Here is a 144,179-nt window from a genome sequence, read left to right on the forward strand (position 1 = left end):
AAAGGTCAACATGTATCTATTGCCTCCTGATGTAGTCACTTTCATAAGTCCACATACGTCAGTATGCACCAAATCAAGTGGTCTTTCGCTTTTCATCCCACTTTCTTTTGGAATAGATATCCTTGTGGCTTTGGATTTTATACAACATTCACATTGTACAGTAATTGAGCAATCTGATATCTTTAAATCTTTTGTCAATTCTTTTCTCTGTAGTTCCCTTATACTGTCAGCGTGTCTATGTCCTAGACGTCTATGCCACATGTGAATATAGTTTTGTGATCATGTGTACATACCTTCATCTGTTCCTTAGGTGTGTCAAAATGATATAATTGTTCATCTGCCTTGACTTTGGTTATCACCTTGCTTCCTGCAATAATTGCACATTCATTGTCTTTGAATTTTACTGTAAGTCCTTTTGCTGTTAAACGTTTCACAGATAATAATCCGCCTTCCAATTTTGGAACATACAACACATCCTGTACAAGTATCTTTGAATCTTGTCCGAACTTGTTTGAACAATTTAGCATACCTTGTCCGATATCTTCTGCGGTTATTTTGCTTCCATCTGCAAGATAAATGGCTTCTTTCTTATCTAAATCAAGATCAGTAAAGAAATTCTTGTCACTTGTCATATGACTCGTTGCTCCTGAATCAATAAACCAACCAAGTGATGATTTCTTGTCTGTTACTTTAAATGTGCCATTCCAATTATTCTCACATGAATCGGAAATTGTGTTTTTTACTTTCTGTGTATGCTTTTTATGTTGTAATTTTTGTTGTACTGGTTTCCATATGGTACAGTCTTTCTTTAAATGACCTTTTTTCTTACATGTGAAGCATTCTCTTGTCTCTTTATTATAGGGTTTTTTAAATTCTGTAGCTTTAAGAGCGTTTTCACTGTCCTTTTCAGTAGAAGAATCATTTCTTTGTTCTTTTCTTCTCTGATATTCATCTATTAGTCTTGTTTTCACAAAATCTAATGTAATGTCAGTTTCTGGTCTCGTCTCAAGGGCATTTATCAAGGCTGTATACGAATCTGGTAAACTGCACAATAATATGGCTGCTACATGACTATCTTTAATGTCTTCACCAATAGATCTTAGCTGTGATATCACTTCCATCATTGAGAATATGTGCTTCTGCATGTCGTCATTTGCACTCAATCTCATACTGTAAAGCTTTCTTAATAAAAATAACTTGTGATTCAAGCTAGGTCTTTCATACAGTTTTCTTAATTCTTCCCACATTCCTTTAGCTGTTTCTTCATTTCTTATATGTATTAATTGAGCATCATCCACTAATAAGCTAATGGTGGCTCTCGCTTGTCTATTCTTCTTATCCCATGTCTGATTATCTTGATCTGGTCTTTCTGTAACAATTACTTCCCATAAATCATCCTTAGTTAACAACATCTCTACTTTGAATTTCCATAACTGATAATTTTCACTATTCAGTTTAGCTACTATGAATTTCAGTTCTGTGTTACTCATCATCTTTATGACGCGCCCTGGGCCTATGTGATGTAGCGTTGCGCACGCAGGGACTACCCGGAGCCGGATCTGATAGGGGTAGTAGTCTCGTGGTGGTGACCCGGTCCGTGCCCAGGGAGTCAGACTAAGTGGCGGTATATTAGCAGTAGATGTAGGACGACTACGCCACCCGTTGAATGCAGCTATGGAGCTGCCGCTGCAGGGCAGACCGCTGAGGCCGGTGGAAAGATGGTGCAGCGTGGATGGTATAACCCCCAACGGGAGGGGTATGGCCTCAGGGCAGCCGACGTGGATGATGGGGGTAGCAGGAACCACTCGGAGACGGTACGGTGTAGTTCACGGTCTTTACTGGTGACAAAGATAGACCCTCCCGGAGTACTGGCTAGCGATTGGGGCCTGGTCAGTCCTTGAGCAGATGGGATCTCCCCTGGCCAGGCGGAGTTGTAGGCCTCCCAAACTAACTGTACTCTTCTGGCTACCTTGCTAGAGGCGGGTATAAGTAGCCCACGTCCCTGAGTGTACCGTGTGGTGCTCACCCGTATGGCCGGTGACTCGGGGCCTTCTAGTAGCTTCCGCTCCACGACGGCGGTGCTGGTCCCATGCGTGTGACCGTGCCTTCGGGTTTCTTGGCCAGAGGACCTGAAATCCCCTGCCTGACGGATTCTGCTGCTGGGTAGGAGTTAGTCCCCACAGCCTCGGACTCCGGGTCCGGTAAGAAATCTTCTCAGTCAGGGCGAGCTCTGCAGCTGCCAGCCCCTGACTCCTTGTAGCACTGCTCCCACAGAGCTCCTGTTGTTTCTTCCTATGCTGCTTCTCTTCTCTACTTCTGGCATGGCCCAGGAGCTGGGCCCAGCCGGAGCCACAGCTCCCTGTCAGCCCTCCTGGCTGAACTCTCCCTCTCAACTCTCTAACCCTGCCTCAGCCCCAGGTTTATACAGGGGAAGTTCTTCCCCTCCCAGGACTGGGCAGGAGGTGTGGCATGCATAGGATTCCTGACCAAGAGACCTCCCACCTGCTCTCAGACATAACATTGCTGTTACTGTGGAAACCAGACCCCTGGGGTGCCACATTCCCCCCTAGTGAAATTTAGTACTCCGGGACTAAACATATTTTTAAACATAACAAGGTATAAACAATAATAATACAATAAGAAAAACACATAAAGATGGATACGGCGTGTCCGCAACCGGGTGCAGTTTTTGAAGAAAAGCAAGGTGTCCATTTCACCAAAACAGGGAGACGTAACCAGGTAGGGGTCTGTCCTGCCCCGAGTCCTTAACAGTCTTTAGTCCATTCCTGGGTTACGCTCCAACCATGTACAAAGGATTCCCGGTAAATCCACCAAAGACTCCCATAAATTACTAGAAACATATAATTATTTACAGGATATGGCCGCTCTCAGTCCTCGGCCAGTGGGGATAAGGAATGGCTGCTCACAGTCCTCAGCCTGGTTTAAGATAGGGGCACATGGGGAACAATTCACTAATCCCAACGGGGACCATATTTTAATTAGCAGCAGTCCTTGTACCCTTACGGGTAACTATTTACAGCTCTTTATTCACGCTACTTCCCTTCAGTAGCTATGTCCTCTTTGTGCTCCCTCCTGAGGGTAGTCCTCAGACCCGTCCGGGTCCTCTTGGCTTTCCTCGTATTGGTAGTACTGCAGCTCCTCCTCGGTTAGCTGGGTTAGTATCTCTGCGACAGTCCTCCTCCCAGGTGGCCAGGACTTTACCTCCCTTTGGGCTGCCCCGGTTAATTGGGCCACCAGGATGCTCACTTTTTGCTCCTCTGTGAGGGGGTACACCTGGAAGAGGCTATCCAGCTTTTCTCTAAAGTCATGCAGGGTATGTGACTCCCCTGAGTACTGGGGTAGCCAGGCTGCCCCCGGGATATAGGGCATGGTGAAAGGCATGACCGCAACAGCGGTGGCGCTGGCGGGGGTTGAAGCGGTGAAGCTCTCCTCCGTATCCGGCATCCTTCTCCCCCCTAGTGGACCGTGGCCTACCTTGCGATGATCCTCTTCCGTAGGCCGCGGCTCCGCAGTGGATCGTCAGGGTTGAGGACCTTCAGTCACGCTTCTGTGACGTCGGCGTCTGCTGGGCTCCTTCCAGGACCTTACGCAACGTCCGGACGTGAGGCGGGGCTTCAGTTCTCGCGCGCTTTCGGAGTCCACGCCCCTCTTCTTCCCGCGCGGCGTCCTCAAGATGGCGTCCAATGGCGGGAAAACTCCACGTATGGCGGGAAGAAGGCTGAAGATGGCGCCGGATGGCGGGAAAACTCCACCGATGGCGGGAAGGAAGCGGAAGATGGCGCCGGATGGCGGGAATCTTCACCACAGGTAAGTTTGAACAGTCTTTTTCAGGCACGCAGTACCCGGTGGTTGCGGGCACGAAATCCTGCCGACTACGCCAAAAGTTGACGCGCCCTGGGCCTATGTGATGTAGCGTTGCGCACGCAGGGACTACCCGGAGCCGGATCTGATAGGGGTAGTAGTCTCGTGGCGGTGACCCGGTCCGTGCCCAGGGAGTCAGACTAAGTGGCGGTATATTAGCAGTAGATGTAGGACGACTACGCCACCCGTTGAATGCAGCTATGGAGCTGCCGCTGCAGGGCAGGCCGCTGAGGCCGATGGAAGGATGGTGCAGCGTGGATGGTATAACCCCCAACGGGAGGGGTATGGCCTCAGGGCAGCCGACGTGGATGATGGGGGTAGCAGGAACCACTCGGAGACGGTACGGTGTAGTTCAGGGTCTTTACTGGTGACAAAGATAGACCCTCCCGGAGTACTGGCTAGCGATTGGGGCCTGGTCAGTCCTTGAGCAGATGGGATCTCCCCTGGCCAGGCGGAGTTGTAGGCCTCCCAAACTAACTGTACTCTTCTGGCTACCTTGCTAGAGGCGGGTATAAGTAGCCCACGTCCCTGAGTGTACCGTGTGGTGCTCACCCGTATGGCCGGTGACTCGGGGCCTTCTAGTAGCTTCCGCTCCACGACGGCGGTGCTGGTCCCATGCGTGTGACCGTGCCTTCGGGTTTCTTGGCCAGAGGACCTGAAATCCCCTGCCTGACGGATTCTGCTGCTGGGTAGGAGTTAGTCCCCACAGCCTCGGACTCCGGGTCCGGTAAGAAATCTTCTCAGTCAGGGCGAGCTCTGCAGCTGCCAGCCCCTGACTCCTTGTAGCACTGCTCCCACAGAGCTCCTGTTGTTTCTTCCTATGCTGCTTCTCTTCTCTACTTCTGGCATGGCCCAGGAGCTGGGCCCAGCCGGAGCCACAGCTCCCTGTCAGCCCTCCTGGCTGAACTCTCCCTCTCAACTCTCTAACCCTGCCTCAGCCCCAGGTTTATACAGGGGAAGTTCTTCCCCTCCCAGGACTGGGCAGGAGGTGTGGCATGCATATGATTCCTGACCAAGAGACCTCCCACCTGCTCTCAGACATAACATTGCTGTTACTGTGGAAACCAGACCCCTGGGGTGCCACATTTATATAGTCTTACTTGTTTAGAGAGTTGTACTGAAGATATTCTCCTATTTTTTCTTCTTGCTGATAGTTCCTGTATGTCCTGCCTGTGTTGAATTCTCTGTAATTATATCCAGCTCCTGGGATCATGAATTCCTTTGTCACTCTGTATCTGGATTTATTTCCTTCTGTTTACAGAGCTTATCTGTGTGCTCCGTTATCTGGGGTTATAAATAGAGATGAGCGGTGTTCGACTAGAACTGTTCAGCAATCTCAAATTCGAGCTGTTTTGGGCGGTGTTCGAGTTGTTCGACGAACGTGAACGATTTGCAAAAAATTCGGCTGTTCGAGGTTATTTTCAATAACTGTTCGTGCACCAAAAGCGTGTCCTGCATGTCTGGCGCTATTTAGAGCACCAATCATGCAGGGATTGTCTGCCACTCACTGTAATGCCACAGCCATGGTGGTTGTGGCATTACAGTGGTTGCCCAAATCGATGGGAACAGTGCTCACAGTGAAACATGAAAAGCCGGCAATTCATCAGCGGCATACACTGGTACCCGACAATTTAGAACCGAAAGAATAGAGTATCACACATAGATTAGATAAATAGAAACATGTCAGTCACATATATAAGAAGTACAGCGACAGTGTTGGTTACTGTACTTGTCATTTAGTGTTAAAGGATTTATTTAAAAAAATAACAGTGTTTTCATGCACCGTCTCTTTAAAAAAGCCGGCCGGCAATTCAGCAGCGGTACCCGACAATTTATAACAGAAAGAATAGAGCATCACACATAGATTAGATAGATAGAAACATGTCGGTCACATATATAAGAAGCACAGTGATAGTGTTGATTACTGTACTAGTCATTTAGTGTTAAAATAAAGGATTTATTAAAAAAAAATTGGCGTGGGGTTCCCCGTAATTTTAGTCTCTAGCGGAGGTTAAGCAGACGGCTGGGGCAGATGTTTAAAGCCTGGGAAAGGGGTAATACCCACAGAGCTTCCCAGGCTACTAATATCAGCCCCCAGCTGAATACCTAGCCTTTACTAGCTATTAAAATGGGGGACCCCAAAAAAAATGACGTGGGGTCCCGCCTATTTTAATAGCTTGCAAAGGCTAGGCAGACAGCTGGGGGCTGATATTAATAGCCCAGGAAGGGTGGCATGAATATTGGCCCCCTCCCAGGCAAGAAACACCAGCCGTCAGCCACCCCAGAAATGGCGCATCCATAGGATGCGCCAATTCTGGCACTTGGCCTCGCTCTTCCCACTGCCCTGTAGCGGTGGCAGTGGGGTAATAGGGTTGGGGTTGATGTCAGCTTATAATGCCAGCTGACATCAAGCACAGGTTAGTAATGGGATTTGGTCATGCATGTGATGGGTATCGTATTGTGGGCATATCCGCTGGAGACTGGCGCTCTCATGGGAGTGTGGCTTGGGGGCCTGCCCGTGGCTGCACCGATCCTGCGGTCTGCGGCTGGGTCTGTGGCGATATGTCGCATTGCCGTGGTCTGGTCGTGGGCTGTGGGGTTGGTGGGGGGTCTTTGAGCCCTCTTTCCTTGGGAGTGTCTGTAGCCGGTGGATATGGTTCACTCCATTGTGAATTCTATATACCATTATTTTATTGACCTGTCACATACACACTGTGTGAGTACTATATACTAATACTTGATTTATTGGTCCAAAGCCATTAAGTGTCTATTTTTCTATTCATATGTGATTGCCCTCTAGGGATGAACATATATTATATGATTGTGAACAGTATATGATTGTTATTTATGTACTGTGAATATTATATTATATATTTATTTGGTATTAATGGTACTATATAAGTACTATATACTATATTTGACGCATTGGCTGGCCATTGTCAGGTATCTATGCATATCTCAGTATTTTATTTGGATGAGACTGTTCCTCATAGATTATCATGTACTATGTTAATTTTGAATATTGTATTGATTGTTGCCCTATCTATGTTTTTATATTGTTACTTGTGATCATCATGTACTATACTTGATTTATGATCATGCCATCATTAAGTGTTAACATTGTCTCTATATTTACATATAAAAAACGGGACATATTTCATTCATTGGTGATTTGTGAGGCATACAGGACCTACATGCATGCGCACCACGGCCCTGATGTGTGTCCTGCGACTTTTGGTTTCTCCCTGCAAGGACCTGCGTGGTCACATGGGCCCATGTGACTGACACGTGATCCATTGCATGACGCCGACGTTGTGGGTCGACCCAGCAACCGTGACGCTGCATGAGTCATTACTGGCCCTCCCCCACACATTATGATTGGATGACAGATTATTTAAATAGACACACCTCTCCACATGATTCACGTCCCCTGAAGAAGGCAGCGCCGAAACGCGCGTTGGGGTGGACGCATGGCCCGTCTGTGAGCCCTGGTATCATGTGTCCCTGTACCTTGGTATGGAGCTTTTCATTCACTTATATACAAACATAATGAATGCATTGTTATTTAAGGACTACTAGCATACCCTTTGCATTATCATTAGCTGCCATACTGTTGACATACTAACTTTAAGTTCTACATCAGTGACTGCAGGGTGCACCTGGTGTGTACTCAGTGTTTAGTACATACGGCTACATAGCCTTATATGATTCTCACAGAATATATTGTATGTCGTTTGCACCACCTGTGCACCAATTGTCTGTACTTGAATTTTATATACGCTTCTAATAAAAATATTTTGATTCAGTACAAAATTTGGGCTTTGGATCGTGGTTGTTTCGTTTGAATATGCATTCTTTGCGATTATGCCTGTATTAATACAGTATCCATAGGTGCCATTTACCTTGTGCCGCTAATTAAATACTATGGATTTGCACCAGTTGAAAATTATAATACAATACTCTTGTCTGTGGATGAATTTTTTAAGGCTATGGGGCAGATTTATGATGAACCAGACCGGGTCGCTTTAGCTAAATCCCATCTTAATGTATTGCGTCAGCAGGACCTTACTGCAGAGGACTACTACTCCCAGTTTCGTTGATGGGCCATAGAGACTGGGTGGAACAATACCGCTCTTCGTAGTACTTTCTTGTCTGGGTTAATGAACATATTAAAGTTATGCTGGTGCACCACTCTCTTCCCTGGTCATTGGAGGCCGTCATGACTTTAGCTGTGCGACTTGATCAGAGAAGACAAGAAAGATGTCAGGAAAAAATGTCCCTCGGGCAGAGTTCATCCGTACCCTCTGCCGGTCCTAAGGCTGAGGGGGAACCCATGCAGCTTGGTGGAGTTGGTACTTCTCGGGAGTCAAGGCAGCAAAGATGACGTCGACTACAGTGTCTTTTATGTGATTCCTCACTCCATCTGGTTCGTGAATGTCCACGTCTGGAGCCAGCGGGAAACTGCGCCAATCTGGGTTCAGGGATCCCCGGTTAGGCGCTCAGGTACCCCTAGCAAAGAAATTGCTTTTACCAATTGCTATCACATTTTGCAGAAAGATTGTGAAAGGTTATGCTTTTGTTGATTGTGGAGCTGAGATAAGTTTTTTAAATGCTGCCGTGGCCAAGGAGTTGGTGGTTTCTCCTATCTCCTTGGATGCTTCTATAGCATTATCTTCTCTTGATAATTCTCCACTTGCCCAGAGTATTGGGTATTGCACCGCTGAACCGGTATCTATCACCTCAAGTTGTCTGCATAAGGAAGAGACATGCTTTTTTACTTTACTGGATCTTCCTACTGCTGTGGTGTTGGGTCCCCCCTGGCTTCGCACTCATAACCCTATTATTGACTGGCAAAGGGGGAATATTATTAAGTGGTCCTCTAACTGCCAATCCCTTTGTATTGTCAAGCCTCCTAAGGTAGTAGGTTCTATCTCTCAGGTCCCGTGGTGTGTTGCAGAAATCCCACAGGTGTTCTCTGAAGAGGCCCCCAGAAACTACCTTCACATAGAACTTATGACTGTTCCATCCAGCTCATTGAGGGTGCAAAATTACCTAGGGGCAGAATTTTTAACCTGTCTGAACCTGAGAGGCAAGCCATGAGGGAATATAATCAGAAAATTTAGAAAAATGGGTTTATCCAGCCTTCTAAATAACCGGTTGTAGCAGGGTTCTTTTTTGTGGCCAAAAAGGATGGCGGTTTGTATTGACTATCGTGAGCTCAATCGCATAACTATATGTAATCAGTACCCTCTTCCACTCATCCCTGACCTCTTTAACCAACTGGTGGGGGCAAGTTGGCTTACTAAGCTGGATCTCCGGAGTGGCTTATAATCTTGTTCTCATTAAGGAGGGGGATGAGTGAAAAACGCCCTTCAATACCCCCAAGGGTCATTATGAGTATTGTGTCATGCCCTTTGGAATCTATAATGCTCCAGTGGTGTTTCAAGAGCTTGTAAATGATATTTTTTGTGATCTCTTGGGTATTTGTGTTACATTGATGATATCCTCATCTTCTCCAGGGACCTGGCTGCACATAGGGACCATGTGCGCACCGTCCTGAAAAGATTGGAGGACCATTTACTTTATGTAAAAAAGATGTGTTTTCGAGGTGCAGAAGTTGGGGTTCCTGGGACTCATTCTGTCCCCCACAGGGTTTCAGATGGCCCCTGAGAAAGTGAGGGCGGTGTTGGAGTGGGCACAACCCATTAATCTCAAGGGATTGCAGCGTTTTTTCAGGTTTTGCCAATTATTACCAGAGGTTTATTAAGAGGTTTTTCCAAGGTGGTGAAATCCCTCACCGATCTTACCCATAAGGGGGCAGATGTGTCTAATTGGGGACTGGAGGACGTTGAGGCCTTTAATACACTTAAAAAGGCCTTTTCCTTTGCTCCAGTTTTGGTCCAGCCTGATGTCAATATGCCTTTTGTGGTGGAAGTAGATGCCTTTGAGGTAGGGGTGGGAGCTGTGCTCTCCCAGGGTTCTACCACTATAACGCATTATAGGCATTGTGCATTTTTTTCTAGGAAACTCTCTCCTCCAGAGCTCAATTATGACATCGGAAATCGTGAACTTCTTGCATAAAAGTTAGCTCTGGAAGAGTGGAAGAATCTCCTTGAGAAAGCTAAGCACCCATTCATGGTGCTTATTGACCATAAGAATCTCTTTTCTTAGAGAATGCTAAGAGACTGAACTCAAGACAAGCCCGATGGGCCTTGGTTTTTACCAGATTCAATTTTTCGATCTATTACCGCCCTGGGACCAAAAATGTTCGGGCAGACGCTCTCTCTCTGAGTCTTTGTCCTAATGAGTCTAAGATAACGGAACCTGATTTCACTCTTCCTAAGGGCATTGTAGTCTCTTCTGTTAATTTATCTTGGGAGGTGGTTAAAGGGAATCTGTCACCTCTGGCACTTATCTGACCTCTAATATGGGCATACAAGTGATAGAAATGTAAATCTATACTATACATACCTGTGTGCCTCATATTCAAGGTCTTGTTGCCGTGAAATGTCTTTTTATTCAGTCAAGTTTCTGATGATTCCAGGCCCAGGGTCTGGAAGAAATCCTGCCTCCTGTGGTAATTACAATGTTTCAACTCTCCCCTGCATGTTACAGTGCCCCGTAGTGTTCGAGTTCGGTTCGGTTCGTCGAACACCCGTGTGTTCGCCGAACTGTTCGTCGAACTGTTCGTCGAACACCTTCGAACACCGTTAAAACCAATGGCAGGCAAACAAAAACACATAGAAACACATAGAAAACACCTTCAAAGGTGTCCAAAAGCTGACAAACTGCTCAGAAGACACAACTAACACATGGAAAAGTGACAAGTACATATAGTCATGCGAAAAGAAAAGAGGTGGAGGAGTAAAAGGAGGGGAAGACACAGATATATGCATGTCATGCCCTTCTAAAATCCAAAAAGTGAGAAGCCGACACGTTCAGTCCGCTCCTGCCCGTGCCACCTCCGTGTCGCCGGGTTTATGCCAGAGCCGCGGTGAACCCTGACGGCCAGCCCCCCTCTCCCAATACTGGTGCCTGTCCGCTGGTGGGTCGAGCGAGCCCCCCTGTGGTGGAGGCAGCTCTAAGCTTTTTAATTTAAATTGTCTCTCTAATTTGAATGAATACACTTTAAATCCATTTACAAGGATCTATTGGAGGGCAAGTCTCATGCCAGCAGCCGCGTAATTCCAGCTCCAGTAGCGTCCACTAAAGCTGCTGCAGTTAAAAAGCTTTTATAAGGATCGAGCTCGGCTGTCCACCACAAGGCATCCTACTGCCAGTCCCAGCCCCTATGCCTTGGGGTGCCTCCTGATGCTCTTCACTGAATATCCCGTGGTCCCGAAGCATTTCCTTTGAAAAAATTAAGTGTCCAAACTACAGGTGGTGTAGCTTGCTTAACAGCCGGGATAATCCGCTGACTAGCAGACACTGCTACTAGGCACAAAGTATTTCCTGGGCTAGATGCAGTTAAAAATTTGTAATTAGATACTCTCGTTGGATGCTGAGAAAGCATTCCATAGAGTCTCCTGGCACGCCATATATGATTCTCTTAAAAAGCTTGGGGTAGGGGACTAGGGGACCCTTTTATAGCCAAAATCACGGCCCTGTATCACAATACGTCACCTAGGCTGAAGATAAATGGAACTGTAGCACCCTGAGGGCTCGGTTGCTACAGAGGTATTGCACCTCACCCAGAGGTGTGATATCTCACTCTCAGGTAAGGATGGAGTGTGGATCAGGACCCGACACCTGCATGCATTACACCACATTGCCGTGGGGCAGGGCGACCAATATGTCTCTGAGATGGGCACGACAGTCCCTGTCCCTGGCTGGAGTGGGGGGAGGGAACACTGAGGAAGGGGAACCCTGTAGTGCAGGAGCAGGGAGGAAGCAGTTCCTGGGTGCATTGAGAAGGGAGTATAAAAGGTGGGCACCATCTTAGTTCAGTGCAGAGAAGTCTGAGCAGAAGTGGCAGGGAGCAGGGGCTCTGCATGAGCTCTGCTCCGGAGGCGGGCCTAGTAACAGAGGCCCAGGCCTGGAAGAGGGAGAAGGAAGGAAGAGGAACGGAGAAGGCTCCAGGAACGAGGAATGAAGGGATCCCAGGGGTGCGGACGGGCGAGTCGCCACCGCACGCCCGAATCCACCTGCATGGAGGGGTCAGGCCAAAGGGGGAGACCGGTCCCCGAAACTAGTGGAGGCAGGAAACGACCCTCAGCTAGAAACCGGAGGCTGTGACATTTTATGTGGCGCAGCCCCTCGCTACACCCGCTAGGAAGGCACCACATAGGGTCAGGGAAACTGGCGCCAAGTTTACCAAGAGGAGACCCGAGGCAGCCGGACAGAAGGGTTGGTAAGAAAGGCCAGACAAAGGACACACAAAGGGGGTCCTGTGAAGCGCTCCAAAGTTATCTGGGAGTTGTCTGAGCCCCTCACCTGGTGAGCACAGTACGACGTGGGCAACCGTTACCTGCAGACGTGGTCTGGATAATAAGAACTGTGAGTAAAGGCCCTGGACTGCATCACTGACTCCGTGTCATTACTGCTGCTGCCCTGCACCATCACCCCCATCCTCCGCATACACTGCCCTGAGGCTATACTCCTCCCGTGAGGAGTTATGCTACGCTCTGCTGCACCCACAACACCAGCCTCAGCGGTCTGCCCTGCAGCGGCGGTTCACTCTGACCGCAATCCACGGGTGGCGTAGTCGGACATTTAAACATCAAAACCACATAAATAGTTCCGCCACTGGTTTGACCACCCTGAGCCACGGAACCGGGTCGCCGCCACGAAGACTACAACCACCAGCATCCACCAAAAAGGGTACGGCTCCGGGTGTCCCAAGGCCCAGGGGGTGCATCAGAACATTTTCATCACCTTTCACAATCACCAATGGGACAAGGCAGGGATGTTCTCTGTCCCCTCTCTTATACATCCTAGTGACGGAGCACCTGCTCTCATCAATTCGCCATAACCCCAATATTAGGTGGATTGAGGTGGGAGGCACCGAGTACAAGTGCTCTCTATTTGCTGATGACGTCCTAGTATATATCACTCAATCACATATATCCATCCATGCTGTTATGGCTGAAATAGATCACTTTGTTACATGGTCAAATTTTAAAATCAATGCAGCGAAGTCTGAGGCCCTCGATGTCTCCCTCCCCAAATCCATATAGGATTCCATCCAGTCCAACTTTCCCTTTGCCTGGCCCTCACAGGGTATCAGACACTTAGGAATTCCTATTCATAGAGACCTCTCCCATCTATGTTATCTTAATTTTGGGCCCTTTATTGAACAACTCCATACAGACCACGGTTGGCAAGTTAGAACTGTAAGATTCACTACGTGAACCACTGGTGTTTTGTGGAAAAGCACATGTACACTGTGTTCCAAATTATTATGCAAAAAGTGTTTAGGAGTGATAAGGGAAGAATTTGTTTGTTTGTCAGTTAAACTCATTGATGGTGATGTGTGTCAGGGCTCTTTATATCACTGTAAGCAATTGCAGACACCTGTGCTAATTAGTTTGGCAGGTGTGTCCAATGAAAGGCAAGACTACTTAAGAAGGCTGTCTCACATTATTAAGCAGCCTACATTTTCTGCCAAAATGGGAAAGAAAAAGGATGTGTCGGCTGCTGAGAAGCAACAAATTGTGGAGTGTTTAGGTCAAGGCATGACTACAATCAACATTGTGCGATGATCAGGATGAAGTGTCTTGGCAATCAAGAAGTATGTAGCTGATTCACAGTACACACGTGTGCGTGCTGATAAGGGCAAATTGAGGACTCTTTCCTACAGGCAATTACGTCAGGTTAAAAGAGCAGCGGCAAAAAAGCCTTGTCATAGCAGCAGACAAGTTTTTGAAGCTGCTGGTGCCTCCAACGTCCCCCGAACAACAAGATGCAGGGTCCTTCAGAGGTTTGCAGCTGTGCATACGCCATCCTGTCGACCTCCTCTATCCACTTCACACAAGCAGAAACGGCTCCAGTGGGCTAAACATTACATGAAGACTGATTTCAAAACTGTTTTGTTCACGGATGAGTGCCGTGCAGCGCTCGATGGTCCAGATGGATGGAGTGGAGGATGGCTGGTTGATGGACACCCCACGCAAACACGGCTACAGCGCCAACAAGGAGGAGGTGGAGTAATGTTTTGGGCTGGAATCATGGGGAGAGAGATTGTCGGCCCCTTTAGGATCCCTGAAGGCGCTAAAGATGAACTCCATAATGTATGTGGATTTTCTCAAACAGCACTTCCTGCCATGGTTCAAGAAGAAGAACCGTGTATTTCACAGCAAGATCATTTTTTTGCATGATAATGCACCATCTCATGCTGCACATAAAACATCTGCATCTCTGGCTGATATGGGCAGAAAAGGGGACAAACTTATGGTGTGACCCCCATGCTCCCCTGACCTCTACCCCATTCAGAACCTCTGGAGCATCATTAAAAGGAGTGTCTATGATGGCAGGAGGCAGTTCACATCTAAGCAACAGCTCTGGGAGGGTATTCTGTCCTCATGCAAAACAATTGAAGCAGAAACCATCCAAAACCTGAAAAATTCAATGGACGAGAGAGTTCAGAAGCTCCTTTCGAACAAGGGGTCCTATGTGAAAATGTAACATCACCTAGAATAAAGTTTTGAGTTGAAAACTGTTTGATTTCAGCTTCTAATAACCTGCTAATGCTTATAATTTCAAAAATGACAATTTTTTTTGGTCTTTATTAAAATGAAAAGGTTGATCGAAAAGTTTGGGGGATCTAAGAGTGTGGCAACCCAGTAGTCATGATTACTTCGAATTCTGACAATATGAGGGTCATGTTGCAGGTAGTGCAGCAAGAAGACACTTATGTGTCTTGCGCATCTCGGAGCCCCAAAATTATTTTCCGGGCTAGATGCAGCTAAAAATTATTATTAATTTTAAATCTGGTGGAGCTTAGTATAGATGGCCTAATAGGATCAGTGCTGCACACGCTACAAAGCCCAAATTATTTTCCAGCCAAGATACAGATAAACATGATTAGTAATTTTAAATCTGGTGCAGCTTATTATAGATGGCCTAATAGAATCAGTGCTGCACACTGCTACAAAGCCCAAATTATTTTCCAGCCAAGATACAGATAAACATGATTAGTAATTTGAAAGCTTAAAACGGTTGGTAGGGTGATTTTAACCAATCATCAAGCTTTTACTCTCCCCAGGATGACACAGGGGTAGAAAAGTCGTTTCAGATCCATGATTTGTTCATCTTTATGAACGTGAGTCTGTCTACATTATCAGTGGAGAGCCGCGTGCGCTTATCTGTCAGCACACCACCAGCAGCGCTGAACACACGTTCAGACAGAACGCTGGCTGCGGGGCATGACAAGATCTCCAAGGCGTAAGTGGCTAGCTCCGGCCATTTATCCAGATTGGAAGCCCAAAAAGAGCAAGGGTCCAGTGACACAGTCATGACTTCAATGTTTACTTGGAGATACTCCTGTACCATCGTCTCTAGGCGTTGACTATGTGTCAGACTTCTTGTCTCCTGTGGCCTTGCAAAGGATGGGCTAAAAAAGTGGTGAAATGATTCCGCAAAATTGATGTTACCAGCAGATACTGTGGTTCTGTTACGGTTTGAGTGCTGAACACTTGACGGTCCCACGGTTGGCAAGTTGGAACTGTGAGATTCACTACGTGCACCACTGGTGTTTTGTGGAAAAGCACATGTAAGATTCTGCAACAGTCTCTGCTGATACTCCTGCATGCGTGCATCCCTTTCTATGGCAGGAATAATTTCTGCAAATTTACTTTTGTACCAGGGATCTAACAGTGTGGCAACCCAGTAGTCAGGATTATTTCTAATTCTCACAATTCGAGGGTCATGTTGCAGGTAGTGCAGCAAGAAGGCACTCATGTGTGTTGCGCATCCAGGAGCACCAAGTCCCTGTTGTGTTGGTGGCGAGGTAACAATCATGCTTCCTTCCTCTGTCCTCTCCCCCCAACCTCGCACAACAGAAATGTGATCAAGGTCTCCCTCATCTGATGAGTCTTCCATCAGTTCGTCCTCCACTTCTTCCTGGGCTCCTGCACCTTCCTCACTAGTTTGGCTGCTACCATGCACCCTGGTAAAACCATCTCCCCCACCCTCACATGCCTGCCGCCTTGGTGCTGCCGACCGTCTGGACCTTGCAGATGTTAGCCCTTCCGCATACAACTCCTCCTCCTCTACTTCCTCCACCTCCTCTTGTGCCACCACCTGACTCCGAATTCTGTTTAACATGTGCTCCAGCATGTAAATCACCGGAATAGTCATGCTGATAATGGCATCGTCAGCACTAAACATCTTCGTCGCCATTTCAAAACTGTGCAGAAGGGTGCATAGGTCCCTGATCTGAGACCACTCCTCCAGCGTGATTTGCCCCACCTCTGGATCTCGTTGGCCCAGGCTATACGTCAGAACGTATTGCACCAGGGCTTGTCGGTGCTGCCACAGTCGCTGCAACATGTGCAGAGTTGAATTCCACCGGGTAGGCACATCGCATTTTAGCCGGTGAAGTGGCAGGCCCAACGACTTCTGTAGAGATGTAAGTCGCTGAGCTGCGGGATGCGAACGGCGGAAGTGAGCACACAGCGACCGTGCCCTCTGCAGAAGGCCATCTAGTCTGGGATAGTGGGCTAAAAATTGCTGGACAACCAGGTTCAACACGTGAGCCATACAAGGCACGCGTGTGACATTGCCCCGGCGAAGGGCCGCACCCAGGTTTGCAGCATTGTCGCACACGGCCTTCCCTGGTTTCAGGTCCAGTGGAGACAACCATTCATGAAATTGGTTCTCCAGAGCTGACCACAACTCCTCAGCTGTGTGACTCACATTTCCCAGACATTTCAAAGTAAAAACCGCCTGATGACGTTGAGCCCTACTGCCAGCATAGTAAGGAGGTGTGCAGGATCCCTTCTGCGCAGTTAGAAAGCTTGTGGCATGACCAGACAGGCTTTGGGTGCAGGTGGAAGACCGAGAGGAGGTTGAGGAGGCAGAAGCAGTGGAGGAACTTTGACATAAAGAGGATTGACGCACAATTCGTGGTGACGGCAAGACTTGGACAGCAGCCCCTTGTCCTGCTGTCACCATAGTTACCCAGTGCCCAGTCAGCGACATGTAACGCCCCTGTCCATGCCTACTCGTCCAAGTGTCTGTGGTGAAATGCACCCTGTCACACACAGAGTTTCTCAAAGAAGCGGTGATGTTGTGTGCGACATGCTGGTGGAGCGCAGGCACACCTTTCTTTGAGAAGTAGTGCCGACTGGGCATCTGGTACTGGGGCACTGCGACGGACATAAGGTCTCGAAAATCCTCTGTGTCCACCAGGCGGAAAGGCAGCATTTCTGTAGCCAAGAGCTTGCAGATGGTGAAATTCAACCTCTTAGCTTTCTCATGGCTAGGAGGAAATGGTCTTTTACTTGTCCACATCTGAGGGACCGAGGGCTGGCTATTGTGCTTAGACGGGGTTGATAAGGGTGTCCCCGGCAAACTGCCGGTCTGTGAGGAAGATGCAGGCGGACATGTTAGGTTGCCTTGATCCAAAGGTGGTGCTATCGATGTCGGACAGCGCTCAACGCCAGCTGGTGTTACCACCTCCAAAGAAAATGATGACCTGCCAATCACGCTGGCTGTTGCGGGTAAAGAGGTGGCAGGTCTGCGCCCCAAAACAGGTGTGACTGCTGTCCCACCAGTCACAGAGGATGAAGAGGCCGCGGATGCACAAGATATGGCAGACGGTGGTTGGCCCGGCCGGCTAGGCCGCATTGTAGCACACTGAGCTTCCCACTGCAACTTATGCTTCATGTCCATGTGCCGGTTCATGCATGAAGTACTCAAACTATGTATTTTTTGGTCTCTACTTAGCTTTTGCTGACAAATGTTATAGATAACACGAGTTGGGTCATCTTTATCGATCTGAAAAAATGCCCAGGCTATGCAAGGCTTAGCACCTGTAACATACCTGGCGGCGTCCTTGTATGGTGGTCCATCTCCCACTGTGCAAGAGGGCGCACTTGATCTCCTGTCCAGAATGTCTCTCTGGCTTCCCTCCATGCTGTCTGTTTGTGTCTGTTTCTGCTGCTTAAGGGCGGCGCCCGATCACTTCCTGCCTTTTGTACCTGCTGTGGGTCACACCCCTTGTGCGTCCTCAGCCTATTGCTGTCTGTCACTTGGTATATAGCTCAGCAGCTCCCTTCTATCCCTGCCTGTGCATAGTGTTTCCTTCAGTGTGTGCTTTCACTCTGAGGGTGCCAGGTCCCGTTCTTTGTTTCCTTGTCTGCCTTTCCTGGAGGCTGTATTTCCAGGCCTGTCTGAACTGTGTCCTGTATGTCTCCTGCTTTGCGGTATCAGCTCCCGTGTCTGAACTGAGTCCTGTATGTCTCCTGTTTTGCGGTATCAGCTCCCGTGTCTGAACTGAGTCCTGTATGTCTCCTGCTTTGTGGTATCAGCTCCCGTGTCTGAACTGACTCCTTTCTGTGTTCTCTTGTCTGTCCTGTCTGAACACGCTCCTAGCCTGTTCCTCTCGCCTTCTAGTGGCCGATTTCCTAGACCCGCTCCTGTGTCTGGTCTGTCCTGTCTGAACACGCTCCTTGCCTGTTCGTTCCGCCTTCTAGTGGCCGATTTCCTAGACCCGCTCCTGCGTCTGGTCTGTCCTGTCTGAACACGCTCCTTGCCTGTTCGTCCCGCCTCTCTGGGGGCCGTATTCCCAGACCCGCTCCTGTATCCCTCTGCAGTGTCGGTCTCCTCCGTACACTCAGTTCCAGTCTGAACTCTCTCCTGTCCTTTACCTGTTTTGCCTCTATGTCCGTTCCCTTCCTTTTTCTGCAGAGTCTGAACTCGTACCTAACTCCTGCTTGTTGTCTCTGCAAGTACTGTGTGAGTATCTGGCTCTGTCTTTCCCTTCCTGTCTGTTCCGTGTGAACAGAGCCCTGTCCTCCCTGCTCAGCCTTGTCTGCACTCTAGCTGTGCTTGCCTGTAACCCTCTGCCTGTATTGTTCCTGAGTCCCGGTGTGTACTGGGTCCTATCCCGCCTGTGTTCCTACCTGCTAGTGCCTCCCTGTCTGCACTCTAGCTGTGCTTGCCTTTACCCCTCTGCCTGCATACCCGCCTGCCTGCATACCAGTCGTGCCTGCCTATACCCACCAGTCTGTGTGCCAGCCTACCAGCCTGTTCCTGTATTCCCCTGTGTGGGTCAACAGCCGTGTCCGGGGTCTGTCCTGGAGTAGCACCTGGTCCCTCTGCTCGGTTCCTCCTTGGTGCACTGGCGTCGTATGCCGTCGTGCGACCCTGGTCGGATCGGGTGAATACTTAGTCACGCCCCTCCAGGCATTCACTCTCCGGCACGGTCCAGTGGAATCACTACCAATCACACGCACACGCCGCTTAGCCCGGGCGTGTGCATAACAGCATGCACAGGCCATGGTTCCCGTTGAGCCCCACGGCCTTCGCTCTTTGAGAAGTTTTTCCAGCGAATACATGCATTAAAATAAAATAAATAAATTTTTTTCCCCCTTTAGCTGAGTTCCAGGCGAGTTACGCACCCGTCCAGATGGATCTATCAGCCCTCGTTCCTGCGGATCCGCCACGTTACTATGGGGATCCAAGACAGTGTCGTGCATTTGTGGAGCAATGCATGCTACACTTTAAGGCCTACCCTCTCTATTTTCCTTCCGATTGGGCTAAAGTGGCCTTTATGATTGACTACCTAGCGGGTGATGCCTTGAAATGGGTCACCCCCCTATGGGAAGCATGGGATCCTGTCATCCTTGACCTGCAGGCCTTCCTGGTGGCCTTTCGTATGGTCTTCGAGGACCCTAACTCTGAAGCCCCTGCTGAAGCTTCACTTCCCAATATCCCGGAGCAGCCCCGACGGGTAATGTGTGTGGGTAGCGCAATAGTCCTCCAGCCCAATGAGACTACTGCCCACCCAGAATCCTCACAGGGTGACTACGCTTTCCGGAATACTTCTCTCAACCTCAAGAGGCAGTCCAGACGTGCTAGACTTAGAGGCAAGCCGTCACGCCAGGGTCTGTCCTCCCTGAGACCTCCTGACCCCAACCTTGAAGTCCCTACTGAAGCTTCATCTCCCTGTATCCCGGAGAAACCCCAATGGGTAATGTGCGTGGGTAGTGCACCAGTTCTCCTGGCCGAAGAGACTTCTGCCCATCCAGACTCCACACAGGAGAACTTCCTGCACCCGGCATCAGATGCTTCTTTCTCTTTAACCGGTGTGCATGTCCAAGGATGCTCCAAAGCTGTGGTTACCTCAGAGTCTGTGCACCTCTACTACCTGGCGGAGGATCCCCTGTTGCCTCCTGAACCCTCCGGGATACCACTCGATGACAAATGGAGAGAGACTTCTCTACACCCGGTACTCAATACTTTGTCCGCTTCGTCCTGTGAGCCTGACAATGGGTACCCCAAAGTGGTAGTTACCTCCGAGTCTCTACACCCCTCCGACCAGGCGGAGGATCTCCAGTTGTCTCCTGAACCCTTCGGGGTGCTACCTGGTAGCGAAAGGACAGAGACTCTCCTATACTCTGTACCTGATACCTCGCTCGCTTCGTCCAGTGAGTCCAACTTAGTGTACTCCGAAGCAGAGGTTACTCCTGAGTCTCTACACCCCTCCGACCAGGCGGAGGACCTCCAGTTGTGTTCAGAATCCTTCGGGGTGCCACCTGGTGGTGAATGGACAGAGACTTTCCTATATCCTGGATCTGATACCTCGCTTGCTTCGTCCAGTGAGTCCGACCTAGTGTACTCTGAAGCAGAGGTTACCCGTGAGTCTCTACACCCCTCTGACCAGGCGGAGGACCGCCAGCTGTCTCCAGAACCCTTCGGGGTGCCACCTGGTGGTGAATGGACAGAGACTTTCCTATACTCGGTACCCGATACCTCGCCTGCTTCCTCCAGTGAGTCCGACCTAGTGTACTCTGAAGCAGAGGTTACCCGTGAGTCTCTACACCCCTCTGACCAGGCGGAGGACCGCCAGCTGTCTCCAGAACCCTTCGGGGTGCCACCTGGTGGTGAATGGACAGAGACTTTCCTATACTCGGTACCCGATACCTCGCCTGCTTCCTCCAGTGAGTCCGACCTAGTGTACTCTGAAGCAGTTGTTTTCTCTGAGCCTCTGCACTCTTCTGACCCGGCGGAGGACCTCCAGTTGTTTCCTGAATCCTCCGGGATACCACCAGATAACAAAGAGACAGTGACTTTTCCTCATTATGTACGTGATAACCCGTCTATTTCTTCCTGTGAGCTTGACAAGATGTACCTCGAAGCAGAGATTACCCTTAAGTCTCTGTCCCCCTCCAACCCAGTGAACGACTGGCCCTCGAATTCCCTGCGGAAGATTCTGGCAGGCCTGAAGAAGAGGGGGCGTAAGGGGGGAGGTACTGTAACATACCTGGTGGCGTCCTTGCATGGTGGTCCATCTCCCACTGTGCAAGAGGGCGCACTTGATCTCCTGTCCAGAATGTCTCTCTGGCTTCCCTCCATGCTGTCTGTTTGTGTCTGTTTCTGCTGCTTAAGGGCGGCGCCCGATCACTTCCTGCCTTTTGTACCTGCTGTGGGTCACACCCCTTGTGCGTCCTCAGCCTATTGCTGTCTGTCACTTGGTATATAGCTCAGCAGCTCCCTTCTATCCCTGCCTGTGCATAGTGTTTCCTTCAGTGTGTGCTTTCACTCTGAGGGTGCCAGGTCCCGTTCTTTGTTTCCTTGTCTGCCTTTCCTGGAGGCTGTATTTCCAGGCCTGTCTGAACTGTGTCCTGTATGTCTCCTGCTTTGCGGTATCAGCTCCCGTGTCTGAACTGAGTCCTGTATGTCTCCTGTTTTGCGGTATCAGCTCCCGTGTCTGAACTGAGTCCTGTATGTCTCCTGCTTTGTGGTATCAGCTCCCGTGTCTGAACTGACTCCTTTCTGTGTTCTCTTGTCTGTCCTGTCTGAACACGCTCCTAGCCTGTTCCTCTCGCCTTCTAGTGGCCGATTTCCTAGACCCGCTCCTGTGTCTGGTCTGTCCTGTCTGAACACGCTCCTTGCCTGTTCGTTCCGCCTTCTAGTGGCCGATTTCCTAGACCCGCTCCTGCGTCTGGTCTGTCCTGTCTGAACACGCTCCTTGCCTGTTCGTCCCGCCTCTCTGGGGGCCGTATTCCCAGACCCGCTCCTGTATCCCTCTGCAGTGTCGGTCTCCTCCGTACACTCAGTTCCAGTCTGAACTCTCTCCTGTCCTTTACCTGTTTTGCCTCTATGTCCGTTCCCTTCCTTTTTCTGCAGAGTCTGAACTCGTACCTAACTCCTGCTTGTTGTCTCTGCAAGTACTGTGTGAGTATCTGGCTCTGTCTTTCCCTTCCTGTCTGTTCCGTGTGAACAGAGCCCTGTCCTCCCTGCTCAGCCTTGTCTGCACTCTAGCTGTGCTTGCCTGTAACCCTCTGCCTGTATTGTTCCTGAGTCCCGGTGTGTACTGGGTCCTATCCCGCCTGTGTTCCTACCTGCTAGTGCCTCCCTGTCTGCACTCTAGCTGTGCTTGCCTTTACCCCTCTGCCTGCATACCCGCCTGCCTGCATACCAGTCGTGCCTGCCTATACCCACCAGTCTGTGTGCCAGCCTACCAGCCTGTTCCTGTATTCCCCTGTGTGGGTCAACAGCCGTGTCCGGGGTCTGTCCTGGAGTAGCACCTGGTCCCTCTGCTCGGTTCCTCCTTGGTGCACTGGCGTCGTATGCCGTCGTGCGACCCTGGTCGGATCGGGTGAATACTTAGTCACGCCCCTCCAGGCATTCACTCTCCGGCACGGTCCAGTGGAATCACTACCAATCACACGCACACGCCGCTTAGCCCGGGCGTGTGCATAACAGCACCCATGCGACCTGAAGAGCCACCACGACTTGTGGTGAGAGGCAGAGTTGTGTTTGAGGATGCAGTTGTTGACGTGCTTCCAGTACTACGTCTCTGTCCAGGAAGGCGCAACCTGACCTCGTCGTCACTAGCATCTTCCTCCACCTCCTCTGCTGACCTCATCTCTTGGCTGACTGTGGGTTGACAGTAAGTGGGATCTCCAACCTCATCATCATCACCCTGTGCGTTATCACACCCGTCGTCCTCAGAGCCAACCTGTTCCTGCCCTGACAAAAAACTAAAGTTGTCGCTCCAATCAGGTATTTGAGTCTCATCATCGTCTTCCTCATTGTCTCCACCAACAGGAGTTACAGTTTGGGAATGAGCGTCTACATTATGGTCAGAACCTTCTGCGTCTGGTCCTGGATCCGACTCATAAAGATTCTGGGCATCAGTGCAGATCATTTCCTCGTCTGGATTCACAGAAGCGCTGGAGTCGACCTCTGATTCCCAGGCTATAGTATGAGTAAACAGCTCTGCAGACTCAACCATCTGTTCTACCTCATACTCAGACGGGCAGCTGGAGATTTGGGAGCTGTGAGGAAGCAAGTGCGATTGGGGTGACACCTTTGAGGACTGGAGTATTTGTGATGTTGAAGTTGATGTGGAGGAGAGCCCACTTAAAGGAGCACTTGATATCCGTTGAAGCACCTGCTGTTTTTGTGCCTCATCTGGAATTTGTAGCGATTGGCGTGGCCGTAAGAAAGGGATCTTATCACATTGTCCGCTAAAAGAAGTAGACATTTTAGTTTGGCTGGAAGATGGTCTTTCTTCTGCAGATGTTACTGTTGCTTTAACACCTACCCCACGGACACAACCTTTTTTCCCCTTCCCAACATGCCTATTCCCCTTTCCACCAGCAGCAGGCCTTTTTCCACTCATTTTGGTGGTTAACTAATTCACAACTCTTGAGTTGTTTGCACAAAAAAACAATGGATGGGAACCGAGCAGAGCTGAGTGGCCAAACTGTGGTATTAGGCCAAAACTATTGGCTGGGTTAGATGCAGAAAAAAATTATATTCGATTTGCAACCTGATGGAGGTCAGTATAGATGGACTAATAGAACAAGTCCCACACACAGCTAGAAGCCCAAATATTTTTTCAGAGGTAGATGCAGAAAAAAAATATATTCAGTTTGCAACCTGATGGAGGTCAGTATAGATGGACTAATAGAGAAAGTCCCACACACTGCTAGAAGGCCAAATATTTTTTCAGAGCTAGATGCAGACAAAAAATTATTTTGAATTTGCAACCTGATGGAGGTCAGTATAGGTGGACTAATAGAACAAGTCCCACACACTGCTAGAAGGCCAAATATTTTTTCAGAGCTAGATGCAGAAAAAAATTATATTCAGTTTGCAACCTGATGGAGGTCAGTATAGATGGACTAATAGAACAAGTCCCACACACAGCTAGAAGCCCAAATATTTTTTCAGAGGTAGATGCAGATAAAAATTATTTTTAATTTGCAACCTGATGGAGGTCAGTATAGATGGACTAATAGAGAAAGTCCCACACACTGCTAGAAGGCCAAATATTTTTTCAGAGCTGGATGCAGAAAAAAATTATATTCAGTTTGCAACCTGATGGAGGTCTGTATAGATGGATTAATAGAACAAGTCCCACACACAGCTAGAAGCCCAATATTTTTTCAGAGGTAGATGCAGAAAAAAAATTATTTTTAATTTGCAACCTGATGGAGGTCAGTATAGATGGACTAATAGAGAAAGTCCCACACACTGCTAGAAGGCCAAATATTTTTTCAGAGCTAGATGCAGAAAAAAATTATATTCAGTTTGCAACCTGATGGAGGTCAGTATAGATGGACTAATAGAACAAGTCCCACACACAGCTAGAAGCCCAAATATTTCTTCAGAGGTAGATGCAGATAAAAATTATTTTTAATTTGCAACCTGATGGAGGTCAGTATAGATGGACTAATAGATAAAGTCCCACACACTGCTAGAAGGCCAAATATTTTTTCAGAGCTAGATGCAGAAAAAAATTATATTCAGTTTGCAACCTGATGGAGGTCTGTATAGATGGATTAATAGAACAAGTCCCACACACAGCTAGAAGCCAAATATTTTTTCAGAGGTAGATGCAGAAAAAAAATTATTTTTAATTTGCAACCTGATGGAGGTCAGTATAGATGGACTAAAAGAGAAAGTCCCACACACTGCTAGAAGGCCAAATATTTTTTCAGAGCTAGATGCAGAAAAAAATTATATTCAGTTTGCAACCTGATGGAGGTCAGTATAGATGGACTAATAGAACAAGTCCCACACACAGCTAGAAGCCCAAATATTTTTTCAGAGGTAGATGCAGATAAAAATTATTTTTAATTTGCAACCTGATGGAGGTCAGTATAGATGGACTAATAGAGAAAGTCCCACACACTGCTAGAAGGCCAAATATTTTTTCAGAGCTAGATGCAGATAAAAATTATTTTTAATTTGCAACCTGATGGAGGTCAGTATAGATGGACTAATAGAGAAAGTCCCACACACTGCTAGAAGGCCAAATATTTTTTCAGAGCTAGATGCAGAAAAAAATTATATTCAGTTTGCAACCTGATGGAGGTCTGTATAGATGGATTAATAGAACAAGTCCCACACACAGCTAGAAGCCCAATATTTTTTCAGAGGTAGATGCAGAAAAAAAATGTATTCAGTTTGCAACCTGATGGAGGTCTGTATAGATGGATTAATAGAACAAGTCCCACGCACAGCTAGAAGCCCAATATTTTTTCAGAGGTAGATGCAGAAAAAAATATATTCAGTTTGCAACCTGATGGAGGTCAGTATAGATGGACTAATAGAGAAAGTCCCACACACTGTTAGAAGGCCAAATATTTTTTCAGAGCTAGATGCAGAAAAAAATTATATTCAGTTTGCAACCTGATGGAGGTCAGTATAGATGGACTAATAGAACAAGTCCCACACACAGCTAGAAGCCCAAATATTTTTTCAGAGGTAGATGCAGATAAAAATTATTTTTAATTTGCAACCTGATGGAGGTCAGTATAGATGGACTAATAGAGAAAGTCCCACACACTGCTAGAAGGCCAAATATTTTTTCAGAGCTAGATGCAGAAAAAAATTATATTCAATTTGCAACCTGATGGAGGTCAGTATAGATGGACTAATAGAGAAAGTCCCACACACTGCTAGAAGGCCAAATATTTTTTCAAAGCTAGATGCAGAAAAAAATTATATTCAGTTTGCAACCTGATGGAGGTCAGTATAGATGGACTAATAGAACAAGTCCCACACACAGCTAGAATCCCAAATATTTTTTCAGAGGTAGATGCAGATAAAAATTATTTTTAATTTGCAACCTGATGGAGGTCAGTATAGATGGACTAATAGAGAAAGTCCCACACACTGCTAGAAGGCCAAATATTTTTTCAGAGCTAGATGTAGATAAAAATTATTTTTAATTTGCAACCTGATGGAGGTCAGTATAGATGGACTAATAGAGAAAGTCCCACACACTGCTAGAAGGCCAAATATTTTTTCAGAGGTAGATGCAGAAAAAAATTATATTCAGTTTGCAACCTGATGGAGGTCAGTATAGATGGACTAATAGAACAAGTCCCACACACTGCTAGAAGCCCAAATATTTTTTCAGAGCTAGATGCAGAAAAAAATTATATTCAATTTGCAACCTGATGGAGGTCAGTATAGATGGACTAATAGAATGATGCTATGCCCAAAAGATTTTACTTCACTAGGTGCAGTAAAAAAATTGGTATTCTATACACAGGTGGTATATCTTGCAACACAGATAGGCTACTCCACTGACTAACACACTCTGCAATAGGCCAAAAAAGGATTAGCTTTGCTAGATACAGCCAAATGCTGTGAAAAAAGCTTGCACAGCACTGGCACAGACCTGCCTGGTAAAAACTGATAGGAACTGATGTAACCTAGTCCTGAAAAGGACTCCAATTACAATTAGTCTTTACTCCCACAACCTATCTATTTAAGAGCACAGACCTGCCTGATAAAAGTCGTAGGAAATGCTGTAACCTAGTCCTTAAAAGGACTGCAATCACAACTATTCCTACTCCCAAGCTATCTGTAGATTTGTGCGAAAATTGGCTTGAAATTAACAAGGTATAGCGCACACAGCAACAGCGGTGCCGTCTAACACGCAGCTGCAGCAGTGAGAAAATGGTGGCGATGGGGAAAATGGCTTGGTCTTATAGGGCAAGGACATGTGACATACACTGCCAATGACACATGCCCTTGCTTGTGTGAAAAACAGCAGTTCGCTCCGTGTGTGCGCTGCTGATAGGCTGACAGATTGCACCTCCCCACTGCAAATGCGGGAAAGAGAAAAAAAAATGGAGATCTTCATTATTCCTGCAGAGATCCATCCCCTGCCCCTCCCCCCACCCCGCTGTACACTCAAAGTGAGTATTAACATTAATTTTCATCGTTACTGAGAAAAAATCCAGTTATGATTTTGGTGCACGAACAGTTATCGAACATAACCTCGAACAGCCGAATTTTTCTCAAATCGTTCGTGTTCGCCGAACGGCTCGAACACCGCCCAAAACAGCTCGAATTTGAGATTGGCGAACAGTTCGAGTAGAACAACGCTCATCTCTAGTGTTTACTAAAAATCTCAAGATTAAGGCACCGTCTCCTAAGCTTGCACCAAGGTTTATAGCACCATTTCCCATTATTGAGGTTTTTGGGTAGGACTGCCTTCCTCTATGCGGGTCCCCAATATTTTTCACAAGACATTATTAAAAAATATGGTTACTCTGCTTGTGACCCAGGATTCTCCTCCTCCTCCTATTCTGGTTGATAATACTGAAGACTATGAGATAAAAAGTATGGCCCCTCATAGAGTTTGGAACTCCATCCAGTATTTGATTCATTGGAAGGGGTATGGCCCTGAGTCTCGAAAGGTAATATGCATGCCAATCGTCTTATCCCTCACTTCCATAAGAGGCTTCTGGACAAGGTGGGGGCTGAGAGCCCAGGGGTCTCTCCTAGAGAGAGGGATACTGTTATGAATCGTGGTTCTGTGCTTACACCTGGTAATGGAGCTGGTCCGGTGCGCCGCTAGTCTGGTCGCAGGCGGCTAGTGCCAAGAGCATCTGTGACTGCGCCTTTGCTGGTTTGGTGCCAGTCTTTTTGGGTCCCTTTTTATAGCGCATGACACCTACCACCCTTCTGGTTCCTCCAAAGTCCTGCCCTGATTCCTGTCTCTTACCAGACTGGAGCCTTGTTTTTTTGTCTTCACTTTTAAACCCAACACTGCTTATCTTCCTGTTGTCAACCTCTGACTCTAAGCAAAAGCCACAAGCCTGTGACTAATATTACACTCTCTCTCATTGGGCTGGCTAGTGCTCACATGTCTTGGCTATGATAGCCATTTTAGATGACATGCATTTACCCTCTTCGAAAGCATTAATGTCTTTTCAGGCGGACACTCTCAGTCAGAGTTGTCTCTTCCTCTTCCATTTAATGTCTCCAATGTCCAAAAAAAGTCACAGAGGCAATCTCCCCTCTTTAATCTGGTGTAGCACACAGAGTTCTAGTTGTTTCTCTCACTTATCTGCTAATCACAACTCAGTAACAAGGCTTTTCCTCACCATGTAGGCCATCTGCAACTGACAAAGGCTTTCTGTAACTCACACTGGATGAAGGAAATCAGCCCCTAAATAACCTATTTCTGTCAATCACACGCTCTGCACATGAGAGGTTTAACCCCTTTGCGACCTTGTGATTTTCCGTTTTTTGCATTTTCTTTTTTTGCTCCCCTTGTTCCCAGAGCCATAGCGTTTTTATTTTTCTGTCAATATAGCCATCTGATGGCTTATTTTTTTGCGGGACGAGTTGTACTTTTAAACGCCATCACTGGTTTTACCATATCGTGTACTGAAAAATGGGAAAAAAACTCCAAGTGTGGTTAAATTGCAAAAAAAAATGCAATTCCACAGGTTTTTTTTTTATTTTTCTTTCCACGTTCACTGGATGCTAAAACTGACCTGCCATTATTATTCTCCAGGTCGTTACGAGTTCTTAGACACCAAACATGTATAGGTTCTTTTTTATTTAAGTGGTGAAAAAAAAATCCAAAGTTTGCTAAAAAAAAAAAAAAAATGGTTCCATTTTCCAAGACCCGTAGCGTCTCACTCTCCATTGTTCGGGATCTGGGGCCGGGTAAGGGCTTATTTTTTGCACGCTGGGCTGATGTTTTTATTGATACCATATTGGGGCAGATACGATGTTTGGATCGCCCGTTATTGCATTTTATTGCAATGTGGCGACAACCAAAAAATCTTAATTCTGGTGTTTGGAATTTTTTCTCGTTACACCGTTTACTGATTGGATAAATTATTTTTTTATATTGATAGATCGGGCGATTCTGAACCCGGTGGTACCAAATATGTGTATCTGGGGTTTATTTTTTATTATTTTATTTTGAATGGGGCAAAAGGGGGAGTGATTTAAACTTTTATATTTTTTTAATTTTTTTAATATTTTTAAAAACATTTTTTTTAAACTTTTTGCATGCTTCTATAGTCTCCATAGGAGAATAGAAGCAGCAACTGTCTGATGGTCTCTGCTACATAGAGGTGATGAACAGATCACCTCTATGTAGCAGAAATGCTCCTGTGCTATGAGCGCCGACCACTAGGTGGTGCTCACAGCGATCTTTACATGACAACTACTGGGGTCTGCTGCAGACCCCGGGTTGCCATGCCCACCCATCGGTGACCCGCGATCACGTGACGGGGTCACCGATGGGTGTGGTAAGTGACGCGCTTCCGGCGATATTAAATGCTGCCGTCAGAGATTGACAGCGGCATTTAACATGTTAGCAGCCACGGGTGGATCGCGATTCCACCCGCGGCTGTTGCGGGCACATGTCAGCTGTAAGAATCAGCTGATATGTGCCCGGTTCAGTGCGGGCTCATTGCCGGAGCCCTCACTGAACCGGGGGTGATGGCCTGGGGCGTATTGGGCCATTAAGGGTTTAAAGGGGTTTTCCCATGAACAAACTTACTTTTAATCAATAGATCTTGGAATAATAATAAGTTCCACAGTTGGATGTGTTTAAGAAAAAATATTCCTGTGCTGAGATAATCTTATAAATGTGCCCCTGCTGTGTACTGTGTAATGGCTGTGTATCACCATACAGGAACATGGTCTGATCATACCACAGCTCCTGACCGGGGGGGGAGCAAAAGAGTATACAGATAGGACAGGACGTTTGATTCTTTCTTTGAGGTAAAACATGTTTTAAAAACAGGCAGGGAAATGTTTTACCTCACAAAAAGAATCAGCTGTGATCCCCTGCTGTAATGTCTGTATACTCTTTTGCTTCCTCCCCGCCCAGGAGATGTGGTATGATCAGACCATGTTCCTGTACGGTGATACACAGCCATTACACAGTACACAGCAGGGGCACATTTATAAGATTATCTCAGCACAGGAACATTTTATTTAAACACATCCAATTGTGGAACTTATTATTATTCCAATACAGTGGGTACGGAAAGTATTCAGATCCCTTTACATTTTTCACTCTTTGTTTCTTTGCAGCCATTTGGTAAATTCTAAAAAGGTAATTTTTTTTCTCATTAAAGTACACTGTGCACCCCATCTTGACTGAAAAAAGAACAGAAATGTAGAAATATTTGCAAATTTAGTAAAAGAGACAAACTGAAATATCACATGGTCATAAGTATTCAGACCCTTTGCTCAGTATTGAGTAGAAGCACCCCTTTGAGCTAGTACAGCCATGAGTCTTCTTGGGAATGATGCAACAAGTTTTTCACACCTGGATTTGGGGATCCTCTGCCATCTTCCTTGCAGATCCTCTCCAGTTCTATCAGGTTGGATGGTGAACGTTGGTGGACAGCCATTTTCAGGTCTCTCCAGGGATGCTCAATTGGATTTAGGTCAGGACTCTGGCTGGGCCAGTCAAGAATGGTCACAGAGTTGTTCTGAAGCCACTCCTTTGTTATTTTAGCTGTGTGCTTAGGGTCATTGTCTTGTTGGAAGGTGAATCTTCGGCCAAGTCAGAGGTCCAGGGCACTCTGGAAGAGGTTTTCATCCAGGATATCTCTGTATTTGGCCGCATTCATGTTTCCTTCAATTCCAACCAGTCGTTCTGTCCCTGCAGCTGAAAAACACCCCCATAGCATGATGCTGCCACCACCATGTTTCACTGTTGGGATTGTACTGGGTAGGTGATTAGCAGTGCATGGTTTTCTCCACACATACCGCTTAGAATTATCACCAAGAAGTTCTATCTTCGTCCCATCAGACCAGAGAATCTTATTTCTCATAGTCTGGGATTCCTTCATGTGTTTTTGAGCAAACTCTATGCAGGCTTTTATATGTCTTGCACTGAGGAGAGGCTTCCATCGGGCCACTGCCATAAAGGCCCGACAGGTGGAGGGCTGCAGTGATAGTTGACTTTGTGGACCTTTCTACCATCTCCCTACTGCATCTCTGGAGCTCAGCCACAGTGATCTTGGGGTTCTTCTTTACCTCTCTCACCAAGGCTCTTCTCCCACAATTGCTCAGTTCGGCTGGACGGCCAGGTCTAGGAAGACTTCTGGTGGTCCCAAACCTCTTCCACTTAAGGATTATGGAGGCCACTGTGCTCTTATGAACCTTGAGTAATGCAGAAATTCTTTTGTAACCTTGGCCAGATCTGTGCCTTGCCACAATTCTGTCTCTGAGCTCCTTGGGCAGTTCCTTTCAGCTCATGATTCTCATTTGGTCTGACATGCACTATGAGCTGTGAGGTCTTATATAGACAGGTGTGTGCCTTTCCAAATCAAGTCCTATCAGTTTAATTAAACACAGCTGGACTCCAATGAAGGAGTAGAACCATCTTAAGGAGGATCACAAGGAAATGGACAGCATGTGACTTAAATATGAGTGTCTGAGCATAGGGTCTGAATACTTATGACCATGTGATATTTCAGTTTTTCTTTTTTAACAAATTTGCAAAAATGTCTAAATTTCTGTTTTTTTCAGTCAAGATGGGGTGCAGAGTGTACTTTGATGAGAAAAAAAATGAACTTTTTAGAAAAAGTGGAAAATATAAAGGGGTCTGAAAACTTTCTGTACCCACTGTATGTATTGATTAAAATCAATTTCAAAATTAGCTTTGTTTGGGGGGAATACCCCTTTAACTTCTAAGCTGCTGCAAAATTAGCATGACTCACAAGCACACAATATGCTTACAGAACATGCTACTAGAAACTGAAAGTAAAAACATAAACAAGTGCACTGAACATGAATCCATGTGAGTGCTGAAAACACACAAATCTCAGAGACCATCACCTTCCACTGGCCTGGGAATAAACGACAATGGCATATAGACACATACAATGCAAATGAACAATGCAAAATCATAGGGGCAACATGCCCAACACAATAATAACAGCCTATTTGGCAAGAGGCTCCTAGAGCCCACCTTCACCTTGTTACATAAATACCACCACACCTTCTTCAAATAATATCAACATACAGTGAACAACTAATACTTCCATATACTGTATAAATACTACTACTATACAGTGCTAATATTAATTGGTACACACAAGTCTTGGGCCTCCAGATGTGTCTCCTTTGGCAAAAGTCACACATCCTTAAAGGAGTTGTCCAGGCTTAGGGTTCAAATTTGCAGGATTCTCCGGGGCCGACACTGGTAACAGAAGGGCATGTGACTGCAAGTATGTGATATGCTAATATATGGTCATGTTCCGACTAGACGTGTATGGTTGCGCTCAATTACAGTGTATTGAATTAGACCGAACACATCTAGTCAGAATGTGGCCGGAAGTATGCAAATCGTATACGTGCAATCACATGTCCGTCCAGCCCTGATGGCAGCACCTGAGAGTCCTGACATCACACACTATGAGTCGGGTTTCCCAAGTCTGTACTCACATAGAGTGACTGCAGACTTGAGTCCCAAGCCTGGACAACCCCTTTAAAGTCACCCCGACTGTATATAAGCAGGAGCTTGTTTAATTGTCACATCCTATATGTTCCTTCTTCATCCTCTCCCTCAGTTCTCTTCATATGCAAAAATGCTCAACATCATCCCATATTCTTACAACACCATTCAAAATGAATTACTGACATCTAATTGTAAAGCCATATAATGAATTTCAGGAGACCACATGCAAAGACACTACACATGCTTCTTCCTGATAGTTCACCGAGTGGAAACTCCATCCAGATGGTAATAATCATCTGTGAGCCGCACTGGGGAAAGACCTACACAAGGTAATAACATGCAATATATCCATCCCCTGCAACATATCCAATATTCCCAGGTCTCTAATAGTATATACGCATCGGCTCTGATGACAGAATCATATAAAAGAACTGAAGGATTAAAAAATCAGTAGAGAACAAGAACAAGCTCTGGACCCGCATCTGTGCAGAATTTCTATCTACTTTTTTACTTTTATTTTTGATAGGTAACATCATAGAGAGCTGGGATCGTAAAGCATCGCTATGTACCGGCATCACACATGAGCTACTGTAACTTATTTACTGTAGATAGGTGAATGTCAAATAGATAATATGTGAAAAATAATTAGATGGATGGACAGATAGATAGGTAGATAGATACATAGATATATATGAGAGAGATAGATATGATATAGATAATAGATAGATATGAGATAGATATGAGATAGACAGATAGATATGATATAGATACTGTATATAGATATTAGATAGATATGAGATAGATAGATAGATAGATAGATAGATAGATAGATAGATAGATAGATATGTGTGACGCTCGCAGCCCTACCCTGGGAAGATGGGGGGTAACTCGGAGCTGGGTCAGATGTTTGGTGGGGTTGCAGCCGTGGCCTGGACCCGGTCCGTGCCCAGGGCCGTCACATTAAAAAAAGATGTAATGGGCTTTCAGGGTTGAGTGGTTGCTATAGACTACGCCACCTGTAGTACCTGATGAAGGCCACCAGCGCTGCTGCTGTCCTCTGAGGCGGGATGTTGTGGCAGCTGTAGTTGACACTACTCCCCACAGGCGGAGCAGGGTCCCAAGGCAGAGATGAGGATGGAGGGGGTTGTAGTATAGGAGGTCTGATGCTGCGCGGTGCGGTGAAGAAATAAAGAGTCCGGAGGCCATAGGGGTTGACTTCCAGGGTTTTTACTCACGGTGAGGAGTGCAGCTGAAAGGCTTCTCCCTGCTCCTCACGGAGTTCTGCGGTCACCAGGGACGGGGGTCCGACAACCTCCGAGTAATTCAAGTGCTTAATCAGGACCCCGCACCAGAATGTTCCTAAACCTCAGACCGAGTCCTTTCCTGTCTGTGTGTGTGTAGATAGGCCGGGTCTCCCTCTGGACTACACTCAGAAAAAGGGTACGGGTGGCAGCTCCGCTCCTTCCGTTCCCGGTGGGATCCTCTGAGCCTGCCAGGCTTCCCTGACTAGGACGTAGAGTAGCAAGGTCAGGTGTCGGGGGCGGTACCCCTCTTGCAGTCGGAATCCCTCTGACTAGGCCAGAATAGCGAGGACAGGTGGCGTATACCGCTCCGTCTGCATCCCCCTGGGATCCTTTTGCGGTGGAGTGGAGTAGTGCCTACTAGCCCCCTCTGGTGGGAGAAGTGTGGTGTTGGATGTGGAGGTGAGGTCCTGACAATTGCACCGTTCTTACCTCGAAGGAGGAACACCACACCCCATTGAAGAGGTGCAGCATCCCTGTGGCGGTCGAACCCTCAGGGGTACCACAGATAGATAGATAGATAGATAGATAGATATGATATAGATATGATATAGATATATAGTGTGACAGAGTCACTGGTATGGCATATGAGGGGATTTATGTGACACGCAGGTTGCTGGCCTGTGTGAACTGAAATCAATAGACTTTCTGCCAGCATGTTATATGCTGGAGGCTAACTCTTTTTAAGGGTGTAGTTTTATGGGAATGACGTAGAGATGGGAGGGAAGTCATTCCCCATACCTCCGCCTCAGGGTGTGGCTGAGCAAGATTTAAATGCTCAGTCACCATTTTTTTTTCTGTTGTTGAGTTTGGAGTGGCAAGGACTCCAGACTGGAAGGCCACAGCTCAGAGAGGAGCTGAAAGTTGGGACTACAACCTGTGTGGCTAATCCCACACTGCTATGAACTGTGTTAGCGTTTATCTTTTTGTTTTCTTGTTTTGCCAGTAAGGCTGTTTATTTTTGCTGGAGTGCAGAGCTTTATGCCACATAATAAAGCCTGCAGAGAACACGGTTCCTAAGTCTACTTCCAGAAGCCGCCGAGTGAGGTGTCATACCACAATAGATAATAGATAGATAGATATGATATAGATACTGTATATAGATATTAGATAGGTAATAGATAGATATGAGATAGATAGATATATAATAGATAGATATGATATAGATAGATAATAGATATGTATGAGATAGAGAGATATGATATAGATATATATATATATTTTAGATAGATAATAGATAGATATGAGATAGATAGATATGATATAAATGTATAGATAATAGATAGATAACGATAGATATGATATAGATAGATAGATATGATATAGATGTATACATAATAGATAGATAAAGATAGATATGATATAGATAGATATGAAATAGATGTATAGATAATAGATAGATAAACATAGATATGAGATAGATAGATAGATAAATGGTAAATGGAAAGAGGGCGGCCTATTTCCAACAGAGCCGAGGAGTGCGACAAGGCTGCAGCCTCAGTCCAACGCTCTTCAACATTTACCTCAACGAGCTGGCGGTGGCTCTGGAGTCCTCCTCAGCACCAGGACTCTCCATGAAACAGTCGTGAAATTTCTGCTGTATGCTGATGACCTTGTGCTGTTATCACCAACTGAGAAAGGCCTCCAGGATAATCTGAAAATCCTAGACACCTTCAGCGCCACATGGGCACTGCCAATCAACCGGAAGAAAACTAATATCTTAGTGTTCCAGAAAAGAAAGCAGAAACCAGCAGGCCATCCCCCCTTCATAATAGACAGCTATCCACTTACGGAAACCAACAAGTACACCTACCTCTGCCTAGAACTCAGCCAATCAGGGAGCTTTAAGAAAGCCATACAGTTGCTGAAAGACAAGGCATGTGTAACATACCTGGCGGCGTCCTTGCATGGTGGTCCATCTTCCACTGTGCAAGAGCGCGCACTTGATCTCCAGTCCAGAATGTCTCTCTGGCTTCCCTCCTTGCTGTCTGTTTGTCTGTTTTGGCTGCATAGGGCGACGCCCGCTGAACTTCCTGTTTCTTGTACCTGCTGCGGACACGCCCCTGTTGCACCTTCAGCCTATTGCTGTCCATCTTTGGGTATTTATACCACCTTCTTCCTCAAGATGGCGCCTGAGCATTGTGTCCTGTCAGTCGGCTTTCTGTCTCTGACGTGCCAGGTCCTATCCTGTTTTCCTGCCTGTTCTCCAGTTCTGTGTCTGAACTGTGGTCTGTTCTTGTGAACACGCTTCTAGCCTGTTCTTTCGACTTCTAGGGGCTGTATTCCTAGATCTGCCTGTCTGTGCCTTGCGGTATCTGTTCCCGTCTGAACAGAGTCCTGTTTGTGTCCCAGCCTTGCTGTATTTGTTCCCGTTTCTCTGTTTCCAGTTGTCTGTGCCTTGCGGTATCTGTTCCCGTCTGAACAGAGTCCTGTTTGTGTCCCAGCCTTGCTGTATTTGTTCCCGTTCCTCGGTTCCTAGTTGTCTGTGCCTCGTTTCTACTTTTGCCTTTTCTCCCTTTTCCCTCTTTGTCTGTTTTCTGCGTCTTTCTGCAGAGTCTGAACTTGCTCCTAAATTCCTTCTCGTCGTCTCTGTACCTCTGTTGTGAATTTAGTGTACGCTCGCTACTTCTTTGTAAGTACTGTGTGTGCTTCTGGTTCTGCCTTTCCTTCTCCGTCTGTTCTTTGTGAACAGAGTCCTATCCCCCTGCCTTGTCTGCTGCTCTGCGGTTTCCGCTCTGCTCCTGCCTTGTCTGCTGCTCTGCGGTTTCCGCTCTGCTCCTGCCTTGTTCGCCGCTCTGCGGTTTTCGCTCTGCTCCTGCCTTGTTTGCCGCTCTGCGGTTTCCGCTCTGCTCCTGCCTTCTTAGCCGCTCTGCGGTTTCCGCTCTGCTCCTGCTTAGCTTGCCGCTCTTGCGGTTTCTGCTCTGCTCTTGCCTTGCTTGCCGCTCCTGCGGTTTCCGCTCTGCTCCTGCCTTGTTTACCGCTCTGCGGTTTCCGCTCTGCTCCTGCCTTGTTTACCGCTCTGCGGTTTCCGCTCTGCTCCTGCCTTGTTTACCGCTCTGCGGTTTCCGCTCTGCTCCTGCCTTGTTTACCGCTCTGCGGTTTCCGCTCTGCTCCTGCCTTGTTTGCCGCTGTGCGGTTTCCGCTCTGCTCCTGCCTTGTTTGCCGCTCTGCGGTTTCCGCTCTGCTCCTGCCTTGTTTGCCGCTCTGCGGTTTCCGCTCTGCTGCGGCCTTCTTAGCCGCTCTGCGGTTTCCGCTCTGCTCCTGCCTTGTTTACCGCTCTGCGGTTTCCACTCTGCTCCTGCCTTGTTTGCCGCTCTGCGGTTTCCGCTCTGCTGCGGCCTTCTTAGCCGCTCTGCGGTTTCCGCTCTGCTCCTGCCTTGTTTACCGCTCTTGCGGTTTCCACTCTGCTCTTGCCTTGCTTGCCGCTCCTGCGGTTTCTGCTCTGCATCTGCTCGCTGCTCCGGCAGTCCTGTCCTGCTCTGCTTCTGCTCGCTGCTCCAGCAGCCCCGTTCTGCTCTGCATCTGCTCGCTGCTCCGGCAGTCCTGTCCTGCTCTGCTTGTGCTCGCTGCTCCGGCAGTCCCGTCCTGCTCTGCTCTTGCCCACCGCTTCGGGCGTTCCCTCTCTGCTGTGTTTGGCTACCGCATCTGCGGTTCTGTTTCTGTGACCCAGTCTGTACTGGGTCTTGTCCTCTCTGTGCTCCAGCCCGTCCTTTCGGCCAGTACCTCCCTGCCTGCATATTCGCCTGTATCCACCCATCTGCATACCTGCCGTATTCGCTTATATCCACCAGTCTGTGCCAGCCTAACCTGCCTGTTCCAGTAATCCCTGTGTGGGTCAACCCCCGTGTCCGGAGTTTGACCTGGAGTAGCACCTGGTCCCTCTGCCCGGTTTCTCCCTGGTGCACTGGCGTCGTATGCCGTCGTGCCATCTTGGTCGGATCGGCCAGATACTTATTCACGCCCCTCCTGGCACTCTCCGGTTCATGGTCCAGTGGAACCACTTCTCCCGCACACGCCAGTCAGTCCGGGCGTGTGCATAACAGCATGCTCAGGCCATGGTTCCCGTTGAGCCCCACGGCCTTCGCTCTCTGAGAAGTTTTCCAGCGAATACATGCATTAAAAATAAATAAATACATTTTTTTTTTTCTCAGCTGAGTTCCAGGCGAATTACGCACCCGTCCAGATGGATCTATCTGCTCTCGTTCCTGCGAATCCGCCACGTTACTATGGGGATCCAAGACAAAGTCGTGCATTTGTGGAGCAATGCATGCTACACTTCAAGTTCTACCCTCTATGTTTTCCCACCGATCGGGTTAAGGTGGCATTCATTATGTCTTACCTGGCGGGTGATGCCTTGGAATGGATCAACCCCCTATATGAAACACAGGATCCGATCCTCCTGGACCTAATAGCCTTCCTGGTGGCCTTTCTAATGGTCTTCGATGATCCTAACCCGGAGGCTCCTGCTGAAGCTTCACCTCCCAATATCCCGGAGCAGCCCCGATGGGTAATGTGTGTATGTAGCGCAATAGTCCTCCAGCCCAATGAGACTACTGCCCACCCAGAATCCTCACAGGGTGACTACGCTTTCCGGAATACTTCTCCCAACCTCAAGAGGCAGTCCAGACGTGCTAGACGTAGAGGCAAGCCGTCACGCCAGGGTCTGTCCTCTCTGAGACCTCCTGACCCCAACCTTGAAGTCCCTACTGAAGCTTCATCTCCCTGTATCCCGGAGAAGCCCCAACGGGTAATGTGCGTGGGTAGTGCTCCGGTTCTCCTGCCCGAAGAGACTTCTGCCCATCCAGACTCCACACAGGAGAACTTCCTGCACCCGGCATCAGATGCTTCACCCACTTTAACCGGTGTGCATGTCCAAGGATGCTCCAAAGCTGTGGTTACCTCTGAGTCTGTGCACCTCTACTACCTGTCGGAGGACCCCCTGTTGCCTCCTGAATCCTCCGGGATACCACTCGATGACAAATGGAGACTTCTCTACACTCGGTACTCGATACTTTGTCCGCTTCGTCCTGTGAGCCTGACAATGGGTACCCCAAAGTGGTAGTTACCCCCGAGTCTCTACACCCCTCCGACCAGGCGGAGGACCTCCAGTTGTCTCCAGAACCCTTCGGGGTGCTACCTGGTAGCGAAAGGACAGAGACTCTCCTATACTCTTTACCTGATACCTCGCTCGCTTCGTCCAGTGAGTCCAACCTAGTGTACTCCGAAGCAGAGGTTACTCCCGAGTCTCTACACCCCTCCGACCAGGCGGAGGACCTCCAGTTGTCTCCAGAACCCTACGGGGTGCTACCTGGTAGCGAAAGGACAGAGACTCTCCTATACTCTGTACCTGATACCTCGCTCGCTTCGTCCAGTGAGTCCAACCTAGTGTACTCCGAAGCAGAGGTTACTCCCGAGTCTCTACACCCCTCCGACCAGGCGGAGGACCTCCAGTTGTCTCCAGAACCCTTCGGGGTGCCACCTGGTGGTGAATGGACAGAGACTTTCCTATATCCTGGATCTGATACCTCGCTTGCTTCGTCCAGTGAGTCCGACCTTGTGTACTCTGAAGCAGAGGTTACCCTTGAGTCTCTACACCCCTCTGACCAGGCGGAGGACCTCCAGTTGTCTCCAGAACCCTTCAGGGTGCCACCTGGTGGTGAATGGACAGAGACTTTCCTATACTCGGTACCCGATACCTCGCCTGCTTCCTCCAGTGAGTCCGACCTAGTGTACTCTGAAGCAGATGTTTTCTCTGAGCCTCTGCACTCTTCTGACCCGGCGGAGGACCTCCAGTTGTTTCCTGAATTCTCCGGGGTACCACCAGATAATAAAGAGACAGTGACTTTTCCTCATTATGTACCTGATAACCCGTCTATTTCTTCCTGTGAGCTTGACAAGATGTACCTCGAAGCAGAGATTACCCCCAAGTCTCTGTCCCCCTCCAACCCGGTGAAGGACTTCCAGTTGTCTCCTGTACCCTCTGGGGTGCCACCTGAAAATATGTGGAGAGAGACTTCCTTGTGTGCTGTTCCTGGTACTCCACCCGTTTCGTCTGTTGCTAAGGATGGCTGGATAGGAGGTAGCATCCTAGCTAACCAGATGAGATCAATTTTTCCTGTGGACAGTGGAAGTGATCTCCTTGAAGTGAACGACTGGTCCTCGAATTCCCTGCGGAACATTCTGGCAGGCCTGAAGAAGAGGGGGCGTAAGGGGGGGGGGTACTGTAACATACCTGGCGGCGTCCTTGCATGGTGGTCCATCTTCCACTGTGCAAGAGCGCGCACTTGATCTCCAGTCCAGAATGTCTCTCTGGCTTCCCTCCTTGCTGTCTGTTTGTCTGTTTTGGCTGCATAGGGCGACGCCCGCTGAACTTCCTGTTTCTTGTACCTGCTGCGGACACGCCCCTGTTGCACCTTCAGCCTATTGCTGTCCATCTTTGGGTATTTATACCACCTTCTTCCTCAAGATGGCGCCTGAGCATTGTGTCCTGTCAGTCGGCTTTCTGTCTCTGACGTGCCAGGTCCTATCCTGTTTTCCTGCCTGTTCTCCAGTTCTGTGTCTGAACTGTGGTCTGTTCTTGTGAACACGCTTCTAGCCTGTTCTTTCACCTTCTAGGGGCTGTATTCCTAGATCTGCCTGTCTATGCCTTGCGGTATCTGTTCCCGTCTGAACAGAGTCCTGTTTGTGTCCCAGCCTTGCTGTATTTGTTCCCGTTTCTCTGTTTCCAGTTGTCTGTGCCTTGCGGTATCTGTTCCCGTCTGAACAGAGTCCTGTTTGTGTCCCAGCCTTGCTGTATTTGTTCCCGTTTCTCTGTTTCCAGTTGTCTGTGCCTTGCGGTATCTGTTCCCGTCTGAACAGAGTCCTGTTTGTGTCCCAGCCTTGCTGTATTTGTTCCCGTTCCTCGGTTCCTAGTTGTCTGTGCCTCGTTTCTACTTTTGCCTTTTCTCCCTTTTCCCTCTTTGTCTGTTTTCTGTGTCTTTCTGCAGAGTCTGAACTTGCTCCTAAATTCCTTCTCGTCGTCTCTGTACCTCTGTTGTGAATTTAGTGTACGCTCGCTACTTCTTTGTAAGTACTGTGTGTGCTTCTGGTTCTGCCTTTCCTTCTCCGTCTGTTCTTTGTGAACAGAGTCCTATCCCCCTGCCTTGTCTGCTGCTCTGCGGTTTCCGCTCTGCTCCTGCCTTGTCTGCTGCTCTGCGGTTTCCGCTCTGCTCCTGCCTTGTTCGCCGCTCTGCGGTTTCCGCTCTGCTCCTGCCTTGTTTGCCGCTCTGCGGTTTCCGCTCTGCTCCTGCCTTCTTAGCCGCTCTGCGGTTTCCGCTCTGCTCCTGCTTAGCTTTCCGCTCTTGCGGTTTCTGCTCTGCTCTTGCCTCGCTTGCCGCTCCTGCGGTTTCCGCTCTGCTCCTGCCTTGTTTACCGCTCTGCGGTTTCCGCTCTGCTCCTGCCTTGTTTACCGCTCTGCGGTTTCCGCTCTGCTCCTGCCTTGTTTACCGCTCTGCGGTTTCCGCTCTGCTCCTGCCTTGTTTACCGCTCTGCGGTTTCCGCTCTGCTCCTGCCTTGTTTGCCGCTGTGCGGTTTCCGCTCTGCTCCTGCCTTGTTTGCCGCTCTGCGGTTTCCGCTCTGCTCCTGCCTTGTTTGCCGCTCTGCGGTTTCCGCTCTGCTGTGGCCTTCTTAGCCGCTCTGCGGTTTCCGCTCTGCTCCTGCCTTGTTTACCGCTCTGCGGTTTCCGCTCTGCTCCTGCCTTGTTTACCGCTCTTGCGGTTTCCACTCTGCTCTTGCCTTGCTTGCCGCTCCTGCGGTTTCTGCTCTGCATCTGCTCGCTGCTCCGGCAGTCCTGTCCTGCTCTGCTTCTGCTCGCTGCTCCGGCAGCCCCGTCCTGCTCTGCATCTGCTCGCTGCTCCGGCAGTCCTGTCCTGCTCTGCTTGTGCTCGCTGCTCCGGCAGTCCCGTCCTGCTCTGCTCTTGCCCACCGCTTCGGGCGTTCCCTCTCTGCTGTGTTTGGCTACCGCATCTGCGGTTCTGTTTCTGTGACCCAGTCTGTACTGGGTCTTGTCCTCTCTGTGCTCCAGCTTGTCCTTTCGGCCAGTACCTCCCTGCCTGCATATTCGCCTGTATCCACCTGTCTGCATACCTGCCGTGTTCGCTTATATCCACCAGTCTGTGCCAGCCTAACCTGCCTGTTCCAGTAATCCCTGTGTGGGTCAACCCCCGTGTCCAGAGTTTGACCTGGAGTAGCACCTGGTCCCTCTGCCCGGTTTCTCCCTGGTGCACTGGCGTCGTATGCCGTCGTGCAATCTTGGTCGGATCGGCCAGATACTTAGTCACGCCCCTCCTGGCACTCTCCGGTTCATGGTCCAGTGGAACCACTTCTCCCGCACACGCCAGTCAGTCCGGGCGTGTGCATAACAGCATGCAAAGCCTCCTATGCCATCAGAAGATGTCTGTACCATCTCCATGCACCTGTAACAGTCCGGATAAAAATCTTTGATACCATCATTGCCCCAATCCTTCTGTACGACAGCGAAGTCTGGGGTCCAGTCTTATATTAAAACTGGTCAAAGTGGAATGCTGGACCAACAGAAATATTCCACCTAGAGTTCTGCAAACACCTCCTCCAAGTCCATCGGAGCACATCAAACAGCGCCTGACGAGCAGAGCTGGGCAGATTTTCGCTACACCTTGTGATCCAGAAAAAGGCGCTATCATTCAAGGCTCATCTACAAAGTAGTAGTTCCAGCTCCTACCATCACAAAGCCTTGCTACACCAGGAAGCCCTAAGAGAATGAAGCCCCCCAACACAAATCACCCCAAACCAGCCTGACAAATCCACCTGCATGGCCTTACAAAAGGCGAGATCCGGAAGATGGTATACAAAGGCAAAGGGGAAAATCTCAGCATCTGGAGGAACGACATTAACAAATCACAGAAACTGACGATATACCAGAACCTACAGAGGGAATACAAACTGGCCCCATATCTAGAGAAACTAGCAAACCCCAAAGAGCGACAGATCCTGAGCCGGTACAGACTGAGCGCCCACGGCCTACTCATCGAATCTGGACGGCACTGATAGAATTATATGCCCCGAGAGCGCAGACTCTCCAGCAGTGTTCCCAGGAGGCCGTGGAGGATGAGGCACACTTCTTGCTGAGGTGCCCCAAATATTCCACAGTGAGGGACACTCACTTCATAAGACTGTCCGATCTCCTCCCAGACTTCACCTCCATGGAGGAGGAAGACAAGCTGCCTATACTAGGGGAAGAGGAAAGTGCAGCAGCCATAGCAGTGCAATATGTCAGTGCCTGCCATAGGTGCCTGATATGTCATGGACCCAGATACCCCACCCTGGATGTGTCCCTTTCCCTATCCCCTTCCCCCCATTATTTTACCACTGGCTTTGGCAAAGCTAACATCTACTTAGTCCTGCCAATAAAGCCCATTTGATTTGATTTGATTTGATAGATAGATAATAGACAAATAGATATGATATATATACTGTATATAGATAATAGATAAATATGAGATAGATGATAGATAGCTATGATATAGATATATAGATAGATAATATATATATATATGATATAAATATATACATAATAGATAGATATGAGATAGATAATAGATAGATATTATATAGACATAGATAGATAGATAGATAGATAGATAGATAGATAATAGATATAAAAACAAGATTGGAACAGCTCCATATATTCAGAGTATCGTAGGTAAGGCCCCCAGACAGATATCCATTAGTGTTAGTAGTATGATGAAAAAACGGCAGCCAGCAATATAAAATCTTTCATATGAAAAAATATGGACTTTATTAGCCGGGTGTGGCAACGTTTCGGTTGCGATCAAACTTCATCAAGCAGTGTGCAAGGTGCAAGTGCATAGTACATATCATAGAATTCAATTGTTACAAATTGCAATGTCATTAACAAATTAGTGAAAAAAAATTCATTGTATATAAGACAGTAATCATCATTATAAATATAATACAATGTGCCAGTACAAATTACATGTTAATATTTCTCAATAATCCATTTTATATAAGAGTGCATCAGTATAAAGTGCTTAGTGCGTTTCAAAGAACAATTAATAATGTCATGTGCAGTTTAATTAATTGTGGAGTATGACTCACCCATTAGTTTTCAAATATAATCCTTTAGCGTGTACAGCACCGACACTGGTGTCTGCAATCATGCTTCTGCGCATGTCCGTTTGCGCCATAGCCTAATAGCCAATCGTTATGCCCGGAGTTTCAGACGGGCCTCGCACATGCGCAGTGCGGATTCCAAATGTGCGATCGCCGTCTTTGTTCAGGGATATCATCTCCCATACCCTCATATGGCGTGGTAAGCACAAAAAGCAATAGAGGCTGAGTATGGAAGCCAATGTCATGCAGGAATATTTCCCTTTATATGACTGGTGCATCTACGTTTTACTGGGGTATGAAATATCTAGTTTCAGTTATCTGTTTTTATACCATATTGTGACATGCAAAAGTAGTGCTGTTGCTTCAAAAGCATCCAGCAACTGTTACAAATAACAATGTTATAAATGTTTATAAATGTTATGCCAATTTGTATATAAAGTTACTCAACTTTCACAACTGTCTCAGAATTGGTCAGATTGACCAATTAAGACGAATGTCGAGGACAACATTCAAAAAAGAGTGTGACATGCAGAAGTAGTGCTGTTGCTTCAAAAGTATCCAGCAACTGTTACAAATAACACAAGCACAGAAGACAGGAAGTGTTGTGCTTCAGAAGCATCTAGAGCAACTAGAGGGGTTAACACAGTCACAGGAGACAGGGAGTGTTTTAGCAGAGCCCCAGGGGGATTGTGGGGAACTTGTTATGGTAGTCTGGCTGAAGCCAAAGAGAAAGGTGGTATGTTATCTGGATCTGACAGAAGGCAACTGAACAGCATTCAGATCAGGAGAGAAACTAAACACAGGTCAGACAAACTCCCTGAACTAACAGTGAAGAGTATTATCGGGCAGGAAGATAAGGACTGGAAGGAATTGTGTCCCAGGGATCATCTCCCTCATCAAACCCTCCCCCCCTCCATCTCCATGCAGGGTAAAGAATACTGTGTACTTTTGTGTCCTTGTGAAGGAAAAGCCTGTGGTTGTGTATGCATAGAAGTGTGCTGCTAAGAGATCTAATCTATGCTGAATTATGCTACTGAAGAGACTGTAATACTGCGCCTTGTGAAGAAACTACTTTATTGTTACTGGAGCCGGTTGCTCAAGAAACTCAGACTGTGCTGTCATGAAGATTGTTGCTTTAATATCCCTGAATTGCACTGGCCATGCTTCAGATTAAATTCCACTGTTAAAGTGTTGAAAAAACTCTTGTCAGATGTGTCTGGTCAGCAATTGAATCTATCGTGTGCCTGAGAGAAGCTGCAGCCTATGGTCGCCCTGAGTAACGGTTCCCCTTGGATCCCAAAGAATTCATGAAACCCGTCTCTCCCTATCTGAACCTAGCAGTGTGCGTGTAACTGTATGAAACCCAGGACCATGCGAAACCCCTTTCAAGGTGACAATCACAGAAGTCACAGGTACTATAAGGGGATACAAGTCCTTAAAGGGCCAGTCCCCCAAGTGCACCATTGGGATCAATACAAGGCAATACAGAAATGATGTTGCTTTCACATTGCCCCTCCACATTGGCACCTAAGCTCCATTAATATCTCATTACCTCAATAAGAAGTTCATATATTCTTATTTGGCTCAAAGTCTATGACTTATAAAACATTCTTAAGAAAAATATCATTTTAATTAAAAATAATAAACACAAGGCTCAATAATAAACATATAAATTACATGGATGAGTCTATCTCCACTTGTGAATTCGTGATCTGAAAATGTGATCTGTGAAAGATACAAGAGAAGAAATTATAATCTTCATAAAATACCTCAGAATAATCGAAAAGGCATTAAAACACCTAAATGATACCGCTTTGTTGTGTCAAGAGAACACTAAGGACTAAGGAGGTAAAGGACTATAAGATCGCATTTATTTTCAACTCAGCATTTAGGCCATTGGGTCTGAGGATATTCAGTCTATGAATCCATTCCAACTTCTTCCGTTTAAGGAGACGTGTCCTGTCACCTCCCCTTCTCTGTGGAGGTACAGTGTCGATAATCATGAATTTCAGTTGTTTCTCTGTATGCCCCTTTTCTATAAAATGTTTCAGGACCGGAAGGTCCAACCTCTTCGTCCTTATGGTATATCGGTGATGGTTGATCCGGGTCTTGAAATCCCATGTTGTCTCACCGATATACCATAAGGAGTACAGGCACTTGAGCAAATAAACCATGTAGTCAGAGTTACTCGTAAAATAATGGTTGATCTCATAGGTCACATTCGTTCTCGGGTGTGTAAATCTTGATCCTTTTATCATTAAGGGGCAGTTCACACATGACAACAAGAGAACCCCCGCCTTCTATGTGTGCCAGTAAGATATGTCTGTTTTATCTTTTTTAAAGGGCCAACATCCGAATGTACCACATAACCCCCTACATTTCTACTACTCCTATATGAGAATAATGGAGGGTTTTTTAAATTAATCCTCATTGGGCAGACACTTTGATAACATACCCCAATGTTTTTTAATAACTGTGGTTATTTCCCCACTCTCCTCATTATACATTGTAACTAAGGGAATCCTCTTAAGATCTTTATTTCTTGGTTTCTGGTTCAGGATGGCTGGTCTGTCTAAAGACATCACTCTTTCTTTATGTCAATCTAATAAACTTTTTGGATACCCTCTATCCTTAATTTTTTAATCAGGTTATAACTTATCAAGTGACTTTGTTATCTTAGTTTCGTCACGCACCACTCTCTTTACCCTTAGTAACTGGCTGCACGGAATCGATCTCAAGGTCTTTCTAGGATGATGACTATCATATCTTACAAAATGATTCCTGTCTGTTACTTTAACATTTAGAGAAGTGGTTAATTCATTATTCTTCTGTTCCACCGAGACATCTAAAAATTGTATATGAGTCCTGGAATGTACCAAGGTAAATTTGATTGTTGGATCTGTCTGATTTAGAAATACATGAAAATCAAAAAGTTCGTCTTGTGTACCTGTCCAAAGGAGGAAGACAACGTCTATGTATCTCCACCACCCCATTACTTGTTGGAAGTGGTGGGACACATAGACGAGGTCTTCCTCCAATGCTGTCATGACCAAATAGGCATATGCAGGTGCCATATTGGCATCCATGGCCATTCCTTGTTTTTGAAAGAAAGATAGTTAATAGGTAGATAGATAGATAATAGATAGATATGAGAGATAGATAATAGATGGGGTGGCACGGTGGTGCAGTGGTTAGCACTGCAGCCTTGCAGCGCTGGGCTCCTGGGTTCAAATCCCACCAAGGACAACATCTGCAAGGAGTTTGTATGTTCTCCCCATGTTTGCGTGGGTTTCCTCCGGGTTCTCCGGTTTCCTCCCACACTTCAAAGACATACTGATAGGGAATGTAGAATGTGAGCCCCAATGGGGACAGCAATGATAATGTATGTAAAGCGCTGTGGAATATGTTAGCGCTATATAAAAATAAAGATTATTATTATTATAGATAGATCGCCATCAGAGGTCACTGACTTAAGATTGATGCAAGGCCTGGAGAGCAGTATCCCTTTAAATGCCCAAATTTCAATGACATTATCAACTGCCGTGAAAAATAGATATTGTAGACACAGATAGACAACAATTCAATCATTTGTAGAACTGCCTCAAGAAGTGGAATTGTGTGGATTTAATGGAAATTTCCATAAAAGGGAGTGTTTTGGGCATTGTTTGTGGTGTTTACAGGTATAATGAGCTAATGACAAACTTTAAAAATACTAAATTTATATACTAGGAAGAAGAGGCCATATCTCAGGAACAGAGAAGAGCAGAAACAAAAGAGAAACATCACCGGATTCAGGAGAACAGCGACATGTACACTAGGTAAAAGAAATACATATTTATGGCAGGTGACAGGTCCCCTTTAAGACTAATAGACAGATTGCAGAGGTATTTCACTAGAGGAATAGTCTGTAGTCCTCGCTGAATTTCTTTCTTACACCTTTTCCCCAGTTGGGGTTGTATTGATGTGCTTTGTGATTGTGAGTGATTATTACAGATTTAATGACACCTTTCATAGCCCGTGTAAAGCAATCAGCTTCAATCACTTGGGCCATACATCTCCTCTCGGTAAGACCTATTGTGAGAAGTGAACTTTTACCCTTAGCCACAACATTGACTTATTCGGGGCCTGGTAAGCTTCCTAACCGTCTAATGAGTGTATTAATATTTCCCCTAAGGGCTCTTCAGAGCCGAGATTAATTCAGGAAGGAAATCACAAGGAGATGTCACTGGATCCAGCTCCTAGGTGTTACTGCTACTCTCCGGGAGAGATGTGAAAGGAACGCTCTGTTAATTCTGCTGTTTCTAGGAATCTCTCCAGGACGGAGTTCAGCTTTAGAATTGTTAATCACCTCACAGCTGGTGCTCAGGTGCGTCAAAAAATATATGCAAGCCTTCCGATGGTCCCTGACATTTCAGGCAAGCTAATAAATACGATCTGAATTATTTGGAAAAAAAATATGTTGTCCCATCTGTAAAAAAAAAAATCACTCCAAAGTGATGGCCACTAGGTGTCTCCATTCTGTGTAACATCCAGCCCACTGCCTGTTGTCAAGTGCAATCCATCTCAATCAGCAGAGACACCGAGACGGATTGCAGAAAGTGGGCAGAGATCTTTGTCTCTGTGTTCCTGCTCTCCATTCTATTCAGGGCAGCAAAGTATATGGAAGATGGAAGGCATAGTGCATGCTGGGAAGAAAGGGAATAGGAATTCCAGCACTGATGAAGAGGACCCACCCACTCAAAATAAATGGTGCATGAGCATTGTTCCTGTGCTTCAAGAGCTATTTTAACTTTTTTTGGGGGGAGGAGGGGTTGGGCAGCAAGATTACACTTTTCTGTAGGTTTTCATTGCTTTATTTACCATATGCTCCCCCCATTTATACAAGACACCCACCAACTTAATGCATTAGATTCCCAAATGCAGACATCAAACCTCTCCAATAAATGGAGACTCCAGACTAGACCCCCTAAACCATTACTTATCTCAGATGAAACCCCCTAAATACTCTACCCACTAAATAAACCCCAGACCCGACCTGCTAAATAAATACAGACCCCAGGCCAGACCCTGTAAATAAATACAAATTTAATACCAGACCCCCTAAATAAATGTAGATTTAGGCCCATCAAACTACAGACCCCTAATCTTATACAGACCTCTAATCTAATACAGACCCCTTAACAAATACAGACTCTAGGCTAAACCTTGTAAACAAAAATATAACCCACATCAGACCCATAAAAGCAGAGCTCAGAAAATTGTACCCACCTATACCACAGCTCTTTATGTACATGGTTTATTGACAGTGAGCTGCTTATCACAGGAGGAGGTGGAGTCAGACCAGAGCTCACAGGAGCATCAGTCCAGGCAGTGATAATCTCCTTGTGATAAAACACTCATTATATTGAAACAACAGCACACAGCCTATTAAGTGACACATCTCTGAAATCAGTGTCTCAACCCCTACACCATGCTGCCCTCAGATTACATAGCAAAAACCTGCTGAGAGAATCCCTTTAATAGTATACGTTTTCTCATATGACCCTCCTAGATTAATGATGCTTACATTTTTCTGCTTCTTTCCTATTTTGGTGCCCTGTTGATTAACTTGATGCATACTGGATAGGGAATAGTTAATATTAATAAATCTTCCCTAATATTGGAGTCAACATGTATCAAGACTGCCATTATTGCTCATTTTAATCAATCGGAAAATTAGTTTCCAAAAACAGCGCCACTTCTGTCCTTAGACTGTGCCTGGTATTGCAGCACGACCACAATTACGGGACTGTGTCTAAACTGCGATACCACACACAGCCTGTGGATGCAAGTGGTGCTGTTTGAATAGATTTGATTGGTTAATAAGCCATTTAGAAAGCAAATATCGGAAATATGGAATAAAAGGTTCAGCTCCTAATCAAATCCACCTGAGATCGGCTGATTTTTCCCACCCGGCACTACCTATAAATCAGCACTTCATCAGTGGTTTCATTCCTGCATATTACGTTTCTTTTATAACAAAGCTCGTCCATTGTCTACATACAGTAGTCACCGTTCTCATGAATATTCCATCGTACATTACGGGATTTCAGAATTTTTTTCTCCCCCCTAATGCATTACATACGCGTTGAGCTCATTGATGAAAACGCTCCGCTCCGTCAGTCAGGCCTTTGTTTGAATAACACGATTGATGACTGAACTCCAAGCCTATAATTAACGCCGGACTGAGACGTGATGGACGCTTGGCCCGAAACGCGCTGCCAGAACCCCTAGTCTAAACAAAGCTAGCTCATGCATTAAACATGGATATAGGGCCTAGCGCCTTCCAAGGTTTACAGCAGCCATGCTTCCAGCCAAGGGGAAGCAGCCGAACGTACCCCGTGTAGCGGAGGAACATTTATCTTCACTCATTTTACAGTAATTCTTCCCTGGAATTTTCTTCTTTTTCTGTTATAAAACTTTTACCATAACATAAAAATAAATGATGAAGTCACAGAGGAAGCAGGAGATGGAGTAGCGGTAATCTTGTAAAACTGGTATCTTTAATTATGTGACTCCAGTATTAAAGGACTTGTACAGAATTAGAAAAACAGGCACCCTGTACCCTGACTACAGAAAATAAACGGTGCTTTACTCACCCTACCCAGGTCCAGCACTGAGTCTCTTCCGTAGCTCCTGACGCAGACGATCAGCGAGCTCCTTATCTTCATCAGCAGAGCTGCCAATTTCTGTTGTCGGCCTGACGTCAGTCCTCCAGACAACAACAGACCCCAGGAGCGGTGGTGGAGACCCAGATCTGGACCCAGGGAGGGTGAGTAAAGCGAATTTGTTTTTTTTTTTTTACTACTATCAGACATTATAGACAATAACAGACCCCAGGAGCGGAGGCAGAGACTCAGATCTGGACCCGGGGAGGATGTTAATAACAGTTTGTTTGTTTTTTGTCACTAATGAATATTATAGACAATAACAGACCCCAGGAGCAGAGGCGGAGATTTAGCTCTGGATCCTGGTAGGGAGAGTAAAGCACATTTTGTTTGTTATTTGCTACTAACAGACATTATAAATAATAACAAACCCCAGGAGCAGAGGCGGAGACTCAGATCTGGACCCTGGAAGGATGATTAAAGCATAGTTTGTTTTTTTACTACTAACAGAGATTATAGGAAAAACTTTTCTGAAAGAGGACAATCCTTTTAAATGCCGATCTCAGTCTCTGGTAATTTGACTCATCCCACTTTTTCCATAAAAAAAAAATTAACAAAAATCATATTTTGTATAACCGTAATCCATAAAGGTCAGATCTATCAAAATATAGAATGATTTAGAGGGAATCTGTCACCAGGTTTTTGTTGAGAGCTGCATGAGGTAGGGAGAAATGCCCTGATTCCAGCGATGTATCCATTACTGAGCTGCTTGCTGTAGTTTTGATAATATCCCTGTTTTCTCTGCTGCAGATTTAGCAGTGCTCTGAATGCTGAGCCCTGTATAACCCCACCCACACCACTGATTGGCAGCTTTCTGTGTGCACTGTGCATAGGCAGAAAACTACCAATCAGAGGTGAGTGTGGAGTTACACAGAGCTCATGGATATGGTGGACTACATGGCAGCAGGATTACCAGTCCTCTAATGATAATCTCCTGCTGAGAAAACAGTGATTCTATTAAAACTACAGTAAACAGCCCAGTAAGTGACACATCGCTGGAATCAGGGTCTCTGTACTTACATTATGTCTGAGGAGCTATTCTAATTTGAGATGATTGATTTGACCAATCACAGTGATTCTTTTTAGGTCGTGGCTCTTTGGCATAGGTTCTAGGATTAAAGACACTCGGCCTGACATACTGTATGTTCTGCTTTAAACAGTTTGAGTTGGAACTTCGACTTGTCAAACGCAGGTAGGTAAGAATAATAGCGCTCTGTGTATTGTGCAGAACATGTTTCATGTCAGCGTCTGCGGAGCCGTTCTGTATGTTGGACGGGGAATATTTATTTAATGAAAAATGTTACTAAAGTGCAACTGATTATGTCTAAAGGAATTTCCCGTATAGTCGTTGTGAATGCTCCAATACAGATCCTGTATGTGTAAACTGAGACGCAGCAATAAGGGGAGCAGAGGTAGCAGTCACACCCTGTCCCTCTTTTCTGAGGGGCACAAAAGACCTCCGCTACATAAGACACCACTTTTATTAATGGCACCTTGTAGGAGAGGGGTCCTCCTGTTACAAGTATTGAACTGGGCCAAAGTTATGGCTAATTCAGACATCCGAGCAAATCGGTCCGAGCATGGGCGGTAATGCACAGATTGGCCGCGGCTCTCCCAACACGAGCATGACAGATTCATGTATTTCTAGAGAGCCGCGTCAGTCCATGTATTGTGGTCCGATCTTGGACCAATTTGCAAGGACATCTATGAGTCCTTATAGTTCTGCCTGCACACGAGACTCTCACTGACCCGATCAGTCTATGACCCCATGGTCCCAACTGCCAAGTAGCACCATACATCCAAACTCTGAAGGATAGAGAACAGGGACACGCAGAGGCAATTTTTTTTACAGCTAAGCCACACCTCTAATCCTGCCCATTCTTCTTTTTGGGTGCCCACCATAGTGACCCCTAGTGAAGCCCCTTATTGTCTAATACCCCTTTCATGGCCCCCACACATGATTATGTGTCTGATTCCCCAAACACATTGGTGCTCGTACATTACCCCGTTACACACAGTATGATGACCCTACTGTCCCTCATACACAATATGATGCCTCCCACACAGTATGATGACCCTACAGTCCTCCACTCACAATATGATGCCCCCCCATACAGTAGGATGACCTCACAGTCCTCCAGTCACAATATGATGCTCCTCACATCGTACGATGCCCTCACACATTATGAGGACCCCAGAGTCCTGCATTCTTAATATGATGCCCCCCACAGAATATGATGACTTCACAGTCCCCCACACAAAATATGTTGCACCCACAATGACCCTTATACACAGTATGATGCCGGCCATATTATGATGACCCACAATAGCACACACAGTATGATGCCCCTACAGTCTCTCCCCAAACACAGTGTAAAGCTCCCACAACCCCCCACACTTATGATATCCCATAGTGCCTCCTTCCTCACGAGTATGATGCCCCCCTGCCTCCACGAGCAAATTTGTGTTTTCAAAGGAGAGAGCGGAGTCAGCTCTGACATTGACTCTTCTATTGAAAAATAAAAGGGTTAGCAAGTAAAGTTTATACTGCTGAACCCCTATCTCCCCTTACATCATCTGTCGGGGGGAGTCGTGAGATCCCTCCTCCAACTGCCAGCTGATCCAATATAGGCTGGTTCCACCGACTTTAACGAGTATGAGGGCCTTGGAAGGGTATTCCAAAGTTTAGAATCTAACATCTATCCAAGAAATAGGGAACTTTCCGATCACTGTGGGGCTGACTGCTGGGATTCTCACCAATCCTAAGAACCAGCAACCTGAAGAATCAAGTGTGAATGGATCAGTGGTCAATCATGCACAATGCCACTCCCTTCAGTCTTGGCTGAGCGCCCATTAGAACATCTGAAATGGTGCTGCATGTGATCTGACACCGCTCCATTCACACAGGCCTTGTTCTCCAGATTGGTGGTGGTCCCAACGATCAGATCCCCAACATTAAGAATGCTATCTTCTATCCCATGGATACGGAATACCTTCCAATCTTGAGAAAATCCCTTCAAGCACTGCACCTGGAATACTCGGGAACACCGACAAAATACGCAGGGAGGCTTCCAAATGCCAACTTTTGAGAACGACTTTTCTAAACCCTGTCCACTTCGAGGCCAAGTTTCTGAGACCATCGGAGCAAAATTGGGGTTGTAGGCAAATATGTGGCATAGCAAAAAGCTCCTGGCCCCCAGAGTGAAGAAGAGGGCCATGGAAAGAGGAAGAAAAAAATCCAGCAACCGCAGAAAAATAGGAAAAAATTATATATTAAAACTAGTGTTGAGCCACCCCCGTAGTGTTCGAGTTCGGTTCGGTTCGTCGAACACCCATGTGTTCGCCGAACTGTTCGTCGAACTGTTCGTCGAACACCTTCGAACACCGTTAAAAACAATGGCAGGCAAACAAAAACACATAGAAACACATAGAAAACACCTTCAAAGGTGTCCAAAAGCTGACAAACTGCTCAGAAGACATAACTAACACATGGAAAAGTGACAAGTACATATAGTCATGCGAAAATAAAAGAGGTGGAGGAGTAAAAGGAGGGGGAGACACAGATATAGGCATGTCATGCCCTTCTAAAATCCAAAAAGTGAGAACCCGACACGGCCAGTCCGCTCCTGCCCGTGCCACCTCCGTGTCGCCGGGTTTGTGCCAGAGCCGCGATGAACCCTGACGGCCAGCCCCCCTCTCCCAATACTGGTGCCTGTCCGCTGGTGGGTCGAGCGAGCCCCCCTGTGGTGGAGGCAGCTCTAAGCTTTTTAATTTAAATTGTCTCTCTAATTTGAATGAATACACTTTAAATCCATTTACAAGGATCTATTGGAGGGCAAGTCTCATGCCAGCAGCCGCGTAATTCCAGCTCCAGTAGCGTCCACTAAAGCTGCTGCAGTTAAAAAGCTTTTATAAGGATCGAGCTCGGCTGTCCACCGCAAGGCATCCTAATGCCAGTCCCAGCCCCTATGCCTTGGGGTGCCTCCTGATGCTCTTCACTAAGTATCCCATGGTCCCGAATCATTTCCTTTGAAAAAATTAAGTGTCTAAACTACAGGTGGTGTAGCTTGCTTAACAGCCGGGATAATCCGCTGACTAGCAGACACTGCTACTAGGCACAAAGTATTTCCTGGGCTAGATGCAGTTAAAAATTTGTAATTAGATACTCTCGTTGGATGCTGAGAAAGCATTCCATAGAGTCTCCTGGCACGCCATATATGATTCTCTTAAAAAGCTTGGGGTAGGGGTCTAGGGGACCCTTTTATAGCCAAAATCACGGCCCTGTATCGCAATACGTCACCTAGGCTGAAGATAAATGGAACTGTAGCACCCTGAGGGCTCGGTTGCTACAGACGTATTGCACCTCACCCAGAGGTGTGATATCTCACTCTCAGGTAAGGATGGAGTGTGGATCAGGACCCGACACCTGCATGCATTACACCACATTGCCGTGGGGCAGGGCGACCAATATGCCCCTGAGATGGGCACGACAGTCCCTGTCCCTGGCTGGAGTGGGGGGAGGGAACACTGAGGAAGGGGAACCCTGTAGTGCAGGAGCAGGGAGGAAGCAGTTCCTGGGTGCATTGAGAAGGGAGTATAAAAGGTGGGCACCATCTTAGTTCAGTGCAGAGAAGTCTGAGCAGAAGTGGCAGGGAGCAGGGGCTCTGCATGAGCTCTGCTCCGGAGGCGGGCCTAGTAACAGAGGCCCAGGCCTGGAAGAGGGAGAAGGAAGGAAGAGGAGCGGAGAAGGCTCCAGGAACGAGGAATGAAGGGATCCCAGGGGTGCGGACGGGCGAGTCGCCACCGCACGCCCGAATCCACCTGCGTGGAGGGGTCAGGCCAAAGGGGGAGACCGGTCCCCGAACTAGTGGAGGCAGGAAACGACCCTCAGCTAGAAACCGGAGGCTCTGACATTTTATGCGGCGCAGCCCCTCGCTACACCCGCTAGGAAGGCACCACATAGGGTCAGGGAAACTGGCGCCAAGTTTACCAAGAGGAGGCCCGAGGCAGCCGGACAGAAGTGTTGGTAAGAAAGGCCAGACAAAGGACACACAAAGGGGGTCCTGTGAAGTGCTCCAAAGTTATCTGGGAGTTGTCTGAGCCCCTCACCTGGTGAGCACAGTACGACGTGGGCAGCCGTTACCTGCAGACGTGGTCTGGATAATAAGAACTGTGAGTAAAGGCCCTGGACTGCATCACTGACTCCGTGTCGTTACTGCTGCTGCCCTGCACCATCACCCCCATCCTCCGCATACACTGCCCTGAGGCTATACTCCTCCCGTGGGGAGTTATGCTACGCTCTGCTGCACCCACAACACCAGCCTCAGCGGTCTGCCCTGGAGCGGCGGTTCACTCTGACCGCAATCCACGGGTGGCGTAGTCGGACATTTAAACATCAAAACCACATAAATAGTTCCGCCACTGGTTTGACCGCCCTGAGCCACGGAACAGGGTTGCCGCCACGGAGACTACAACCACCAGCATCCACCAAAAAGGGTCCGGCTCCGGGTGTCCCAAGGCCCAGGGGGCGCGTCAGAACATTTTCATCACCTTTCACAATCACCAATGGGACAAGGCAGGGATGTTCTCTGTCCCCTCTCTTATACATCCTAGTGACGGAGCACCTGCTCTCATCAATTCGCCATAACCCCAATATTAGGTGGATTGAGGTGGGAGGCACCGAGTACAAGTGCTCTCTATTTGCTGATGATGTCCTAGTATATATCACTCAATCACATATATCCATCCATGCTGTTATGGCTGAAATAGATCACTTTGTTACATGGTCAAATTTTAAAATCAATGCAGCGAAGTCTGAGGCCCTCGATGTCTCCCTCCCCAAATCCATATAGGATTCCATCCAGTCCAACTTTCCCTTTGCCTGTCCCTCACAGGGTATCAAATACTTAGGAATTCCTATTCATAGAGACCTCTCCCATCTATGTTATCTTAATTTTGGGCCCTTTATTGAACAACTCCATACAGACCACGGTTGGCAAGTTAGAACTGTAAGATTCACTACGTGAACCACTGGTGTTTTGTGGAAAAGCACATGTACACTGCATTCCAAATTATTATGCAAAAAGTGTTTAGGAGTGATAAGGGAAGAATTTGTTTGTTTGTCAGTTAAACTCATTGATGGTGATGTGTGTCAGGGCTCTTTATATCACTGTAAGCAATTGCAGACACCTGTGCTAATTAGTTTGGCAGGGGTGTCCAATGAAAGGCAAGACTACTTAAGAAGGCTGGCTCACATTATTAAGCAGCCTACATTTTCTGCCAAAATGGGAAAGAAAAAGGATGTGTCGGCTGCTGAGAAGCAACAAATTGTGGAGTGTTTAGGTCAAGGCATGACTACAATCAACATTGTGCGATGATCAGGATGAAGTGTCTTGGCAATCAAGAAGTATGTAGCTGATTCACAGTACACACGTGTGCGTGCTGATAAGGGCAAATTGAGGACTCTTTCCTACAGGCAATTACGTCAGGTTGAAAGAGCAGCGGCCAAAAAGCCTTGTCATAGCAGCAGACAAGTTTTTGAAGCTGCTTGTGCCTCCAACGTCCCCCGAACAACAAGATGCAGGGTCCTTCAGAGGTTTGCAGCTGTGCATACGCCATCCTGTCGACCTCCTCTATCCACTTCACACAAGCAGAAACGGCTCCAGTGGGCCAAACATTACATGAAGACTGATTTCAAAACAGTTTTGTTCACGGATGAGTGCCGTGCAGCGCTCGATGGTCCAGATGGATGGAGTGGAGGATGGCTGGTTGATGGACACCCCACGCAAACACGGCTACAGCGCCAACAAGGAGGAGGTGGAGTAATGTTTTGGGCTGGAATCATGGGGAGAGAGATTGTCGGCCCCTTTAGGATCCCTGAAGGCGCTAAAGATGAACTCCATAATGTATGTGGATTTTCTCAAACAGCACTTCCTGCCATGGTTCAAGAAGAAGAACCGTGTATTTCACAGCAAGATCATTTTTCTGCATGATAATGCACCATCTCATGCTGCACATAAAACATCTGCATCTCTGGCTGATATGGGCATAAAAGGGGACAAACTTATGGTGTGACCCCCATGCTCCCCTGACCTCTACCCCATTCAGAACCTTTGGAGCATCATTAAAAGGAGTGTCTATGATGGCGGGAGGCAGTTCACATCTAAGCAACAGCTCTGGGAGGGTATTCTGTCCTCATGCAAAACAATTGAAGCAAAAACCATCCAAAACCTGACAAATTCAATGGACGAGAGAGTTCAGAAGCTCCTTTCGAACAAGGGGTCCTATGTGAAAATGTAACATCACCTAGAATAAAGTTTTGAGTTGAAAACTGTTTGATTTCAGTTTCTAACAACCTGCTAATGCTTATAATTTCAAAAATGACCATTTTTTTGGTCTTTATTAAAATGAAAAGGTTGATCGAAAAGTTTGGGGGATCTAAGAGTGTGGCAACCCAGTAGTCATGATTACTTCGAATTCTGACAATATGAGGGTCATGCTGCAGGTAGTGCAGCAAGAAGGCACTTATGTGTCTTGCGCATCTCGGAGCCCCAAAATTATTTTCCGGGCTAGATGCAGCTAAAAATTATTTTAAATTTTAAATCTGGTGAAGCTTTAGTATAGATGGCCTAATAGGATCAGTGCTGCACACTGCTACAAAGCCCAAATTATTTTCCAGTCAAGATACAGATAAACATGATTAGTAATTTGAAAGCTTAAAACGGTTGGTAGGGTGATTTTAACCAATCATCAAGCTTTTACTCTCCCCAGGATGACACAGGGGTAGAAAAGTCGTTTCGGATCCATGATTTGTTCATCTTTATGAACGTGAGTCTGTCTACATTATCAGTGGAGAGCCGCGTGCGCTTATCTGTCAGCACACCACCAGCAGCGCTGAACACACGTTCAGACAGAACGCTGGCTGCGGGGCATGACAAGATCTCCAAGGCGTAAGTGGCTAGCTCCGGCCATTTATCCAGATTGGAAGCCCAAAAAGAGCAAGGGTCCAGTGACACAGTCGTGGCTTCAATGTTTACTTGGAGATACTCCTGTACCATCGTCTCTAGGCGTTGACTATGTGTCAGACTTCTTGTCTCCTGTGGCCTTGCAAAGGATGGGCTAAAAAAGTGGTGAAATGATTCCGCAAAATTGATGTTACCAGCAGATACTGTGGTTCTGTTACGGTTTGAGTGCTGAACACTTGACGGTCCCACGGTTGGCAAGTTGGAACTGTGAGATTCACTACGTGCACCACTGGTATTTTGTGGAAAAGCACATGTAAGATTCTGCAACAGTCTCTGCTGATACTCCTGCATGCGTGCATCCCTTTCTATGGCAGGAATAATTTCTGCAAATTTACTTTTGTACCGGGGATCTAACAGTGTGGCAACCCAGTAGTCAGGATTATTTCTAATTCTCACAATTCGAGGGTCATGTTGCAGGTAGTGCAGCAAGAAGGCACTCATGTGTGTTGCGCATCCAGGAGCACCAAGTCCCTGTTGTGTTGGTGGCGAGGTAACAATCATGCTTCCTTCCTCTGTCCTCTCCCCCCAACCTCGCACAACAGAAATGTGATCAAGGTCTCCCTCATCTGATGAGTCTTCCATCAGTTCGTCCTCCACTTCTTCCTGGGCTCCTGCACCTTCCTCACTAGTTTGGCTGCTACCATGCGCCCTGGTAAAACCATCTCCCCCACCCTCACATGCCTGCCGCCTTGGTGCTGCCGACCGTCTGGACCTTGCAGATGTTAGCCCTTCCGCATACAACTCCTCCTCCTCTACTTCCTCCACCTCCTCTTGTGCCACCACCTGACTCCGAATTCTGTTTAACATGTGCTCCAGCATGTAAATCACCGGAATAGTCATGCTGATAATGGCATCGTCAGCACTAAACATCTTCGTCGCCATTTCAAAACTGTGCAGAAGGGTGTGACGCGCCCCTGGGCCTGTGTCGCGCTGCGTTGCGCACGCGGGAGCTTACCCGGAGCCGGATCTGTTTAGGGTTGTAGTCTCGTGGCGGTGACCCGGTCCGTGCCCAGGGAGTCAAACTGGACGGCAGTCTGTTAGCGGTAGAAAATGGTTGATGACTACGCCACCCGTTGAATGCAGCCAGGGGGCTGCTGCTGCAGGGCAGACCGCTGAAGCCGGTGGAAGGATGGTGCAGCGTGATAGTATAACCCCCAACGGGAGGGGTATGGCCTCAGGGCAGCCGACGTGGATGATGGGGGTAGCAGGAACCACTCAGAGACGGTATGGTAGCGTTCAGGGTCTTTACTGGTAACAACGATAGACCCTCCCGGAGTACTTGCTAGCGAACGGGGCCTGGTCAGTCCTTGAGCAGATGGGATCTCCCCTGGCCAGGCGTAGTTGTAGGCCTCCCAAGCTGACTGTACTCTTCTGGCTACCTTGCTAGAAGCTGATGTAAGTAGCCCACGTCCCTGAGTGTACCGTGTGGTGCTCACCCGTATGGCCGGTGACTCGGGGCCTTCTAATGGCTTCCGCTCCACGATGGCGGTGCTGGTCCCACGCGTGTGACCGGGCCTTCGGGCTTCTGGGCCAGGGGACCTGAAATCCCCTGCCTGACGGATTCTGCTGCTGGGTAGAAGTTAGTCCCCACAGCCTCGGACTCCGGGTCCGGTAAAGAATCTTCTTAGTCAGGGCGAGCTCTTTAGCTGCCAGCCCCTGACTCCTTGTGACTCTGCTGCTTCCTATGCTGCTCTTGTCTCTACTCTTCCTGGACTCACTAACCCTGCCTCAGCCCCGGGTTTATCCAGGGGAAGTTCTTCCCCTCCCAAGGCTGGGCAGGAGGTGTGGCATGCACAGGATCCCTGACCAAAGGACCTCCCACCTGCTCTCAGACGTAATATCTCTATCACTGTGACAACCAGACCCCTGGGGTGTCACACTCCCCCCTAGTGAAATTTAGTACTCCGGGACTAAACACTTTTTAGAAAAATATAACAAGGTATATCAAAGAACAATAAAATACAATAAGGAAACACAATAAGATGGTCACGGATGTCCGCAACCGGGTGCAGTCTTTGAAGAAAAGCAAAGGTGTCCATTTCACCAACACAGGGAGACGTAACCAGGTAGGGGTCTGTCCTACCCCGAGTCCTTAACAGTCTCTAGTCCATCCTGGGTTACGCTCCAACTATATACAAAGGATTCCCGGTAAATCCACCGAAGACTCCTAAAAACAACTAGAAACACAAAATTACACACAAGCAACAATAAACAGGTAAACATTGTAAAACAACTTAAACATTTAGATCCTCCAACGTGCGGGTAACTGGCCTCTAGTGGCCCTAGTGGACCTACGGAGCTGACTGTCTGGCCCTGAACTACAGGGTGTAGGAGCTGTCAAGGGTGAACTGGGCAGCTGTCTACCGGCTCTTTGTCTCACTAGGGGTACGGCAGGCTCACTATAAGCAGAGGGTGGATTCTCCTGTTCCGCTTGGGTGGAGTCTTCTGCCTCCTGGACCGGCTGCTCTTCCAGCTCTACCCGTTGCTCCGTAGGTTCTTGGGATGATGGTTGGAGGAAGGTGAGTACGGGTACCACAACTGCACCATTGACTTGAGTCCAAGACCGAGGGAAGTCCCCGAGCACGGTACTAACCATATCTTCCCTTTTGGCTGCCCCGGTTAGTTGGGCCACCAGGATGCTCACTTTTTGCTCTTCTGTGAGGGGGTACACCTGGAAGAGGCTATCCAGCTTTTCTCTAAAGTCATGCAGGGTATGTGACTCCCCTGAGTACTGGGGTAGCCAAGCTGCTCCCGGGATATAGGGCATGGTGAAGGGCATAACTGCAGCAGCGGTAGCGCTGGCGGGGGTTGGGGCAGTGAAGCTCTCTTCCGTATCCGACATCTTCCTCCCCCCTAGTGGACCGTGGCCTACCTTGCGATGATCCTCTTCCGTAGGCCGCGGCTCCGCAGTGGATCGTCAGGGTTGAGGACCTTCCGTCGCGCTCCTGTGACGTCGGCGTCTGCTGGGCTCCTTCCAGGACCTTACGCAACGTCCGGACGTGAGGCGGGGCTTCAGTTCTCGCGCGCTTTCGGAGTCCACGCCCCTCTTCTTCCCGCGCGGCGTCCCCAAGATGGCGTCCAACGGCGGGAAAACTCCACGGATGGCGGGAAGAAGGCCGAAGATGGCGCCGGATGGCGGGAAACTTCACCGATGGCGGGAAGAAGGTAGAAGATGGCGCCGGATGGCGGGAAACCTCCACGGATAGCGGGAATCTTCACCACTGGTAAGTTTGAACAGTCTTTGCTTTTCAGGCACGCAGTACCCGGTGGTTGCGGGCACGAGATCCTGCCGACTACGCCAAAGTTGACGCGCCCCTGGGCCTGTGTCGCGCTGCGTTGCGCACGCGGGAGCTTACCCGGAGCCGGATCTGTTTAGGGTTGTAGTCTCGTGGCGGTGACCCGGTCCGTGCCCAGGGAGTCAAACTGGACGGCAGTCTGTTAGCGGTAGAAAATGGTTGATGACTACGCCACCCGTTGAATGCAGCCAGGGGGCTGCTGCTGCAGGGCAGACCGCTGAAGCCGGTGGAAGGATGGTGCAGCGTGATAGTATAACCCCCAACGGGAGGGGTATGGCCTCAGGGCAGCCGACGTGGATGATGGGGGTAGCAGGAACCACTCAGAGACGGTATGGTAGCGTTCAGGGTCTTTACTGGTAACAACGATAGACCCTCCCGGAGTACTTGCTAGCGAACGGGGCCTGGTCAGTCCTTGAGCAGATGGGATCTCCCCTGGCCAGGCATAGTTGTAGGCCTCCCAAGCTGACTGTACTCTTCTGGCTACCTTGCTAGAAGCTGATGTAAGTAGCCCACGTCCCTGAGTGTACCGTGTGGTGCTCACCCGTATGGCCGGTGACTCGGGGCCTTCTAATGGCTTCCGCTCCACGATGGCGGTGCTGGTCCCACGCGTGTGACCGGGCCTTCGGGCTTCTGGGCCAGGGGACCTGAAATCCCCTGCCTGACGGATTCTGCTGCTGGGTAGAAGTTAGTCCCCACAGCCTCGGACTCCGGGTCCGGTAAAGAATCTTCTTAGTCAGGGCGAGCTCTTTAGCTGCCAGCCCCTGACTCCTTGTGACTCTGCTGCTTCCTATGCTGCTCTTGTCTCTACTCTTCCTGGACTCACTAACCCTGCCTCAGCCCCGGGTTTATACAGGGGAAGTTCTTCCCCTCCCAAGGCTGGGCAGGAGGTGTGGCATGCACAGGATCCCTGACCAAAGGACCTCCCACCTGCTCTCAGACGTAATATCTCTATCACTGTGACAACCAGACCCCTGGGGTGTCACAGGTGCATAGGTCCCTGATCTGAGACCACTCCTCCAGCGTGATTTGCCCCACCTCTGAATCTCGTTGGCCCAGGCTATACGTCAGAACGTATTGCACCAGGGCTTGTCGGTGCTGCCACAGTCGCTGCAACATGTGCAGAGTTGAATTCCACCGGGTAGGCACATCGCATTTTAGCCGGTGAAGTGGCAGGCCCAACGACTTCTGTAGAGATGTAAGTCGCTGAGCTGCGGGATGCGAACGGCGGAAGTGAGCACACAGCGACCGTGCCCTCTGCAGAAGGCCATCTAGTCTGGGATAGTGGGCTAAAAATTGCTGGACAACCAGGTTCAACACGTGAGCCATACAAGGCACGTGTGTGACATTGCCCCGGCGAAGGGCCGCACCCAGGTTTGCAGCATTGTCGCACACGGCCTTCCCTGGTTTCAGGTCCAGTGGAGACAACCATTCATGAAATTGGTTCTCCAGAGCTGACCACAACTCCTCAGCTGTGTGACTCACATTTCCCAGACATTTCAATGTAAAAACCGCCTGATGACGTTGAGCCCTACTGCCAGCATAGTAAGGAGGTGTGCAGGATCCCTTCTGCGCAGTTAGAACGCTTGTGGCATGACCAGACAGGCTTTGGGTGCAGGTGGAAGACCGAGAGGAGGTTGAGGAGGCAGAAGCAGTGGAGGAACTTTGACATAAAGAGGATTGACGCACAACTCGTGGGGACGGCAAGACTTGGACAGCAGCCCCTTGTCCTGCTGTCACCATAGTTACCCAGTGCCCAGTCAGCGACATGTAACGCCCCTGTCCATGCCTACTCGTCCAAGTGTCTGTGGTGAAATGCACCCTGTCACACACAGAGTTTCTCAAAGAAGCGGTGATGTTGTGTGCGACATGCTGGTGGAGCGCAGGCACACCTTTCTTTGAGAAGTAGTGCCGACTGGGCATCTGGTACTGGGGCACTGCGACGGACATAAGGTCTCGAAAATCCTCTGTGTCCACCAGGCGGAAAGGCAGCATTTCTGTAGCCAAGAGCTTGCAGATGGTGAAATTCAACCTCTTAGCTTTCTCATGGCTAGGAGGAAATGGTCTTTTACTTGTCCACATCTGAGGGACCGAGGGCTGGCTATTGTGCTTAGACGGGGTTGATAAGGGTGTCCCCGGCAAACTGCCGATCTGTGAGGAAGATGCAGGCGGACATGTTAGGTTGCCTTGATCCAAAGGTGGTGCTATCGATGTCGGACAGCGCTCAACACCAGCTGGTGTTCCCACCTCCAAAGAAAATGATGACCTGCCAATCACGCTGGCTGTTGCGGGTAAAGAGGTGGCAGGTCTGCGCCCCAAAACAGGTGTGACTGCTGTCCCCCCAGTCACAGAGGATGAAGAGGCCGCGGATGCACAAGATATGGCAGACGGTGGTTGGCCCGGCCGGCTAGGCCGCATTGTAGCACACTGAGCTTCCCACTGCAACTTATGCTTCATGTCCATGTGCCGGTTCATGCATGAAGTACTCAAACTATGTATTTTTTGGCCTCTACTTAGCTTTTGCTGACAAATGTTACAGATAACACGAGTTGGGTCATCTTTATCGATCTGAAAAAATGCCCAGGCTATGCAAGGCTTAGCACCCATGCGACCTGAAGAGCCACCACGACTTGTGGTGAGAGGCAGAGTTGTGTTTGAGGATGCAGTTGTTGACGTGCTTCCAGTACTACGTCTCTGTCCAGGAAGGCGCAACCTGACCTCGTCGTCACTAGCATCTTCCTCCACCTCCTCTGCTGACCTCATCTCTTGGCTGACTGTGGGTTGACAGTAAGTGGGATCTCCAACATCATCATCATCACCCTGTGTGTTATCACACCCGTCGTCCTCAGAGCCAACCTGTTCCTGCCCTGACAAAAAACTAAAGTTGTCGCTCCAATCAGGTATTTGAGTCTTATCATCGTCTTCCTCATTGTCTCCACCAACAGGAGTTACAGTTTGGGAATGAGGGTCTACATTATGGTCAGAACCTTCTGCGTCTGGTCCTGGATCCGACTCATAAAGATTCTGGGCATCAGTGCAGATCATTTCCTCGTCTGGATTCACAGAAGCGCTGGAGTCGACCTCTGATTCCCAGGCTATAGTATGAGTAAACAGCTCTGCAGACTCAACCATCTGTTCTACCTCATACTCAGACGGGCAGCTGGAGATTTGGGAGCTGTGAGGAAGCAAGTGCGATTTGGGTGACACCTTTGAGGACTGGAGTATTTGTGATGCTGAAGTTGATGTGGAGGAGAGCCCACTTAAAGGAGCACTTGATATCCGTTGAAGCACCTGCTGTTTTTGTGCCTCATCTGGAATTTGTAGCGATTGGCGTGGCCGTAAGAAAGGGATCTTATCACATTGTCCGCTAAAAGAAGTAGACATTTTAGTTTGGCTGGAAGATGGTCTTTCTTCTGCAGATGTTACTGTTGCTTTAACACCTACCCCACGGACACAACCTTTTTTCCCCTTCCCAACACGCCTATTCCCCTTTCCACCAGCAGCAGGCCTTTTTCCACTCATTTTGGTGGTTAACTAATTCACAACTCTGGAGTTGTTTGCACAAAAAAACAATGGATGGTAACCGAGCAGAGCTGAGTGGCCAAACTGTGGTATTAGGCCAAAACTATTGGCTGGGTTAGATGCAGAAAAAAATTATATTCAATTTGCAACCTGATGGAGGTCAGTATAGATGGACTAATACAACAAGTCCCACACACAGCTAGAAGCCCAATATTTTTTCAGAGGTAGATGCAGAAAAAAATATATTCAGTTTGCAACCTGATGGAGGTCAGTATAGGTGGACTAATAGAACAAGTCCCACACACTGCTAGAAGGCCAAATATTTTTTCAGAGCTAGATGCAGAAAAAAATTATATTCAGTTTGCAACCTGATGGAGGTCAGTATAGATGGACTAATAGAACAAGTCCCACACACAGCTAGAAGCCCAATATTTTTTCAGAGCTAGATGCAGAAAAAAATTATATTCAGTTTGCAACCTGATGGAGGTCAGTATAGATGGATTAATAGAACAAGACCCACACACAGCTAGAAGCCCAATATTTTTTCAGAGCTAGATGCAGAAAAAAATTATATTCAGTTTGCAACCTGATGGAGGTCAGTATAGATGGATTAATAGAACAAGACCCACACACAGCTAGAAGCCCAATATTTTTTCAGAGCTAGATGCAGAAAAAAATTATATTCAGTTTGCAACCTGATGGAGGTCAGTATAGGTGGACTAATAGAACAAGTCCCACACACTGCTAGATGGCCAAATATTTTTTCAGAGCTAGATGCAGAAAAAAATTATATTCAGTTTGCAACCTGATGGAGGTCAGTATAGATGGATTAATAGAACAAGACCCACACACAGCTAGAAGCCCAATATTTTTTCAGAGCTAGATGCAGAAAAAAATTATATTCAGTTTGCAACCTGATGGAGGTCAGTATAGATGGATTAATAGAACAAGACCCACACACAGCTAGAAGCCCAATATTTTTTCAGAGCTAGATGCAGAAAAAAATTATATTCAGTTTGCAACCTGATGGAGGTCAGTATAGATGGATTAATAGAACAAGACCCACACACAGCTAGAAGCCCAATATTTTTGCAGAGGTAGATGCAGAAAAAAATATATTCAGTTTGCAACCTGATGGAGGTCAGTATAGATGGACTAATACAACAAGTCCCACACACAGCTAGAAGCCCAATATTTTTTCAGAGGTAGATGCAGAAAAAAATATATTCAGTTTGCAACCTGATGGAGGTCAGTATAGGTGGACTAATAGAACAAGTCCCACACACTGCTAGAAGGCCAAATATTTTTTCAGAGCTAGATGCAGAAAAAAATTATATTCAGTTTGCAACCTGATGGAGGTCAGTATAGATGGATTAATAGAACAAGACCCACACACAGCTAGAAGCCCAATATTTTTTCAGAGCTAGATGCAGAAAAAAATTATATTCAGTTTGCAACCTGATGGAGGTCAGTATAGATGGATTAATAGAACAAGACCCACACACAGCTAGAAGCCCAATATTTTTTCAGAGCTAGATGCAGAAAAAAATTATATTCAGTTTGCAACCTGATGGAGGTCAGTATAGATGGATTAATAGAACAAGACCCACACACAGCTAGAAGCCCAATATTTTTTCAGAGGTAGATGCAGAAAAAAATATATTCAGTTTGCAACCTGATGGAGGTCAGTATAGGTGGACTAATAGAACAAGTCCCACACACTGCTAGAAGGCCAAATATTTTTTCAGAGCTAGATGCAGAAAAAAATTATATTCAGTTTGCAACCTGATGGAGGTCAGTATAGATGGATTAATAGAACAAGACCCACACACAGCTAGAAGCCCAATATTTTTTCAGAGCTAGATGCAGAAAAAAATTATATTCAGTTTGCAACCTGATGGAGGTCAGTATAGATGGATTAATAGAACAAGACCCACACACAGCTAGAAGCCCAATATTTTTTCAGAGCTAGATGCAGAAAAAAATTATATTCAGTTTGCAACCTGATGGAGGTCAGTATAGATGGATTAATAGAACAAGACCCACACACAGCTAGAAGCCCAATATTTTTTCAGAGCTAGATGCAGAAAAAAATTAGATTCAGTTTGCAACCTGATGGAGGTCAGTATAGATGGACTAATAGAATGATGCTATGCCCAAAAGATTTTACTTCACTAGGTGCAGTAAAAAAATTGGTATTCTATACACAGGTGGTATATCTTGCAACACAGATAGGCTACTCCACTGACTAACACACTCTGCAATAGGCCAAAAAGGATTAGCTTTGCTAGATTCAGCCAAATGCTGTGAAAAAAACTTGCACAGCACTGGCACAGACCTGCCTGGCAAAAACTGATAGGAACTGATGTAACCTAGTCCTGAAAAGGACTCCAATTACAATTAGTCTTTACTCCCACAATCTATCTATTTAAGAGCACAGACCTGCCTGATAAAAGTTGTAGGAAATGCTGTAACCTAGTCCTTAAAAGGACTGCAATCACAACTATTCCCTACTCCCAAGCTATCTGTATATTTGTGCGAAAATTGGCTTGAAATTAACAAGGTATAGCGCACACAGCAACAGCGGTGCCGTCTAACACGCAGCTGCAGCAGTGAGAAAATGGTGGCGACGAGGAAAATGGCTTGGTCTTATAGGGCAAGGACATGTGACATACACTGCCAATGACACATGCCCTTGCTTGTGTGAAAAAAGCACTTTGCTCCGTGTGTGCGCTGCTGATAGGCTGACAGATTGCACCTCCCCACTGTAAATGCGGGAAAGAGAAAAAAAAATGGAGATCTTCATTGTTCCTGCAGAGATCCATCCCCTGCCCCTCCCCCCGCCCCGCTGTACACTCAAACTGCGTATTAACATTAATTTTCATCATTACTGAAAAAAAATCCAGTTATGATTTTGGTGCACGAACAGTTATCGAACATAACCTCGAACAGCCGAATTTTTCTCAAATTGTTCGTGTTCGCCGAACGGCTCGAACACCGCCCAAAACAGCTCGAATTTGAGATTGGCGAACCGTTCGAGTAGAACAACGCTCATCTCTAATTAAAACATCCCATTAATTGGGTAAGTTAAAACCAGGGATAAAAATAAAACCGCATGAGAGGAGGAAAAAGACACCCGGTGTTCTACCCTGTCCTATTCTGCCACAAAAACATGCGGAAAGATAATGAAGGAAACAATTGCAAGATAATTGCGATGTGGATCCCAAACTTGATCACAAATGGAGATCATATCTTATAAAGAATCTGTCATCATGTTTTTGATATGTAATATGAGAGCAGCATGATGTAGGGGCAGAGACCCTGATTCCAGTGATGTATTATTACCAGTGATGATCGAGTATGTTTCATTAAACCTTTCAGCGAGCACGCTTGGGTATTTCAGGTACGCGGCTGCAAGTGTCACGGCTGTTAGACAGCTGTGGCACATGCAGAGATTGACTGTCGAACAGCCGTGTCACTTGCAGCCGCGGTGACAATAAAAGAAATGCCGAGCACTCCAAAATACTTGGGTGCTCTCCGAAAGGGTTAATGAAACATACTCGATCATCACTAATCATTACAGGACTAGGTGTCTAGTGCCTCCTGGTCCAACCCTGCCCACACCACTGATTAGCATCTTTCTGTCACTATACACTGTACACAGAAAGCAGCCAATCACTGACGTGGGCGGGGTTATACAGAGCTCTGCATTCCGAGCTCTGCTAGTAAGCAGCCCAGTAAGTGACACATCGCTGGAATCAGGGTCTCTGCCCCTACATCATGCTGCTCAGATTACATAGCAAAAACTTGATGACAAATTCTCTTTAACTAAAGGCAAGGGCTTTCCTGTTATTTTGGCCGGATTTATAATACTGCATTAGTTTGGACTTAAACGTTACAACATCTTGAACAATTTTATGAATATATTCTCTTTTTGTGTAATTTTTCTCTGTTCATAAATCTCCAAAATTTCAGCAGTTTTCTTTTTTTTCCAACTTTGAACATGTTCCATACCGTCCTCCCGTATCTGGTAGTCCATTATGAAGCCGTCATGATGTGCTAGAGCGGATTATAATCTCAATACATTTTTATTGTTGCTTCTAGGTAGTTGTTCCAGTTTTCCTAGAAAGTTTCGATGGTATATATTATTTTCCCACGTGCCTTTACTGCAGTATTCCCCAAACACATCATAACGATAGAGGCAGGGGCAGCCCGCCTGACCTCATTTCCAGCATCTAATGAATGTCACACTGTTCCATGTACACAGATCTGCGGCGGGTCTTTGCCTTTGGTACTTTGCACATTATTTTTGTTTTATACTATAAAGGATATTTTATTAAGTGGAACATTTATCAAACCCCGGTGCAAAAATCTCGGCTCCTTATCTACACATTTTTTTTTTCCATTTTCCTTTTTTAATTGACATGCAAATGTACTGAGCGGTGACACACAAAAGGCTCCATTCAAGAGCGGCAAACTGGAGCACGTCACTCATCAGCTTATAATGTACTACTGTAACTTGCATGATAAAAGTATGAGCGTGTGGGACCCTCCGCAGGGGGGAAGGGCTGCTAAGTAAGAACAGATCGCTTCTGGACATATTGGAGCTAACAATTCTGTAAGAAGTCGTTCATTGACTTCTTATTATACTAAATGGAATATATCATCACATAATGATGACCTATTATTTAATCAGTTCAGGACCGGGTCATTTTTCGCTTGTTTTTATCCATGCATGATTTTGGATTTTATTGTACATGCGCTTTCAATGACTCTAGAAAAAAATTCTCGTTCGGATATTCAAATAGTTTTTCCTTTTATTTTCGCAATACACGGCGCTTAATTTTTATGTCATTTTTATATTTTTTTCTTTGTGGATATAAAGTGAAAATGTAAAGAAAAATACAAAATATGTGTCTATTTCTCACCTTTTTTTACAATTACAAATAACCATTAAAAAAAGGGTCTTAAAATACCTTTGGAGGATGAGGCATTTTAACATACAGTATTAATATATTCTTTTTATTTCTGATTTCCCCTGTAACTGGGGCAATTAACCATCTCTGCCTTTTCTACATTTTATTTATTTATTTTTTTCTCTGGCTCTTTTATTTAATTTATTTTTTTCATTTATTTCATACACTATGATCCACCTCATCAACCATAAAGTCTTAAAACACCTTTGGTGGGAAATTTTAACATGTTAGTACATTCTTTTTATTGCTGATTTCTTCTGTAACTTGGGCAATAAACCATCTCTACCTTCTGGATCTACTTATGGGGAGTCCGGTTCTTTCCGACAGCCGCCTCCCCGCTTCAGCAGCTACATGCTCTCTTGCATGCAGATTACCTCCGCAATAACCTTTTATTTATTTATTCTCTTGCTTTTTAAATTATTTATTTCATCATTTATTTCACACGTGATCCTCCTCATCCCCCATAAAGTCTTAAAAGACCTTTGGTGGGAAATTTTAACATATTAGTACATTCTTTTTATTGCTGATTTCTCCTGTAACTTGGGAAATAAACCATCTTTACCTTCTGGGTGTACTAATGGGGAGTCTGGTTGTTTCTGACAGCCGGCTCTCCGCTGCAGCAGCTGCACGCTCTCTTGCAAGCAGAACACCTATGCGTTAACATTTTATTTATTTATTCTCTTACTTTTTAATGTATTTGCTTCATCATTTATTTCACCCACTGTGACTCCCTTTCTCTCATATAAAGTCTTAAAAGACCTTTGGCAGGAAATGTTAACAATTTAATACATTCTTTTTATTGCTGATTTCCCCTGTAACTGGGGAAATAAACCATGTCTGCCTTCTCTATGGGGAGTCTGGTTGTTTCTGACAGCTGGTTCCACACTGCAGTGGCTGCACAATCTCTTGCAAGCAGCTAACTTTGCATTGATGTTTTAGATCAATGTAAAGTACAGACAACCCTGACATTAAAATGTCTATGGGTGGCCTGCAACTGGTTAAGGGCTTAGCCTTTGCCCACTTTAGGCAATAAAAAAGGCCCCTTCGCAAATGGCTGATCGCAAAGTGTCCAACTGGTGGAATCCCCAGCAGTAATTTGTGATCTTTGGTAAACCTGGCAATAAGTAGTGAATTTCCCTGCAGTGCCACCATAGTAGAAATAAGGCCTTAACCAGCTCTCATTGAAATCAAAAGGCTACCCATGTAATGCAAGAGAGGTCATATCTTCTAGAGCAGGAGATGCTTCTTGTAGTCCTTCTTCTGAAGTTGTTAAGGAACTCTGTTAGTTAAAGGGAGCCACAGGCAAAATAAATAAGAAACTGGATGCTCTATTCTATGTTTTACTCTGAAAAGTCGACTAGGACTATGTGTGCCAGATGACTAGTTCAAGAGGCTGGTCCCTGCAGCTTCCCCCAGCCCTATTCCCTAGATGGACAGGTATCCCCCTATACACACATAATAAGAGAGAGCTCAGTCTAGGGAAGAGAGATGGGGAGAGTCTACCAGTGTCACGCAAGGTTTGTGAAAGACTAAGTGCAACTCAAAGGGAAGGGGGAAAGGGAGCCCAGAGTCTAGGGAAAGGGGGAGTGGAAACCTCCTAGACTGATCTGATATCACCCTGTCTCCACTAACGTCCCTATATTGATTCTCCACAAATCGCCGCACGCGAACCTAAACCCTGTATTTCCCTAGCGCTTGGCTCTAGATAGGAAAGGGTGGGATGAGCACTAGGCGATCCCCATTAAACACTAAAGATAGCAAGGGAGACAACACGGGGACAAGTAGCTTAGCTTTAGCCGACTTCAGAGAGAAAACTCCAAGGGTCCTCCTAGCACCACAGAGGAAAAGCAGATTGCAACAGCTCCAAGCATTCACAAGGAAATATGTGAGTATTACCGGCACCTTCCTGCTGCAAAGTGAAACTATTTAAACACCCAGGCCAGGGTGTCAATTAGCAGGAAGGAGGTAGCCGCTGGGTCCTAGAGTGAGACAGCTAAGAAGCTGTCTGTAATGGCAAACGAAGAGATCTTCTGCAACCAACTTCAGGGTGACTGTCACATCTGACACACCTGTGCCATCCAGGGATTGTCCTCTTGAACAAGTCATCCAGGACACATAGTCCTTGTCCGGTTTTAAAAAGTATGTGTTCTCTGAAACATTGCAGCGTTCCAGAGTAAAACATATAGGCTGCAATAGCACAGCCAGGCTCTCATTCTTGCTGCACAGGGTTCAGCCAGCATGAATCATCTATCAGGTTCCTTTTAAAATGTCTAATATGGTATAAATAAAATGGTTTCCTAAACCAGACAATCCTTTTCAATTACGTTTTAATTTTAAACATATTTTTTAAAACTTTTTCTGTTCTTGTCTGGAGCGCACATAATAGACAGACAAGAAAACTGCAGAAAACAGGTAACATCAGCTTTGCTGGGTAGACTGGGGCAGGGCCAGCAGAGTGTTATGGATTTGTCCGCTCTAGTGTCCTAATGGAGCTCTTTCTTCTCCTTGGGATGTGTCTGATATTGGAGGTAAGCCCCTTTGAATGATTGACTGGAGTAAAATTTTTGGCACTGCGCATGGGGGAGCTTGCCACTGAGAAGATGCTACAAATTCATTGCATGCACCTCTTAATGAACTGGGCACTTCTTATTCCTGCATGTGTATGAAAAGCCAGTCTTAATGAGTTGGGGCCTAAATTTTTTCAAGTGTAATGTGTCAGATGTGGGATGTGTCCGGTAAACCAATTAAAAATATGGTGAAAAGTTGTATGTTTATACCTATAAAAGTGAGTGTACTACAAATATCTAAAAACTGATCAGCACCTCCAAGCAGAATAAGACAATTGTGAACAGGTGGAAGCTCTCACTCACAACTATTCTATATACTCAAGAACATACAGCTGCACTCTGATATGCTATGATATGCAAACATTGAATATCTGAAATTGGAACTGCATTACTGCTATAGAAAATATGTTAAAAAAAATGAAGGTACTCTTCAAAATGTAGGGTTTCCAAGGGTCTCAACAAAGGTTGCCATGGCTGTTGGGCTCTCATGAATTAGCCAATTTGTTCCGAATTGGATTAAATGTGAGTTGTTAGAGTTTGAGAGTCAAAGGTGCAGGTATAGTTGGTACAGGGGTTGCTTTCGCACCCAGAACATGTAGCTTATAGGGGCCTCAAAGGTCCTTTGGCCCACACAAGAAGAACAATCCTATTAATGGGAGCCTGCCACCGAACTGGCACTAGTATCATATGTGTCACCCTGGCCTGGATGCCACAAATGTATAATAAAGCTGTGTCTGAGAGCAAGGGGGAGGTTCTCTGGTTAGGGACCATTAGCATGCAGCACCTCCAGTCCCAGGCCAGTAGGGGGAGCAGGCTGCCCCTATAAAAGCTGGAACTGGGGGCAGGGTTAGAGAGAACTGGACGACCTGTCTCTGAAGTGAGAGGTGTCCCAGAGAAGGGAGAGCCAGTTCAGCTGAAGCTGAGGAGGTCGTTTGGCAGTAGAGGAGCCATGAGCCAGGGACGGAAGGCGAGGTGAGCCTGTCCTGGCCGAGAGAGAAATTGATCTACCGGACTTTGGTGTCCGAGGCTGTTAGGATTCCAAGTCCTACAGCAAATAACCAGACCACAGGGGATTGTATGTCCCTTGGCCTAAGAAACCCGGAGGTTCCGCCACAGCAGAAGGGACCAGCAGAGCTGCACCAGGCCAAGAGTAGAAAGGGACCCAAGTTGCAAGCCATACGGGCGAGAAGACACGGCGAGCTCAGGAACGTGGGCTATTACACCACGAGGAGGGAAATAGCCAGGAAGAGCGCAGAGAGCACGGTAGGCCTACACCCTCACCCTGACCAGAAGGGCTTCCCACTTGTTCTCAGACATCCAGGCCCCCTCCTAGCCGGGACTGTTTTTGGGTCATTTCACCTGTTCAAATAAAGACCCTGAACTGTTTAAGAGGCCTTCGTTTCCTGGCTATTGCGGTCGGAATCATCCCCTCCATCATCCATCTATACTGCCCTGGGGCCACACTCCTCCCGTGGGGAGTTATATTATTCAGTGCTGCACACTTACATCTGCCTCAGCGGTCTGCACTGCAGCGGCGGTTATCCCTGACCGCAATCCACGGGTGGCGTAGTCGGAACTTCCCCTATATATATATATCAAAAGACGGTCCCCCTTTAAGCCTGACACCCTGAGCACGGGACCGGGTCGCCACTACTACTCCCCATCCGCATCCAGAGGCCCGGCCCTGAGTACACCACGGCCCAGGGGGTGAGTCACATACAGATCACTATCCCTTCATTTTAATCAAGTGTGACAAAACTCTGCTGCTTTGGATGGCAAAAACCTTTTGTTTCACAGGGACATACTAAATAGCCAAGACTAGACCGGTGTGGTATCTAGTATTGGCCTCGGATGCTGTAATCATGCCACGCCTTGGCATGGCTGACATCTTAATTGTCCCTCCATAGCTTCAGTGCAGGGCATCGTATCCCAGGGTGAGATCTCCTGCACTGAAACAATGATGCTGGAGAGTGGAGAGTGGAGAAGATATCAATCATGCCAAGGCGTAGTGTGATTACAGCCCCCGAGAGCCAGGCAAGTCTTGAGAATAAATGCCCCTTCAGACAAGTGACAAGTGTCCTGGATAATTTACATATCATGCAACAAAATGTTTTTGCCATTCATTGCAGCAGAGTTCTGGCAATCCATTCACTTGATAAAAACGCAGGAATAGGGCACTGTTGATACTGCTAAAGGTTTGGGGCCCTGTGGAACCTAAAATGTTCCCATGAAAGACCTATGATGAATCCTCCAATTGATAAAGTGAGTACATATCCACGTGAAACGCGTCTCAGGGACCTTCGGGAATTCATCTTCACCCATTTTCTTGTGCCTGCCTGGGCTTTAACCTGCACTGGGGTAAGAATGGCCACATCTTTTAGGATTACCGCTGGGTTTGAGAGGTTCTAGTAACCCTAATGATGTTATATTGGCCCTTTTCTCCCCTATGCAGTGTGTTGCCTGTACACCCCTTAATATATATTTTCTAATGATTTTTTGCTACTAGGTTGGTCTGTTGCATTCACCTGCTGCACTGTATCTAGTATTGCCTTCTTATGTATCTGTAGCAACCATTGATTCCATGGTGCTGTACATGAGAAGGAGCTACATGCAAAACACAGAAATCACTTACAGTAAAAAATAAACAATGATAGACTGGTACCGAGGGAAGAGGACCCTGCCCTTGCGGGCTTACATTCTACAGGATGGTGGGGAAGGAGACAGTCGGTTGGCGGGGTTGCAGCAGCTCCAGTGTTTGTGAGGCGCAGGTCAATTGTTGGTAATGCAGCAGCTCCAGTGGTGTTGAGGAGGTAGCAGGGTCATGGCAGGCTGTAAGCTTTCCTGAAGAGATGGGTTTTCATGCTCCGCCTGAAGGATCCGAATGTGGTGGATAGTTGGACGTGTTGGGGTACAGATTTGCAGAGCATGGGGTATATTCGGGAGAAGTCTTGGAGGTTATTGGGTGAGGAACGAATAAGTGTGGAGGAGAGAAGGAGGTCGTGGGAGGAGCAGAGATTACATGAGGGAATATATCGGGAGATTAGTTCAGAGATGTATGGAGGAGAAAGGTTATGGATGGCTTTGTAGGCCAGTGTTAGTAGATTGAATTGGATGCGTTGGGGAAATGGGAGCCAGTGAAGAGATTTGCAGAGGGAAGAAGCAGAGGAGTAACGAGGAGAGAGATGAATTACTCAGCAGACTTAAGAATGGACTGGAGAGGTGCGAGAGTGTTAGCAAGTAGGCCACAGAGGAGGATGTTGCAATAGTCCAGACGAGAGGTGATGAGGGCATGCAGAAGCATTTTAGTAGATTGAGGGTTGAGGAAAGGACGGATTCTGGAAATATTTTTGAGCTGGAGGCGACAGGAGGTGGAAAGAGCTTGGATTTGTGATTTCAAGGACAGGGCAGAGTCAAGGATTACTCCGAGGCAGCGGATGTCCGGTACAGACTTGATAAACGAGGAGGAGGTGTCGCATTGTATGTTAGAAAAGCGTATATCTGCACAGAGATTGAAGCTTCAGAGACTGGGAGTTCTGTGGAAACTGTTTGGGTAAGAATACAAGGAGATAACAACGGAAAGGACACCATTGTAGGCATTTACTACAGGCCACCTGGGCAAGCTGAAGATATGGATGAACTCTTTATGTATCAAATGACCAAGTTCTCAAAAAAATATGACGTAGTGGTCATGGGAGATTTCAACTATCCAGACATTTGTTGGGAATCTCTCTCAAGTAAAACTAACAGGTCAAGCAAATTCTTATCCTCTCTTGCTGACAACTTTATCTTCCAAAAGGTAGGGGAGAAAACAAGGGGATCTGCTACTTTGGATCTAATCCTTATAAACAAGGAGGAAATGGTTGAGGAGGTAAAAGTGGCTGGGACCCTAGGAGGCAGCGATCATGCTATTATAGAATTTTGGATAACTAGAGGAGGAAGACATGTGAAGACTCAAACTTCAAGGTTAGATTTTAGAAAGGCAGATTTTAAGAGACTCAGAAAAAGAATAGGAGGGATCCAATAGCTGGATGTCCTTAAGGACAAAAATGTCCAGGAAGGATGGGAAATTTTTAAAAATGAGATTCTCAAAGCACAATCGTTAACAATCCCGAAAAGTAGGAAGAATGGGAAGCATTTAAGGAAACCAGGATGGATGAACACAGAACTTAAACACATGCTAAAAAGAAAGAAAGAAATGTTTATTAAATGGAAAGAGGGAGGCATATCTAAAGAAGATTATAATGCAGTCTGCAGATCCTGTAGGGCATGTATCAGGTTAGCTAAAGCTGACAATGAATTAAGGCTTGCAAGAGATGTCAAAAGCAATAAAAAAGGATTTTGGGGGTATGTCAAAAGTAAAAGAAAAGTCAAAGATGCTATAGGATTTTTACAGGATGAAAATGGAGAAATGGTAAGAGAGGATGTTGAGAAGGCCAAACTTTTTAATTCCTATTTTGCATCTGTTTTCTCTCAGAAAGAAAATGTAACATCAACTGATCTTCACTGTCCTTTTAAAGGAATAGAGGAATCCAAGTTATCTGTAAACAGAAAGATTGTGAGGGAATATTTAGCTAACATAAATGAGTTCAAGTCTCCAGGTCCAGATGAATTACACCCCAGAGTACTGAAGGAGATCGTAGAAGAAATTTTAGAACCACTCTCCATAATCTTTGAAAATTCTTGGAGAACAGGAGAAGTCCCAGAAGACTGGAGAAGAGCAAATGTTGTTCCTATCTTCAAAAAGGGGAAGAAGGTGGACCCAGGGAACTATAGGCCGGTGAGTCTGACTTCTATACCAGGAAAGATCTTTGAACAAATCATTAAACAACATGTATGTAAGTACCTGGATAAGAATGAAGTGATTAACCAGAGTCAGCATGGGTTTATAACTAACAAGTCATGTCAGACTAACTTAATTTCCTTCTATGACAGAATCACTGACTGGGTGGATCAGGGAAATGCTGTAGATATAGTATATCTTGACTTCAGCAAAGCATTTGACAAAGTATCTCACACCATCCTTATTGAAAAAATGACCAAGTATGCAATGGACCAGGCAACTGTTAGGTGGATTCATAACTGGCTTAGTGATCGGACTCAAAGGGTGATTGTAAATGGCTTCACATCCAGCTGGATGAATGTCTCAAGTGGGGTACCACAGGGCTCCGTCCTGGGACCTGTATTGTTCAACATCTTTATCAATGATTTAGATGAAGGAATTGAGGGTAAACTGATTAAATTTGCTGATGACACAAAGCTAGGAGGGATAGCTAATACTAGAGAAGAGAGAGAGAGGATTCAAAAAGACCTAAATAAACTGGAGCAGTGGGCAGCAACCAACAGAATGGTTTTTAACAGGGAAAAATGCAAAGTACTACATCTGGGCAATAAAAATGAAAAAAGCATATACAGAATGGGAGGAATAGAGCTAAGCAACAGTACATGTGAAAAAGATTTAGGTATACTAATAGATCATAGACTGAACATGAGTCAACAGTGTGATGCAGCAGCAAAAAAGGCAAATACATTTCTGGGATGTATTAACAGAAGCATACAGTCTAGATCACGTGAAGTCATTATTGGTCTTTACTCCTCTTTGGTCAGACCTCATCTGGAATACTGTGTACAGTTTTGGGCACCACATGTTAAAAAAGACATAGACAAACTGGAGCAAGTTCAGAGAAGAGCGACCAGAATGGTGACTGGTCTGCAAACCATGTCCTATGAGGAACGGTTGCAGGATTTGGGAATGTTTAGCTTGCAAAAAAGAAGACTGAGAGGAGACTTAATAGCTGTCTACAAATATGTCAAGGGCTGTCACATTGTAGAAGGATCATCTTTATTCTCATTTGCACAAGGAAAGACTAGAAGCAATGGGATGAAACTAAATGGGAGGAGACACAGATTAGATATTAGAAAAAACTTTTTGACAGTTAGGGTGATTAATGAGTGGAACAGGCTGCCACGAGAGGTGGTGAGTTCCCCTTCAATGGACGTCTTCAAACAGAGGCTGGACAGACATCTGTCTGAGATGATCTAGTGAATCCTGCTTTGAGCAGGGGGTTGGACCAGATGACCCAGGAGGTCCCTTCCAACTCTACCATTCTATGATTCTATGATTCTATGATTCTATGATTCTACAGGGGACAGCGTGATGATGTTTATTGTGATAGATAGATCAGGTAGGGAAGATATGTGAGATGCAGGAAAAATGATGAGTTCAGTTTTCTCCACATTGAGCTTGAGGAAGAGAGAGAAGAAAAAGGAGGATATATCTGATAGACGCTCTGGAACTCTGGACAGCAGGGAGGTGACATCTGGGCCAGAGAGGTAGATCTTAGTGTCATCAGAGTATAGGTGATACTGGAAGCCATGTGAATTTATGAGTTGTCCCAGGCCAAGGGTATAGATGGAGAAGAGTAGGGGTCCTAGGACAGAGCCTCGAGGAACTCCAACAGAGAGGGGGCGGGGTGAGAAGGTAGTGTGGGAGTGAAAAAAGCTAAATGTGCGGTTGGAAAGGTATGAGGAGATTCAGGATAGGGTAAAGTCTTTGACATCAAAGGAAGAGAGGATCTGTAGAAGGAGGCAGTGGTCAACTGTGTCAGGCAGAGGACAGGTCCAGAAGGAGGAGTATAGAGAATTGTCTGTTAGCTTTGGCTGTAAGAAGGTCGTTAGTAATTTTAGTCAGGGCTTTTTCAGTGAATGATGGGGACGGAAACCAGATTGTAGGTTGTCGAAGAGCAAGTTAGATGAGAGATGGGAAGAAAATTTAGCGTAAACATGTTGCTCAAGGAGTTTGGAAGCAAATGGGAGCAGCGATATGGGGCGATAGCTTGACATAGCGGTCTGGTCGAGGGATGGCTTTTTGAGGATAGGTGTGATTGTGGCATGTTTTAAGGCAGAAGAGAAGGTAGCGGAGGTTAGTGATCGTTTGAAGAGGTGGGTTAGGGTCGGGATAAGTGTGGTAGTGAGGTTGGGGAGGAGGTGGGATGGGATGGGGTTGAGTACACAAGTGGTGAGGTGTGATTTGGAGAGGAGTCGAGTATGCTCTCCTTCAGTGATGTTGGAGAGGGAGGTTATAGGGGAAGGGCATTGGTCTGGTATGCAAAGGGGTTGTGGTGGTTAAATAAGACTTGCCTTGTTTGGTCGATCTTATTTTTGAAGTGTGTGGCAAAGTCCTCAGCAGAGATGAGGGAGATTGGAGGGGGCAGTGGAGGGCGGAGGAGGGAGTTAAAAGTGTTGAATAACTGTTTGGGGTTGTAGGATAAGGAAGATACTAGGGTGGTGAAGTAGGCATGTTTAGCAGAGGTGAGGGCTGATTTGAAAGTGAGTGTTGCTTGTTTGAATGCAGTGAAGTCATCTTGCGAATGTGATTTCTTCCAATGCCGCTCCGCAACCCTGGACACTTGCCGAAGCTTTTTAGGGAGGTTATTGTGCCAGGGTTGTCTATTGATTTGTCGCACTCTGCCATGCACGAGAAGGGTAACTGCATCAAAAGCTGAGTGGCATTGTAGAAGGTGGTGGCACTGACTGTGTCGTGGAGTGAGGACATGGATGTAAGTGGTAGAGTCAGAGATTATGTGTGCGTCTAGATGTACAAGGTTTCTGCAGGGTTGTGCTAGTTGCTGGACATGGTGACATGAAAGGAGGACAGGGATGAGAAAGTGAGAAGATGGTGGTCAGATAGGGGGAGAGGGGAGGTTGTGAAATTAGATATGGAGCAGAGATGGGTGAAGATAAGGTCTAATGTATGTCTGTGTGGATGGCTGACGAGGACCACTGAATAAGTCCAAAAGATGAAGTAAGTGACAGGAGTTTGGAGGCTCCAGACTGGTAGGTGTCAATGGGGATGTTGAAGTCACCCATGATGATGTTGGGAATGTCAGCAGAGAGAAAGTGAAGAAGCCAGGTGGAGAATTGGTCAATGAAGGCAGTGACTTTGTCTGGAGGTCGGTATATGAGGCCACTTGGAGGTTGGAGGGAGAGGAGATGTGGACAGGGTGGACTTCAAAAGAAGGGAGAATAAGGGAGGGTAGAGGTGGGATTGGCTTAAAGATGCAGCTGGTAGAAAGGAGAAGACGCACTCCTCCACCATGTCTGTTACCAGGGCGAGGAGCGTGGGTGAAGTGGAGGCCGCTGTAACACAGAGCAGCAGGGGAGGCAGTGTCAGAGGGTGTAAGCCTTGTTTCAGTGAGGCCCAGGAAGGAGAAGTTGTGAGAGGTAAAGAGGTCATAAATCACATGAAGCTTATTGCAGACAGAGCAGGCATTTCAGAGTGCTTCAGAGAAAGGGATCAGGTGGTTGGGTGTCAGGGGGACGGGATTTAGGTAGCAGAGGTTGCGGTAGTTTATTTTTGGCTGGGAGCGCTAGGATGGGGAATAAGTGGGAAGTGGCAGCTGTGGGGGTCCAGGATTGGGAGATACAGTTATATAAAAAAGTTTGGGCACCCCTATTAATCTTAAGCTTAATGTTTTATAAAAATTGGTGTTTTTGCAACAGCTATTTCAGTTTGATATATGTAATAACTGTTGGACACCGTAATGTTTCTGCCTTGAAATGAGGTTTATTGTACTAACAGAAAATGTGCAATCTGCATTCAAACAAAATTTGACAGGTGCATAAGTATGGGCACCTCACCAGAAAAGTGACATTAATATTTAGTAGATCCTCCTTTTGCAAAAATAACAGCCTCTAGTCGCTTCCTGTAGCTTTTAATGATCTCCTGGATCCTGGATGAAGGTATTTTGACCATTCCTCTTTACAAAACAATTCCAGTTCAGTTAAGTTTGATGGTCGCCGAGCATGGACAGCCCTCTTCAAATGATCCCACAGATGTTCAATGATATTCAGGTCTGGGGACTGGGATGGCCATTCCAGAACACTGTAATTGTTCCTCTGCATGAATGCCTGAGTAGATTTGGAGCGGTGTTTTGGATCATTGTCTTGCTGAAAGATCCATCCCCTGCGTAACTTCAACTTTGTCACTGATTCTTGAACATTATTGTCAAGAATCTGCTGATACTGAGTGGAATCCATGCATCCCTCAACTTTAACAAGATTCCCGGTGCCAGCATTGGCCACACAGCCCCAAAGCATGATGGAACCTCCACCAAATTTTACTGTGGGTAGCAAGTGTTTTTATTGGAATGCTGTGTTTTTTTTCCGCCATGCATAACATCTTTTTGTATGACCAAACAACTCAATCTTGGTTTCATCAGTCCACAGGACCTTCTTCCAAAAAGAAATTGGCTTCTCCAAATGTGCTTTTGCATACTTCAGCCGACTCTGTTTGTGGCGTGCTTGCAGAAACGGCTTCTTTTGCATCACTCTCCCATACAGCTTCTCCTTGTGCAAAGTGCGTTGTATAGTTGACCGATGCACAGTGACACCATCTGCAGCAAGTTGATGCTGCAGCTCTCTGGAGGTGGTCTGAGGATTGTCCTTGACTGATCTCACCATTCTTCTTCTCTGCCTTTCTGATGTATTTCTTGGCCTGCCACTTCTGGCCTTAACAAGAACTGTCCCTGTGTTCTTCCATTTCCTTTCTATGTTCCTCACAGTGGAAACTGACAGGTAAAATCTCTGAGACAGCTTTTTGTATCCTTCCCCTGAACAACTATGTTGCATAATCTTTGTTTTCAGATCATTTGACAGTTGTTTTGAGGAGCCCATGATGCCACTCATCAGAGGAGATTCAAACAGGAGAACAACTTGCAAGTGGCCACTTTAAGTAGCTTTTCTCATGATTGCATACACCTGGCTATGAAGTTCAAAGCTCAATGAGGTTACAAAACCAAAAGAAGTGCTTTAGCAAATCAGTAAAAAGTAGGTAGGAGTATTTAAAACAAGAAAATGATAAGGGTGCCCATACTTATGCACCTGTCAAATTTTGTTTAAATGCAGATTGCACATTTTCTGTTAGTACAATAAACCTCATTTCAAGGCAGAAACATTACTGTGTCCAACAGTTATTACATATATCAAACTGAAATAGCTGTTGCAAAAACACCAATTTTTATAAAACATTAAGCTTAAGATTAATAGGGGTGCCCAAACTTTTTCATATAACTGTATGTCGCCATCAGTCAGGGGAAGCAGAGAGAGGGAGAGCAGGTGGGAGGAAATTCGCCAACTTGATTTTTGTTTTAGTAGAATAAATCTGAGGTTGAGGAGCAGGTCGGCAGATGAGGTTTGGTGAGGAGGTAAAAGGGAAGGAGAGATGGTTATTTGGTTAGAGGGTGCTGGGGTTTGGGGATAGCGAAGGAGAATGAGGATTAGTGGAACAAAAACTGTAAGAGCAAATGTTAGATTTAACAAACGGATAGGAGTAGGTTCAAAGAAAAGCTGGGTAAATGTCATAAGCAATGCTTACTGTTCCCTTCTGGTCTGTTCTGGTTTATTCCTGGTATGTTCCTTTTAATAATATTATTATTATTTATTATTATAGCGCCATTTATTCCATGGCACTTTACATGTGAAGAAGGGGTATACATACAAGAACAATTACAATAATCTTGAACACAATGTGACGGCGACTGGTACAGGAGGAGCGAGGACCCAGCCCGCGAGGGCTCACAATCTACAAGGGATGGGTGAGGATACAGTAGGTGAGGGTAGAGCAGGTCGTGCAGCATTATTTGTGGAGTGGTGGTTACTGCAGGTTGTAGGCTTGTTGGAAGAGGTGGGTCTTCAGGCTCTTTTTGAAGGTTTCCACGGTCGACGAGAGTCTGATGTGTTGGGGTAGAGAGTTCCAGAGTAGAGGGGAAGCACGGGAGAAATATTGTATGCGATTGTGGGAGGAGGAGATCAGAGGGGAGTAGAGAAGGAGATCTTGTGAGGATCGGAGGTTGCGTGCGGGTATGTAGCGGGAGACTAGGTCAGAGATATATGGAGGAGACAGGTTGTGAATGGCTTTGTATGTCATGGTTAGGGTTTTGAACTGGAGTCTCTGGGCAATGGGGAGCCAGTGAAGATACTGACAGAGAGGAGAGACTGGGGAATAGCGGGGGGACAGGTGGATTAGTCGGGCAGGAGAGTTTAGGATGGATTGGAGGGGTGCGAGAGTGTTGGAAGGGAGGCCACAGAGCAGGAGGTTGCAGTAGTCAAGGCGGGAGATGATGAGGGTGTGCACTAGTGTTTTTGCAGATTCATGGTTGAGGAATGTGCGGATCCGGGAGATATTTTTGAGTTGGAGTCGGCAGGAAGTGGAAAGGGCTTGGATATGTGGTTTGAAGGAGAGTTCAGAGTCCAGGGTTACCCCAAGGCAGCGAGCTTGATGGACTGGGGAGAGTGGGCAGCCATTGACTATGATGGATAGGTCAGTTGGGGGGGTTGAATGAGATGGCGGAAAGATGATGAATTCTGTTTTGTCCATGTTAAGTTTTAGAAATCTAGCAGAGAAGAAGGATGAAATAGCAGACAGACATTTTGGGATTTTGGTTAGTAAGGAGGTAGATCTGTGTGTCGTCAGCATAGAGGTGATAATGAAAGCCATGAGACTCTATGAGCTGTCCCAGGCCTAAGGTGTAGATGGAGAAGAGCAGGGGTCCTAGAACTGAACCTTGGGGGACACCGACAGATAGGGGGTGAGATGAGGAGGTGGTCTGTGAGTGAGAGACACTGAATGTCCTGTCTGTTAGATATGAGGAGATCCAGGATAGGGCCAAGTCTGTGATGCCGAGAGTTAAGAGAGTTTTTAGCAAGAGGGAATGTTCCACTGTGTTGAAGGCAGATGACAGGTCTAGGAGGAGGAGGACAGAATAGTGTCGCTTAGATTTGGCGGTTAGTAGGTCGTTGGTAACTTTGGTCAGTGCAGTTTCAGTAGAATGGTGCGGTCGGAACCCAGATTGTAGGCGGTCGAAGAGGGAGCAGGAGGAGAGGTGGGAGGACAGCTCAGAATGGATGTGTTGTTCCAGTAGGCATAGGGGAGAAGTGATATGTGGCAATAGCTAGACAGAGAGGATGGGCCAAGGGAGGGCTTTTTGAGGATGGGTGTGATTGAGGCATGTTTGAAGCATGAGGGGAAGATACCAGTTGTTAGTGACAAGTTGAAGAGGTGGGCTAGGGCTGGGATGAAGATAGTGGTAAGGTTTTGGATGAGGTGGGACGGGATTGGGTCAAGTTTACAGGTGGTGAGGTGTGATTTGGAGAGTAAAGAGGAAAGTTGATCTTCCGTAATGGTGGAGAATGTGGTTTTGGAGGAGGAGGGTTGAGTAGGTGTGGGGAGGGCCTGTGGGGGCTTTAGGCAAAAGCTTTGTCTGATGGTGTCAATCTTTGGTTTGAAGAATGAGGCAAAGTCTTCAGCTGAAATAAGAGGAGAGGAGGGAGGCACTGGGGGACGGAGGAGAGAATTGAAGGTGTTGAAGAGCTGTTTGGGGTTGTGAGACAGGGAGGATATGAGAGATGAGAAGTATGTGTGTTTTGCTGCAGTGAGTGTGGACTTGAAGGTAGTGAGGGACTGTTTGAATGCGATGAAGTGCTCATTGGAGTGGGACCTTCTCCATCTACGCTCAGCAACCCTGGAGGCCCATCGCAGTTCTTTAGTTAGGCTGGTGTGCCAGGGTTGTCTGTTGATTGTGCGAGATTTGGTATGTGTGAGGGGGGCGACCGAATCGAGAGCTGCAGCTGTTGTGGTGTTGTATAAAGTAGCAGCAGCATCTGCATCATGTAAGGAACTAATGTCTGTGAGAGGGAGAAGGGATTCAGAGAGTGAGTGTAGGTCAAGGTGTTTGACATTTCTGCGAGGGTATGCAAGTTTGTGAAGTGGAGATTGTTGCCCTGGAGAGGAGAGGGTAGAGAATGTAAGTAGGTTGTGTTCAGAGAGAGGGAGAAGTGAGTTAGAGAGGTTAGATAGAGAACAGAGGTGGGTGAAGATGAGGTCCAGCATGTGGCCGTCTTTGTGGGTGGGTGTGGAAGACCACTGGGTAAGACCAAAGGAGGAAGTGAGGGATAGAAGCTTAGAGGCGGCTGAGAGGGAAGTGTCAATGGGGATGTTGAAGTCGCCCATGAGGATAGTGGGGATGTCAACGGAGAGGAAATGAAGTAGCCAAGTGGTGAAGTGGTCAAAGAAAGTGGTGGCTGATCCTGGGGGGTGGTAGATGACAGCCAGTTGGAGGTTGAAGGGGGAGTAGATGCGCACGGAGTGCACTTCAAAAGAGGGGAGAGTAATTGAGGGTGGCAGTGGGATATGGGTGAAGGAGCAGTTATCTGAGAGGAGGAAACCTATTCCTCCACCGTGCTTGCCGGTGGGGCGGGGGGTATGGGAGAGGTGGAATCCGCCATACGAAAGTGCAGCAGGAGAGGCCGTGTCAGAGGGGGTGAGCCAGGTTTCAGTGATGCCGAGGAAGGAAAACTTGTTGGTGATGAAGAGGTCGTGAATGTAGGAAAGTTTGTTGCAGACGGAGCGAGCGTTCCATAGAGCTCCTGTTAGGGGGATTGGGGAAGCGGGGGCTGGGCGGATGGGTATAAGGTTAGAAGGGTTACGAGAGTTTGGGATAGATCGTGGGTAGGAGGTGGAAGTGACTGTGGGGATGTGGTGAGGAGATGTCGCCGGCAGTAAGGAGGAGCAGAGAAAGCATTAGTAGGTGGGAGCAGGAGAGGGCATGAGGTGGCTGTCTGTGTTTGGAGGCAAAGGATTGTATGTTGAGGAACAGCTCTGAGGAGGAGGTGAGATGGGTGGGGAGAATGGAGGGAGAAATGAAGAGTTCCTTACTAGGTGCAGGGATTAGGGGTGGTTGTAAGAAGTGAAGGATTAAGGGGGTGAGAGTGAAAACAAACACAAACAATGTTTACTGTGACAAAGTATCCAGTTACCTTCAGTTCACTTCAGATTCAATTCAGAATTAATTCATATTTCTCACACTTAAGCAATGGACACTTAAGGTGATGGACACAGACTAAAGTTTGACACAGACTCCTGACTCCTGGGGGGTAGTTGGTGTAAGTTGGGTCCCGTACCATTAGTATATAGGAGCAGAGAGGTATAGAGAAGGCTGCATGGAAATCAGGATGGCAAAGTTGGGTCCCGTACCATTAGTATATAGGAGCAGAGAGGTATAGAGAAGGCTGCATGGAAATCAGGATGGCAAAGTTGGGTCACGTACCATTAGTATATAGGAGCAGAGAGGTATAGAGAAGGCTGCATGGAAATCAGGATGGCAAAGTTGGGTCACGTACCATTAGTATATAGAAGCAGAGAGGTATAGAGAAGGCTGCAAGGAAATCAGGATGGCAAAGTTGGGTCACGTACCATTAGTATATAGGAGAAGAGAGGTATAGAGAAGGCTGCATTGAAATCAGGATGGCCAAGTTGGGTCACGTACCTGTAAGAGGAATGGATAAACAGAGATGCTGATTAGAGTGCGGTGGTGGCAGGTAAAATACAGTCTGCATGCATCATATTATTCAGAATTAATTCATATTTCTCACACTTAAGCAATGGACACTTAAGGTGATGGACACAGACTTATTACACTTACTACTTACTACACTTATTATAGCTAGACTTGCTGCAGCTACACAGACCTGGTCATCAGACCTATGTTCACACATGTATACATCTATGATTCAGCTCTGGCTTGGGATAGCATACGTGCGGGGTCACGCGTGCAATAGATTTTAAGTGCAATAGTTAAAAAATCTCTTTTAGCGGGAGACTTCATCCATTATAAGTTCATGCTCAAAATCTATAACTCTGCCCTTCATCTAGTCAAACAATCCTACTTCACCACCCTCATCACTTCACTGTCCAACAATCCAAGATTACTTTTTGAAAAATCAACCACATTCATCAGGACATCTCAGCCCAATCTCCTCAGTGCCTGGATCCCCTTCCCTGCTGCACTTCAAGCTCACTTGCCATCTTTGAGCCTGAGCCTGTTACAGAAGAAGAAGTTATCCAGCTCCTCAATTCTTCTCGGCCTACAACCTGCAACAGTAACCCCATTCCCTCACATCTCCTGCAGTCTCTCTCACCGGTGGTCACCACTCATCTGACTAAAATATTTAACCACTCTCTTTCTTCAGGTATCTTTCCCTCCTCATTTAGACATGACATCATAACCCCTTTACTAAAAAAAGCCATTCTTGGACCAGAACTGCACTGCTAACTACAGACCGGTCTCTAATCTTCCCTTTATCTCTAAACTCCTGGATTGCTTGGTCCACTCCCGTCTAATCCGCTATCTCTCAGATAACTCTCTTCTCGAACCTCTTCTGGCTTCCGCTCTTTACGCTCCACTGAAACTGCCCTCACTAAAGTCTCTAATGATCTACTAATAGCTAAATCCAAAGGTCACTGCTCCCTGCTGATTCTCCTGGATCTCTCTGCAGAATTTGACAGTGTGGATCACCAACTCCTCCTGACTATGCTCCACTCTATAGGCCTCAAGGAAACCGTTCTCTCCTGGTTCTCCTACTACCTCTCTGACCGCTACTTCACTGTATCTTTTGCCGGCTCCTCTTCCTCTCCTCGTCCACTTACTATCGTGGTTACTCAAGGATCAGTCCTAGGCCCCCTCCTCTTCTTTCTATACACTGCCCCTATTGGACAAACTCAGCATATTTGGGTTCCAGTATCATCTCTATGCTCACGACACCCAATTATACACTCCTTCTCCTGACATCACCCCTACCCTAATACAAAATACCAAGGATTGTCTGTCTGCTGTCTCTAACATCATGTCCTCCCTCTATCTTAAACTGAATCTTTCCAAAACTGAACTTCTTGTGTTTCTCCCCTCTACTAACCTAACTCTACCTAACACCGAAATGACCTTGGAGGATTCAACCATAACTCCCAAGCAGCACGCCCGCTGCCTTGGGGTCATATTCGATACTAAACTTTCTTTTACTCCCTATATCCGATCACTCACTCGCTCTTGTCACCTGCATCTTAAAAACATCTTCAAAATCCGACCTTTTCTCACCTTTGAAGTTGCTGAAACTCTTACTATCGGTCTTATTCACTCTCGTTTGGACTACAGCGACTCTCTTCTGATCGGTTTCCCGCTTAGCAAACTTTCTCCTCTCCAATCCGTCCTGAATGCGGCAGCCAGGGTCGTATTTCTGTCCAGCCGCTTCACCGATGCCTCCATCTTGTGCCAGTCATTACACTGGTTACCCATTCGCTACAGGGTCCAATATAAACTCATCGCTCTCATCCACAAAGCTATCCACAGTTCTGCACCACCTTATATCTCCTCTCTCATCTCTGTCTATTGCCCTACACGTGCCCTCCCGTTCTACAAATCACCTAAGACTAACATCCCCCATAATCCGAACCTCGCACCTCCGTCTCCAAGACTTCTCTCGTGCTGCGCCAGTTCTCTAGAATGCACTACCCCAGGTGATCCGACTGATGCCTAGCCCCCTCGTCTTCAAGCGCGCTTTAAAAACCCATCTCTTTAAACAAGCCGACCACCTTAACTACTCAGTAAATTAACTTTCCCCTGTTCCCTCCTTCTAAATATTATTCAGAATCTGTTCCCTACTCTTCACCTATCTCCACACCCTCCACGCACACGATAACTGCACTCGGGACTTGATTATTGCACTTAAATATACGGGCTGATGACCGGATCATGCAGCTTTATATGAAGATCCCTATTTATTATAATTGCTAGACCTGAAATAACAAGCACTTTTCACCTATTGTGTCCCCCCATTTCCTTGTAGAATGCAAGCTTGTGAGCTGGGTCCTCACTCCTAATGTAACTGTTTAAACTGTCTTACCTTGTATTGAATTTATTGTTTGTATATGTCCCAGCTTAATTGTAAAGTGCTGCAGAATATGTTGGCGCTATGTAAATAAAAATTATTATTATTATTATGATTAGACCAGGTGTGAGCAGAGGGGAAGAGCCAGAGATCAGTGAATCACAGCAGGGGTTAATTAAGACACATGGGCTAATATGGGGATATTACTTGTGAAAGAGCAAGGACTGCAGACAGGCCAAAATGGATAGATAGTGAGGTGTGAATTGAGATCAAAGGATTGCAGGGAATTAAACAGGGATCAATGAATATGGCAGATATTAGATGCAGGAGACATACCCAGAACAGACAGATTGATAGAAACAGGGATCAATGAATATGGCAGATATTGGATGCAGGAGACATACCTGTGGATGAAGCACATGGATTGTCAGATTAGAATTGCAGGTAGTAGTGAATAGCATATAGCATGGAATTACATTTCTGCCATTCCTGGTATATTCCTTTTAATAATACACTTATTACGGCTACTCTTGCTGCAGCTACACAGCTCGGCTGGTTACTATTTCTATCTGTCCTGTTTTTAAATGTTCTTACTATTTGCTATTCTAGTTTTTGTACTTTATATGTTTTGAAAACTTATACCACATACTCCTATTTCTCCTCTTATTGCTATAAGATTTTTTTGAGTGGTTTCTGGATCATGCTATCCATGTGTGATGCTGTAGACTCATAACTATGTTACTGATGGGTTTTTGTCTACGCCTGTATGAACTTTTGCATTGGACCTTCAATTTACGCTACTGGGGCAAAGATAGAAATCGCTCCCGAACCCTGGAGCATGATGAGGCCCAAAGAACCCTTCAGCACCTAAAAAGACACCAATAGATGGGGAGTACTGTGGTCCAGAAGGTGCTCCTCAGAAAGAGTGAGGGGCATTTGTGGAACTATTAAAAAGAGATGGTTGCACTTTTATCACTGGATGAATATGAAGCACAACAATATGTACACGTAGATGGACATTTAGCTTCTTTCTTTAACTGAGATGAAACATAACACAATTGTACGCGCTTCATGTCTATGACATTTGCCAGGAGCTGTAATAAAACATGTGGCAGATCTAGCCACAATATGGGTGGGAGAAGGTCCCCGGGCTACTGCGCTTATGAAATGACATCAGTCCCAGAATGGAAATTTATGGGCGCGAGTTTAGACAATATATCTGATAAGGAAGATGTGGGAAAGTCCAGATGACTTCATAAAAGGAAGTGATGGGAAAGAATGACGGAAATAACAGGAAGATGTAGAAGGTGAAGAATAAACAGCTGTCTCACGTCAACAGGAGGCTCCATGTATACGGGAAAGTCACGAGGCTCCCGGTCATAGTCACTGTATATGGAAGCCCAAATGCAAGGGACGATGTAGATATCTGTAAAAATCCTACAAGATAGGCATTGTGCACACAACGTCCTTCTTTTTAAGTGGATTCCGCCCAGAACTTTTTGAATGAAAGGACAGATATGCTTTCATGCTCTTGACATTGAAAATACATTAAAGTAATTTTCACTATGTTTTTTAAAAAGTAGCATAGTGGCTCAGTGGTTAGACTTGTTTCTTTACACCACTGGCGTCCTGGGTTCAAATCCTTCCAAGGACAACATCTGTAAGGAGTTTCAAGCATAAAGAAAGAAGAAGGCGGCACTCACTGATCCCATACAAAATATTTCAGTCCTTTATTCTTTACTTTGGGACATGGACAAGGTGTGCAGGAAAGCTGAGGAGTGTGGGAGGACTCAGTTTTCCTGCATTGTAATGCTGGGTGATGGTGAAGTGACCCACTGCTAGCCAACAAGACCAGTGTGTCGGCGCACTGCCGCATGCCATTGAGGGCTGGGTATGCTCTTCACCCGCGTCCTGGACCTGGCAAGGGGGATCTTTAGCAAAGAGCAGCACGTCAGCTGCTGACCGGACACACAAACAGCAGACAGGGCAATCACTAGGCACCAGAACCAAAGAACAGCAGTGTAACTGCAAAAACTAAGGTGAACAATGATAAACCAAGCACAGGTACCAAAGCATGAACCACCTCAGAAGCACAGCAACATCAACTTTAACCACCCACCAGAACTGAAATAATCAGGAGGAAGTGGCAGGTTTATATCTTCCTCCAAGCAGTCACCTGGCCACGCTGGTGCAACTGCCAATCTCCAACCCCAGACCACAGAGCCCTCCAGAGGAGGAGAGAGAAGACTGGATGGAACCTCCCACAGGTATGGCATCCCGCACCCACTGGCCGCAGCTAGCACCAGCGTCCCACCTCCCTGCGATGCTAGGAGTGTATCTCCTAGTATGAGATATCCGAACTGAGCGAGCCCGCCGGAGGTGACACCCCGCCACCCATGGCCAGTGAGGAGGAGTGCCGCCTTCTTTCTTCTTTATGCTTGATATTGAATGACTTTGAGCAGAACACCCAAGCATATCTGATGCACCACATAGCTCGCATGGCTAGATAATGACTGATGTGATACCGCTTGTTGTTTGGTGCCCATATACTTTTTTGGTTTTCTGCAAGAAGTTTGTTTGTTCTCCTCATGTTTGCATGGGTTTCCTCCGGGTTTTCCGATTTCTTCCCATGCTCTAAAGACATAATGATAGGGAATGTAGATTGTGAGCCACAATGGGGACAGTGAGGATGCTGTCTATACAATGCAGTGGAGATTAATGGAGCTTTTTAAGTGAGTAAAATATAGTAAAAGGATTGATTTTTTTTGCTCACATATTGTGTTCTCGTGTTCTCTATGACAGAGCCGTTGTCCTTGAGTGCTTAATGTGGTTGTAGTCATCATGTGTCACCTCCCTTTCTGTTTGTGTTCACTCGGCTTTGTTACGTAGAACTTTGGATAAATTGTTTTTGGTACTGCACAAAATAAATACACTTAGCCGGGTCTATGATTTATGACGTCTATATCATAGATAGGGTTCAGCGCATGCTTTGAAGAACGTGTATATAATAAACACACTTCACGGGTCTCCAGCTGAAACGCCTAAAATCTGAAGCCACTCAAGGAATACCACACGAAGGGTAACAAAGGGGATAGAAAAGCCCCTCCTGCTACCTATAGCTGACCTGTATATCCACCATGATTAGTCCATTTCACTGACTACGGATTCACATTTCAACAGCTGTAATAACTGTAAACAGTTGTAAAAAAAAAAAGAAGACATAACAAATGGAACAAGTTCTTGTAAAAGTGCCTCGATAACAAAGTTCTCTTCTCTTCTTGGTGATAAAAGTGGAAATGAATAGAAGATTTGCTCATATCCTGACATTTCTTACTTTATGCAGCTTCAAACTGAGTCCATTCCATAGGTTTTATGTTGGTTATGGGCAGCATAAAAAAGCAATATGGGCAAGAAAAATAATAAAATTATTGAGTCACCACCACCAACCTACATGATACTGCAAGAGTCTGCAAAAAGTCTTTGACCCTTCCCATCATAACCAGATATCCAAAGCTACAAAGACAGAGAGAAGACTGAGTCTTGTTAACCAACTGCTCTAAATTTACAGTGGTGTTCTTTGTTTCCAAAGCCTGGTAAGAGAAGCAATGTTCTTACATCTTTAAAATAGTCACAGGATGGATTAGAACACAACCGGCAGTGCTGACCTGTTATGGCTCATCTGGTGAGGTCGATTCTCTAAGCTATAGGTCAGGGTGAGCAGCACCGATCTGCGAGGAGATGTGCAGCAGGATATGCAGGACACCAGGTGTATAGCGGAGATGGAAGTACTAGATGCAACAGAGCCAGATGTGTGGGCTGGACAGAAACAGCATAAATATATAGGAAATCTGTTAACTTGTAGGAGGAGTGTGGTTACACATAGGAACAGCGGAGTTGTGAGAAAATTGAACTACTGAGTATAAAATGTGAACAGCTTCAAGATAGCTAAAATTAGTTGGTTATGAGCCAATTTAACACAGCAGATTTAAGAATGTGACAGGACCAGGATTTATGAGAAAAATTACTTATCAGGTACCTTGATAGCAGAGACGAAGATATGGACAAAATCAAGAATAACTAAGAGGAGCTGTTTTTCTGGTATTTTGATATAGTTGAGTTGAAGGTGTGGACAACACCTAAAGTAGTAGGAGTGAGCTTGGCAGTGAAGATGGAAGCTGGACAGAAGTCAAGCGTTGCTGTGCAGATAATTAGACACCTGGCTGGAGCTGAGCCAAACCGAAGGTGAAGCTGAACTCCTGACAAAACATGTGGTGGAAGAAGACTATATTACCTGAATATTCAGGCAGGACTTAGCTGCCTGAGCTGACCTTAAAAGGCCTTGGTTGATGACATCGGAGGTGTTTGCTGGGTTTCAACAGTAACTTAGTGTTAAATAGCACAGAGAGACAGAGACAGCCATAGAAGAAGGAAGCAAAGCCCAGCTCTGAAGCCAGGACTGGTGAGTAACAGGATGGTTGACTGATAGGAGACACCAGACCCAGACAAGAAAATGACACTGGTCACAAAACTGGCAGCTGATTGAGAACCCAGCCAGAAGAGGATACTAGTTCATAGATGGGTAGGAAACAACTGATCCAAACAGTAAGCAGTTAGCAAATACAACAACCATACAGATGACTGTTTAGAGACATAGACATCAGACTAAGACAGGAAGAGGACACTGGACTATTAGTTAGTAGGTGACTTTTTTTGCTCGTCAGTGTACCTACAGATTTTCAATTAATGTCAGAGGACAGTGCAGTTTGTAGTACAAGGTCTTGTCACGGCTACCAAAGCAAAAGCTGTTTTTGTAATAGGTTTTAATTCTTATAGAAGGGAATACTGAGAAGGGAACACCCCTATATGATGTCCATATGTCCCAATATTGTATATGGTCATGGGTTGTACAATGAAGAAACTCTTTTAAATCAGAATATCTGGAAATAGACATTAAAAATTTACATCAGAACAAAAAGGCACTTACTGGTAAGTAACAAGTGACAGCAAAGTCACTTACTAATTATCTTCGTACTAGCACTCAAGTCAAATTAGAAAAACATGGTTATTTTTTTCCAGAAACAGCGTTATATCTTCCCATGGTATTGTATCTCAGCTCCATTGAAGTCAAAAGGGCTAAGATGCACATGACCTGAGGGCAGGTGTGACAATATTTTGGAAGAAATTGATTATGATTTTCTAAACGTGTAATAATATGGGGATATGACCGAATCTGTTACATAGTATCAGCCTGAATAATATCAAATTTGAATCTGCTTATTTTTACAAGAGGTATATACACTATTACTATAGGACTACTGAACGGTTGGTGATGAAAACATATATTTTTGGTTTCTTTGGAAACTTTCAAAACTATGTATTTTATAGAAGTCACCTATATTGTCCCTCAGGATAAATATTTTTGTGGAGCGGGAAGGCTACGATTTCTTGTATAATCATTCCTGATATACAGCCCTTTATAAAAGTATACAGTCACCATATAATATTCCCACATCAGTCACTCTCGGCGGACTCGTGGAAAAAACTCTCTAAAACAGCAAATAATTTGCCTAAAGTCTTAATTTTGAGAATCCCCAGGTTGTAAATATTATTGAGTAGGGGATTGACACATATTACCCTCCTAAGAGCTGAGAAAATGTTGGCCTTAAAGGGGTGTCCCACAAAATGTAGCTGAGAAATTAATGATCTCTGGAGGTCCAACCGTTGGAATCCCGACCAATAGCAGTAAAGTCAGCCCCAAGCAGTGGTCGGGCTCCATTCACATAGGTGGACCTCGATTCTTGTGATCGGTGTTGGTCCCAGCAGTGAGATCCCCAGTGGTCATACATTTATGGCCTGTCCTGTGTATAGGTAAGAAATTTATTTAGTGGAAAAAAACATTTTTAGTAGCAATGATTTTGTTTTTCATTTCTGCTTCATTTCATTCGCTCATCCTTAACTTTTATGTTTTATTCTTAAAGGCTACGTAAGTATTTTCCCCTATAGTTAAAGACACAGTCGTATTATTCCGTTCTTTTGTTTAAATTATTCTTTTCTCTGTTTTTTTTTTATTTTGTCTTTCAAAAATATCTGCTTACTGTTTTTTTTCCTGTGTCCTGACGTATTAATAGTTGGATAGTTTATTTAACCATTTAACATTTTTCTGCAAAGGACTTTTTAGTTTAAAACATTTTTTAACCATAACGTAGTATCATATATATACAGTTGCTAAGCTAAAATTATTCATTCCCATTGCAAATTATATTTAGTAGCAAAATTTACAACCTTTATGCAGTTTGCAATAAACCAATAAAACAAGAATAATTTAATAGCTCAACACAACTAATAAAACAATTATCCAAATTCAAAACAAAATGCAATTTTGCTGACTAAAGCCGTCTCAGAATTATTCACCCCTTTATGACAAGTGTTATTAATACTTAGTAGATCCCCTCTGGCTGTTATAACCTGCTGTAAACATGATACATAGCCACTGCCAGACATTAACTTCTAGTCGCATCCCTGAGGAAGCTTAGCCCATTCTTTATGGGCTGTGACCTTCAATTCACTAATTTTCCCCTTTATAGAGTATGGATACATACTTGTCCTAGAATATGGCGGTTTCCGTACATAGAGTTGTCAAAAGTATTGCAGATGGACAGCAGCAACAATTCAATTGGATTTTACTCACTCAGACAATGAAACAATGAGCTTAATGGTTACAAAGTCTCTTTAAGAGGTAGCAGGCTTCAATAGAGATAGACTTTTGGTATACAGCAATGATCTAACACTAGTGACAGCCTGCTGGCAAACACTTCAGCTGCAATTCCTTCACATAGACAAAATATCTTTGCCTCCTTTACATCAGGGCACCTTCTAACAGTCACCTTTCTTTGCAGCAGCAACCTGCAGTATCTCTTGTTTAGGAACTTGAACACACTTGCAGCCTATTCAGTTACCGCGTCACAGTTCCACTCACCCAGGTACTTTTCTCTGTCTTTGATGTGGCAATTCTCTTCCCACTCAGGTTTCAGCATGAAGATGCTTCTTGTGTGGCAATTCTCGCAGTCAGAAATACCGCATTCTGCTTTGTCTAATTTTTGCTCTTATGGCAGTTAAACTTTGCCTGATTGGCAGACACACTCTTCACGCACTGGAGTAGGTCCCTATACTCCTTTATGTGGTTGCATATCTCATCCTTTCTCTGTAATGGTGGCTGTCACATGCAGGAGGTCTAATCTCTTCCTCCTTGGTCAGATGAGAACAACTGCAGTGCAGGATAGCAGGATAAAGCTACTCTTCCATGCTCCTCTTTGGAACAATAATATAGCACAATACCAGCTCACCCTCGTAGAGGCTATTTTGAACTTCTTGGCATGGAGAAAACCATTCCTGCCTCGTATGGCACAAAAAAGAAAGTCCTCCATGTGTGTGCTAAATAAAAAGCTTTATTCCAACATATTAAAAATATAAGACATCCTCACGTATATCCCATTATAGAAGTTATTTTACCTTTTAGGAAAATGAAAAGGAACATCTTCATTGGGATATGCTTTAAGATATCTTATCTTTTTAACATGTTCGAATAAAGCTTACCTTTTTATTCGGAACATGGCAGAAGGACTTTCTTTTTTGATGCTCCTCTTTGGCCATAATTAGTCCTTGGGGGATGCAAATCAAGCAGAAAATGTTCCAAACTCTCACTTGCTAGCTAGCTATATTGCAGACATCTTCCCTGCTTTAGTCTGCAGCTTGTCTGACCAAACACTCACTGTGGAACAGTTATACTGGAACTTTTCGCTCTCTCAAACAAGCAAAGAGGATTGGGAAGACATGCTCATCCTAACTCCACATTATGGAAAGTGAAAAGAACATGCTATGTCCTATAGATACATAGCATTTCTTGCACCCAACAGATCAAACATGAACAGGTGCTGCAGCATAACAGTCCTTAAAGGAGCATTCTATATTAATAAGAGGATAACGTGGGCAAGCCATCCTCAATCCTCTTACACGCAGTGGGCCCTTCTTAGGCCGAGGATTGACAACACATCTATCTATCTATCTATCTATCTATCTATCTATCTATCTATCCATCTATATCATATCTATTTATCTATCTGTCATCTATCTATCTATCTCATATCTATCATCCATCTTTATTATATCTTTCTATCTATCATCCATCTATCTATCTTTCTCATTTATTTTTATCACAGACATGGAGAACCATTTCATTCAGGGAATCAGTGCGGATTTATAAATGATAATTCCTCCTTGAACATTATTTCTTTTAGAAGCTTTTAAACATTTTATTTTCGTTTCTTTAGTGATCAAGGGAAGAATTTTAGTAAAAGCAAACATCTTAATATCTTAATTTCCTTACAATTGCAAATATTCCCTTTTCATTTTTCCTTACCTATAAATAACACATCTGGAAAAATGGAGCCTATGATGGAAAGTCACGGAATATCATAGTAGAACACATAGATTATATTTGTCTTATTGTCGGTTATGTATGTGATGTCTCTGATCTATGTGGAGATACATTTTTGCACCATGTTATGTTAATCACCGTACAAATATGTTCAAAACCATTTGTTATAAGCAAGAACATAATAATTATCTGAGCTTATACAAAGAGTGTTTGGGAAACTTGTGATTTTCAAAGCCAAAATTATATAAAAAAATGTTGGTGTAAAGTGAAATGTATAACGATAATTCTCACGGCAGCTACAGTACAGACCAAAAGTTTGGACACACCTTCTCATTAAAAAATGTTTCTGTATTTTCATGACTATGAAAATTGTACATTCACACTGAAGGCATCAAAACTATGAATTAACACATGTGGAATTATATACTTAACAAAAAAGTGTGAAACAACTGCAAATATGTCTTATATTCTAGGTTCTTCAAAGTAGCCACCTTTTGCTTTGATGACTGCTTTGCACACTCTTGGCATTCTCTTGATGAGCTTCAAGAGGTAGTCACCGGAAATGGTTTTCACTTCACAGGTGTGCCCTGTCAGGATTTAATAAGTGGGATTTCTTGCCTTATAAATGGGGTTGGGACCATCAGTTGTGTTGTGCAGAAGTCTGGTGGATACACAGCTCATAGTCCTACTGAATAGATTGTTAGAATTTGTATTATGGCAAGAAAAAAGCAGCTAAGTAAAGAAAAACGAGTGGCCATCATTACTTTAAGAAATGAAGGTCAGTCAGTGCGAAAAAATGGGAAAACTTTGAGTGTCCCCAAGTGCAGTTGCAAAAACCATCAAGTGCTACAAAGAAACTGGCTCACATGAGGACCGCCCCAGCAAAGGAAGACCAAGAGTCACCTCTGCTTCTGAGGATAAGTTTATCCGAGTCACCAGCCTCAGAAATCGCAGGTTAACAGCAGCTCAGATTAGAGACCAGGTCAATGCCACACAGAGTTCTAGCACCAGACACATCTCTACAACAACTGTTAAGAGGAGACTTTGTGCAGCAGGCCTTCAGGGTAAAATAGCTGCTAGGAAACCACTGCTAAGAACAGGCAACAAGCAGAGGAGACTTGTTTGGGCTAAAGAACACAAGGAATGGACATTAGACCAGTGGAAATCTGTGCTTTGGTCTGATGAGTCCAAATTTGAGATCTTTGTTTCCAACCACCGTGTCTTTGTGCGACGCAGAAAAGGTGAACGGATGGACTCTACATGCCTGGTTCCCACCGTGAAGTATGGAGGAGGAGGTGTGATGGTGTGGGGGTGCTTTGCTGGTGACACTGTTGGGGATTTATTCAAAATTGAAGGCATACTGAACCAGCATGGCTACCACAGCATCTTGCAGCGGCATGCAATTCCATCCGGTTTGCGTTTAGTTGGACCATCATTTATTTTTCAACAGGACAATGACCCCAAACACACCTCCAGGCTGTGTAAGGGCTATTTGACCAAGAGGGAGAGTGATGGGGTGCTACGCCAGATGACCTGGCCTCCACAGTCACCAGACCTGAACCCAATCGAGATGGTTTGGGGTGAGCTGGACCGCAGAGTGAAGGCAAAAGAGCCAAGAAGTGCTAAGCATCTCTGGGAACTCCTTCAAGATTGTTGGAAGACCATTTCCGGTGACTACCTCTTGAAGCTCATCAAGAGAATGCCAAGAGTGTGCAAAGCAGTCATCAAAGCAAAAGGTGGCTACTTTGAAGAGCCTAGAATATAAGACATATTTTCAGTTGTTTCACACTTTTTTGTTAAGTATATAATTCCACATGTGTTAATTCATAGTTTTGATGCCTTCAGTGTGAATGTACAATTTTCATAGTCAAGAAAATGCAGAAAAATCTTTAAATGAGAAGGTGTGTCCAAACTTTTGGTCTGTACTGTATGTGTACAAAGATTTGTAACTGTGGAGAGAATACTTATTCGTCCATTACCAATGTATCTGTAACGGGTCTGGGAGGCGGAACCTCTGAGCTACTATACAAGGGGGCGGTCCTTGTAAGGGAGCGGGTGGCAACCAGGCAGGCAGTCACAGCAGGTGACCAGGACAGTCTCTGGAAGAAGGGTTGGTACGACCTGTGGCGGCTGATGATAGACGTGAGCTCCCAGGTGAGCAGGCGAGAGTCTCTGGATAAACGGGTGGTCACAGCATGTGACGGCGGAGCCTCCAGGAAGACCAACAGACAGGCAGCAGATGAGCGCTTCCAGGTGAGCGGGCAGAAGTCTCTGGACAGGCGGGTGGTCACAGCACGTAACGGCAGAGCCTCCAGGTAGGCTAGCAGACAGGAAGCAGATGAGCGCTCCCAGGTGAGCGGGCAGGAGTCTCTGGACAGGCAGGTGGTCACAGCACGTGACGGCGGAGCCTCCAGGTAGGCTAGCAGGCAGGTAGCAGATGTGCGCTCCCAGGTGAGCGGGCAAGCTGGTCCATAGACAGACTGACAGGAGTTGGAAGGCAGACCGTCGGACCTCAGGCAAGCAGGCAGGTAGCTGATGTGCGCTCCCAGGTGAGCGGGCAAGCTGGTCCTTAGACAGACTGACAGGAGTTGGAAGGCAGACCGTCGGACCTCAGGCTAGCAGGCGGGTAGCAGAATATCAGGCAGGCATAAGACAGCAAGCTGGCAGGAATCTGGCAGGTAACTGGCAACGGGACCTGAGGGCTGAAGCAGAGTAGTGAACAGTGCTACAACATTGCTCGGGCACCTCCATTTTGGAGGAGGTGCCTTAAATATGGGAGGTCCTCCGGCAATTGGCTGGGGACTCCTTAGGACGGCGCGCGCGGTCCCTTTAAGAGAGGGGAAGCGCGCGCGCGCCCTAAGCACACTGCCGGGGAAGGAGCGCGTGCCGGAAGCAGCGGGGGAAGAAGCGCTGGAGGAGGCCGCGCCAGGAGCGGGGAGGTGAGAGGGACGGCGTCTCTGCCTAGTACGGAGCAGAGACGCCGATGCTACAGTACCCCCCCCCCTTAGGCCCCCTCTTTTTTGGGCCAGAAAGAAATTTTTCAAGGAGAAGCGGGGCATTGATGTTCTCCCTGGGTTCCCAAGTTCTCTCCTCAGGACCAAACCCCTTCCAATCTACCAGAAAAAAGGTCTTTCCTCTTACCCTCTTGGAGGCCAGAATACTCTCTACCTCAAAGACGTCATCAGCGGAAACCGGAGCAGGAGGAGCACCTGGTTTTTTGGAAAAAGAGTTAAAGACAACGGGTTTGAGGAGAGATACGTGGAAGGAGTTGGGGATCCGTAGGGTGGCCGGGAGTTTTAATTTGTAGGCCACAGGGTTAATTTGCCTGAGGACTTCGAAGGGACCGATGAAACGAGGACCCAACTTGAAGGAGGGTACTTTGAGCCGCACATGTTTGGATGAGAGCCAAACCTTGTCTCCCGGACGGAATTGAGGTGGATCCAGACGTCTCTTATCAGCATATCTCTTCATCCGCTCAGAGGACAGAAGAAGAGCGGACCTGGTACTCTCCCAAATAGTAGAAAATTGGCTGACAAGAGACTCCGCAGCAGGGTTGTCCACAGAAACGGAGACAGGAAGTGGAATCAGGGGATGCTGGCCACTGACTATAAAGAACGGGGATTTGGAAGAGGATTTGCTCTCATGGTTGTTGTAAGAGAACTCGGCCCATGGTAGGAGATCCACCCAGTCCGAGTGGTGAGCATCAACGAAGTGCCGGAGGTAACTGGTCAGGATCTGATTAATCCGCTCCACTTGACCATTTGACTGTGGGTGATAAGCGGAGGAGAAGTCCAGGGTAATGTCTAGCAGCTTACATGTGGCTCTCCAGAAGCGTGAGGTGAACTGAACCCCACGATCCGACACGATGTGGCGGGGCAGGCCATGGAGACGGAAGATGTGGCGGATAAAGTCTTTAGCCAGCTCGGGTGCAGACGGAAGACCAGGCAGGGGAATGAAGTGGACCATCTTAGAAAAGCGGTCTGCGACAACCCAAATGACAGTACAACCGGCAGAAATAGGAAGATCGGTGATGAAGTCCATAGCGATGTGTTGCCAAGGAGCAGCAGGTACGGGAAGGGGCAGGAGATGGCCGGCTGGTAGATGTCTGGGAACTTTATTACGAGCACAGGAAGAGCAGGCTGCGACGAAGTCTACCACATCCTTACGCAGGGTAGGCCACCAGTAATGCCGGGTAATGAGTTGGAAGGTCTTCTTTTGGCCAGCATGGCCAGCAAGTTTAGAAGAATGACCCCAGCGAAGAACCCTCTCCCGATCTGGTACAGCTACAAACGTCTTACCGGGTGGGAGACGAGTCAGATCCAAGGGGGCCACATTCATCACTTTGGAGGAGTCGATGATGTGCGTAGGCTCCTCCTCCTGATCGGAGGACAGGAAGGACCGGGACAAGGCATCAGCTTTGACGTTCTTGTCCGCCGGACGGAAATGAAGAATGAAGTCGAAACGGGCAAAAAACAACGACCACCGGGCCTGGCGAGGATTGAGTCTCTGGGCATTTTGGAGATATGCCAGGTTTTTGTGATCCGTGTAGATAATTACCGGGTAGAGTGCCCCTTCAAGCAGATAGCGCCACTCCCCCAGTGCCAATTTGATGGCTAGCAATTCACGGTCTCCAATGGAGTAGTTGCGCTCAGACGAGGAGAAGATCTTGGAGAAGAAACCGCAGGTTACCATTCTCCCGGTAGAAGATTTTTGGGTGAGCACCGCTCCGGCTCCGGAGGAGGAGGCATCAACCTCCAGGAAGAATTGTTTATTACTGTCCGGACGGTGCAGGACGGGAGCAGAGGCGAAGGCTTTCTTTAGGGAAAGGAAGGCCTCCTCGGCTTCAGGCGACCATGTCCTGGGATTAGCCCCCTTACGGGTAAGTGCAGATATGGGAGCAGTCCGAGACGAGAAGTGTGGAATGAAAAGACGATAGTAATTAGCGAAGCCCAGGAATCGCTGTATCGCCTTCAAACCTTCAGGACGAGGCCATTTTAGAACGGAAGAGAGCTTCTCGGGATCCATCTGCAGGCCTGTCTGGGAGATGACATAGCCCAAGAACGGTAGGGAGGTCTGATCGAAGAGGCACTTCTCGTATTTGGCATAGAGATGGTTCTGCCGAAGCCTAAGCAGGACCTGACGAACATCCCTTCGGTGTGTGGAGAGATCTGGAGAGAAAACCAAGATATCGTCCAGGTATACCACTACGCAGGAGTACAGGAGGTCACGGAAGATGTCGTTAACTAGTTCCTGAAAGACAGCGGGAGCATTACAAAGACCGAAGGGCATCACAAGGTACTCATAGTGACCGTCCCGGGTATTGAATGCCGTCTTCCACTCGTCTCCTTGTCGGATACGGACCAGGTTATATGCTCCTCGAAGATCCAGCTTGGAGAAGATCCTGGCGCCCTTGAGATGATCAAACAATTCGGAGATGAGCGGCAGGGGGTATTTGTTTTTTACAGTGATGAGATTAAGTCCTCTGTAGTCAATACAGGGGCGTAGCGAGCCGTCTTTCTTTTTGACAAAGAAGAATCCGGCTCCAGCCGGGGAGGTAGATTTTCGAATAAATCCCCTAGCCAGATTCTCCTCGATGTACTCAGACATGGCCCGGGTCTCGGCTGCAGACAACGGGTAGATACGCCCACGGGGCGGAGTGGTACCAGGTACCAGGTCGATCGGGCAGTCATATGGCCTATGGGGTGGCAACGTTTCTGCTTCCTTCTTACCGAAGACGTCCGCATAGGGCCAGTAGGGAGCCGGGAGACCAGGTAAATTAGCAGGAGTAGGCGGAGGGCGAAGTGGGCGGACCGGGACCAGGCAGGTCCTATGGCAGTCTGGACCCCATCGGAGTACTTCTCCGGATCGCCAGTTCAATACGGGTTCGTGTGTCTGGATCCAAGGTAGACCTAGCAACAGGGAGTGAGAAAGTCCGGACAGCACATGGAATGAGATCTCCTCAGAGTGCAGCATTCCCACCTGCAGGATTATGGGTTCAGTGACGAACAGGATGGTCTCCGAGAGAAGTCTTCCATCCACGGAGGCGACTGACAATGGTTCAGCCAGGGACTTGGTGGGAATTCGGTATCTCTCTACCAGAGACTGGGAGATGAGGTTTCCAGCAGCTCCGGAATCCAGGTGGGCGAGTTCAAAGCGGCGGTTCTTTCCCCAAGCAATAGAGACCGGTAGAGTCAGAGACGGAGAGGGCTTACTTTTGTCTAGGACGACCTCTCCGAGCGGTCCTAGACACTGGCGTTTCCCGGCTTTTCCGGGCAGGAACGAATGAAGTGCTCCATACTGCCACAGTAGAAGCAACTCCCCTCGGCACGGCGTGAGTCCTGACAGGTTTTGACCATCTTGGTCTGGTCGACCTGCATAGGCTCAGGAGAGTGTACTTGGGGAGAGACGGAGGGAATGACGGGTTTCTGAAAAGTAGGAGCTAGACGTGGGAACCTCCTCTCACGGGTGACCTCCTTGGCACGCTCCTGGAACCGTAGGTCAATCCGGGTGGCAAGAGTTATTAGGTCATCGAGAGTGGTAGGAATGTCCCGACCGGCGAGTTCATCTTTAATACGGCCGGACAGACCCTCCCAGAAGACAGATACCAGAGCGTCGTTATCCCAGGCCAGCTCCGAGGCAAGGGTACGGAACCGTATGGCATATTGGCCCACAGTGAGACTTCCCTGACGGAGGCGTAGCAGGGATGATGCGGATGAGGTCTTCCGTCCGGGTTCGTCGAAGACTTTCCGGAAAGCCGTGAGAAAGGCAGGCAGGTCGGACACCAGGGGGTCTCCTCTCTCCCAAAGAGGATTTAGCCAGGCCAGGGCCTCCTCGGTGAGATGGGACATGATGAAGGCAATTTTGGCCCGGTCGGAGTTAAACTGAAGGGACAGGAGTTCAAAGTGCAGGGTGCACTGATTAATGAAGCCCCGAGCCTGAGCGGGGTCGCCTCCGAAGCGAGGAGGTGCAGAAAGCCGGGGTCCGGGGAAGGATACCATGGAATTGGTGGGCAGCGGAGCTGCCGGATTGCGAGTCATGGCACTGGCGGAGGTTGCTGGCGGAGCAGTCAGAGTGTCCAGGCGAGAATTGACATTCCGCAGGTGACCCAGGATGGACTCCTGTTGGGACCTCTGACGGGACAGTTCATGACACAGGTCCGAGAGCGAGGGAGCCTGGGTGCCACCGGGTTCCATGGCCCGAGCAAACTGTAACGGGTCTGGGAGGCGGAACCTCTGAGCTACTATACAAGGGGGCGGTCCTTGTAAGGGAGCGGGTGGCAACCAGGCAGGCAGTCACAGCAGGTGACCGGGACAGTCTCTGGAAGAAGGGTTGGTACGTCCTGTGGCGGCTGATGATAGACGTGAGCTCCCAGGTGAGCAGGCGAGAGTCTCTGGATAAACGGGTGGTCACAGCATGTGACGGCGGAGCCTCCAGGAAGACCAACAGACAGGCAGCAGATGAGCGCTTCCAGGTGAGCGGGCAGAAGTCTCTGGACAGGCGGGTGGTCACAGCACGTAACGGCAGAGCCTCCAGGTAGGCTAGCAGACAGGCAGCAGATGAGCGCTCCCAGGTGAGCGGGCAGGAGTCTCTGGACAGGCATGTGGTCACAGCACGTGACGGCGGAGCCTCCAGGTAGGCTAGCAGGCAGGTAGCAGATGTGCGCTCCCAGGTGAGCGGGCAAGCTGGTCCATAGACAGACTGACAGGAGTTGGAAGGCAGACCGTCGGACCTCAGGCAAGCAGGCAGGTAGCTGATGTGCGCTCCCAGGTGAGCGGGCAAGCTGGTCCTTAGACAGACTGACAGAAGTTGGAAGGCAGACCGTCGGACCTCAGGCTAGCAGGCGGGTAGCAGAATATCAGGCAGGCATAAGACAGCAAGCTGGCAGGAATCTGGCAGGTAACTGGCAACGGGACCTGAGGGCTGAAGCAGAGTAGTGAACAGTGCTACAACATTGCTCGGGCACCTCCATTTTGGAGGAGGTGCCTTAAATATGGGAGGTCCTCCGGCAATTGGCCGGGGACTCCTTAGGACGGCGCGCGCGGTCCCTTTAAGAGAGGGGAAGCGCGCGCGCCCTATGCACACTGCCGGGGAAGGAGCGCGTGCCGGAAGCAGCGGGTGAAGAAGCGCTGGAGGAGGCCGCGCCAGGAGCGGGGTGGTGAGAGGGACGGCGTCTCTGCCTAGTAAGGAGCAGAGACGCCGATGCTACAGTATCTATTATCTATCTATCTATCTATCTATCTATCTATCTATCATATATCTATCTATCCATCTATCTATTATCTGTCTATTATCTATCTATCTATTATCTATCCATCTATCTATCTATTATCTATCATCTATCTATTATCTATCTATCATTTATTATCTATCTATCTTCTATTATCTATCTATCATCTATCTATTATCTATTTATCTATCTATCTATCTATTATCTATCTATCAATCATCTATCTATTATCTATCCATCTATCTATCTATCTATTATCTATCTATCTATCAATCATCTATCTACGTATTTATTTATCTATCATCTATCTATTATCTATCTATCTATTATTTATGTATTATCTATCTATCTATCATCTATCTATTATTTATGTATTATCTATTATCTATCTATCTATTATCTATCTATTATCTATCTATTATCTATCTAATATCTATCTATTATCTATCTATCTATTATCTATCTATCTATTATCTATCTATCAATCATCTATCTATCTATTATCTATCTATCTATTATCTATCTATCTATCATCTATTATCTATCTATCATCTATCCCTCTATCTATCTATTATCTATCTATCTATCTTATATTATCTATCTATCATCTATCTATTATCTATATATCTATCTATTTATCTATCCATCTATTATCTATTTATCTATCTATCATTATCTATTATCTATTTATCTATCAATGTATCTATCTATCTTTCTATCTATCCATCTATCTATTATCTATCTATCTATTATCTCTCTATCTATCTATCTATCAATCATCTATCTATCATCTATCTATTATCTATCTATCTATCATCTATCTATTTATCTATCTATCTATTATCTATCTATCTATCATCTATCTATTAGCTATCTATCTATCTATTATCTATCTATCTATCTATCTATCTATCTATCTTTCTTTTCCTCTGACATGTCATATGTCCCGGTCTGTCTGTAAATCTCTGCTCCCATCACCTCGTACCCCGTCCTGTGTATATTTCCTGCGTTCTTCGTTGTGTACAGTGAGAAGATTTTCCCTCAGTCTCATCAGTGAAATCATCTGCGTGAAGGTGGTTGATCTGCTATAAATGGGGTGTGGGGATCCATCAAAGTCCTTCCATGGTATCTCATTTGCCTTAATGGATACATTTCGGATTAGACTTCGTTCCCAGCTGTTCTTTAAACAATTCTGACTTTCATCTTGGCCCGATACCAGGGAATGGCTGCGTTCCATATTTATATACCACCGTGTATATACTGTCCTCTTACAGCATGAGGGCAGGGGCGGCTTGGGAAAGATACATTTTAACATTTGCTTGATGAATTATTTTCTTTATGTTCAGTTTAACTCTTTTAGATACAAAATTATTCAATTAACAAAACCGTCATTTACAGGGGTGTGCACTTCGCTGCGGGGGTATCAGGTTGCGTCTGCAGGATAGTGGCTGAGGGGGAGTATTGTCTCATTTTTAAGTTTTGACTGGCCTGAACCCTTTTAAGAATAAATGTATTCGGCTAGAAAACCCCTTCAAAATATAGTCTAATATATCCTGGAACTGTCCCAATTCTCATGCCCTGTAACTTCATATCCACTCCTCTTCAGTGAGTGGTTCCTTTTCATCAGTACTATGCTAGCACTATAGGTGCTGGAACTCCTTTTTCCATTACTTCCTGCATGCATTGCTCCAAAGAATGGAGACACCTAGTGGCCCGCACTTGGAACTGATTTTTCAGGGGTGAGACAACAAAATTTTTAAATAAAGTCATTTGCAGATTGTCTATTTATCATATTATCTATCAAATGAGATCAAGATGTCAGAACGTACAGCGACTATTTCTGCCGGAGCGCCTTTATAAGTTTTGGTTGTGCAAATTTTTCACATGGGGGGGAAAAGTTTCCACAACTTGCAACTTCTGCCTCCCCAAGGGGAACATGAAGGATTTTACCGTGACCGTTGTATGACAAAAAGTCACCACAACTTTCCCATAGGACACTGCAATTATTAAAAAAAGACATGTCTATAATATTACTGCTATATTAGGGATTAACCAGTCCCCGCAGTCTTCACACTGATGGACCTCAATTCAGAACCCTTCAGGATAGCTGCAGTCACAGTGAATTATGATATATGCTTCAACTGTGATTTTTTTTTTCTAGAAAAAAAAGGGGAAAATTCTGCATATTGAATTTATTATGTATGTACAATATCGAGCTTAGAAAATTCCTTGTAAATAGTTCTCCAGGAATAACTGTCAGTCGCTGTATTCTCACGCATTCCGGGAAGTCCGAGGAGCAAAGCAAACCCTAATATATTATAAAACTATCAATCTATTTATCTATCTATCTATCTAATATCTATCTAAAAAGTGTTGGCACCCTTGAAATTGTTCCAGAAATTGAAGTATTTCTCCCAGAAAATTATTGCAATTATTCCTCGCTCCCACTTGCGTATAAAAACGCTAAGTGCAATGTGATAAAAAAAATCAAATAAAAATTGGATACTGTGGCGATAAACAGCAAGTAGACGGACATGGAAAAAACAAAAAAGGGACATACAATAATATAGATAAAGTATATAAATTCACAAGCCCCCTACATATAATAAACTAACACTCTTTTGTGCCTTTCATGTGACATTAAAGGATGTTTAGCCTAGTTTTACCTAGTTTTAAATAATTAAATTATTTTAAAAAATGACGTGGGATTCCCCCTATTTTTAATAATCAGCCAAGGTAAAGAAGACAGCTGCAGGCTTATATTATTAGGCTGGGAAGGTTCCTAGTTATTGGGTCCTTTCCAGTCTAAAAATACCAGTCCGCAGCCACAACAAAAGCTGAGCACCACATGAGATGCGCCAATTCTGGCGCTTTGCTCGACTCTTCCTGATTGCCCTGGTGTGGTGGCAATCAGGGTAATGGTAATGGGCATTGATGTCAGCTGTAATTTGTCAAAAAACACTTGGGGTTAGTAATGGAGAGATTTCTATCTGAGACCCCCATTACTAACCCAGTAACCAAAAATAAAAACACACACACAAAAAATATTTTATTTGAAAAAAAACACTCCCCCACACTTTCCCTGGTTCATCAATTTATTAAGAAAAAAAGCTATGCAGATAGTCCTCTGAATCCATCTTAGTACACAAATGGAAGCCTGAAAGACATAAAAAGAGTGAAATAAAGACAAGCCACTGTCCCTCATTTACCAGTTTATTAGAAAACAAAAAGTTCCCACGCAGGTCCGATGTAGTCCTTGGTCAATGATCCCTGAATTCGTCATTCAAATGCTATGGAGCCTCATTCAGGGAACAAAACTCCATAGACTTTAGCAGCAGCCACTTTGGGTCTCGCTGCACTCCACAAGACCCAGCGGCTGTAATGAGTGGTGACGTCAGTAACTACACCACTCATCAGAGTCGCTGAGTCTCATAGAGAAACCGAGTCTGATGAGCGGTATAGAATTGCTTATATTACTGCTCATCAAAATTGCTGTCTCCAGCTGTGCTCCATGAGACCCAGAGGCTCTGAACAGCGGTGACATCAGAGAGATGCTTCTGCATTTCATATAGATATATGATTCTACATTTTGTACATTATGGCTAAAAAAAATATTGTTTTATAGAGATCTGTCACTTGCTATAAAAAATAAGATTTTTTTTTATTTGGTGTAAATGCAGTTGTTCTCCTGAATTGGTGATGTTTTTCTTTTGTTCCTGCTCAGCTCCATTCCTGAGATATGGACTCCTCTTCCTAGGAAACCCAGGAGGACCCCACTGTTCACACAGAGACAGATAAGACCAAGACAGAGCTTTTTGGTAAAGCACATCATTCTACTGTTTACCTGAAATGGAGTCTAGAAAGAAAAAAACACTGTACCTACAGTCAAATATGGTGGAAGTTTAAAGAAGGTTTGGGATTTTTTTGCTGCCTCTGGCAATAAGTGCCTTGACTGTGTGCAAGGCATCATGAAATCTGAAGATTGACAAAAGATTTTGGATCGCAATGTAGTGCCAGTGTCAGAAAGCTGGGTTTGTGTCCTAGGTCATGGGTCTTCCAGAAGGACAATGACCCCAAATATATTTCAAGAAGCCCCCAGAAATGAATGCAAACAAAATGCTAGAGAGTTCTGAAGTGGCCCGCAATGAGTTTGGATCTAAATCCCATTGAACACCTGTGGAGAGATCTTAAAGATGTCTTCAAATATGAGAGACCTGGAGCAGTTTGCAAAAGGAGAGAGGTCCAAAATTCCAGGTGAGAGGTGTAAGAAGCTTGTTGATGGTTATAGAAAGTAATTGATTGCAGTTATTTATTCCAAAGGCTGTGCAACCAAATATTGAGTTGAGGGTTCCAACAATTTTGTTCGGCCCATTTTTGGGGTTTTCTGTGAAATTCTGTTCGATTTGCCTTTTTTCTCTGATTTTTTTGTTTATGTATATAAACAAAACATGTATATAACAAAGCATGTGTAATTGCAATAATTTTCTGGGAGAAATACTTCTTTCTCTGGAGCAATTTCAAGGGTGCCAACTCTTTTGGCCATGACATCTCTCACTTGTCTATGTTCACTGCTTGAGAAAGGATCTGTGTAACCGAAACGTTGCCACGTCACATGGGCTATTAGGCTATGTGCACACGATGCAGAAATGCTCCGGATTTTTTCCTGAGCGTTTCTGCATCTCCCTGGCAGAAAAAAACGCATGCGGATTGTACATGTGGATTGTACATGCGTTTTTCTGCCAGGAACAAGCGTTTGTTAAGCGTTTTTGCATGCGAGTTGTCAAGCGCTTTTCCAAGCGATTTTAGCATCACTTGGAAAAGTGCTTGACAACTTGGTCACACTATATAAATCCATGCAACCGGCATGGATTTATATAGTGTGACCAAGTTAATAGTAAAAGAATGTTAAAAAATAAACATTATACTCACCTTCTGACGGCCCCCGGTCTCCTTCTCCGGTGTGTCCAGTGTGTTGGGCGGCTCACGGTGGTCTAAAAGGACCTTCCATGATGTTATTTAGTCATGTGACAGGTCACGCGACCGCCGACGTCAGCGGTCGCGTGACCGGTCACATGACTAAATGACGTCATGAAAGGTCCCTTTAGAGCCACCGGGGAGCCAGGACATACCGGAAAGAAGACTGCGGGCCATCAGAAGGTGAGTATAATGTTTATTTTTTATTTTAAATTCTTTTTTTTTACAGGTACTATGGTACCCGAGTCTGAAGGAGAGTCTCCTCTTCTCCAAACCTGGGTACCATCTGCACATTGAATCGCTTAATATCCGCATGTGCACATGTAGTGATGCGGATATTATGCGATTCAATGCAAGTCAATGGCGACGAAAATGCCGCGATTACGCAAAATAATTGGTAGTGCTGCGAATTTTTCAGCAATGATAATCCGCAGCGGAAATTTCCACAGTATGTGCACAGCACATTCGGATTGTCATTGGGGAATATGGTAGACCTTCTACCAAGCGTTTTTTAAGTGTTTCCGTGGCGGAATTGATGCTGCAGAAACGCTTAAAAAATGCAACGTGGGCACACAGCCTAAAAGGTCTTTTTTTTACTTGATGCCTATTTTTTATTTCATGTATTTTACAACTTGATAAATGATTGGGAGGTTCTGCACCCTACCTTTTCTTTCTTTAATTATTGTTGCTGTTCCATTTTTTTTTTACTCATCTCTCTCTCTAACTACGATATTTCAATCTACCTTTAATTGTATATTATATGTGGATTTCCTGAAATAATCTTTCTCGTGCACGTGCAGTAATTCTTTCAGGCTCAGCAGGATCTCCTGCAGGATAATAGTGAGGCAGGTATTCAGCGCATTTGTATCATTTTGAGCTCCATCTGTACGGAGTTTATTCTAATATCATGCTTGCTTACACCCACGACAATCTGGCCTCCATACTCCGAAAAACACCCACGGCCACTGGAAACTCTTTATTCTCTTGGAATTTATAGGCAATTTTTCTCTCTGCGTGTGTAATAACCGTTTATTGCATCTATTGTTAAATCGTACAGTCGGGAGGACACAATAAGTATTAATAGAGAGGTGAGTTTGTCAATTGGCACAACTCATGGTGCGGCTGTTAAGATTGTGCACCCTTCGGGGTGAGAGTTAATATTGTATGTTTATGTACTGTATAATGCAGACATGTCACTCAACCCCCTACGCTCTACATTGAGATATTCTGTTTTTAGCTTCACCTTGTATGGCAAAGCCTAGTTCCTGGGGAGAGAGCCGAGGACACACAGTTAAAAGAAAAAAATATTAATATTAATAATGAAAAAGGTCAGAGGAAAAAGTAACCTTCCAAGCAGGTAGCACGAAGCCCTGATCTCATCATCATCCAATCTGTCTAGGATTACAAGAAGAGACAGATACTGTTGGATGGCTGTAGGGTTGGACTGACCTACCGGGAAACCGGAGATTGCATTGGTTTCAACTGAATGTGTGATGCGCCACCTGGGCTGTGGGGGATACCCGGAGCCGGGCCTGTAGACGCTGGGGGTTGTAGTCACAGTGGCGGTGACCCGGTCCGTGACCCAGGGCGGTCAAACCAGGGTAGTCTATGTGTCTCTGTTATGTATAGTCCGACTACGCCACCTGTGGAATGCGGTTATTGGGAACCGCCGCTGCGAGCAGTCCGCTGAAGCTGGTGGTATGTGCAGCTGACGCACCCCTGGGCCTGTGTCGCGCAGCGTTGCGCACGCGGGAGCTTACCCGGAGCCGGATCTGTTGAGGGTTGTAGTCTCGTGGCGGTGACCCGGTCCGTGCCCAGGGAGTCAGACTAAGTGGCGCTGTATTAGTGGTAGATGTTGGACGACTACGCCACCCGTTGAATGCAGCGAAGGAGCTGCCGCTGCAGGGCAGACCGCTGAGGCCGGTGGTAGGATTGTGCAGCGTGATAGTATCACCCCCAACGGGAGGGGTATGGCCTCAGGGCAGCCGACGTGGATGATGGGGGTAGCAGGAACCACTCGGAGACGGTACGGTGTAGTTCAGGGTCTTTACTGGTGACAAAGATAGACCCTCCCGGAGTACTGGCTAGCGATTGGGGCCTGGTCAGTCCTTGAGCAGATGGGATCTCCCCTAGCCAGGCGGAGTTGTAGGCCTCCCAAACTAACTGTACTCTTCTGGCTACCTTGCTAGAGGCGGGTATAAGTAGCCCACGTCCCTGAGTGTACCGTGTGGTGCTCACCCGTATGGCCGGTGACTCGGGGCCTTCTAGTAGCTTCCGCTCCACGACGGCGGTGCTGGTCCCACGCGTGTGACCGTGCCTTCGGGTTTCTTGGCCAGAGGACCTGAAATCCCCTGCCGGTCGGTTTCTGCTGCTGGGTAGGAGTTAGTCCCCACAGCCTCGGACTCCGGGTCCGGTGATAACTCTTCTCAGTCAGGGCGAGCTCTGCAGCTGCCAGCCCCTGACTCCTTGTAACACTGCTCCCACAGAGCTCCTGTTGTTTCTTCCCATAGCTGCTTCTCTTCTCTGTCTCTACTTCTGGCATGGCCCAGGAGCTGGGCACAGCCGGAGCCACAGCTCCCTGTCAGCCCTCCTGGCTGAACTCTCCCTCTGAACTCTCTAACCCTGCCTCAGCCCCAGGTTTATATAGGGGAAGTTCTTCCCCTCCCAGGACTGGGCAGGAGGTGTGGCATGCATAGGATTCCTGACCAAGAGACCTCCCACCTGCTCTCAGACATAACATTGCTGTTACTGTGGAAACCAGACCCCTGGGGTGCCACATTCCCCCCTAGTGAAATTTAGTACTCCGGGACTAAACATATTTTTAAACATAACAAGGTATAAACAATAATAGTACAATAAGAAAAACATATAAAGATGGTCACGGCGTGTCCGCAACCGGGTGCAGTTTTTGAAGAAAAGCAAGGTGTCCATTTCACCAAAACAGGGAGACGTAACCAGGTAGGGGTCTGTCCTGCCCCGAGTCCTTAACAGTCTTTAGTCCGTCCTGGGTTACGCTCCAACTATGTACAAAGGATTCCCGGTAAATCCACCAAAGACTCCCATAAATTACTAGAAACACATAATTATTTACAGGATATGGCCGCTCTCAGTCCTCGGCCAGTGGGGATAAGGAATGGCTGCTCACAGTCCTCAGCCTGGTTTAAGATAGGGGCACATGGGGAACAATTCACTAATCCCAACGGGGACCATATTTTAATTAGCAGCAGTCCTTGTACCCTTACGGGTAACTATTTACAGCTCTTTATTCACGCTACTTCCCTTCAGTAGCTATGTCCTCTTTGTGCTCCCTCCAGAGGGTAGTCCTCAGACCCGTCCGGGTCCTCTTGGCTTTCCTCGTATTGGTAGTACTGCAGATCCTCCTCGGTTAGCTGGGTTAGTATCTCTGCGACAGTCCTCCTCCCAGGTGGCCAGGACTTTACCTCCCTTTGGGCTGCCCCGGTTAATTGGGCTACCAGGATGCTCACTTTTTGCTCCTCTGTGAGGGGGTACACCTGGAAGAGGCTATCCAGCTTTTCTCTAAAGTCATGCAGGGTATGTGACTCCCCTGAGTACTGGGGTAGCCAGGCTGCCCCCGGGATATAGGGCATGGTGAAAGGCATGACCGCAACAGCGGTGGCGCTGGCGGGGGTTGAAGCGGTGAAGCTCTCCTCCGTATCCGGCATCCTTCTCCCCCCTAGTGGACCGTGGCCTACCTTGCGATGATCCTCTTCCGTAGGCCGCGGCTCCGCAGTGGATCGTCAGGGTTGAGGACCTTCCGTCGCTCCTGTGACGTCGGCGTCTGCTGGGCTCCTTCCAGGACCTTACGCAACGTCCGGACGTGAGGCGGGGCTTCAGTTCTCGCGCGCTTTCGGAGTCCACGCCCCTCTTCTTCCCGCGCGGCGTCCTCAAGATGGCGTCCAATGGCGGGAAAACTCCACGTATGGCGGGAAGAAGGCTGAAGATGGCGCCGGATGGCGGGAAAACTCCACCGATGGCGGGAAGGAAGCGGAAGATGGCGCCGGATGGCGGGAATCTTCACCACAGGTAAGTTTGAACAGTCTTTTTCAGGCACGCAGTACCCGGTGGTTGCGGGCACGAAATCCTGCCGACTACGCCAAAAGTTGACGCACCCCTGGGCCTGTGTCGCGCAGCGTTGCGCACGCGGGAGCTTACCCGGAGCCGGATCTGTTGAGGGTTGTAGTCTCGTGGCGGTGACCCGGTCCGTGCCCAGGGAGTCAGACTAAGTGGCGCTGTATTAGTGGTAGATGTTGGACGACTACGCCACCCGTTGAATGCAGCGAAGGAGCTGCCGCTGCAGGGCAGACCGCTGAGGCCGGTGGTAGGATTGTGCAGCGTGATAGTATCACCCCCAACGGGAGGGGTATGGCCTCAGGGCAGCCGACGTGGATGATGGGGGTAGCAGGAACCACTCGGAGACGGTACGGTGTAGTTCAGGGTCTTTACTGGTGACAAAGATAGACCCTCCCGGAGTACTGGCTAGCGATTGGGGCCTGGTCAGTCCTTGAGCAGATGGGATCTCCCCTAGCCAGGCGGAGTTGTAGGCCTCCCAAACTAACTGTACTCTTCTGGCTACCTTGCTAGAGGCGGGTATAAGTAGCCCACGTTCCTGAGTGTACCGTGTGGTGCTCACCCATATGACCGGTGACTCGGGGCCTTCTAGTAGCTTCCGCTCCACGACGGCGGTGCTGGTCCCACGCGTGTGACCGTGCCTTCGGGTTTCTTGGCCAGAGGACCTGAAATCCCCTGCCGGTCGGTTTCTGCTGCTGGGTAGGAGTTAGTCCCCACAGCCTCGGACTCCGGGTCCGGTGATTACTCTTCTCAGTCAGGGCGAGCTCTGCAGCTGCCAGCCCCTGACTCCTTGTAACACTGCTCCCACAGAGCTCCTGTTGTTTCTTCCCATAGCTGCTTCTCTTCTCTGTCTCTACTTCTGGCATGGCCCAGGAGCTGGGCCCAGCCGGAGCCACAGCTCCCTGTCAGCCCTCCTGGCTGAACTCTCCCTCTGAACTCTCTAACCCTGCCTCAGCCCCAGGTTTATATAGGGGAAGTTCTTCCCCTCCCAGGACTGGGCAGGAGGTGTGGCATGCATAGGATTCCTGACCAAGAGACCTCCCACCTGCTCTCAGACATAACATTGCTGTTACTGTGGAAACCAGACCCCTGGGGTGCCACACAGCAAGGTGATGTAACTCCCCACAGGAAGAGTGGAGCATCAGGGCAGCATGTATGGATGATGGTGGTGGTAGTGCAAGGTATCAGTAATGACAACACGGAGTCTTTGCAGTGCAGTCCCAGGGTCTTTACTGTTGGCAATTATATGGGCCCTAACGGGAGTACCGGCTAGTGATGAGGGCCTGATCAGTCTGGGAACAATCCTAGAGTCCTCCTGGCCAGGTGGAGTTGTAGGCCTGCTGTTCTGACTGTACTTTTTGGCTATCCCGCTTATAGTCGTGTTGTAGCCCACGTCCCTGAGTGTAACGTGCTGCGCTCTCCCGTATGGCTGGCGACTCGGACCTTGTGTATTCCTCGCTCCTCTGTGGCGGTACGGGTCCTTTCGTGTGGCTGAGCCTCCGGGCTTCTGTTGGGCCAGGAGACCTGCAATCCCCTGCCCTGCGTTATCTGCTGCTGGGTATGCAATCCCCACAGCCTCGAACTCTGGCATCCGGTCCTCTGTTGATACTATCCAGGACGAGATAACTCCAGCTCCAGTCCCTGGCTCTTTTACTCCTCCGTGACCTACTTGACTCCACACACTAGACTCCGACTCAGACTTAGACTCAGACTCACTAACCCCGCCTCCAGATCCAGATATATAGGGCAGGATCCTCTCCTTTCTGGTCTGGGGCAGGAGGTGTTACATGTAAAGTGTTCCTGACCTGGAAGCTCCTGTTTTGCTCCCAGACGTGGTATTACTACTACTGTGGCAACCAGACCCTCTGGGGTGCCACATTCCCCCCTAGTAAATTTCAGTACTCCGGGACTGAGCATATTTTGCAAAAATATAACAGATAACAATAAGCAATAGCAATAACAATACATGAACATATTTACAGGCATTACTGTCTTTTTAGGTCAGGGTATCATCCGTAACCAGGTGTCCATTTCACCCAACAAGGTGTACATTTGAGGGACCCGTCTCAAACCCTCCACGGAGGCCCTGAGGTGGCTGCAGGGCATTGATGATCCGGATGTTGGACCACGTCTTCAGCCACCTCCACGGGTTTTTGTTCTGTGGTCACTTTTATAGGTACAACTATTTACAGGGTAAGTTTTTGGTTATTCACTATCCATAACCTAAGTCTTTGGACCCTTTTCGGGTAACTGGAAAAACAGGTTAAATACACACATATACAACATTTGCAATAATACAGTTATACATTACACTTTAAATTCTCCAACGAACAGGGATCTGACCTCTGGTGATTCTGGTAGATCTACGGAGTACACTTTCTGTCAGTGCTCTACCTTGGTCCCCTGTATTTACCCCTGGTGTGGTGGGCTCAATGTTCACCTCACTACAGGTGTTTGGAGGTGTCTCTGGTAGGTTGGGCAGCTTCCTACGGATCCTTTGGCTTACCGTGGGTGCGACAGGCTCGCTACTAGCAGAGGGTAGATTCTCCTGGTCTGCGGTTGAGGAATCTTCTGTCTCCGGGGCCAATGGTTCTTCCAACTCTACTGGGACTTCTACAGCTTCTTGAGGGGCTGGTTGGAGAAATGTAAGTACTGGCACAACTATTGCATTATTTACTTGTGTCCACGACCGTGGAAATTCTCCGAGTACTGTGCTGACCATTTCTTCCACTTCCTCTGCGGGTTGAGGGATATCTTGGCCTTCTTCAGGGTGCTGTAGCTGCTCGGGACATTTCTTCAGGTGGTCTCTGGAAACTGTTGCTGTTGTCTCACCTCCGTCCTTACTTATGAGGCACACCTTGGTGTTATCATAGTTTGAGGGTAGAACGGTGTACGGCTCTTCCTCCCACTAGTCATCCAACTTGTGGAGTCGCCTTTTTCTCTTGAGGACTTGCTCTCCAGGTGACAAGGGGGCAGCAGGTGCATGTTGATTGTAAGTCCTCTCTTTTCTTTCTCTTGCTTGGGGCAGACTTCTTTCAACACTTTCCTGTACCTTACGGTATTGCTGTTGCCGCTCTGTGTCCCAATCCGCATCCGGTGAGGCGTCCTCTGGTGTCAGAACTCCCATATCCAGATCGATGGGCAGCTTAACAGGTCTTGCTCTCATCAGGTAAGCAGGTGTGCAGTTGGTGGAATTCACTGGGATATGATTGTAGAGGTCCACCTGGTCTGGCAACTTTTCTGGCCACAGACTGCGTTCCTCCAGGGGCAACGTCTTCAGTAGGTCTATCACCACCTGATTCATCTTTTCACACATCCCGTTGGTCTGGGGGTAATAAGGCGTTGTCCTGATCTTCTTGCAGCCATACAGGTTGCAGAACTCCTGGAATACTTCTGCTTCGAAGGCCGGACCTTGGTCAGTTAGCACACGTTCTGGATAACCACGTTCTGAGCCGTTTGGTCCTTGACTGGCACTACTACCAGGAACCGGGAGTAGTGGTCTACGATGGTGAGAGCGTAAGCATAGCCTGACCTGCTCGGGGATAGCTTCACATGGTCCAGGGCTACCAGTTCGAGTGGCTGCTTGGTGATGATGGGCTGCAGGGGAGCCCTCTGGCTGTCACGGTCTTTTCTTCTCAAGTTGCACTGTCCGCATTCTCGACACCACCTCTCGACTGCTTTTCTCATGCCAACCCAATAGAACCGTTCACGTAGCAGGACTTCCAGCTTCTTCCATCCAAAATGTCCCGCTCTATCGTGGCACGCTTCCAGGACCATAGACGCATCTCGCCTCGGGACTACCACCTGCCAGACCAGCTTGTGACGCCTGCGCTCGGAAGCCCCATTTTACCCTGGGAGATGAGGACTCGGAGTCGGGTCCTAAATTGGAGAGATGGGGTGCAGCCGTGGCCCGGATCCGCTCCGTGCCCAGGGCCGTCACATTAAAAGGATGGTGTGGGCTTATCCGGGTTGAGTGGCTGATTATGACTACGCCACCTGTGGTACCTGGTGAAGGCCACCAGCGCTGCTGCAGTCCGCCGAGGCATGGTGTTATGGCAGCCGTGGTTGTTGCTACTCCCCACAGGCGGAGCAAGACCTCAGGGCAGAGGGACAGGAAGACGGGGGTAGTAGTCCAGAAAGTCTGCATAGTGCGGTGTGACGCAGAATAAAGAGTCCGGAGGCCATAGGGGTGAACTTCCAAGGCTTTACTCCTAAGAGATGGCAGAAGGAAGGCGACTCCCTGCTCCCCGCGGAGTTCTGCGGTCACCAGGAACGGGGGTCCGACAACCTCCGAGTAAGTCCAGTATTCGATCAGGACCCCGCAGCAGAGTGTTCCTGAACTACAGGCCGTATCCTTTCCTGTCTGTGTGTGTAGATAGGCCAGGTCTCCCTCTGAGCTCCTCTCAGAAAAAGGGCACGGGTGGCAGCTCCGCTCCTTCCGATACCCGGTGGGATCCTCAGGGCCTACCGGGCTTTCCCGACCAGGACATGGAGTAGCAAGGTCGGGTGTCGGGGGCCGGTACCCCTCTTGCAGCCGGACTCCCTCTGAATAGATCAGGTGGCGAGGACAGGTGGCGTATACCGCTCCGTCTGCATCCTCCCTGGGATCCATTTGCTGTGGAGCTACACTCTTAAGCTCCGGGCCTTCTTGGTCGTGGTCCTTGACCAGGTTGAGACATTCCTTGTCTGCAACCTGCCCCTCATCCCAAGGCCGGGGTATGAGGGCTGTGTCTCCGTCCTCTGCAGGTCCACACAGGATCCACTTTCAGGGTAGGAGATCACAGTAGATGCCAGCCAATAGACTTGACTAACAAGGACTGAGAACCAAGGACCAAAAACCAAGATGGCTTTTTATTAAATATGAATTTTACAGTGTCACTAAATTGTGAGTCCTCCAACCTCACCCACTAATTTGGTTCCCCTAACTCTTGGTTCCCCAGTCTCCCTGTAACCAGGAGGGCAGTACCTAGTGCATTCTAGCCCCCTCTGGTGGAGAAGTGTGGTGTTGGATGTGAAGGAAGGGTCCTGACCATCACACTGTTCTTACCTCAGAGGAGGAACACTACACTCCATTAAAGAAGTGCAACATTCTTGTGGCGGTCGAACCCTCAGGGGCGCCACAAGCTCATGTGTCCGGGAGTTGACAGTTCTTCGACACAACTTCCCTTCATAGATGAACAGCTTGCTCTTTTCTTTCCACAGCCGTTTGGTCTCTTCTGGAGCATCTGAATCAGGGTATGAGTCAGCTTGTGTCAGCAACTCTTTGACTAGGCGAACAGCCGGGTCACTGTCTTGTGTTTCTGCCCATCCATGGTGGGGCAATGGATTGAACGTGGCTTCCCTGTTGGCAGAGCACCTGTTCTTCACACAATGGGAGCACTGCTTTATGCCATGGCGGTGGAACGCGGGGATTTCTATCTCTTCCAGCTCCTCTGGGTCTTCTCCCCCGTCTGGCAAGTTAGGCATTCTGGACAGCGCATCTGTGTTTGCATTCTTGTGCCCAGCCCGGTACTTGATGGTGAATTCATAGTTAGACAGTCGGGCCATCCATCTTTGTTCCAGGGCACCAAGCTTTGCAGTGTCCAGGTGTGTCAGTGGGTTATTATCCGTGAAGATTGTGAATTTGGAGGAGGCGAGATAATGCTTGAAGCGTTCAGTCACAGCCCAGACGATGGCAAGGAACTCCAACTTGAAGGAGTTGTAGTTCTCTGGGTTTCTTTCTGTGGGCCGGAGATTCCTGCTGGCGTAGGCTATTACCCTCTCCCTGCCTTGTTGGATCTGGGACAGCACCGCTCCCAGTCCCACGTTGCTCGCGTCCGTGTGGAGGATGAAGGGTTGGCCATAATCAGGGTAGGCCAGGACCTCGTCTCCTGTTAGGGCCATCTTCAACCTGGTGAAGGACTCATCTTCCAGCTTGTCCCATTTGAATGGTGGTTTCTGGTTCTTGGCCTTCCTGGACTGGCCTATCAGGAGGTCCTGCATAGGTGCCGCCATCTTGGTGAAGCCTGGTATAAACCTTCGGTAGTAGCCTACAAACCCGAGGTACCGCCGCATTTCTTTGATGGTGGAAGGTCTCGGCCAGTCCTTGATTACAGTGATCTTGTTGGGGTCTGGTGTTACACCGTCAGCACTTACCAGGTGTCCTAAGTACTGTACTTTGGGCTTCAGCAGGTGGCACTTAGATGGCTTCACCTTCAGGCCAAAGCCAGCCAGGGCTTCAAACACTTCCGCCAGGTGCTTCAGATGATCCTCATATGTTTTGGAGTATACTATGACATCATCCAGGTACAGGAGGACTTTCTCGAAATTCTTATGTCCTAGACAGCACTCCATCAACCGCTGGAAGGTTCCTGGGGCATTGCAGAGCCCGAATGGCATGCAGTTGAACTCGCTGAGGCCCATCGGGGTGGTGAATGCGGCCTTTTCCTTATCCGCCTCTGCTACAGGAACCTGCCAATACCCACTAGTAAGATCCAAAGTAGAGAAATAATTAGCAGACTTTAACGCAGCCAGTGACTCCTCAATCCTGGGTAGTGGGTACGCATCTTTATGAGTTATGCGGTTAATTTGCCTGTAGTCTACACACATTCTCATTGTGCCATCCTTTTTCTTTACAAGAACTAATGGAGCTGCCCAGGGGCTACAACTGTCTCTTATTACCCCAGCCTCCTTCATCTCTCGTAACATCCCTTTGGCATTTTGGTAGTGTGCTGGCGGTACAGGCCGGTACCTTTCTTTAATGGGTGGATGGTCTCCCGTGGGGATATGGTATTGAACCCCCTTTACCTGCCCGAAGTCGAGTGGGTGTTTACTGAAGACCCTCTCATACCCCTGGACCACCCGGTATACTCCTTGTTTTTGATGTAGAGGGGTGGAGTCAGTGCCCACATGCAGCTTCTGGCACCAGTCCTCCATCTGTCCCTTGGAGCCATTATCCTCCGCCTGTTTGGATGGAGGTAAGGGCTCCACTGTCTTTATAGAATTTTGGTTGACCGTGAATACCTTGGCCAGGGTGGCATACCGGGGCAAATGGACTTCTTTTTCCCCAATGTTCAGGATGCGGACTGGCACTCTCCCATGGCGGACATCAACCACCCCCCTGGCTGTCAAAATGGTGGGCCTACTGTCAGAGTAGACGGGCTCTACCAGGGCCTGGTAATCTCTACCCCGGAGACCGATTGCTGCCCAGCACCATATCAGCATTTCACTTCTTGGGGGCATGGCAATAAGGAATGGGTCACTCATCCTGACACTGCCAATTTCACCACCAGACAGTTCTACCTGTTGTCTTTTCATCAGGGCTCTGATCTCTCTTTGTAGAACCCGCTGCTGGCGGGAACTGGCGGTCTCCGCAACCTGCTGTAACAAGACAATTATTTCTGCAAGACAATTTTCAATGACATTAGTGCCTAAGGTTATCATGGGATGACTTTCTCAGCGATCAATGTCGACAATAATCAGTCCTTGTGCTGGCAGTTCGACTTTGCCAACCTTTATGGTCAGTTCTTTGTACCCCACCTGAGGTACGGGTTGACCATTACTAGCATAAATACTCAAATGTTCGTCTGGATGGCGGGTAATGTCCGAATCAGTCCAGTACCGTTTGAAAAGAATGTAGGGGATGGTGGTCACCTGGGACCCAGTGTCCAGCAGCGCGCTCATTGGAAAGCCATCCAGCACGATAGGTAGGACCGGTCGTCCTGCCACATATTTGTCTCGCCAGCTTGATGGGCCTGGTGGTCTTACGCCTGGGGGTTGGCCCTCTGCCCCAGGTTTTGCTCGTTTAAATGACAGTACCTTGCATAATGTCCTGGCTGGTTGCAGCGGCGGGAGATGGGTTGTCCGTCCTGGTTGTAGCGGTCGCTGTTCCTCCCTCTGGATGGTGGAATACTCTTCTGTCGGCGCCACGGGACGTCCTCCGGACTGGAAGCCTGCTGGATCTTTCCTTTGGGATACACCTGCAAGAACTGCACAGTTTTGGTTAGCGCAGCTACACTTTTAGTTAGCTCTTGGACCTGATGGTGCAGGTCTGTAGACGGGGCATTGTCCAGAGTCTGTGCATCAGACATCACCGATTTGGGCGCCACATTTAAATATCGGCCGCAACCAATCACCGATCTTGGCTCCACATTTAAACACCAATCAGCACAGCGGTATTTAAATGTGGAGCCAAGATCGGTGATTGGTCGCGGCCGATATTTAAATTTGGCGCCCAAATCGGTGATTGGTTGCGGGCAGCGTCCACGACCAATCAGCACAGTAGTGTTTAACTTTTGCGGCAAGATCAGTGATTGGTCACGGGCCAAGACCGCGACCAATCACCGATTTGTTCGGCACATTTAAATAGCGGCCGCGACCAATTGGATGTCAGCGCCGCTCCCCGGTCCTCCCTTCACACCCTAGCCGCATGGAGGTCAGCGGCGCTGCCTGTGCAGATGACATCCAATTGGTCGCGGCCGCTATTTAAATGTGGCGCACAAATCGGTGATTGGTCGCGGTCTTGGCCCGCGACCAATCACTGATCTTGCCGCAAAAGTTAAACACTACTGTGCTGATTGGTCGCGGACGCTGCCCGCGACCAATCACCGATTTGGGCGCCACATTTAAATAGCGTCCGTGACCAAACAGCACAGCGGTGTTTAAATGTGGCGCCAAGATCGGTGATTGGTCGAGGCCGATATTTAAATGTGGCGCCCAAATCGGTGATTGGTCGCGGCCAGCGCCCGCGACCAATCAGCGATTTTGAACACAAATGTACGGAGCTTAGTAACACCATGCGGCTACTGTCGGGAGATCAGCGGCTAGGGTGTCAAGGGAGTACCGGGGAGCGGCGCTGCGGGTCGGGATACTTCTGCTGCGAGCGGCCGCTCATCTCCCAGCTGCTCGCAGCGTAAGTAGCCGTACAGGCAGCGACGCTGACATCCATGCGGAAGAGGGGAGCGGCGCTGCGAGTCGGGATACTTCTGCTGCGAGCAGTCGCTCATCTCCCGGCTTATCGCAGCAGAAGTAGCCGCACAGGCAGCGGAGCTCCCCGGTCCTCACCAATACGATTCCGCTCCCCGGTCCTCACCAATACGATTCGCTGATCAGTGATCTTGGCGCAAAATTTAAACAACGCTGTGCTGATTGGTCGCGGCCGCTGCCCGCGACCAATCACCGATTTGGCCGCCACATTTAGATAGCGGCCGCGACCAATCACCGATTTGTGCGCCACATTTAAACACTGCTGTGCTGATTGGTCGCGGACGCCAGACGCGACCAATCAGCGAGATTAACGCCAAATTTAAACAACGCTATGCTGATTGGTCGCGGTCTCCAGCCGCGACCAATCAGCGAGATTGGCGCCAAATTTAAACAATGTTGTGCTGATTGGTCGCGGACGCCAGACGCGACCAATCAGCGAGATTGTCGCCAAATTTAAACAACGCTCTGCTGATTGGCGCCAAATTTAAACAACGCTATGCTGATTGGTCACGGACGCTGCCCGCGACCAATCAGCGATTTTGGCGCCACATTTAAACACTGCTGTGCTGATTGGTTGCGGACGCCAGACGCGACCAATCAGCGAGATTGGCGCCAAATTTAAACAGCGCTCTTCTGATTGTTCGCGGTTCCCAGCCGCAACCAATCAGCGAGATTGGCGCCAAATTTAAACAACTCTCTGCTGATTTGTCGTGTCTGGTGTCCGCGACCAATCAGCCACATTGGCGCCAAATTTAACCAACGCTCTGCTGATTGGTCGCGGCTGCCAGCCCCGACCAATCAGCAATTTTGGTGCCAAATTTAAACAACGCTCTGCTGATTGGTCGCGTTCGCTGGCCGCAACCAATCAGCATTATTGGCGCCAATTTTAAACCACGCTCTGCTGATTAGTTGCGACCGCCGGCCGTGACCAATCTGCGATATAGGCGCCAAATTTTAACATCGCTTTGCTGATTGCGCCCGGTCGGCCGCATACATATTCTAGAATACCCGATGCATTAGAATCGGGCCACCATCTAGTAGGTTATATTTAGATCATCCTGTAAGAAATGGACCTTCCAAAGCCACCTCCAAATAGACGGTGTTATCTGCTGGACCTTTGGGGATGATTATTGTATTAGAGGGTTTCAGAGCCAGTGCCCACTGGAAAAACCTTTGGGTCAGTGAAAATCCACTTCATTCCAACATAAAGCTTTATGATCAACTTAACAGAACACAGCAACCAAACACATTAGTCATTTTTGGTGAAACTGGTCAACCATCGGAAAGACTGGTCAAATAGCAAAGGAAGAGGGACGTGTCTGTAAGGAAGAAGTAATATTAAAGCAAGTGTGTTGCGGAGTGTAATCTAGATTACAAGGCAGACAAGGGAGCACTATCTATACGCTATATCTCCAGTGGTTTGGTACAGCGATGGGGACTCGGGTCGCCCCTAGTTTCGCCAATCTGTTTATGGGTAGTTTCGAGTCCCTATCACTGATTATGTTGAATGTGTATACCAAACATATCAAATACTATCGCCGCTTTATAGACGACCTCTTTATAATCTGGCATGGTACGGAGGTCGAAGCCGCATCCTTCATAAAAATTTTGAATAACAATACATGGGGTCTGTCATTCACAGCACACATTGTTCTATCAAAAGTAGAACACATTTCAAACCGGTGGATGTGAATGGATACCTTGATTACTATAGTGCACACTTCTTAAAATGGAAGAAAAATATCCCCCCTAGCTAATTAGGCCGTATTAGAAAAAAATATATACTTCCACAGAAGATTATATTAATCAGTCAAAAGTTCTCAAAAACAGGTTTATTGAAAAAAAGGTACCCAAAAAAATTAATTCAAATGGCCTTTGAAAACAATCTCCACCTGAAAAAGGAGGAATTTTTCAATAGTAAAAATAAACTGATGGATCAAACTAATTGATCCAATAATATGATACAATGGAATTACAATTTTATCACCACGTATAATAGGGGAAATCAGGTGATTAGAAAAATCTTACATAAACACTGGTACTAGTTTAGAAAAGATTACATTTTGAGGAAACTAATTCCAAAAAAATGTCCATCCCCTTCCGTAGATGAAAAACAATGAAAAACATTGTAGCACCAAATTTACTAAAATATAGTAATGCCATAAAAACAAAGGGATATAAAAAATAAGGTTGAAAATTAAATTATTTAACAAATTTACCAAGGAATAACTCTGTAAAATTATGGGGCAACACAACTAAAAGCAAATTCCACTGGGTCCACATACCACATTTGGTCAGAATCTGACCTGCAATTCTGACTATGTGGTGTATGTAATCACCTGTGACTGTGGTCTTCAGTATGTAGGTCAGACCACCCAAACTCTTAGAGCTGGAATGAATTGCCACAGAAACAACATGAAAAATGGCTTTTTGAAGAAAAGCCTATCACGGCACCTTACCCTGCAATACAAAAAGAATTTTGATTTGGTGCAGGTCACTCCTGTAGAACAGATTGCTCCTACCATACCCAATAGAAAAATTGTCCTCAATTCCAAAGAAACGTACTCGATATACATATAACAAAGTCTGCACCCAGATGGTTTGAACGAAATGTTAGCACAAATATAGCCAACTTACAATCCAAGAGTGCCCTCTGCTTCTCTATCGAACCTAGAGAGATGCACTGGTCCATAAGGTTTCGGACTGCGGGAAGGAGTTAAAGGGACGGTTACCTGAAGATCATCACGCAATAGTGTAGTGGCTCTATCGATGGGTTGGATATTCTTTCCAATCGAGAGAGCAAACAGGAGCCGCACTGCCAGTTGTGCGCAAACAGGCTAGCCATCGAGTTCTTTATTTTCCTTATGTATGTGAAAATCTCAAAAAAAATCTATAAAAGAAAGATCATTGTTCCACTCAAAGAAATATTATCAGTGGGGTGTATTTATTAATTGAAAGTGGCCTTTTAGAATGGGAATCACATTGTCAAGTATGTGTGGGTCACCTATCCCTTTGTGCATGTGAAAAACATAAATATGAACATATCAAATGTGTGTAAACTCGTCTCTTCGTCAGGATTTATTTACAAGTTGGGAGAGAAACTTACTCACACCGATAAATCTTCCTCCGGATATTATTGTACAAACCTTGGGAAACTACAAGTCACCCACAAATATACTGTATTAGATGACAGTTCAAAGATGTTATATGTGTTATTTACATTTTATACATTTTAATATATTTTTTATATATATATTATCCTTTTTCTGTAACATGGTTTCTTCATTGTGTCGTTATGACATTCAATTCCCAAACAGCTTGTTTCTTTTTGGGGCAGCTGGTATAAGGGCAGTTAACACTCTCCTAGTTTCTTGAAGGTACCTCCCCTTGTCAGGTAGATGACAGGGTTGGAGACACTATAAGGGTGTGACAGGAGATATCATACGACTTTCCCCCTAAAGACAACGTCTGTAGTAACTGTGTGTGAATATGTGTCATGACATGGTTTTATTGTATTGTATGAGTAATGTAAATCGTGAAACTTCATTGAATCTTATAGGCACTAATATGCGTAGTAATGTATTGTAATGTGATGAATGCATAATGTTCCCTATGTGTAACTTATAGGGAAAGACTAAGGTTAAGTGTAGGATATAGATATAGCATAGGGCCCATAGTATAGGTTAGGAATGGGAAAGGTACAGTAGTGAGCACATTAGATACAGTAAGTAGAAACTAAGATGCATAGGATAGGACACAGTTAAATGTTCGGGATCAGCCCCAACATAGGAGGGGGCTGCGTTAGTTAATAATGGGGGCACATCCTGGTTTTTGTCAGATAGAAATGGTTGAAGATTAGATTGTAAGTGAGAGAGTGTTAGCAGCGTTCAAGGTCAGAGTGCTGGAGGGCATGAAAAGTACAGACTGTTCTACAGCATGAGAACGTCGATCACTGTTTTCTGTGGACATCCCTGCAATGTTTGTGGCCTATGGACAGAATTAGGCACTGGAAAGTGGTAGGAGGGCGGTTGCAAACAACTTTAATATAATGGAACGCAACCGACCCCGGGGTCCGCAATGCAGCCTGGTGGACTGCTGCCGAACACTTCCCAGGTGGAAAGGAAAGCGACAAACTTAAATGTTAAACCCTTCCGTGTTTCTGCACACAGGAAGGGGTATAGCGGTACGCTCTATCTCCGTTAACTGCACGGGAGAAGAGCGTCCGGGATAGCACCTACTTAACTGATAAACCACTCCGTGTTAAAGCACACGGAGCGGGTTACAGCGGTTCACACAATCTCCAAGAACCGCAGGGAGACGTGTGACCAGGGGAAAATCAGTAGCCCAGTCTTCGATACAGGCGCTACGCAGTAGGAGTTGGCGCTAAGATGCGTGTGTGACTCACGCCGACGGGTACGTGCCCTCTGCCGGCGTGCTAACGGACAGAGGAGTATTTCTCCACGTGGTCCACAGGTGTCTACAGGGAGTAGGATGTCTGCAGGTTGCTCGCGGTGTAAGGCGACCCCCACTGATAGAGCCAGACTGCAAGGCAAAGCTACCTGCCTACTTTCACTAGACCTGCCTGAGGAAACTACACGTGGAGCACAGTCGTCCACACAACAGCATCATGCTCAATGATCTGAGCGCGCCGCCATGTTTGTGGGCAGGCCTTTTAAAGACTAAGCCCTGCCCACCGACGACCCTTTGGTGACGTTACCCGTGGACCAATCAGGCGGTGCCAGGTCACCGGATCAGGCGGTTGCCAAACCACCAATCATGATCTGCCAGGTCACGGACATGCTCAGTGCGGCGAATCCTGGACTTAGACTCCACAAGCCCTGTCTCCCTCTGCAACCCAGGCTTAACATTGCTAGGCACAACTACCTGGGAGACAATCAGTACGGCTCGTGGACCAGCTAGGCGTTGAGGCTGACGATGATGCTGAGCAGCATCAGCCCCAGCTGGACCGAAATGGGAGACCACAGAAGGTCCTGGACCCACTTTGAATCCAGCACCAGACCAACACCTAACATTTCCCCCCCCTCTAACATCCCCCTCCACTTGACGCTCATTTTCCTCCATGAGCCGGGGGGCAAGGATGTGATCCATCGGGTCACATAGAGGATTCACGAAACTGTGACCCCTCCGGTGTACAGGGTACCCTCTTTTAGGGCGGGAAGCAGGATGGCAAGAAGTGACAACTGGTTCTCTATGTGTGGGATCCCTCACGGGTGACAGAGGGAAAGGACCCGCCGGTCTCTGGCGAAAATATTTATCTCTCGCACAGACGGGACACGCAAGAGCAAAGTCCTTGACGTCCTGGCGCCACCGGGGTCACCAATAGGACCGTTGAAGGCACTTAGTGGTACGTTTGACCCAGAGGTGAGCTCCGGTCTTAGGGGCATGAGCCCAGGAGAGCGCCATGACGCGCCCCCTGGGCCGTGTGTGCACGTGTGTGGGATACCCGGAGCCGGGTCTCTGGGGGTTGTTGTCTCCGTGGCGGCGACCCGGTCCCGTGGCTCAGGGTGGTCAAACCAGTGGCAGTCTTTATAGGGTTTTATGGTTTTAATGTCCGACTACGCCACCCGTGGATTGCGGTCAGGGTGTACCGCCGCTGCGAGGCAGTCCGCTGAGGCTGGTGTGGTGTGCGCAGCTAAAGATGGGTTAACTCCCCACGGGAAGAGTATGGCCTCAGGGCAGGGAATGTGGATGATGGGAGTGATGGTGCGCGGGCGTCCCCATACTAGTAGTGCTGTATACGGTGAGAAAGCAGGAACGACTCAGAGTCTTTGCATTGCAGTTCAGGGTCTTTACTGATGATATTAAGGCAGACCCTCCCGGGAGTACCGGCTAGCATAAGGGGCCTGGTCAGTCTGCGAGCAAGCAGGAGTTCCCCTGGCCAGGTGGAGTTGTAGGCCTCCCCGTCTATCTGCACTATTCCTGGCTACCTTGCTGTAAGCGAGTGGCAGTAGCCCACGTCCCTGAGTATACCGTGTGGTGCTCACCCGTATGGCTGGTGACTTGGGGCCTTCTGATAGCCTCCGCTCCTCGATGGCGGTGCAGGTCCCTTCCTTGTGACTGAGCCTCCAGGCTTCTATGGCCAGAGGACCTGGAATCCCCTGCCGGCTGGGTTCTGCTGCTGGACTTGAAGATCCTTGCAGCCTCGGACTCCGGTGTCCGGTATTTAGATTCTTCTGCCAGGGCGAGCTCTGCTCAGCTCCAGCCCCTGGTCTAAGTTCCTGCTCCTACAGAGCTCCTGCTGTTACTTTCCCTGTGTCTGCTTGTTCTGTCTAACCCCGCCCCAGACCCAGTTTATATAGGGCAGATTCCTCCCCTCCCAGGCCTGGGCAGGAGGTGTTGCATGCTTAAGGGCTCCTGACCAGGAAACCTCCCACTTGCTCTCAGACGTAATACTTCTATTACTGTGGTAACCAGACCCCTGGGGTGCCACAACCATACTCCGTAGATTAGGGGAAACAAACGTCCTCCCCGACGGAACCGGGTTGGAGGACACTGCAGCCACCCTCTCCTCCTGAGAGTTCTTTGCGACATAATCTGACAAGGCCCGGGTCCTGGAAACAGACAAGGAATCTGTACCGGATGTCGCAATGATAGGAGGATCAGAGACTACCCTCTGGGTGACTTTGACCAAACACTGAGATGCACAATTCTCACTCCAGGAAGAAATTCTCCCCGTCTTCCAGTCAATGTGTGGAGTATGACAACGTAACCAGGGGAGACCCAGTAACACCTCGTCTAATCCACCGGGAATAATAAGAAATTAGATAACCTCCTGGTGGCCCTGAGGAAATGACATGGTGAGAGGGATCGACTGATGGGTGATTTGCACATCCAGGAGTGAACCATTGGCAACACTAATGTTCATTGGACTATTAAGTAGCTCAATAGGGATGGCATGCCTCTGGGCAAACGTAGATGACAAAAAATTGCCCTCAGCACCAGAGTCCACCCACGCCTTGGCAGCAACTGCAGATCTACCAAAGGACAACGTCACTTTATATGATAACTTGGAGGACGAAGTCCCGGAATTTAATACACCTCCTCCAACGGTGGTAAGACCCACTCGTTTTACCGACTGCTTGGAACCCTTATTTACGGGGTGCTCCAAGAGATGTGCAGGTCGGGAACGAGAGGGACCAGACTCAGTCCGGGATATATCCATAGCCTCAGGCTCCGGGTCGAGAGTCTTGGGTTTGGACCTAAAGACGCCTGGTGCCAACAGATACTGAGGTCTGCCAACCTCTAGCTCTAACTTGTGTTCTGCATGACGCAAGTCTATACGGTCATTGAGAGATATTAACTCCTCCAGAGAGGTTGGAATCTCTCTGGTAGATAAAGCATCTTTAATATGCCCAGCCAGACCCTTCCAGAACACCGGGATAAGCGACCGCTCAGGCCAATCCAGTTCAGCCGCTAAGGTTCTGAACTGGACGGCATAGTGGCTGGCGGTGGCCGAACCCTGGACCAACGCAAGAAGCTTAAGAGCCGTATCATGCGTGACCTGAGGACCCAGGAAAACACTTTTTAGGGTCTTAAGGAAAAGACCCGCATTAGCCACTACCGGGTCATTTCGCTCCCACAGAGGAGTAGCCCACTCCAGAGCCCGGTGGGAGAGTAATGAGATAACATATTCCACTTTGGCTCTTTCGGAGGGGAACCGTGCCTCCATCATCTCCAACTGAATGGAGCATAAATTGATAAAACCCCTGCAGAATTTACTGTCCCCAGAAAACTTCTCCAGGAGAGCAAAAACGGGGTAATGGGACATTTGCAGCGTTCACCGCAGCCGAGTCAACCAGATTGGCTGCTAGAGAAGCCGCCTGGGTAGCCACTGCAGTGATGTTAGGGACCGGGGCAGCTTGTTCCAGAGACCCAAGTCTGGCCTCAAGTTGCTGTACATAGCGCTGCAGTTGCTGGTTGTCGGCCATGTTCGGCAAGACCCTGGCGCTCAGATATTATTAGGAGGGCGGTTGCAAACAACTTTAATATAATGGAACGCAACTGACCCTGGGGTCCGCAATGCAGCCTGGTGGACTGCTGACGAACATTTCCCAGGTGGAAAGGAAAGCGACAAACTTAAATGTTAAACCCTTCCGTGTTTCTGCACACAGGAACGGGTATAGCGGTACGCTCTATCTCCGTTAACTGCACAGGAGAAGAGCGTCCGGGATAGCACCTACTTAACTGATAAACCACTCCGTGTTAAAGCACACTGAGCGGGTTACAGCGGTTCACACAATCTCCAAGAACCGCAGGGAGACGTGCGACCGGGGGAAAAGCAGTAGCCAGTCTTCGATACAGGCGCTACGCAGTAGGAGTTGGCGCTAAGATGCGTGCGTGACTCACGCCGACGGGTACGTGCCCTCTGCCGGCGTGCTACTGGACAGAGGAGTATTTCTCCACGTGGTCCACAGGTGTCTACAGGGAGTAGGACGTCTGCAGGCTCCTCGGGGTGTAAGGCGACCCCCACTGACAGAGCCAGACTGCAAGGCGAAGCTACCTGCCTACTTTCACTAGCCTGCCTACTTTCACTAGACCTGCCTGAGGAAACTACACATGGAGCACAGTCGTCCACACAACAGCATCATGCTCAATAATCTGAGCGCGCCGCCATGTTTGTGGGCGGGCCTTTTAAAGACTAAGCCCTGCCCACCGACGTGCCTTTGGTTACGTTACCCGTGGACCAATCAGGCGGTGCCAGGTCACCGGATCAGGCGGTTGCCAAACCACCAATCATGATCTGCCAGGTCACGGACATGCTCAGTGCGGCGAATCCTGGACTTAGACTCCACAAGCCCTGTCTCCCTCTGCAACCCAGGCTTAACATTGCTAGGCACAACTACCTGGGAGACAATCAGTACGGCTCGTGGACCAGCTAGGCGTTGAGGCTGACGATGATGCTGAGCAGCATCAGCCCCAGCTGGACTGAAATGGGAGACCACAGGAGGTCCTGGACCCACTTTGAATCCAGCACCAGACCGACGCCTAACAGGAAAGTGGGCCTTATTTCCTTCCCACACGTAGAAGCCAGACGGGGAGACGTGTCGACGTGTCAGAGAGATGGGACAGAACTAATGGGAGCTGTGGGGCTGGATGGAGTATCCCAGGGGCCACAGAAGCTATTAAGCGAAGGGAGTTCAGACCGAACGAACATGGAATGTACTGTGCTGTAACATCAATTGAACATATACTGCTAAGTAAAGTTGAACTGTTGGTTATGAAGCAAGTGTCCCCTGATGTATGTACGGCTATTCCTGGATCCAGAAGCATGGAGACTGCAGACGCCTCTGGTTGAAATGTGATTGTTATACATTACACCTACAGCGTATGGGAACTGGGACACTGTTTATTTGTGGGGTGCCAGGGTGTGGGAGAACAACAGCCCCTCGCCCATGACTACCACCATGCGTGCCTTACAACACAATGCAGGATTTAGTAAAAATCACCAACACTTACCAGTGAGTTTGTTTCCAAACTAATAGCATTGGTACAAAAAACTGGGCAAAGATACTCCAACAAACAGTTTAGTAAAATAAAAATGTAGATTAAAATGGAAGCAAGCTCCTGGACACCATTTGGGAATAAGTAAGGATGCAAAAAAACAAATATATAAAAAAAGAACATATTTTATTACTTTATTAAGAAACTAATAAAATATAAAAAAATTACAAAAAACAGAAGATACAAAAAACAAAAAAACACTAATAAAATAAAAACAAATAAAAAAATTACATCATCTGCCCCTTATACAAAAGAGATATTTTCTGAAATAAGTCTTCTAACACTCAGAAAAAGACTTTTTGTTTTTAAAACCGAATTGAGCTAAGGGTTAGTACAAAATGTTGTTGTTAATACGTTGTATGGACAGATGTGTGAAATCTATTTCATGTATGCTGGTACAAATTTTATTGACTGCTTTATATCTATACACATACATTTCAAGAAAGAAAAAAATTAAGGAAAGGTATACAATAACGAAAAAGTGAGAACAGGTGCTCTGAAAATACTTGCTATGCAAATGAGCACCACTCATTATTAGCACCGGAAAAGGTATTAATAGGTTGCATATTTCATTTTTGAACTATACACCTGATGAAGGTTGACCCAGGCGAAACACGTTGTCTTTTATCATAGCATTTTAATAAACCTTATTGAAGAATCCTTGAAGCACAGAGTGGAAGTGCATATTTAGTGTATTTTTTCTATAAATATAAATGAAAGCAAGTGTGACACAGTCAATATGGGGGAGAATTATGAGGAAGTGGAAACCTTGTGGGTGGACATACAAAGCGAAGTAAAGACTAAAAAGGTCACTTTTAGTGTATTCTATAGACAACCCAACATTACTGAGCAGATGGAGGGTTGGCTGCATAATTCAGGGACTGCACAGGCTGATACAGTAGTGATTATGGGAGATTTTAATTACCCAGGTATTGAGTGGGGTCATTGTTCTCTTTCCACTGCAAAGGGGAGAAAATTCCTTAGCTTGTTGCAGAATAATTTTATGGCCAAGTTTATCGAAGACTTGATAAGAGGTGATGCTCTTTTGGATCTGGTCATTTCTAACAATGCAGAGCTTGGAAATGTCATTGTTCGCGAAAACCTTTGTTCAGGTGACCGCATTATAATTTTATTTTGCTTGAACTATAAAAAAAAAAAACATACCCGGTTGGGAGGGCAGAAACACTTAATTTTAAAAAGTCAAATTTTTCGAGGTTGAAGGCTGCACTTCAGGACATTGATGGGGAGCAGCAACTATCAGGTAGTGACAGTGATACAAATGATAAATGGGAGCGCTTTATATCTATATTGGTCTATCAAACTGCAAAATGTATTCCTATAGGTAACAAGTATAGACAACAAAAATTAACCTTACACCTACAGTAAGGAAGGTTAACATTTAATGACTGTATCTGCAAAAAAAGGCAAAATAACTAATTGGATTTTTTAGCTCTGTATTTAGAAAAGAAGAGAAAGTGGCAGATGTACCCGAACCCAGTGCACTTAATATGATTTCTAATATTCTCAGTTGGTTTAATGTAGATATAGTCCAAGCTAAGGTGGATCTGTTCATAAAATAAAAATGGGGGATGGACAACCCTTTAAACTTTTTGACAAAGCATTATGTATTTCATCTGTTCCCCTTTCAGGAAATTCCCACATATAGAATTTAACTAATAAAATGTGTCAACCCTGGGTCAAATGTCTCATCCCTGGGTTGCCAAATACAGAATAGATACATGTAATATACATCTCCCAATTGAGTATCACAAAATCAAGCTGTAAGGGCTCACCAGGTGAGGTGGATCTGCTAAGCCACTGGCCGGGTGGACACACAGACTCAAGGTGTTGGTGCAACTTCCAGAGAACACGTACAATCGTAGGGACTAAGACTAACTGGAAACTTTGGAGCAGACAGACAAATGGAGTCGAAGCCAGCAGGGATGGATGCAAGTTGAAACACAGTAGTACAGATAATCGAACATACTAAATAAGGAATACTAGAGTCTCAATCCCAAGACACAGGTGTGTGTCTAAAAGGGCCTTAATTAGGTCTAGGTAGAAAAAGCTATTGATCAACACTGAGCAACTTGCAAAACCTGACGTGGAGTACAACAAAGGGCAGATGACCCAAGAGAAGGAAGTGGAGACCGGAATACTCGGGACAGGTGTGTAACCCAAGTTTTTTTTTATTAAAGCTTGTCTTCTTGCAAGGATTAGAAAATAAAACCACTGGAAAACTATACAAGTGTGGAAACATATTGAGATGCAGTCTCCGGCATGAAATCCAAATTATGGAAGTCAGCACAAGGACCCTAGAATGGCAGACCTTTCGGTAAAAGTACATGGAAAAGGAGAACAACCGAATACACGGTCCCTAGGCCAGTAGAAAACAGCAGAGTATAGTGAATAAATAGTAAAATACCTTTATTAAATAGAAACGCGCGTCGGGGTATAAGCAGCGCAGTCGGCTACTAACATACAGGTATGTCATGGTACATCCAGAGACAATATTTGAGATTAGCCTTTCCTCCTACTTCTCCTTGCTCTTTGGGCATGCTGTTTTTCTAGCGCTGATAGATTTGGGGATATGTGGTAGTACACACACTTGTGAGGCACTTTGTGATATATACATTGGATTACGGAGTTACATATTTTCCCATGAGACTACATTGAATTTCCTACCAATGTGTTGTGCATCGATCTGTCCCCTTTTCTCTCTGTGTCTGGCGATATGAGTCCGGACTCATTTAAAGCATAATATTTATATGTATTTTTATATACCTACTTATATTAAGGAGGAGCGGATGGACAATGAGGCATGTTTATGATAGGACAGATTACTATATATACATTTGTCTGCTTTCCTGTTAAGTAAATTGCTAATCATGCATTACTTATGAATGTATTATACGTCACGTGCTGCGCACGTATTTCTCTCCTCTTTGTATGGTTTACCATTTTTTGTATTTAATAAAGGTATTTTAAATAATAATAATAATAATATCCATAATTCAGGTCACATACTATATAATAGTATGGGAATCCTGGTTTATGCAGTACACAAGGAAGATTTCAGTCCATTTTATAAAAATAAGGCGAACATTACTCTTCAAACTGGTGTTACATTAATACAGTATATAGCAGGTTGGTTGGTTTTCACATCATCTGTCTTATGTAGAGTTACAGACATATCAGTTTAATGTGGCAGCATATTATTTGTTAGAAACAACATTTCAGCAATACAGTATGTCTGACTTGAATACTCCATTCTATCTATCTGTCGTTCACTGACCACATCCCACTTCAGTGTGGTACCCATGCCCCAGCCTGGCAAGTCAAGTATCTCTTCCCTAAGACTCCCAAGTCTGGTCTACACGTTGCCTCTCCAGCCCTACTTCACCTATGCTGTCTCAGGGTTACCCACAACCCATAGCTATACCTCTCTGGTCTGAACTCCTGGCCATATCCACTGCAGCTGAGCTCTCCTTCTGTTCTACTTCCCAGGATCCTGAATGTTCGGGCCATATTAGGATGCAGACTGTCACTTTATCTAGTACAGTTACAGCACTTGCTACCTTCTTCTTAAGATATTTGCAGATGGAGTTTTTTGAGGCATTCAAAAATGTTGTGTTTTTCAAGTGTAAATGGCTCCAGGAAACCCCCCTTTTTAGGGTATGTGCATACAATGTCTTTGTCAAGCGGATTCTACTTCTAAACCACCTGAAAAAGCTCAGCAAACCCGTAGCAAAAAATGAATATAATGCACAGCAATGTAAACGACATCACTGTGGATATGTTCAGTCTATTGTTACTTCTGTTAATCACATCATGGTTTGAAAACTGTGAAGCGGTTAATAGAAGTAATATGCTCATTCTTTGGGGCGGCTTCTGCCAGGCAGCTGCTTGCTAGTTATAATATAAATTACAGAAAAAAATGCGAAGAAAAGGCGAAGCTGCCGCAAAAACAATTGTAAAACCACCAGAGAAGCCGCTTTAGGAAACAGCCGTCTTTTTTCTGAAGCTGCTTATAATATTAATAATGTTTATTTATATAGCGACAACATATTCCGCAGCGCTTTATAATTAATCGGGGACATATACAGACAATAAATTCAATACAAGGTAAGACAGTTTAAACAGTTACATTAGGAGTGAGGACCCTGCTCGCAAGCTTACATTCTACAAGGAAATGGGGGGACACAATAGGTGGAAAGTGCTCGTTATTTCAGGTCTGGCAATTATAATAAATAGGGATCTTCATATAAAGCCACATGATCCGGTCATCAGCCCGTATGTTTAACTGCAATACTTGAGTACCAAGTGCAGTTATCTTGTGCATGGAGGGTGTGGAGATAGGTGAAGAGTAGGGAACAGATTCTGAATAATATTTAGAAGGAGGGAACAGGGGAAAATTAATTTACTGAGTAGTTGAGGTGATCGGCTTGTTTAAAGAGATGGGTTTTTAAAGTGCGCTTGAAGACATGGGGGCTAGGCATCAGTCGGATCGCCTGGGGTAGAGCATTCCAGAGAACTGGAGCAGCACGAGAGAAGTCTTGGAGATGGAGGTGCGAGGTTCGGATTATGGGGGATGTTAGTCTTAGGTAATATGTAGAACGGAGGGCACGTGTAGGGCGATAGACAGAGATGAGAGAGGAGATATAATGTGTGCAGAACTGTGGAGAGCTTTGTGGGTGAGAGCGATGAGTTTATATTGGAACCTGTAGCAAATGGGTAACCAGTGTAATGACTGGCACAAGATGGAGGCATCGGTGAAGTGGCCGACTTCACTTAGGAAAGCCTCAATGGGTGTGCCGGTGTCTTAAAGATAGTTTTTGCAAGAGTTTTTCTTTTCTTGAAGAGGTTTTGAAGAGAAATTGAAGCATTTTGGAAAAGTTTTTCCCTCAAATGTTTTTGCAGCCTTTGGATTTGACAGTGCCTAGTTTGGAGCAGATTCCACCTGGAGCCGCTTCGAAAAAGTGACGTGTATTTTCTTTTAATCCAACAGATAATTTTTCAAAAACTTAAGTTAAAAAAACCTCAAAAAACTTTACATATGAACAACAAAGAGGATTAACATTGAAATTAATAAGGAAGAGTCTTTCATATGATTTTTTAAAAAAAAATTGTGGCATTTTCAGAGTGTATTTGCTCCAAACAATTCAGCATGCACATAGTCTTATACGTCTAAAGGACCATTTACTTTGGCTAATTATTGCGATAATTAGCTAATTTCTAAGTGATATTTGACCAGGAGGAGATGCATGATTTGCTGATCGAACAATCAGAAAATGTATTATTATTATGCTTACTTATATAGCGCCATTAATGCCAGACATCATCATCACTGTCCCCATTGGGGCTCACAATCTACATTCCCTATCAGTATGTCTTTGGAGTGTGGGAGGAAACCGGAGCATCCGGAGGAAACCCATGCAAACACGTTGAGAACATACAAACTCCTTGCAGATGTTTTCCTGGGTGGGATTTGAGTCCAGGACCCCAGTCCTGCAAAGCAACAGTGCTAACCACTGAGCCACCGTGGCACCTCCAATATATGGGAAGGTAGCCCAATGCACTGCTCCTGCAAGAACTGTCTCAATGGTATTCCTTTAATATACAAAAACACCACTCCTCTGTATAAGTATCTGTATTAACATAAAGAAACAGTCCTCAATTTTTTTACAACTCTGCTGTATTCAAATTATAGGGGCTGAGTTGCAATACCACATAAAACCTGTAGACAGGTGTGGCGCTGTTGTTGTTTTTATTTATCTATTTATTAATTTCTTTAATCAGCCATATTTTTTTAATACTGGCCAACACATTAAAGCAATAGCAACTGATGTTTAACCATTACATTACAATCTGACATAAAAAAGTGTTAATAATAGAAACATAGAAGCTTTGTAAGAGCCTTCAATTAATATGTTCAATATCACATTTTTGGACTTTGAATTTGGCTTATAATTAAAAAAACTAGTGAAACTTTCTAATGCATACGCACACCGCTTCCTCCACCTCAGAGAAATTTGTCGTAATTACTTGTGTTATATGTTCCTATAAAGTTTAATGTGAGGATTTGAAACATTTTTAGGGGAAGTTTCATTTTCATAAAAAAACCATTTTTGGCTACGTAGAAGATAATTAACTCTGTGAATCTGTATTAAAAACAGTTTACTCAGACTTTTCTTTTTCTTTCTGTACAAACACCTGGAGGTTATTAAGAAAAGAGAACAGGAACAGAAAGACAATCAAAGAGTATTCGGCTGTGCGGAGGTGTAAAATAGTGGGCAACAAGAGGGCTCTATGTAGACCTTCCGCTTCCCGTCCCTCCAGTATCTTACGGCATTAGTAAATTATGCATTCAAATCCCTCCTGTTCTGAAAGTCCCATTTGTGTTCCTGCGGCTCACCTGTGCACTTGAAAGAAGACGGAAATATCTAGTAAAATATAATAGCTCACTTGTTACAACCATCTAACGAGACCCTGACCTCGGAGCTGTTCGTTTTTTTAGCTAAATTTTAGTTTAGTTTTTCTTACTTTTTATCAAGCTTAGTTATTATTTTTTTGTTATTTTTTTCTGTAACTGAATGTATATTTATTTCAATTCCATTATATAATGTACAGTGATTAACCATAACATGAAATGTTGGATGTTAGCAGCAGATCCTTTAAGTCCTATAAGTTGCTCGGAGTGGCCTCCATGGATCAGACTTATTTTTCCAGGACATCTCATAGATAATCGGATTGAGATCTGGACAGTTTGGAGATGTCTTCAGCTCAATCTATTTTTCATGCTCCAGATCAGTTTTTGCAGTATGGCAGAGGGCATAGTCCTACTGACAGAGGGAACTGGCTTTAGGGAAAACCACTGCCATGAAGGGTGGCTACTGGATCTGTTCAATGTTTAGGTTGGTGTTCCATGTCACATGCACATGATGGCAGGTTTCCAAGCAGAACATTGCCCTATCACACTGCCTCCACCTGCTTGTCTTCTTCTCATAGTGCATCCTAATGCCATCTTTTTCCCGGGTAAGTGATGCACATGCACCTGGTGGTCCTTTTATGGTGCTTCCTTTTATATTGCGCTATAGCTTCTGAAGTACTCATAGTGGATGCTTTCGTCAGGGAATAGTCAGTATGAAAACGTTAAAGCAATCTGCAGTCACCCAGCATCATACATCACACTTTGCTATGCTCTGTGCTCTAATACCTGTATCGTCGGCGTCCCTGCCTCCTGCCAGACAGGGACGCCGTTCCCCTCACCTCTCCGCTCCGTGCCTGGCGGTTTCCTCCCGCTCTGCTGGCAGCGTGTGCTGCTTCCCGGCCTCTGTGCTTAGGGCGCGCGCGAGCTCCCCCTCTCTTAAAGGGGCCGCGCGCGCCGTCCTAAGGAGTCCCCGGCCAATGGCTGGAGGATCTCACCATATATAAGGCACCTCCTCCAAAATGGAGGTGCCCGAGCAATGTTGTTGCAAAGCCTTTCAACTCTGCTTCAGCCCTCAGGTCCCGTTACCAGTTACCTGCCAGATTCCTGCCAGTCACCTGCCAGATTCCTGCTTGATACCTGCCTGACACCTGCCTGATATCTGCTTACCTGCTTGCAATCCTGTGGTCCGACAGTCTGCCTACCAGCACCTGCCAGTCTGTCTATGGATCAGTCTGCCTGCGGACCAGGAAGTACCTGCCAGATACCTGCCTGATACCTGCCTGATATCTGCTTACCTGCTTGCAATCCTGTGGTCCGACAGTCTGCCTACCAGCACCTGCTAGTCTGTCTATGGATCAGTCCGCCTGCGGACCAGGAAGTACCTACCAAATACCTGCCTGATACCTGCCTGCCTGTCCAGAGACTCTTACTCGCTCACCTGGGAGCGCTCACCTGCTACCTGCCTGATAGCCTACCTGGAGGCTTAGCCGTCACTTGCCGTGACCACCTGCCTGTCCAGAGACTCTTACTCGCTCACCTGGGAGCGTTCACCTGCTACCTGCCTGCTAGCCTACCTGGAGGCTCTGCCGTCACTTGCCGTGACCACCTGCCTGTCCAGAGACTCTTGCCCGCTCACCTGGGAGCGTTCACCTGCTACCTGCCTGCTAGCCTACCTGGAGGCTCTGCCATCACTTGCCGTGACCACCTGCCTGTCCAGAGACTCTTGCCCGCTCACCTGGGAGCGCTCACCTGCTACCTGCCTGCTAGCCTATCCAGAGACTCTTTCCCTGCTGTCACTTGCCGTGACCACCTGCCCGTCTAGAGACTGTCCCGGTCACTTGCCATGACCTCCTGCCCTTCTACCCAGAGACTGTCCCTGTCACTTGCCGTGACTACCTGCCCGCCTTCCCTGGGAGTCACCCGCTTCCTTACAAGGACTGCCCCTTTGTATAGTTGCTCAGAGGTTCCACCTCCCAGACCCATTACAATACCTTTCTATCATAATCACTGGTCACAACTCTACTGGTAAGTCAGACTAAGGCTGACCATACATATTAGATGACTGTCGGCCGAACGATGCTTCAGCCGATCGTTCGATCAATAGCCATCTCAGCTGACACTCCCTTACACAGGAGAGCTTGCATGGCTCTCCGTGTTCTCCATTAGAAAGCCACCGACTGACAAATTGGCTGGCAGCTTATCTCAGGAAGAACAATGTGATCATCAGTGGAAAATTGAATATGCATGACCGACTTCTCCTCCTGACCATCAATTGGCTGGTGACCCCATACGTATTAGACAGGCGGCCGAACCCCTCTGTATTGGTGGGCTCAGCCAACATTAGGCTAATGTGTATAGGGGCCTTAAGTGTAAGGGTACACAACGTCTTTTTCAAGCAGGTACGTTTCATAACTAACCAGAAAAAAACGCTACATAAATGCTAAAAAGAATGAGCATTTGCATTGCAATGTCAAATTAACTTGCCGTAGATATGTTCAGTCTTTTAAGCTTCTTTTAACCACTTTAAGCTTACAAAGACACGAAGAGATTAAAAGTAGCAACCTGACTATTCTTCAGGTGGCTAGTTTATTCAATACAATTTATATATAAAGCCAGCTGCCAAAAGACATTGTAAAAAAAGACCCGAAAAGGCACTAAAAAAGATGCTTTAGGATAAAAGACGCTGACATGTTCTTAAGTGTCTTCCGCCTGAAAAACTTGTCGGGTTCACAGATTTCTAAAAGACATTGTGACGATACAGCTTATAATCTTAATCAGCAGACGATTAGATTTGTTAGGCCAAGAGAAATACACTATTATCTTTGTGTTGACTTGTAAATGCATGTGTAGTTCTATGGCTGGTCAATAAGGACAGACTAGTGTTTGTATAACCCTTGATTGTTGTCTTCTCTTGGTTGTGAAACAATGTTTGTTACTATGCTCATTGCATATTATACTAAATCCAGCTAGATGTTTATTCACAAGAGCCCCCTGAAACACCAACTATGTAAATTGATTAGCTCAAATAATGAGACCTGAGTGAGCCCTGCACCTTTACATCTGAGCTGTGACTGATGACCTTAGCCACATATATAAATATAAAAAATGTTTTTTTCTATCCTGCTGAAAAGAGACTTGAAACAGAGAATTGAAAGAGACTTTACAAGGGGAATCAAAGATCAGACTCTCTCAGATGATCAGCTTGGTAGTATGGCTTTACCCAAAGAGATTTGGATTCGACATGATTCCAGCCTAAGGGTATATGGTCCTGAATGGAAAGATACAGATCTGCTCCATTGACCATCAGAGAGCCCAAGGATAGATTTGGTGAGACCAAGTTGGGACAATGAAGTCACCTGGCCCCATGGATATGTTATTTGGGGTTGCAAAGTGGGACCCTCCAGTTGCTGGGAACCCATGGAGACAATTGAAGAAGCCAGATTGGGACCAGTCGGTCATCTGGCCCCATGGAAACTCTTGGAGAGGCCAGGGTGGGACCCTTGGGTCTCCTGGCTTTGTACCTCGATGGACTTCTAGA

Source organism: Phyllobates terribilis, unplaced genomic scaffold (assembly GCF_046119375.1).
Source record: "Phyllobates terribilis strain yellow unplaced genomic scaffold, ASM4611937v1 Scaffold_4__5_contigs__length_816908805, whole genome shotgun sequence".
In the NCBI taxonomy this organism is placed as follows: Eukaryota; Metazoa; Chordata; class Amphibia; order Anura; family Dendrobatidae; genus Phyllobates; species Phyllobates terribilis.